We start from the raw sequence: 144179 nt of genomic DNA on the forward strand, positions 1-144179 counted from the left end.
AGCCAGATATTCACAGTTTAGAGAGTGTATTAAAGGAAACATGACTTGCATCATTTTTTGATTTACAGATTGGATCATAACAGCAGTTTAAGCTAAAACCATTAAAGTCATTTTTAATTTAACATTTTTTTTAATATTCTGTTTTATTGCAAGTCAGTATTCTTTAAACCAGCTGAAATTAAAATGTGTGATTTTTCTTTATTCCTCTATATATTTTAGTGATGTAGTCTACAGGTAGTCATCTGATTGGTGATGGAGGTTGATGACAGGACATTTGTGGGCCATCCTATCCCCTGTCTAAGACTCTGGGGTTCTGTTGGATGAGACATCACTGGGAATCAAACTGGTAATCTTCTAATGGAAAGGCCAGTGCTTAGACTGCTTCACTACTCAGGAGCCCAATTATTCTATGGAAATGCCATGGTAGAGCCCTATAAAATTCCTAAATATTCATGTTTGAAATAAAACCTGAAAATACAATAAGATGATTTTGTTTATAGACTCTTCACACAGTAAAAATGTTATATGCCAGTGTTTTTCCTGGAACATTTATATTATGTGGAAGTCTTTAGAATTTAAAATGGCAATTGTTTAAAAAAAAAGTAATATTTTTAAGGTGAAAGCCACTGTTGAGAGACATCATTTTTCGACCAGTGTAACAGTGTATTGCCCGGGGTGATGAAGGGACAGGGAGGAGGATGCAAGTGCAATGTGAGGTTCAATAGTAAACGCAATGACAAAACAAGACAACAAACTGATATTTAACAGACAATGGACTTGAACCTGAAATGGGTACAAACACTCATTAATATCAGAAACAAAAAAGGATACAAGGAAAATACAGCTGAGACTAAAGAGAAAGAGACCAAGAAACTAACTAGGAAATAAAACAGAGACAGTATAAAACAAACATAAGGCTAAGGCAAAGAACAGACAATGAACTAGACCCAGATCAAGATTAGCAAATAAAATGACTAGAACAGGGCTTATATACATTGGACAGCATGTGTTAACCAAAAGTGCTGCACAATAAAATAACCAAATCAAGAATTAATTGCAAGCTAAGACAAGGTAAAATGTCATATTCTAAGGTAGCTTAAAAATAACTAATAGAGGAATAAAGAAAATGAGTAAAGCCAATAAAACAAACAGTACCACATACAAATGCCAGGGCAAATATATGAGTTTTTAAGTTTCTCTTAAAAATGTCTAATATGGTAGAGTACTGTATGCACAGTGGAAGATTATTGCAGAGTTTTGATGCAGCAACCGAAAATGCCCCATTACCTTTAAAATTCAGCTGGGAATTTGAAACCGCTAAAAGCAACTGATGAGAGGACCACAATGATCGAGAAGAGTAATGAAAACAGAGCATGTCAGATATATAAGTGACATACCATGTAAGGCCTTTGTGATAAAGCTCACCCCTTCACCATCGCAAACTGTAATGGTGGGAGGTGTTCTCTATGGGTAGAATCGGGCGAGAGGCCTGAGATGATGTAAAGTCGACTCGAAATAACACCGAGGGGTTCGATTTTTGGTTCCCTTCCACCTTTATTTACACACCAGACTTTATATTACTATTTACAATATATACACGCGCTCCATGAGAACAAAAAATTAATAAAACGAAACTCTATTAGCAGAGACAAAAAAGGATAATGACAAGAAAGTCAATTGAGTCTTATTATATACACTTAGGTTATGTTCTCTCGCTACGGTCTAGCAGAGTGTTCCTCTTTTACCCTTGTGTGGTATATATATAGGTAGCCCCGCCCCCTAGAATATACCATTCCCTTAAGAGGTAAAAGTTATTGTATCTTGGATACACAAGTTTCATAAACAATAAAAATAACATTGAACTAACAACTTTACCAAGATTCAATTACGGCCATGGCATGTTTTACATTTATTCATAATATCAATATTTATTAGTTAATATATTTTCCCTCTTCTAGATGTTAATTCTCCCTTCCCTCTATGGAGAATGGATTCAACCAGGTAAGTAAAACTCAGCATCAAGAGATAGTACTCTTTTCCCTCTCACATGACCCGTCTGCAGGTGAGTAAGTACAGGTAAATATACATATAATGGTTTCTCTTGGTGATTTGTCACAGGTACTGTACATCATCACAGCCTTAAAAACAAGTAGTAAATCCCTAAATTCCATTTGGAATCTTACAGGTAGACAGTTTTTGGAAGCAAGTACAGTGATGCAAGACTGGACTGACTGAGACTGAAGTGCATTCATTCATTCATTCATTCATTCATTCATTCATTATCTGTAACCGCTTATCCAGTTCAGGGTTGCGGTGGGTCCGGAGCCTACTTGGAATCATTGAGCGCAAGGTAGGGAATACACCCTGGAGGGGGCGCCCGTCCTTCATAGGGCAACACACACACTCACACATTCACTCACACACTCACACCTACGGACACTTTGAGACACCAATCCACCTACCAATGTGTGTTTTTGGACTGTGGGAGGAAACCGGAGCACCCGGAGGAAACCCATGCAGACACAGGGAGAACACACTACACTCCTCACAGACAGTCACCTGGAGCAGGACTCAAACCAACTGAAGTGCAGTGAGTTACAGTAATGAAGACAAGAGGAAATGAATGTATGAATGACTAATTCTCACAAGATTTCTAAGGAGATGAAAACTGCCACATACAACGCTATTGATTTGCTTCTCAACAGTATAAGCAAACTCAAAAGCGATGCCAAGATCATGTGACAAAAAGGAAAGGGCCTGGCAAGAGATCTGCATTTCAGTTCTGGTTTTAACTAGCCCTCGCTCATTTTGCCTCTCCACCTCTCTTCAAGGGAATCCCTGACACCGTCTTAAGGGCCATTCCATTTCTGTATGAACTAAAGTGAGTTAAATGAGTCCTCAGAGGGGCAAGGGAATGAGTCATTAATAAATACTCGCTGTGTCCAAAACTGTGCCCTATTCATATTCAAGTAATGCACTTTTTTGGGGTTCTGGCATTTTGTAGTAGTGTCCAAAAACATAGTGAACAATTTTCAGTGCACTCAAACAATCTCACAATGCACTACAAAAAGTAGCGTACAACCCATGGACACTAGCAGATATCAGATTACCCATAATCCACTGTGTTGTTTGGTGAAAACCCCCACGAGGAAGTGTCCGAAACCATTCACTACTCTCCTGAATTTAGTTCCCTACAATAGTGCACTATATAGGGAATAATATTGGTAATAGTGAATAGGGGAGCCATTTTGGAAACAGGGACTGAGTCAGAACCATTTCTAAAGCAGAACTTGCCCGGAATGCACTGCGGCGTGACTGAATTTCCATAATAACAGCAAAAACGTTGTTGGACTTAACAGTTTATAAGTGCAAGCAGAGAAAAATACAAACCGGATTCCAAAAAAGTTGGGACACTAAACAAATTGTGAATAAAAACTGAATGCAATGATGTGGAGATGGCAAATGTCAATATTTTATTCGTTATAGAACATAGATGACAGAAGTTTGATCTGAGTAAATGTAACATTTTAAAGGAAAAATACGTTGATTTAAAATTTCACAGTGTCAACAAATCCCCAAAAAGTTGGGACAAGTATCACTAAGTGGCTGGAAAAAGGAAATTGAGCATATAACGAACAGCTGGAAGACCAATTAACACTAATTAGGTCAATTGACAACATGATTGGGTATAAAAAGAGCTTCTCAGAGTGTCAGTGTCTCTCTGAAGCCAAGATGGTAAGAGAATCACCAATTCCACCATTGTTGCGCAGAAAGATGCAGCAATACCAGAATGGTGTTACCCAGCGTAAATTTTTTTGAAAGTTTTTCATCATCAAGACTTTTAAGTTATCATCATCAACCATGCATAACATCATTAAAAGATTCAGAGAATCTGGAACAATTGCTGTGCGTAAGGGTCAAGGCCGTAAAACTCTACTGGATGCTCGTGATCTCTGGGCCCTTAAACATCACTGCACCTCAAACAGGAATTCCACTGTCAAGGAAATAACAGAATGGGCTCAGGAATACTTCCAGAGAGCATTGTCAGTGAACACAATCCACCGTGCCATCTAACGTTGCCAGCTGAAACTCTACAGTGCAAAGAGGAAGCCATTTCTAAGCAAGCTTCACAAGCTCAGACGTTTGCACTGGGCCAGGGGTCTTTTAAAACGTTTAAAACTTTTTTTGACGTTCTTTATGGAACACTGGGACGCCATGTCATCCGGACCGGAGAGGACAAGGATAACCCAAGTTGTTATCAACACTCCGTTCAGAAGCCTGCATCACTGATGGTATGGGGTTGCAGGAGTGCTTGTGGCATGGGCAGCTTGCATGTCTGGAAAGGCACCAATAATGCAGAGAACTATGTTCAGGTTCTAGAACAACATGCTCCCATCTAGACGTCATCTCTTTCAGGAAGACCCTGCATTTTTCAACAAGATAATGCCAGACCACATTCTGCAGCAATCACAACATCATGGCTACGTAGGAGAAGGATCCGGGTACTGAAATGGCCAGCCTGCAGTCCAGATCTTTCACCTATAGAGAACAATTGGTGCATCATAAAGAGGAAGGTGCGACAAAGAAGGCCCAAGACGATTGAACAGTTAGAGGCCTGTATTAGACATGAATGGGAGAGCATTCCTATTTCTAAACTTGAGAAACTGGTCTCCTCTGTCCCCAGACGTCTGTTGAGTTGAAGAAGGGGGAATGCCACACAGTGGTAAAAAATGGCCTTGTCCCAACTTTTTTGGGATTTGTTGACGCCATGAAATTTTGAAACAACATATTTTTCCCTTAAAATGATACATTCTCTCAGTTTAAACTTTTGATCTGTGATTTGTGTTCTATTCTGAATAAAATATTTGATGTTTTTTGTTCTGTGTCCTAATATCGTCAGGGCTTTGGGTTCTTAAAAAGTGCCTTAGTAATAAAATGTATTATTATTATTATAGAAATTTATAAAAGAGCACATAAAAATGAACGAATCACTGGAGTTGTAGGTGAAACATTTTTTGTGGGGGCAGCCTTGTCAGTTCGATGCCCAGGTCCAGCAGGAACACCCATGGCTGAAGTGCCTTTGAGCAAAGCACTGTTCACAGCCCCTACTTCACTGCCAAGGATGGTTTAAATGAGGAAGACACATTTGGTTATACATTGTACAATGACAAATAATTGCACATTATTATCATTAAAATCTTTTGTGATTATGCTTATTTTCATCAAAATGTGTCCCATTTTTCTCAAAGCACTTTGATAAATGTTTATTTCCTCATTTTCAGTGTAGGACCACAGCATTTACTCATCTATATAACTTTGCTTGTATATACAGGCAGTAAAGCAGACATGGTGCAAATAAGCAGTGTTCATTCCACGCAAATTTATATGCACATGGTTTGACATGGTTGAACAGTTTTAACCCAGGTTTGGAGCTCCATTTGGCTCTAAAGTGCTAAGAATTTATTCATCTGCGCCAGCGTGATGTTTTGGAGTTTGTTGTTTGCATTGGGTGACTCATGCTAAGCTGCTCACAATCCCATCAGATTTGATTCGTTACAGACGTGTTTTTCTGTGTGTTCCAACTACGTGTTTCTCCATTGTGATAATGTACGATTTGCTCCATTACTGACTCTACTCCATCATCTGTCCTTTCAATGAACGTGTGTGTGGATGTTTGCGTTTCAAGCATGTCTTTGACAGAGCATGACTGCTTATACCTTTCAGGAGATTTTTATGTACCGTCAAAAATGTGAGAGCATGTGTCTTTTTAAGAAGTGTACTGTCTTTCATTGGTCATTGTAAAGTAAGTCAGAGAGGCTTTATTAGCATAATGACCTATTTTTTAATACTTTGCGTAAGCCTAATGTATCTCATTACTCATCCTTAATAATTGTTGTTAAGACGTGACATGTCTGTCTTAAATGTCATGTCAGATCCGGGTCCAAACTCTTTTCTTTTCAGCCTGCCACAGTGCTGTGTCCCTTGATGTCTGAATAAAATACAGTGCTGTGTCTGATCCACCTGAACCAGCACAACACACAATAACACACCACCTCCACAACAGTGTCACTGCAGCACTGTAAATGATCCATCACCCAAATCCTACCTGCTCTGTGGTGGTCCTCTGGGGGTCCTGACAAAGCCTCCAGCATTTGATTTTGCAATGATAGAACTGAAGTAAAAACTACATATTAATGAATATTTCACTTTATTTTAGTCTATATGTTGAATGAGAATCAGTTACCCCTATAGTGCAGATTCACAAATATTTAGGACAGAAATCAGAATCCTGATCAGTTTTAGAGTGAAATGTAATATGAATGTGTGGTAAGTTACAGGTGTAGAAAAATTAATAAAATGCTGATATTCTACCCACATTCGGCACTTTCAAAACACAGTAAATCCTTAATCAAATATCAGATCCAAACATCTGTCCAATGCCAATTATTTCTTTAAAATAAACATCTGGCAATACTGATATGAATCTGCTTTATTATTGTTCAGCACTAGAAATGAATGTCCAGTAATTATTAACTTATAATTAAATACACATATTAAATCTCTTTTGGTCTGAGGTTGGTGTAAGTAGCAAAAAATGATGAAGTGCTAATGCATGGGAACAAATTAATGGGTTTTGGCATTATTCACAAAAAAATAAAACTAAAAATTATACACAAAATATATATATAGTTGCTACAATGGCAGGGACCATGGTGGGAACTGTGGGCTTTTGAAGCCACAACAATGGCAGGTTAAATGCAACTTTGCTGCGCATTATTTCAGAGAAATCAGTACAGACCTTTTGTTTTTTGTTGCACTCCAAGGAGCGTTTGCACCTCTTTAAAAGTTCATGGCATAATTATATAGGCTACCGTTGTGAGTACTGTATTGAAGCTTGAAGATTTTACAATAGGCCACAAACAAAAGTTTGTGCTGGATGTCTGCATTTCATCATGATTAGCAAGTCTCTGGCCAGTCAGCACTATGCAAGGTTCACACATCTTGCTTTAGCCCTGTTCGGCTTGCTAGGAAGCACGAGAGAGCATGGACTAAAAAAGACCATGCAGTGAAAAGCACCATTTGTAATTAAACCTCAAATTAGCTTTGCACAGCTCTAATTCTGTATAATCAAATACATTACTGTCTGTATTTGTATAAAAGTGTGTGCAGGATCTGTCCATAGCCTACATATAGCTTGTTTAACAGTTATACATTTGTGGAAATGTAAAATCAGGTTGCTTTTTTTTTTTTCAGCACAAAAGCAATAATTGGATTAATGTGGCCTGTGAGGGCTTTCTGTGAGGTTTATATGTGGTGTACAACAGATCATATTGTTCTTTCAGCCTCTTGAGTGTGTAGTTTATTTTTACATTTAATCTAAATAATTGTCCAAATAAACCATATTGTCATTGTTCAAAATCAGGGGATTAAATAAGGATGTGTTTCTCAAAAACATCTTTTAATGGTAGTATCATCTAAAATGTCAAAAGAAAAAAAACATGGATCTCATTTTCCAAATATACTTTATATATATCAATGTGTCACACGTGTGGGAATATTAGGCAGTAATAAGGAGTGCCTCCCCACCCCCTTGTAGTAGGTACCAGCTTCTACTAATCTGGGGAGGCTTTAGACTTGAATTTGGAACATTTAAGTCAGTATTTAATGGAATTCAGCCATTAAAAAAACATTTGACAAGTACAGATAATGGATGATTATTTATATTATGCAAATGCAACTCCAGCTCATGTTTGTATATTTACAGTGGATGTTACTTCATTGCTCCATTTCTCCTGAACATACTATTTCATAGATTTCTATGCCGCTTATACAAACTGTGTGTGCACAATTGAACATCTGTGTTCACAATGTGACAACCTTAAAGAAGCTTGTATTCTCACAGCGCACCTCCCACTTTAAGCATTACCTTAAATCAGTTTACCCTGGCACACATGTTTTTGAAAAAACTGTGAGGTCTGCAAGGCTCAAACTTGTGAGCAATACATTGATTAATATTTTAAATTCTGAAATGTTAATACTAAATGATATTAATATTCTAAATATTATTAATGCCTTATTAAATATTATAATGACAAAAACTTTAAAAAAAGTGGAACAGTTCAAACAGAATTACAGACACTAGACACATTAGACACTTTTTGAAATAATATATTTTAAAAAATATTTTTAAAAATGATTTACAGAATCAAAGAAGGATTCAAAACTGGGATTTGATTATAACCTTTGTGATCAAGAGTGAAAATAGTGTTTTCATTTGTTATTTTTGCTGAGAATTTCTGTCTCTGATTAGTGCCAATTTATATAAGAGTAATTCTTTATCTTTAAACAATGAGTAGTGACCTGAATTTTTAATTAATGCCTTGTGACTCGTGGTTGTGGTAAATAATTATGCAACAATCTGACCGTGATTGCCCAGAATAAAATCAAGAATAACTGAAAAATCAGTCAATGCTCTTCTTTCCCTTAATTATGTATGTGCTCAAATAAGAACTGATGCGCTCTTATGTGCTACAGTAGCAATCCAATCATGGCTGCGTCTCATATTTCCTATTGTCAGGCAAGTAAAAAGAAAATGGAAAACATACTCCAGAAATTGGATTTAATTTTTCTACCCAGGCCTGGCAGTAGAACACTGTGGCCAATAGACACACTGTGTCTGAATGTGTGGCAACACAATCACTGACATCAGCCAGGAAACGTGAGAGCCATCGTGATATTAGCAAAATATAAAAGTGAAAACCCCAGGAGAAGATTTGTGAATGTCTGTTTTGAAGAATTAGGGCAGGCGCTCTCATAATAGAGAGGCTGTGCGTATTTAACTAATCTGATTGCAAACGTCAGATCTGCACAGATAAAGTGATTTAATCTCCAGTCAAATTAAAAATCAGATGGAATTACTCCCTGGCTTTCTGCATTAGGTGTGAACTGGGATCGCATGCTTAAATTGGGCTGTGATCTTAGCGGAGGGTGATTAAGACTACCATAAATATTTCTAGGCAGCAGTGAAAGCAGGTGAGCCAAGTCCAATTCAGCATCCACAGTGTGACTCAGACCATCTATGTCATGAAATTGCATCCTAAGAGAGATGAGCAGGTGTCCAACGGGAACTTGTTCTTACTTGAAGAAGAGCACACACACACACACACACACACACACACACACCTGGGTCCAAAGTTAAGGAGCAGTGGACCAAGCTAGCGGAAGGTATCTCATCTGAAAGGTGACATTTCAGTTTAGTTGAAGCTCTATATGACGTCATGTCACTATTGTGTGTGTGTCTATGTGTAAGAAATATTTCTCATCCAAATCTTATGAAGTTAATGATGGTCAAAACATTTTCACACAATTACTCAACACAAATATCCATGTCTTTACATTAGTGTGACTACTTGATCTCCACCCATCATACAATCAAATCTCTTAACCTGTTTCCTACCAATAAAATCATATAGCTCACTGATACAGATAGATCAAATAGAATAGAGAGAATGTCAGAGAGGGAGATAGAACGGAGAGTTCCTCAGCATCGCCAGACCCAGTTGAGTATAATTGCACACCCATGGTTACTCTGGTGAGGACTGATTGTATTCTGCTGTGAGGGTGGTTCAGTGATTGACAGCTGCTTCAGAAGATGTTGCATTTGTACAGTTGTAGCATGTTGTGATCAGTAAATCAGGTCACTGTTTGTCTACTTTATACGCTCATTATCTATGCTATTAAATTCACATGAACACGCACACATTCTGTTTTGAAGGAAATATTAGATGAGATGCAATTTCATTTGTTGCAGCAATAAGTATTTTCTGTCCATCCTTCCACTGTGGAAAGGGTTATGAAGCAATTACTGAGAAAATGAAGTAATCATAAATAAAGATTTTTTTAAGGAAATAAACAGAAATGATGAATAGCTCCTGTGAATGATTATCTGGATTGTGAGAACCTAATGCTTCAGTGTACTGACCCATTTCATAGTCGCACAATTTCAACAATATTATACACAGGTGGCACTGTTAATTGCTTTGCATCAGTGACACTATGTCTCCTTGTTATCTTAATGCTCTGGTGAAAGTTCCTTTCAAATGCCATTACTGAACCCCTGTGGTAGGACTAGTCCAGCTCGAACTATTTTTAAGAAATGTATGTTATTTAAGTTTTTCCTTCAAATTGACCCCTATCTATGTGACTTTTTGGCTTACTTCTGGTAATTACACATCTTTCTGTTTATTATTTTTTAAACTATAACTGAGGGCCACATATTAGATTGCTATTTTGTCCTTACAAAAGATCTCATCTAATATGCAAATCACATGTAAATTGACAATTTGTCAACCAGTTTAATCATGTGTCAGTACAACAGCATGAAAGAATCAGAGATCAGCTTTTGAATAAATAACGCCCACATGGAAATGTGTTCAGAGCAAACAAAACCAAGTTGGCACTGCCTCCAGTCTGCGCAGAGAGATGTGCCGAACCTTCTGGCAACTTTTTTTCTGGCAAGATTTTTATACAAATTAATTTTGTTTTGTGTTTTAGCATTAAATGACACTTTCATTTATAGCATATTGATACATGTAAATAACTCAAAACAATGGTATTAAGGTAGTGATTTAATTATTATGTATTCTTCTCCACAAAAAAAAAAGGTTACCTTGCTTCGTTTATTTGGACGAAAAGAAAATCAAATGCAGGGAGACTGAAAAGTGTGTCAGAGGAAGTTCTTTGAATTTTCTCTTTTTAAAGGCTCGAAAATTGAAGCTGGGTCTGTTTCGTGCTTGTGATAGCGCAGGATGAGTTTTTCTCTCTCTTCTGAGATTTTATTCCGCTTTGCACCTCTTTAAAGGACGGGAGGAGGAGGAGGAATGAAGAGTGTCGGGCTGACAGTTTTGTTTATTCAACTCCTGGATGACAAAAGCCAGCGGCAACCAAGCAAAATCAATATGTTTCCCTTGATGAAAATCAAAGACAATTTCTTTGTATTGTGCATCAAAGTCCCACAGCAGAGCCTGTTAATTTCTCCCTCAATATTGCCTTGGTAAAGCACACAGATACTGACATATGTATACATACAGTATATAAATATATTTAGAACATTCAACAACCACTTTATTGTGTATAACTTCCAAAAAACTACACTCCTTGTCCATTCTGTCAGCTCCAATTACCATATAGAAGCAATTTGGAGTTCTACAATTCTGCCTACCATGTTATTCTACTTTCACCCTGTCCTTCCATGGTCAGGACCACCACAGAACAGGCATAATCTCAGCGCTGCAGTGACACGGACATTATGGTAGTGTGTTAGTGTGAGTTGTGCTGGTACGAGTGGTTCAGACACAGCAGTGCTGCTGGAGATTTTAAAGCCCTCAGTGTCACTGCTTGACTGAGAATAACCCACCAACCAAAAACATCCAGCCAACAGCATCCTGTGTCCACTGATAAAGGATTAGAGGATGACCACAACTACACACAAACTACTACTACTGTCTCTGAACAATGAGTGGACACAGTGTTTAAAAACTTCAGCAGCATGTTAATAAGCAAGCGTTCATTAACATTTGCACGTACAATGAATGTAATATTTTGTTATGACTGCAACAATATACCGTCATGCATATGGGGGAGTAAAAAGGAGTGAAAATATGACAATGGGGAAAAAAGTGTTTTTTTTTGGGCAAAACATAATTGATGACTACATTCAAATCTTTCAACTGAGAGAGAGAGGGGGGGAGCGGGGGGATTAGTCCTGTTCTCCTATCACCACAGAGCTTCACTGTGTCTTCCTATAACTCTTGTCTTTAATGCAACTGCTTTTTACGTAATGACTTTAAAAAAGAGAGATCAAATGAGGCGTATATGGAAAAATGAAGGAAGAGGCAGTGGGAATGATAAAAGTAATGAGACATGAGTCAGAGAAAGGTATGTGAGAGATTTCTTTGAACAAATTTGATGCATTTAAAATACTTAAAGGGATTTAATTGTCCCATCTCCACTCAGTGTTCTGCTTCTGCGCTCACTGCCCAGTTGATCAGTTCCACTTACCACTCAGGTGCACTTTGCAGTTCTAATATTAGTGGCCACCCCAGAGCACGTATGATTTGACAATTAAAGAACAGTGTAAAAGGGGGTAACAAAATAAGATGAGCAACAGATGGACTACAGACTCTTAGTGCACCAGTAAGACGAATTTTTATGGATTGGCTACTCCAAAGTGTCCATAAGTGTGAGTGTGTTGCCCTGTGAAAGACTGGCGCCCCCTCCAGGGTGTGTTCCTGCCTTGCACCCAAAGATTCTGGTTAGGCTCCGGACCCACTGTGACCCTGAATTAAATAAGCGGTGAATGAATGAATGAAACAGGTTTCAAAAACCACTGAACAAACCTTTCAGACTTTCAAATCTGATATTTTGTGGCCCCTGCGTGAAGCTAAGTTTGGTATAAACATTGGTTGTTTGTTATCAGTATTAATCAGTATTAGCATTCGTAGCTCCTGCCCCAATCTAAAGACTCCAAACCATACCATAACTGTGTGCAATTTTGAGGCTATCCTTGACCCAGTAATTTAGGATTCTTAACATATTTAGCATTAGGATATCAGTTCTCAGGATGTCTATTATGTTGTAAATCTAGAAGACTCATTGTCGATATTAAAGACTACAGGGCGGGCCATTTATATGGACACACCTTAATAAAATGGGAATGGTTGGTGATATTAACTTCCTGTTTGTGGCACATTAGTATATGGGAGGGGGGAAACTTTTCAAGATGGGTGGTGACCATGGTGGCCATTTTGAAGTCCAACTTTTGTTTTTGCAATGGGAAGAGTGTCATGTGTCACAACAAACTTATTGGGAATTTCACAAGACAAACAATGGTGCTTGGTTTTAACGTAACCTTATTCTTTCATGAGTTATTTACAAGTTTCTGTAGGTACCTAGGTGTAGGTTTCTGTATATATAGGTGCATCTCAATAAATTAGAATATCATCAAAACGTTAATTTATTTCAGTAATTAAATTCAAAAAGTGAAACTCATATAGATTCATTACAAACAGAGATATTTATTTCAAGTGTTTACTTATTTTTGTATATGTTATTTTTGTATATGTTATTATTGTTATGTTATTTTTATTATATGTTGATGATTATAGCTTACAGCTAATGAAAACACTGAAGTCATTATCTCAAAAAATTAGAATAATCAATATAAGATTATTCCTAAGCCTTTAAAATGATCCCTTAGTCTGGTTCAGTAGGCTACACAATCATGGGGAAGACTGCTGACTTGACAGATGTCCAGAAGTCAGTCATTGACACCCTCCTGCTGTATCCAAACATATTAATGGGAGGTTGAGTGGAAGGGAAAAATGTGGTAGAAAAAGGTGCACGAGCAACAGAGATAACCACAGCCTTGAAAGGATTGTTAAGAAAAGGCCATTCAAAAATCTGAGGGCGATTCAAAACGAGTGGACTGCTGCTGTAGTCAGTGCTTCAAGAGCCACCACACACAGACGTATCCAGGACATGGGCCACAACTGTCGCATTCCTTGTGTCAAGCCACTCATGACCCAGAGACAACGACAGAAGCGTCTTACTTGGGCCAAGGAGAAAAAGACTGGACTGTTGCTCAGTGTCCAAAGTCTTGCTTGAAATCTATTTTGCATTTCATTTGGAAATCAAGGTCCCAGTGTCTGAAGGAAGCATGGAGAGGCACACAGTCCAAGCTGCTTGAGTCAAGTGTGAAGGTTCCACAATCAGTGATGGTTTGGGGAGCCATGTCATCTGCTGGTGGTGGTCCACTGTGTTATACCAAGTCCAAAGTCAGTGCAGTTGTCTACCAGGAAATTTTATAGCACTTCAGGCTTCCCTCTGCTGACACCATCTCCATAGCACCTCAACAGTGCCACAGGCTGATCGCTTCCTTGCCACACCGCATTGATGCAGTAATTCATGCAAAAGGATCCCAGAACAAGTATTGAGTGAATGTACTGTACATACTTTTCCGTAAGCCAACATTAATTAATTGTATTAAAAGCATTTTTTTTAATTAGTCTTATATAATATTAAAATTTTTCCTCAGGGTGCTCCGGTTTCCTCCCACAGTCCAAAAACACACGTTGGTAGGTGGATTGGTGACTCAAAAGTGTCCATAGGTGTGAGTGTGTGAGTGAATGTGTGAGTGTGTGTGTTGCCCTGTGAAGGACTTGCGCCCCCTCCAGGGTGTATTCCTGCCTTGCGCCCAATGATTCCAGGTAGGCTCTGGACCCACCCTGAACTGGATAAGCGGTTACAGATAATGAATGAATGAATGAATATTCTAAATTCTGAGATAATAACTTTAGAGTTTTCAATGGCTGCAAGCCGTAATCATTAAAAGCTTGAAATAGATCCCTCTCTTTGTAATGTATCTATATTCGAGATGGAGACTCTAATGGCCAAATAGCCTCTTTCAGCAGAAAAGCTTTTGCTCTGGTGTAGTAGCCTTTAGCGGGCTGCAGTTGTCTGACTAGGACTTTCTTATGCTTTGGACTTAAGAGATAAGAAACTCTGAGTAAAAAGAGTTGTTTGTTGCTTCTGCTGGAGTATAGAGTTCATTCATCTCATACTTCTTTAACATGAGAACGTAGACTCTCAGCGACTATCTTATATTCCAATTTATTTTTTATATTTTGTTTAACTATATGGCTATTGTAATATTCAAACATTATGACTCAAGCCAGTAAAAGGAATATGCTTTGTTGCTTATATCCTATATATATATTTATATATAAAAGACATTCTTCAAACATATATGAAAGGCATATTTTGTGTTAGAAATAAGCTTAGGCAACGTTTCTACTATTTGGCTTCCACAATACACACAGTCCCACAGCCCTAGAAACCTGTGGAAGAATTCTCACTTTAAAGGTTACTCAGGTCAGCATGGTTTAGTGTGATAATGATGATGACGACGACAGCAGTGTGTGTTTGTGTGTGTGTGTGTTTCCAGGAAAGTGACAGGTGCTGGTGTTTGCCATGTCCCTTTTTGCTCTGCCCTCCTGGGCAGCATCACTTTGAGTGGCAGCGTGTAACATAGCTGTGACATGATTTTATTGTTCAGACGGAGATGCGGGAGGTTTTTTTTATTAAAGTTCCATCAAACCTTCATCGTGACCTGTGACTTAAGACCTATGACTTCTCACCAGCCTGGAGGCAGAACACCAGAGGACACAAGTACCTGTCACGGCTTTTATATTTTTGTTTCTTACCTCCCCTCGCTTCTACAAATATATAGCCTTTTAAATCCCACCCACACTCAGGAGAACTAAAAACGTATCTTAATTGACCATTTCAGAGCAGGAAGAGGAACAGGCACTAATTTCTAAGAGAATGGGGACGTTTGATGTTTTGCTGCTGTATTGAATAAGCCTTTAAAATACGGTAATCTCAGGCACATTATTCCTGAAAATAGTCTTCTGAAATAATGTTGACATCCTAAACTCTACATTTAGCTGCAAAGCACCTCGTATAGTCAGCCCAAACCGGTGACTAGTATAACCTTTTATAATTTCCTGGGCAGATTTGCATTACAATGTAATGATGTTGTTGTAACAATAACTCTTTCATGAATAATTAACTGGTTTTCATGATAAAGCTGGCAGAAAGAAACAGAACTGTGTCAATCACAGAACAAAAGTGTTGCAGCAGCAGACAGCTCAGCAGTAGTGCTAGCCGAAGGAGATGATGGCAATATTAATTGTAACTCCAGTAGTAGTAAAGATGACAGCTGTGTTAATGTCCAAATCCGCTCATTGATTAAAATCCCAAAAACTTATCTCTGCTCATCAAAATTGCATGGTTGGAAGTTTTTTCAAGAATAGTTCCCCTAATATTTCAAAAGTGGCTTATATATAACTTTAAAATGTAGGCTTCATTCAGTAATAGTAGATCTATGACTATGAAATTAATCCCTGTTTTCTATCTCCATTTAACCCTCCCCATTCACTTGCAGCTTGAAAGCCTTGCCCCATGAGTTGACAGGATTGTTTTCTTGGGTGTATGAACTAAGAATATACAGACTGCACCAAAAATGCTGTAACTTCACGGGAGGAGAACAACAAAACTCTGTGCCAACTGAGCCCTTCCAACAAAATCATTTATTAGCCATTTCCTATTTTAGTAGCACTGCTGTCTTTCAGAATGAGCATATATTAGAAATGAAAAATGTAGCCTAATAAACAGAGGACATGCAGAAGTCATGACTGCTTTATTTTAAACAGGGGGCATTAAGCAATGTCATTTAGGCTTAAGTGGTGTTTACCAAAAAATTCACATGTACAGTTCTTCATTGCAAGAGCTCAGTTCACTCTTAGTTCACTGAAAGGAGAATAACAGGAGGGATATGAATTAAAAAATGTTAGTGTTAGTAGTTATCTAAAATTCTATGAAACACTTTGTAACAATAACCACAGGAATCCTAACGAGTGAAAGAAAAATATCTTTGAATTCTCCCTCAGCTCCATCAAAAAAAAAAAAAAAGTTAAGCAAAATAAAAAATGTCCACGACTGACCCAGACAAATTGTGTCACATCATGACAATGATAACTTTGTTATATTGTTAATTCCTTATTTCTTCCTTTCCCTTATATGCTTTCCTGACCTGGGATTTCATTACATTTTACTGTAGAGGACAGAATACAAACATGACAGGACCGGAATATGTGTAAAGCACAAATGGGTATTTATTGTACACCACTAATGTATATGAGTTTGTGACCATATGGCTGTGAAGGTAACATACTGTGACATCAGCCTTACAAGCTATCAGGTGTTTTACCTAGCCAGAGGCGAGCTCTATCACATCGCCAGCTGTGTTTTATACAGAGGCATCAGATGTCCTTGAAATAGATCCTGCTAGATACTGAAGAAGAACATGGGTATTCCTGTTGGTGAAGGAATTCTTTAACAGCACCTGAAAGCTGCCCACCACTGATGCAAAATACAAAATACAATGTTTGAAAACTCCAGGCACACTGCTAAGTCTGATCCACAATACACTCTAACACACCACCATGTCAGTGCTGAGAATGATCCACCAGCAAATAATTACCTGCTCTGTGGTGGATCTCTAAGTGTACTGACCAATGAAGGGCAAGGGTAAAAGGGGGCTAACATAGTATGCAGAGAAACAGGCTGACTACAGTCTGTAATTGTAGAACTCTGAAGTGCTCCTGTATGGTCAGTGGAGCTGATAAAACGAACAATGAGAGATACAAATAAAGTGTCCCTATTTCAGTGATCACTGAGTGTATAATCTCCTATTACAGAGTACAGATGTGATATATCATGTTCCACTCAATACAGAGAACACAGCAAAACAACAGAAGTGGTCCCTGTCAGCACGATAACACCATCTGTTTTATAATGGCAAAAAAAAAACATAGAAGTAACAGAACTAAAGCTCTGTGTAACAAAGCAGACGTGAGCTTTTTAATTGCCAGGTTTAGTTGGAATGAACAAATATGGAGAACTTAATAAGCAGAAGCTATAATTCAAAGATCCTTAAACTTCAAACTAAATAGTTTTGGGAGTGTGTATGTTAGCACTCTTGACACATTGGTCTGGGGGATGACACTCACTTTGCCTGTGAGAGACCCTGGGTTCAAATCGTGCACAAGACCTGTGAGCCCTGACCACAGATTAGATCATCTATATAAATATATAAGGATAGATCATTACTATCATTATAGTTGTTCATCAGTTGAGTAACTTCTTCCGGCAAAGCAAAAGAAGGCCATTCAAATGATAAAATAGTTTCAGCATTGAAAGACTGTGCTGATCTTTGACCTAATTAATCATTTAATTTCGTCTTAGTCCTGTCCATCTGTTATGTGATGGCACACACAATCAGTCATGATTTTTAAGTGTCAGAGCATGTATCCATTTGAACTTTGGATTTGTTGTAATAACTGTTATTGTGAAAAATGCTGAGAGACATCTATAGCATTTACAGTCCCTATTTGACAAGGTTTGTTTTTACTGACAAGGTGAGCTTTGATTAGTCCCTCATTACACTGTGGTCTGTGACATGTTTTTTTGTTGTCTTGACTCTCAGAGGTCATGCAGCCACAGCCAGCACTGCCCTTCTTTTCAGCTGTTAAATGTGCCACTTTGTTCCTAATCTTAATTTCAGAATGGCTTCAGTGCCCTCACACTCATACTGAATGCAAATAGCCAAAACCATAGATACAACATTATATATTTTTTACATTATTTTGCAAACCAACAAATGCATTTGTTATCTTCATATGAAACTTGATAAACTCAATAACAAGCCTGTTACCTATCGGATACCAAACTGTCACAGGCGACCTAGCATGCACTAACCTACAGCAGGTTTCCAACACAGATGGAGCTGTTCATTGATTATAATGATCCATCAATGATTATTATGCTGCAGTATGATATTCTTTGACTAATTTTGGATCTAATCACATTTGCCATATGCAGATGAACCTCTGCACTAATGGTACACATCCACTGCAGGCATATTTGTCATCTCATACTTCACGTCAGTTCACTTTCAACAGGGGCAGGCAGCAAAATGTGGCAGTGCCCGTACCTATATTTTGCTGGCTGTATGTTAGCCAGCCAATATAATGGAGATTGTTTAATTACAAAATTGAACCTATAGCAGCATAAATTTGAAGATTTATGAGCATTAATGCATGCCATTAGATACCATTGTAAACAGACAAAAAAGCAACCTCCAAAGTCTATCATACCTTCAAAATATTGTGAGTTCAATACATATTCAATATACGGTTCAATATGTCTAAATTTAAAACCACATAACAAAGGTTTTGAGTACTTAAATATGAATAGCAATTATGAGAAATCCCTGGTTTTGACTGACAGTTTTGAAAATAATTAAATTACAAGACACAGAAATTTGAGACGGCTGTAGCACAATGCCATTAAAGATGTTCATTAGTTTCGAGGAAGGAATAACAGAATTAAAGGTCTTTTCTATTCCATGGACCATGAGTTATTGGACAAATCTTAAACCTTTTGTGTTTATTAATTTAATAGTCCAAATCCTTTTCAAATGCTGACAGCTGGAGTCTGCATCCCATAGACATCTCCTCTAGTGAGGCTCTAGGTATGTAATGCAGCTATTCCTGCTACTCTGGGGACTTTGGGACTTCACTGTCTGAAAAACTACTTTACAGGTACTTTTTTGCCCTTGTAAATGTACCATTGGAGGAAGTACATGGTCCATAAAGTCCATCATTTTGTACCTTAAATGGGTTTTAAAGGCACACTGCTTTCACTTTCCCAAGAGAAATGTAAGTTTTAAATCTGGAAAATTAAATAAAAAGCCTAAGTGCATGAAGTCTGCTGTGCATGCAGTTATACTATACATACATTCTCTAATCGAAGACAAACTATTGAGAGCACAAAAGAAAACTCTACCTTTTAATGTTTGTACTCACTTGCTGGAAATCTACAGAAAATATTGAATGTTTCTGTTGGTTCCTGACTCTTATCTCAGAACATTCCTAATGTTTTGACAACTGAGCTATGATTAGTTCTGTATGATACTATAATGAGACCTATAGGTGTGCTTTAGGAAACTAGAGATCCTAAACCAAGTCCCATTAAGAATGAAAAATCGTCATAATAAAATATGATTTATTTTTTGTAAGTGGAACTGTTTCACATTTGACGTTTTGTGTTTTATTTCTGAGAGTGACTGTGTGGTGTTGCTTATAGATGTATCATGAGCAAAGTAAGCAGTCAGTCTGATGGCTGAGCATTTCCGCTTTGAAAGACAGTCTCAAATGGGCAAATTCAGAGAGCCAGGGTTTCCTACATCATAAAGCTAAAGACTAAATCCAGTGAATTTGTGGGGCTGGGCTCTTGAGCTGCAGGCCAGTGGTGTAGGATTAAGTGGTGGCGTCTAATTACATATTCATAGATCCACACATACTGAATTAAGATGAAGATATAGATACATCTAAGACTTTTAAGGCTTTAGGGAATTTGATGTGATTTAGAGATTTAAGGATAAACTCTGTTGCAAACTCTGGTGACAAGACACAGTTGATTATAAAATGTCTTATTCCAGACGAACGTATTGATGTCTCATACCAAATAAGGTTATTCTTAATTAGCTCTCTTTAACCGACGTAACTGAGGATGATGCCAGAGCTCTTAACCCATGACGTTAAACTGCTGCTTTTCACATTCCTCTTCCTCCTACTCTTCATCACCTCGCGCGCGCCACGAGGCTATAAAACTGCCCGCAGAGCGCGAGACGCGATTCAGAACTGAAACTCCACGAGAAGACCATCTGAAGAGCAGCCCACTGTAAGTAACTACTCGTTTGTCGAGATTATGTAGGAAAATACAAAACTTCTTGTCTCCAGAGACACGCTTCAGAGTTCCAGTTCAGTCTATGAAGTTTAGAAGATGCTTTTCCTACAAGAGCTAGGCTAGAAATATAATACCTTGCTTCGTTAGAAAAACAGGTGTCCGAAACTTACTTTTATTAGCCGTGGAATACATTTGTTTGTGTTTTTGGTAGGTTGTGTTATTTTTTTAAATAAACGCATAGGTTTATGACAGATATTTCCGGCCATCAACCGCGCACTGACATTACATTTTTTAAGTATTTAATTGATATATATCTTACCTTCCCCGCACATTAATAAATCCGATATGAGCGGGGTTTTATATTCAGTACGGATGGGTTTTTCTAACCTACTGTGTTTCTTTCCAGATCTCTCTCTCTCCGCCTGTCTCTCTCTCTCAGTCAGTGAGTGATGCGTCCTCCGCTCTCGGTGCTCTTCGCCTGGGCCGCCTGCGCGCTGCTGCTCTGTTTGGCGGCGCTGGCGGAAGGGTACCCAACAAAACCGGACAACCCCGGAGAGGACGCCCCGGCCGAGGAGCTCGCAAAGTATTACTCCGCCCTCAGGCACTATATCAACCTCATCACGAGGCAGAGGTGGGCTCTCTCTATAAACAAACAAAGAAACAAACAAATACTTCATCCTCTGCTAATTGATAGCATTAAATGACCCTTATTCAAAAGATTCCTCTTTTAAAGTATTTGTTTTACATTTACAGCTTACCACAGCGTGTTAAATTATTGTTATTGTGTTGATCATATTTGTATAAAGTATATACTATAATGTAAATTCCTCGTTTTTATATATTTGGCAAGAAAATTATTAATATTTTAAATAACTTACATTCCAAATAAATTTCTTTCTGTCGATCATTTTGGTATAAAGTTTTTGTACTATGATAATAGATCACCATTGTTTTCCCAAAATGTAGATACAGGTTATAATTCCAACAATGGTTCCACAAATTCCACAAAATATTGTGCATTATAATACTCTACAAATTAATACAGTAATTCTCTCTGTCTCTCACTCGCTCTTTCTCTTTGTCTGTCTGTCTTTCTATCTATCCGTCAACTTGTCTGTCTCTACAATTATATGCAGAATTTAACACACCCTGTCATATTACATGCTTTGATGATTTTCTATGAGAAAATTCATACACAACCTCTATACATCCCCTCACATTTTATTCTACATTAACTGCTTGTTTATTGTATTTAACGTATTGGGGAAGAAAAAAAAACATAAAATGCAGCTTGTTCAGGTGTGAAGTTTTCATTTTTTTGTAGTTAAAAATAGTATGTTAAAGTCAAAGAATAGAAATTGTACTCTAAGGTTAGCAGAACAATCATATGTGTAGTTGCTTTTGTCCATTGTTGTTCATTTATAATCAAAATTTTTGGAGAAGCCAGGTTACCTACTCTCTGAGGTTAAAAACAACATGAAATGTTTTTCAGTGTACAGGAAGCTGTGTCATAACTGGGTTTGTTGCTGCAGAATTAGGCTGTTTATTTATATATTTATTTTTTTATGTACCTCCGAGAGGCTGGTATTAATCCACAGAGAATACTGTAATTAAGAGCCTCCCACTCACTGCTTTTAAGATTAGCTTGTGTTAAACGCAGTTCTTTCTGTTCAAAACACACCAACTGTGAAATGAGGTGGCTGAGGATTTTAATTGCATTTCTTTGACAGATTAAAAATATGGTCACCCTCGATTCTGTGAAACAAGGGTTTATGAGGACGAGGTTCTTCTGTCCAGGGGAAAGTGACTTAAATGAGGGCTATCTTCAGTCACACAGACCTCTAAAGGTTCTCCTACTAATTGTTAGGCTTCACCATATGAATTGAAAAGGGTTCACTACTGAAGTCACCTAATTACATTCCTAGGCCACAATTTAAGAAACGCATCACAGCGTAGGTAGCTGGGGGGGGAAAGGGACTGTGGAAAGGAAATGGATTTTCCCGGCAAAGTAAAAAGGAAAGATATTCAGTAATGGGCATAATTGGTGCTAAAATACCCCTGCAGCACACTTAATGCAAATGAAGTTATAGACTGCTTAAAAGCTAAGTTTTGTCCAGATATAACTAGGGCCTTGGTAAATGAACTCCTACCTAACCCCCACCCTCTCTCTCTCTCTCTTAGGTATGGGAAAAGGTCCAGCACTGATGCAATAAGCTCAAACATGCTGTTTGGAGACACAGAGACCCGGCCACAGTCCAGGTACGATTCAGAAACCTTCTCCAATCTGGCTCAGTTTAATGCACTTAATGGGCCATATTCAACCTTTCTGTTATACAGCTATATATCAACTTACCATCAGCTGTCAATCAGACTTTATAGGTAAAAAAGAAAGTACTTTAAATTTAGTCACATGTAAACTATAAACTGGTCAAGTTACATGAAAATAAGGCCCCCTCCTCACTTAGCTCCCATAGGGGAAAATCCTAATATTGCTGTTTTGCTTAGTTTAAGTGCATTGTTTGAATTTATTTCATGAGATTGGAGCAGGTGGAAAAGGAAAAATTAAATATAATATAAATAGTCATATTTGTAAGAAAAGTAAACTGTATGTACTTGTAAAATAGATAACTGTACATATCTGTACACCTGACTTTTTTAAGCACTCACTGTAGAGTGAGTTTGATGATGACAATGAAGTAAAAGAAAAGGTGAAATGAAAATACGACCAAATTTGGATTTCAAATAGGGAAATTAAATAAAATAGATGTATAAATGTATTAAAATATATTTTTACCATTTTAAGCATGAAGTATGACAAATAAGGAAGAAAAAAAATCCACTGACGTTGTGGATATTTATCTTTAACGCCAGAACAGCATTAAAAGAATACATTACTATTGATATAAAAGACTTTTCACTCTTATAAATATACAGTCAGCTTTTATTAGGATTATTCCCTGATAGAGTCTATACTGTTTGTATTTTCACCTACAGATATGACGACCCTTTGATGTGGTGATGTCAGCAAGAGTGTGTAGCCGAAGCCGTCCATTCTCATCCAGTCAAATTTTTCAGCAACATCTGACCTCATCAAAAAGTACCGCCAGCAGTCTGTTGCTTTGTTTATATGGTGAACATTTGTAACCTTTGCCACTTTCAGCATGGATAAATGCTGCAGGGTGCCAGGCTACATATGTCACATAGAAAGAGTGAGAGGCAGGAATGAGTCCACTCTGGACATCCCTGTAACATGCAGAGTTCTGTACCGCTGAACGTGGCCATGTTGAGAAATCTCCTCACATATGTCCATCTAAGCTCAGTAAAGGGTCACTGACTGCATGCTGCCCCGCCCCCTACATCCCCTCTGTATATAGACCTCCTGTATTTATGTCCATTGTGTGCAATGTAAACGCAATCATGAAGAGAGAACATTACTGACTGTACAGTATATATGTGCTAATAAACTACTATATTTGAAAGAGATGCTTCTGTTTTCCTATGTGTTCCTATATGACATATAAAATGTAGGCACAATATCAGTTACTGAAGCAGGTATCTGCCTGACTTGGCTGCTGAAGGGGTAAAGTGAAGACAAATTGAATTAACATTTTAAGGAAAAGTTCACAGAAATGTTCCTGTTCATATGATTGCATTACTTTTATCTTAGAGGGCCAGATCAACTAATTAATGGGGCTATGTTTAGACACTTTGTGATTAAGGGAGAGTACATGGCTTCAGGCTACATAATAGTACAATAGCCATAGGCTGAAATAACTTGACCGAAATAGTGCTAGAATATAGAAATAAACCTAATCAACAACTAAATGTTGTTTAGTGCTGTTATCACCTCAAATATTCATAAATAAATACCCAGATATGAAGTGTATAATTGTAGTGTCAACTTGTAGAATGTCACAGGCCACAAACAGCATTACATACCACCAGTGTGTTACAGAAAGTGGTCTGAAATACAGTGCAGACTTCCTTGCATCATTTTGTTTCTGTTCCAGTTCAAACGGCCATTTAGCATAATTTATGTATTTTTCTGTAGAGACCATGCAAAGGATATGTAATAATCCACTAGCAAAAGGAAGGCGAAGTGCAGCGTAATATATATGGAAAACCTGGAATGTTTCCAAAAGTGAACTAAGAAAATGCAACACAAAAGAACTGGCAGACTATCCAAACTGTTCTTGTCAAATATGGAGAATATAAAGCTTTCACATTTAAGACTGGAGAAAAACAAGCCCCAATCTTGCTTGGGCCTCAAAAGACATGTAGCAGTCAAGAAGCCATTACTGAGGAAATATATATATAAAGAAGCTGTCACTACTTTCAGAGCAATAGACTGGCTCCATAATTCAGAACCTCAGTGTTACTTGTTGAGGACGTTGTGGATTAATTGGACTGTGAGAAGAAACAAATGCAACAGCTTCTGTGACTGAACTTTGGAATTTGGAAGACAATACTGGCAGACCTTTTCTTAAGAAGTGAATACAGGTCTGTCCAGGTAGTGCAACCAGGCTTCCAGGTAATCATCATTGGGTGTGGACTGATATTAGATGTAGTTATTTACATGAGGAAAAAGGTTGGTTTACATTATTTAAATGAGGCACATCTGACAAAACTGCACAAACTCAACTCGTGTAATTCTGTATGTATTACTCCTCAAACATTACTTTTACTGAATGGCTGTTTTGCATGTACTGACCACACCCAAACCTGAGCTAGAAATTGAGTTGGGAGATGATGATGAAGTCAGACTGCACCTGTTACTGACCAGGAGAAATCGTGGAACAGAGGGAGGTGACATTGTGGCAGTAGGATGCTCAATGTTTTCGTTATAGGAACGTGAGAGAGGAGGAATTCCAGGTGTGGATCGTGTAGGAGGAGGAAGAGTTACGGCCTTGGTCCTTCACATAAATGTATGTTATTTCACAAGTACATGAAATGAACTAAATAAAACGTGGCCTCTGATTTTTGCACAGTACTCCATGCTGTTCTGTTTCGGTCACAAAAAATTAGTGACGTACGTGACGTTTCTCATACATGTCAGCCTTCAAATGTTTACAGCTCCACATTTCTTTATTAAAAAGCATTAGCCTCTTTTGAGCAAATTGTGGCTTTGTTATGGTGTAAGTTAAATGAAATTCTTTAATGCATTCTGTACATTTTGCAAAGAATACCATGTGGAAAACTCCCTGAAAAAAGAAATAATAATTTCAATAAAATTTAGAAACGTTCTTTAGGCTATTAATACCTTGTCTTATAATTTAAGTAAAGTTGCAAAGGCTTCTTATGCCTTATTTCAGTTTACCACAGGTGTGTTTTGAATGTTGACGTAATGTTCTCTGACAGTGTCAGTTGTTGACAGTTAGCTCCTGGGAACGTAACCTGCCTGTTACACATCCACACCAGCAATTTAATATTTGCTTTAAGGTAAACCATATTCCTCATTTTCACAAGCTTTATTTGCACAGTAGCTGTAATATAAGTGTGCTACCATTGCCTGGGTCTAGACGCAACACTTCCATGTGGGATTGCTTAGGTAAGCCAGCTTTTTATTATATTGGTTTATTCTGGTATATTATGGAGCATCTTTTCCTAATTACATACTTTGCAGAGCTGTCTTCTGTTTATTCACTATAAAGTGCCATTTTGCATCACAATCACGCTCCCTTTCTGTTACGTTTCACATTCATAAACACGCTAATTTGTATTCTTATCTATAAGGTTCGTTTCTACTGCACTCCATATGACTGTACTTAAATACCTGTCTGTATCTAATCTGTGTCTAGATTTTTCATGTATTCATTTTCTGTAACTGCTTCATCCTGAAGTTTGAGGTGGGTCTGAAGCCTACCCAGCCTCATACGTGGGAGTATAGACGTTTTGCTCAATGCCAAGCATCAGTCAGAGGTGTATAAAGCCACACAGCACTGTGCTTTGAAATAGTGAAATTGAAATCTTTACAGTGATGGAACAGCAACCAATAGCTTTGAGAAGACTTGGAGTGTCTTCCAAGAATAATAGAAGCAGTTGCTGTAGCAAAGGAGGGCAAACTAGTATTTAAAGAAGTACTAGGTAAGATTTGGTATTGTTACCCTGGCAGATTGTAATTCACTTTTACAGCACTGTCCTGAAATCAAGGGGGAGGTGGAGTGAGGGGGATTCCTACCCTCCTCTAAAAGAGTTTCTGCAGTGCGGAACCCATAGTAGCAATGAGAGAGTCTCTATTCTCTCAGTTACAGGTCAGTGATGCATAAAAATTAAATTTGTACCTGTAATTTTAAAAGTATAATTACTGCCTAGTGTTCCATTAATATCCCCTGTTTCAGAAGAAATGCTTCATGAACAGGTTTCAGTAAACATTTGGCTGTATTCTCAGTGCTGCAGTGACTCTGAGGTGTTAGTGTGTGTTTTGCTGGTATGACTGGATCAGACACAGCATCGCTGCTGGAGTTTTTAAAGCCATCAGTGTCACCGCTGGACTGAGAATAGTCAATCAATCAAACATATCCAGCCAACAGCGTCCTGTGTCCACTGATGGAGAATTAGAGGACGACCAACACAAACTGTGCAGCAACAGATGAGCTACTGTCTCTGACTTGGACCAACGATGTAGGTGTGCTGATCTGTGTATATTGCCTTGAGAGAGAATGGCAATTTTGAAACATTCATATATTTTTTTACACTCGTTTATTTATTTGATTGTCCATATTAGCTCGCCCTTTAACTTGGGTCCCTACAGGGAAATATTTTAAATACCACTTTAAAATACAGGCCACGTTTACTCATATAAGCACTTGGCCAGTCAAATAAGTCAAATGTCTATATTTTCCAGACTTGTGCGATTCCCAAAATGACTTAAATATTAGCTGAATAGAATTAACATTAAAATGCCTAATATTCTGTAGGTCATTTTATGCCAGTCAAACTGCTAATATACCTAATGCACCCAAGGCTGCAAGTCCTGTAAGTTGTGAGGTGGGGCCTTCGTGGATTGGACTTGTATTGGACACATTATATAGATATATTCGATGAGGCTGATCTACTTGTCATGTTCATGAATCCATTCCTGTTGCAGTGTGACAGGGTGCATTACTCAGCTGAAAAAGGCCATTGTCACTAGGGAAGACCTTTGAAAAGAAGGGGTGTACTTCGTTTGTAATAAAGTTTAAGTACTTGGTATGTGTCAAAGTAATACATTTGCCTTTGCTCCTCACTTGCATTGCCCTTGCTGCCAGTTCACTGGCGGCCTTCTTTGAAGCACTGCTGGTAGGTGCTAACGGCTGCATACAGGTAACACCCCACAAGATCTGCTGCTCTGACCTAATTTGACCCTTGCCAAAATCACTCAGGACTTTACGCTTCCAACACATAAACGTCAAGAACTGGCTGTTCGTTTGAGATTTAATTAAAGAGGTGTTACTGTTACTGTAACATAATAAATGTTATACATTTCACCGGTCACCAGTTTTATTAATGTGGCCCATCTGTGTATATCAGCAGTTTTTTCGATATTCGGTGTTTTGTGGGAAAGTGCGCCCTCTTGTGACTATGAGCAGACACTATATTTTGTCCCATTTTCAATTTGCCGCACATTTACACCCAAAGTTAGAGAACGAGAACAGACAAACTTGAAAAACATACAAACTGAAGGATAGATAGAGAGATATTTAGACAGATACGTGCAATTATTTGTCATTGTACAACCTACAAGGAAATGTGTCTTCCGCATTTAACCCATGTGAGTGAACACACACACACACACACACACACACACACACACACACACACTAGTACAGTGTTCCGTGTAGTGCAGTGTAGTGTAAACTGATCGATGTGTGAACTGAGCAGACTGTATTCAGAAACTATTTGAATTTCCCTCGTTCTCTTTAGGTGCACTACTCCCCACCTCCTTCACTAGGCGGAAGACGTGACACCTTTCTTCACTCTGATAGGCCCATTTTGTGGGAGATTATTTTGTAGGGCGCAACCGTAGTGTTTGATTGTCTCTCTCTCTCTCTCTCTCTCTCTCTCTCTCTCTCTCTCTCTCTCTCTCTCTCTCTCTCTCTCTCTCTGGTTAGTGGACCACGGGACTGTGTAGTACAGCCGAAGGGGAGGGGCTGCATATCGTAGCGGGACGACCACAACACTGAGAACATCCAGAATAACCCGCAGAGAATCACGGGGTAAGTGCCACAATTTCTTACACCACGACAGAAAACTGGACGCCATTTGGGTCAGATCTTCGATTTTCACAGGATACGTTACTTTTAGATGACAGAAATTATTTTGGCTGAGGAAGTCCAGCCTCCGGGTCAACACCGTCTGTCTCTCTCTCTCTCTCTCTCTGTGTGTGTGTGTGTGTGTGTGTGTCAGTCCCACTGTGTGTCCATCAATTGTCCGAGTAGTTAACATAACGCAAGCAAGATCGCGTGATTATTGTTAGTGACTGATAAAAACAACAGTGAGTCTTACGACATTTTTAGAAGTCTGTTTATGGTTTAATAACATTATTGTCACTGTCTGTGGCTTTGTTTCCCAACTCTCTTCGACGTTGTCGGACTGTGGCTCAGTACTGAAGACTTTCCAACAACGGCAGCTCCCAATATTTGATATTACAAAATTAAGTTTTTTGAGATCTTTCTGAATGGCGCTGTTTTTCCCGCCCGTTTTCCGACAATCCCCGCCCCCTCTGCTATGATTGGCTGGTTGCTCATATTGTGTCTCTGGTTGTATTTATTTTTGGAATATCACACTGGCGAGCATGACAGGAAATGAAATGTAGGTGCTCTATATAATATATTATATAATTATAATAAAATAATAACTATATATTATTATATAATAATCCACATGCTGTGAATAACCCGGGGCAAGGTCCACAAGGCAGGATTTCTCGGTTACCTAGATAACTTATACACAAAGTTGAAAGCAGTCCAATATCTCCCTCAGCTCCTGTCCTATTGGATGGGCTTGAGTTATCTGGCTAAACAGAGAAGTCCTGATTTGTGGAATACCCCCCAGACACGTTGACACTGAACTTGAAAAAGCAGATTAAATGACTGAACAAATGAATAAAGATAACCATACTGTTATAACATAGTGCATTCTCTTTTACCGATAGATTTTAATTCAAATATTTAAAATAATTGTAAGTAGTATAAAAACTGCTAGCCAATCCGAGCACGGAGGGGCGGGGCTTGTGAAAACGGGTGGAGAAAATGACAGCGCGTCTGAATGGGTATCGACTGACCCCACGGACTGAGGGCACACTGAAACACGTTCCCGTACGAGGCGCAGAGAGCCTCCTGTTACTACGTTTTCGCCTTGAACACATTTTGAAACGGGTTTAGCCTGTATTTATTCAGAGAGCGTGTGCAGAGCCGTGCCCTTGTTCGTTACAGAAGTAGCCTTTGTTGAACAGTGTGAAGTGTAACGTACGAATGACCGGTTAAGTGTAAGGAAAAGTGTAAATTCACTGTCTTCGATGTAGTTATCAGAGACGTGGATCAAAACTGCGGAGTTTGGAGCTCATTGCTCCTCCTCTTGTTTATAATCGCGCCTTCCGCCTCGTGACGTTTTACCACAACAATAGCAGTGCGCGCGTGACGTCATTACGCTGAACAATGGTGATTCATAGTAAATAACCGAATGTATTGCATTTACTAAAGTATCCAGATACATCTCGTTAATTAGTTATGTACAGCTTGTTTAGTCTCCACGGAAACCATTGACAATATGAGACAAGCATGGGCCTAAGGTTACTTTGTGTGTAATGCCTTATATCAGCTAGAGGAGTATAAAGCCCCTTTAAAAGCACAGGGCCATAGAGCACTGGAGTATTCTCTGGAGTGATGAAACACCATCAAATACCTTTACAGTAAGATTTTTTTTTTAAGATGGGAATTGTGTATGACACAGTTTCATGTAATATTGCTACAGTCTTTATACCATCTATAACTACTTAATTGCTTATTTTATTAATAAAAAGAGGCCACATATTCTCCTTCACTAAAGTGAGTGGTGCTTTGGTAGTTTAGAAACTCTGGTTTGTGGTACACTATGCTCTATTTCAAATTACTCTAAATTACAATGCCTTCACAAAGTCCAAACTTTGTCCTGAAGGTGCAGGACAAATATTAATGTGTACAGTTATTGACAGTAACTCATTCTAATATTATCCTTATATTCACAACAAAACAGGACCTTATGACATTAATGACACTGACACTGACCAGTGATGAAGGACTACTGGATGAGTATAACCAAACAGTGACAGAGAGGCTATTAACTACAATCTAAATGTACTTCAGTGATAAGACCTAAAATGGTAGGGTTTCTTATAAAATGTCCAGTTAATGTGAATAAATGTAGAGTATGGTATATTTTCTTAACTGGCATTCTGGAAAATTCCAACATAGTACGCCATGTTTCTAAATAAACAGGATGTTTTTGACGGGAAGTCCTTCATCAGCTGTGTAAGCAAAGTACTTTTGAAGCTGTGGAAAGAGAACCAGTTGACATTTGCATTTAAAAGTTGTTTAAAGCTGAATGTTCATTCTAGAAGGTTTCAGAGAGTGCGAAGTTTAGTTTTTGACCTTAAGATGTATGACGTTACAACTAGCCGATTTTACTGTTATCATTAATGTTGCATCTACTGTTGATCACCTGTCTACTACCAAAATAATTAAATAATTAATTCTCTGTAAATTTTAGTAATGTGTTGGCTGTCTGGCTTCCCCAGTGTAGTGCTGAATATTTATTACAAGGGGTGCTGGGATGCCTTTGAAAAAATAGGAAAGAGTTTTCTATATTTCTACTGATATGAACCAATTGTCAAATGTTGACATTTTATTTAGGATATAAAACAACCCATTAAAGTCTGCATGTCTTCTTAGTTTTATGTAATGTTAATATTATGTTGATCATTCTGAGACAGTGGTTCAGGCCAAAGCTTTAACATCAAAGAAGTTGTTTGTGTCTTAAAGATTGAATTAGTTAGAAAATTCAGTGAAATGCCTGTTTAATATTTTCAAGTTGATAATATTTAGGTGGGGTTTTGCAGTGGCATCACAAATAGATACCTCAATCCTCACCTGATCAATTTTGGAGTGGCGTTTAAGATGTCTTATTGTCTGTATAGGTTTCCTCCGCATGCTTGGGTTTCCTCCCACAGTCCGAAAACCTGTTAGTACATTTAGTTTTTTTTTTTGTTTGTTTCTGTGGTGGTATTCATATTAGATTTTTAAAATAGTATTGATTTCATACACCCCATTTAATCCCCAGGACTTATAATATGTGCTTTTATTTATTTTATTAAATGAAAGATCGCAAATATTCACCTCTCCTTCTGGGGAAGAGAATGTGATGTACCTTTAGGGAACAAAACTGGACGTTAAAACCACTGTTGTAGCTTTAAAGGTACATTTGTATTACATACTGTAACATTAGTGACAATAATGCACCTCTACCATATGCATTTTCTTAGAGTGTAGGTGATTTGGTTGTGTTAAATTGTCAGTAGCTGTGAGTGAATGTTTGAGTGAGAGGTGCCCTGTGATGGACTGGTGCCATGTACATGGTGTGTTCCTGCCTTGTGCCTTTTTTTTTTTTTTACCAAGCATTGTCTCCCTCCACTGCCTATTGGCCACTGTACATTTCAGAGGGTCTGTATGGAGTGGGCTGTAGAGGGGAACAGAGTGGTCATGTGGTGCAATGGGTTATGTCATGCATAACTCCTTAAGGCATGCGAAGTGGATGAACTCTTCTCACAACATTGAGCTGAGTGGTGCCAGGCAGAGGAGCAATATCAGCAGAGCTACAGTAAACACACCACTGTGCTGGGGAAGTACATAACTGCCTTAAGAGATTAAAAAAAAGGCCTGTGTGTATTTTTACTATTGTAACCGTTAACATTATTTTAAGAGAATTACTGTTATTATTTATTTATTTATTTATTTATTTATTTATTTATTATACACTAGGATTAAGCAGTAATAAAAAAGTGCTGATATAATTAATGTAAACATTCATTCTTTTAGGAATGCTATTTATGCATTTTATTGCTTTCCCTTTACTTTTACTTTCCCTGTATATAGTAATTTTAACTTATAGGTATTTCAGAAATGTATACAATACAAAAGACTACATGTAATTACAGGCTATCCAAGTATACTCCCAGCTAATTATACTCTTACTGAATGCCACATGAAAAGATATAACATAGCAACATTAATCCATAAGTGAAACAAAGAAACGATGGCACATGAGATCAGCTCTACAGGAGAGAGGAAGTAGAAGAAGATGATAGCATGCTATAATATTTTGGCAATAATTTGGTTTCCAACCATAAGGAAATATCCTGATTGTCTGTTCGGGGGTTAATATATTATATTAATAATAATAATAGTACAGACAAGCCCAGGTTTAGGCTTTGTAAGTAGTCTACTGCATTTTGTAAGGCATTCGTCCCACGATAATATGCAATAATGTCTATTAATATCATCGTTAAGATAAAAATATTTTATGTAAATTACAATTCTCTTCTGTTGTATTTTATTAAGTTTTTGATGTCATTTCTGTAGCACAGCCTATCTCGCCAAGAATGGTGTAATCCTCTTATTTCAGCATGCTTGGTCATGCAAACTGACCTATATACCCGACATGTCCCTTTCTGTGAATGTGTGTGTGTGAGGATGGGGATTGTGGCTTGATTGTTCTATATGCTGTGCTGAGATAGAGACAGTGTGTGTGTGTGCGCAGGACTTTAACTCACATAGAGATGTACAGAGAGCATGTTTTGACCGCAGGCTCTGGGTTACGAACTCTTTTATTTTGTAATTCAGGCCACTGAGAGAAATCAAGAGCGACAGCTACTAGGCTCAGTTTAAATGGATGGAATGAACAATATGAAGCAGGAACCCAGCAGCATATTTGAGGTTGTGCAATTTATGACTTCTTCCCTTAAAGAGGAATTACATTGATTTTTAAAATTCCTCCATAATTCAATCACTGATATGTAAACAAAGCCAGTCAGAGTGATCATAGGTAAGGTGGTGCATTGTAGAGATACTTACACTCAGATTTTATATACAGGTATTGAAAAGTGTACACCACAATTATGACCATTTTATTTATATTCGTATATGACAGTGGACCTACAGTGCATACAAAGAAATGTGGATGATTATTATGGCAAATTATTAATGAAACTAAAAAGACTGCTATTTTGTATTATAATTCCTGCTTGCACTCAAGCATGAATGTATTTTAAAAAAATGCTAAATCCTTATCTAAAAACTGTTATAAAACAATATATATTTTTTTCTTTCTTTGTTTTTGCGAAAATAGCTAGATTTTTTTAATTGTACACTTCCTTGAACAGGCATTACTCTGCTCACTTAAAGGGAACGCCTACGATTGTGGGGTACTGCAGTTCTCTCTAGTTACGTTCAGAAGCTCTGCATTTCTTCAGGTGGAATGGTATGTTTTGAAGAGAAAAAACAACTGTTGTTTGTACATGGATGAAGTTTAAGTTGTCTGTAGGTATGTATTCACTGTTTGAATTATCACAGAAACTAGTTTTTAACTCGAGTTTAGTGTTTTTAGCACTTTTGGTCTGTAATTACTTTCATGCAGTCTTCTGAATTTAGAATGGGTTCCTACCTAAATATAAGGTGAAAACATTCATAATGACCACTTGTGATCATTTGCCCAAAAACTTTGGGAACCCCTGCAATACAGTTGAAAGAAATTGTGTTGAAAGATATAGTTGAAAGAAATAGTGTAACATAGAACAGAAAATATATAGACATTGAAAAGTTATTGGCTTAACCTACTACAGGGAGAAATATTTTTTGCTGTGAGGCTGAAATGAATCTTATCCAAGCCGGAACCACAGAAACTCCAGCCCAGATCCCAATAAAAGTTCAGTTGTCAGACAAAATCGTTTCTTGAATGATAAAGATGCAAGTGAATTGACATGACGTTTTAAATTGAAACAAAGAGTCGAGCTATAGAGGGTACCAGTCATATTTATGTAGAAGCACTGAGAATGAGCCAACAATATGATTTAGTGCACAAAAATTATTGCTATTTGGTAGTTTTCTGAGAGATTTGGTATTTCAGAGAATCATTGGTAAAGGTAAGAGATTATAAAGAGGAAAACTCAATGAGCAGTCATTCTCCTCACAGTCTCAAAAAAGCTGTTCATAAATTGAAATGCATATAGCCAGGAATTCTTCATCATAAAAACTAAACAGCTAATTTTTGTGCACATTCAGATGTGCATATTCTCAGAGTGCGTGGTTTGAGCAGCTGAAACAGAAGTTCCCTCTAAATCCCTCACATTTTAATCCCTCTCAAACATGCTGTCCTTCTCTCTGCTGCCTGGCAACCGGCGGAATGGTTACCACCCCTCACACCAGTTGGAACACAGGGCTTTAGTGTTCACCTAGTGTAGTGTTATTTGAGGTACTGTTAACTTATGTATTTAAAAAAAACGTGTGCGTGTGTGTATGTACAGGTGTACTGAAATTTGATTGCATTATTCATTAAAATAGACACAAACATGCTTGGAGAAACCATTTAGTCTAAAAACAAATCTCCAACATTTTATTTTATATTCATTTATATTTATCAGAATCAGAAATACTTTATATATCCTAGAGGGAAATTGCAGTTAATACAGTTGCAACCATTTATGTAAAAAACTCTCTAATAATAATAATAATAATAATAAGCTAAATTTGCAATATGTACACATTTAAATTATTAAATATACAGTACAGTGGCAATGACCTTGGTATAGAGTATTGGATGAACCATAGTGTCACAACATTAGTGCATACTTTTTCATTGGATCTCATCACGATTTTTGGAGTACCGTTGTTCTTCTCTGTTTGATGTGTTCTTGCTCTAACATGATCAGTTTAAGTCAGGAATGTCTGACTATTTGCTCATCATGTTAGTTAGTTCAGATGAACACACTTGAGTCCCTTATACATAGAAATTTGGAGAAACTCCAAAGAAAATCCAGGGTACCAGGTCCAGAGTTGTCCTTTCACACAAGCAATGCACCGCAGGAGATTTCATACACTTTTTTAAAGTGGGAAATGCTCCAGTGCTTTAGGCATGGGGCTGTGTCTGTGAAGCTGTGCAAGAGGTACTCTGGGACATCAGCAGCTCTGTTCATACATGCTCACTCTCTGAGGTTTCACTAGGGCGCTAGTGGGATAAATTCCCTATAAAGTCTGGGACACATTTTGCAGGTGTTTGCATTAACACAGAGGTCTCTTACACACATGAACTCAGGAGAATTTCTAGAGAAACTTTGAGATGAATGCCCTTTCACATTCACAGTGCACAGCGGGAAATTGGCTGTATCCGACACACTTCTACAGTGGGAAATGTGCTACGTGCTTTGGCCTGTGCAGCATATGTGGGAGAAACTCCGGAGCATTAGTGACTCCATTGTCACATGTGTTGACTCTGATATTGCCTGGTGTCTCTACAAGGGGCTTGCGAGTAATGTCCAGGTTCAATGTTGTGGGTGAGTTCACACATACAGGTCCTCCAGGAAAGTAAGTAATTGGCTCTCCATGTGGTGGAGGGAGTTTCTTATCCCCACTTGGGCTTGAAAGTCATTGGGCATAACCTCTCTTATGTAATTAAACATAAGTGTTCACCAAAAAAAAAATGTGGTCACAGGTTAAGTACAGACTCTGCCTTGAGGATATTTTAAAATTGGCCAGGACATACATTCAGAACATACACCATAACATTTCAATACATATTTAGACCTTTAGTGTGCTGCCATAAAAATTTGTTTTTATGCCACAGTTCTGACCATGTTGTACAGTATCTGAGAAAACGTAACCAAAGCTATTCAGGGAATTTCATGCTAATGTTGAAAGTTTATCCAGGGGCACTTGTGGTGAGGAAAAATATCCTGCAGTGGTTTTTGACTCTTTGGTAAAAGCAGCTCACTGCTGCACATCCTTGAGTGTCAACACAATCAGCCTATTGTGCTATTAGCAGACCAGTGACAGTCTCCGTCCCGGCTGGAGAGGGGAACCAACTGTGCAAGTGTGTGTCTGTGTGTCTGTATGTGTGTGTGTGTGTGTCTTAGGTGTTTAAGAGTTTACTATTTTTCTTTCTGCCTGTAGATTCACTGTTTGCCTGGAGAGGTGAATAAGCTGTGTGGCTGCACAAGGTGGGACCATCATCAGGAAAAAGTAAGTGTGTGTGTGTGTGTGTGTATGCGTGCGTGTGTGGGCGTGTGCGTGCGTGCGTGCGTGTGTGTGTGTGTGTGTGTGTGTGTGTGTGTGTGTGTGTGTGTGTGTGTGTGTGAAAACTCCCTCTGTGTGACAGAAGTCCTTCGGAGATCTAGGGACAAAGGATTCAATCAGGAAATATCAAGTCGAGTTCAGGAAGCACAGAACCAAATTAGTTACCGTCATGATAAGAATATGTTGCATATAGTCAGTATAACTTCTTGTTGTTCAGCTGAATGATGTTCATATTGAGCTTTACCAAATGCTACATGTTCAGGAAACAGATGTCCCAAGGTTTTCTGTGGCTGATGGGTCTGTTTATTATTATAACACTTAACCAGTTCCTGGCTAGTTGTTAATCTGCATAAGATCTGGTCTATATTTCATATAGCTATATTTTTTGTTGTTGAGGTCTTTATTGTTTGTCTTGCCGAAACATGCCAGGTAGTTTTTTGCTTTAAAATCTTTTTATATTACCATTTTGAAATAGTGAAACATTTTTTTGTTTAACCAGTGAAGTTACTTTTTAGTGATACAAGGTTACAACCACAACATTATATTAATGAATGTATTTTTAGATATAAATTTTAACAGTACCCTTCAGAAATTTGATATTCAAGAGTTTGGAATATAAAACCAAATTGACAGCAGATTACTATATGGTATTACCATAATATCACAATTTTCATATAATTACTGAGATATTAGTAAGTTGAAAATAAGAACTGAGAACTTTTATATGTGTCCAGTTTGGTGCAGAGCCAGAGAATATTCTAACTTTACTGAGAAAAACATTTAACACAAAAAATCAAGTTCTCACTCAGTGAATGTACAGAATTCGACAAAAAGCTGGAGCTAATGACAGATGACTCAGCCAGTTTTGTATAATAAAACAAATTCACCCAGGACCAAGTTAATCTTTAAGACAGTGAATGTACTGAAAGTTTAGGGGGAAGAAATAAGGATAAATAAACAGTGCAGGATAGTGTATAATTAATTTAATCTAATGTTTCTAATGTAATCTAAAGTGTGTGTGGGTGTGGGTGTGTGTGTGTGTGTGTGTGTGTGTGTTAGAGATCTGTTTGTACTGATGTTATCTGAGTGTTCAGTCAGAAGCATTAACAGACAATGGCTGTGGCATTGTCTTCACAGTTGGAGCTTCATTTCCTGACCACCATGATCACAGGTAGAAAATGAGGGACAAAGGGGCTTTTGTAGTTGTCTGGCCAGTGAAGCTGTTTAACTATAGTATACCAGGTTTAGCGTCAGTGTCATTGCATGACACCTGAATATTAATCAGTATTTATTTAGATCATCTTTCATTGATTAATCCATCGCCGCTGTCTCTGCGAAAAGGGAGGTGAAATAAAATTTAAAAGCTTTTATTAGAACTCCACCCAAGGCCGGGAATCCAGCACAAATGGCTTAACTCTCTCAGGCTGACAAGATGGCCCAAATTCTCCCACATCTGTCAGCATCTTAATATCTAATGCAGGTGTCTGATGTGACAGATCTGAGTTAGTGTCCTTCTATAAGTTTGATGAGCTGTCCAGCATTATTGAATAATTTAGCATGTGTGACTGTGTGATTCTTTAATAATGGGTGGAATTGGCAATGACTGTTGAGTGAAATCTGGAAAAATATTGAGACAAATATGAAAAACACTGCTTTCCATTTACATGTGTTAATGTTTCATAATGAATTTACTAGTAGAAATTATTCAAAGACATCATGAACAATTGACTTCCACTAAAAGTTAAAACAAAGAAAAATACTTCTCCTGTAAGATTACTGTTTTGAAGGTACAAGGTCTTTGTTCTAACAGCGACAATATCCTGAAATACATGCATAAGTCTTGTCCCTTAAACTCCCAGTTATAAAAAAGCTTCATCCTGTTCAGGGTTGTGGTGGGCCTGGAGCTGGCTCAGAATCACTGGCCGCAAGGCAGGAACACACCCTAGACAGGCACCAGTCCATAACAAGCCCGATGTAAAATGCTTGTACTTAAATAGGCGATTGCAATTTGTTTACTGTTTCATGTATATTAGATGCTTTGCTGGTCAGACAATTCCTCTGTCTCTCCTCAGACAATCTATGCTTTTGCTGTTAGCAATAACTGAATGCTACTGCAAAAATTCACTAAGCATCTAAAGCTGCAAAGTTTGGAAAATATGCCTAATGACTAGTATCCTGAGAAATTTCTTCCTTAACTAAATCTATGCTAATAAGCTATGCTAAATTTTGCTTTATAGCCTTCTTCACTGCTTTGCTTTTGGAATTAGAGTGAAGTGTCAACTTTTGTTTTGTGTTTTTGAACCAGTTTTATGAATGATTGCATGTAACCAAATTTTCTGCAGAAATATTCATGGTAATTGTCGGTTAGCCGAAATAGTATAAACAATCTTCAGGCGAGCTGATTTATAGACTAATTAATTGTGTTTGTCTGAATAAAAGTGCATAGCACTGCCATATTATTACTTCTCAGAGGTAGGAAATGTCAAGTAAATCCATAGTGGGATATGAAGAATCACTTCAATCATTGGTCAGAAATAGGCAGAATGGTAATGGTAAAAATTTTTTTACCTCGCAAGCCTATGCTTCTTGTCATATTATACACAAATTAACATAATGCCTCATTTAGAAGACAAAACTCCTTTCCTACAAATCTGTAATATTCCATAAAAACTTACTTTTATATGTCCCTAAAATGAAAACTGATTTTTAATTATGTCCCTAGAAAACATAATTTTTACCAATAATGTCATGTATTGCTTCCCACTCCTACTACTCCCACTTATCACAGAGAGTATCATAAGGAACTCTCAGCTAACTTAGTGAGTGTTCCTAAATCCATGGTTATGGTTTCCACATTGACTTAATTCTGTGAGAGTGGCAGTGTCAAACACTATAAGTGTGATTGAAAAAAAAATACTGGAAATCTGTAGATATCAAACAGATGGGATGTTACCTTGTGGAAGACGTCAGTGTCATGGAAGTTTATTAGAGCCTTGAGGGTTAACCAGATGTTGAAACCAGCTATTACTATATTTCAATTGATGGTAATTTTAGCAGATGACACAACTTAATAAAGGAACTCACATTGGGTTTAGATGTTACAGATTTTAGCTCAGTCTTTAACTAAGTGAAATGTAAATGTTAAGGTTGTATGCAGAAAAAACCTTATTGTGTCTGTGTCAAAACATGCTAACTGTGTTTTGGAAGTTGATAGACTCTGTGGTCTCTTTGGGACACAAATACAAACCCTGTTTCCAAAAATGGTGGGACATTATGTAAATGACATAATCTGACATATTTCCTTGAGAGCATTTATTATATTATTCATAACATATGATTACCAGTATTTTCAATGAACAACTGAATTTTATTTTGTAAATACAAACAAATTGAAAAATTGATGCCAGCGACACTTTTTAGTAAGTTTGGACAGAGGCAAATTAAGAGTGAAATGTTTATAGAATGGTGGTACAGCACAGGTAGTGTCGCAGTCACACAGCTCCAGGGACCTGGAGGTTGTGGGTTTGATTCCCGCTCGGGGTTACTGTCTTTGAGGAGCTGGTGTGTTCTCCCCGTGTCTGTGTGGATTTCCTCCGGGTGCTCCAGTTTCCTCCCACAGTCCAAAAACACACGGTAGGTGGATTGGCGACTCAAAAGTGTCTGTAGGTGTGAGTGTGTGAGTGAATGTGTGTGTTGCCCAGTGAAAGACTGGCACCCCCTGTATTCCTGCCTTGCGCCCAATGGTTCCAGGTAGGCTCTGGACCCACTGTGACCCTGAACTGGATAAGCGGTTACAGATAATGAATGAATGAATTTTTATAGAATATTCAAGATACATTTGAATCCTAAAACATTCTGTACTAAGTTGGTGAGTTGCTAACAGGTGAGGGACAAACGGACCTTCCATTAAAGTTTCACTCTTTGCAAGCAATGACTGTGTGCCATAATTTGTGAGAGAATTGTCAAAAAGTTCAAAAACAATATTTGACATGTTCAGTGCAAGATATATATTGCACCATCTAGTGTACATAATATTTTTTAAATGATTGATGTAATTTGGAGAAATCTCTCTGCGTAGGGCAACGCTGTTGAATGCATGAATGCAAAAATTCATGTAGTTATTCTCAAAAGAATGGAGTTGAACCAGTGAGGCCTTTGAAATGGTAGTTTAGCTGTGCCCAAAAAATTCCGTAATCCTGTGCTTTTGTGGTAGGATTAAATTCCCACTCTGATTTACATCAGACCACAGGAGTGAGTGTGAGTGTCTGTGTGGAGAGAGAGAGAGAGAGAGAGGGAGAGAGAGAGAGGTAGGGAATCGGGGTGGGGGAGGGGTAGCTGGATTAGAGAGGATGGTTGATATCCTCTTACAGCACAGCTGTGCATGTGTGGAGCTGATCTTCTAAGAGCATATCTGAGGTCTGATTGCACTGCTTTAGTTCAGACAAACACTACGATGGGTTTAGAATATGCACTGATCTCAGATCTGGGTTTGGGGCCTTGAATTTACATCAGCAGAATCTTTGGATCTTTTCACATTAACTTTTCTGAGTGGCTGGACTCAGTGAGGAAAATGAGTCAGAAAACCCTGTGATAAAGTATCAGACTAAATGTTTGTCAAGTGGTGTGACAGATGAGTGATTTCTGCTACATTAAGGAGCATACATTACTGACACTGAAGACAAGCTGTGCATAGTTTTAAATTATATGTAGAACCCGAAATCACAATGTCTAATGCCCAAAGTCTGCCGGGAGTGTGTAAAGCACTGAGCTGTGGTGCAGTGGAAATCTGTGCTCTGGAGTGGTAGAGAACAGTGCAATTACTTTCAGATAAATTGGAGTGGTGTTTCTGATCCAGAAAAAAAATTGTCCTCAAGGTTAAAATTTGTTTAATATTACTAGATAAATATTTTAAATGTTCAATTACAACAATAGGTTACATAAAAAATATTAAAACATATTTGTACACATTATATATCATTGTAGTATTACCCACGCCTGATTGAGGATATCTAATAATAATTAAAAAACATATTATTAATGTTGTACTAGTGCTGGGTTTATAATTACTAATTATATCAACATTAATGTCATAAAACAATACTGAGTTATTTTTAGTCTTATCTATAGTGCTAGACAATTCTGTTGTTCCATTGCTCAAATCCACAATGTTCATACAGAGTAATGGGTAGCATTTTCAAATGATACAAAAAAAACCCTTATAATACCTTGTTATGGCAATGACAAAAAACTAGTCCAAACATGAGTGTGAAAATAAAACCCATTCGTTAAACAAAATCAAGAAAACAAACCCAGCTGCTCTTGGAGCCTTTGAGAGTGGACATAATCTTCAAGGTCAGAATTCCACAGCAGTGGGTTGAATAGTGTTCATGCTGGGATGTGTACTCATGAACTCAGTGCTTATGAATGAATGAGGGAGAGGTGGGGGGGGGGGTGGCGCAGACAGACAAATAGGGGAGAGATAGAAGGTGGTATGAGAGGTGTGTTAAAGGAAGACATAGTGTGATATGACATCCTTGGCCAGCTTTTGTTGTAATAGAAGCTTATATAAGATGGTTTACATAAGATGAGGTGGCTTTAGAGGGTACATAGTAGTGGTAGATGATGGGCAGTTACTGAGGGGGTGGATCTAGTGGTATACTACACAGCAGGAGAGGATTGTGGGATTAGGAGTTTATAGGGAGGGGTTTATTTGTGTGAGGGGGTTATTAAACTAACAGGTCAGAGTGAATATGCATGTACTTGCATCTGTGTAAGACTGGCTGCTGTTTGAATTTCTGGATCTATTTCTTCCATCTAAAATTTCTCTAACTTTGCTTCCATTCTGTAATCTGTAGTCATCTTCCAGGCTTGGGTTAGAGTTGGGCAGGGTGTTGTGTGTGCGGTCAGGGTCAGAGTTGTTTGACTTTAAACAAGAGATGGTCCTAGCCTTGGGCGAAACATTCTCAAACAGAGCTGGGTCTCTATCGGATGCGGGGGGCACTGGAGAGGGGTCTGCACAGCGTGCCGAGGGGGCAGATTCCTCCAGAGGTTAGAGATTTGGTTTTATCCCTCTCTGCTTCACCTTTATTTGCTTCACATTGTTGAAAAAAACTGTTTTCTTTTTTTGCTTGTATTTTTATTTTAGTTCTGGTTCACAAAAGCCACTCCAACTTATCCTGAAGGTATTTGGGATGAGTTCTGTCAAAGATAAAATGAAAAGTGAAAAATGTAAGCAACAACAAGGTGGTTCAAAATCCATTAAATTACTGTGTAAGTAAATGGCAACATTTAAAAAGAAATGGGTCAGCTTCTACAAGGCTACTGTGCACGCTTATCACATTGAATGAAAACAGTCACAAGTTGTCAGCTAATGAAATACAAAGAATAATTGTACAAAGATAGAAAATTATGTTATGAGTTAAAGAATTGTGGGGAAATGGGAGGGAATTCCTGCGATTGGCAGATCAGTTCCTGTACAACAACAGAGAGCTGGACATAACCAGCTAGCAAGGCAGCATTATTATATCCATACTCTGGTTTGACGAGTTACATTTTTTTATTTGTTTTTAGGTCACTTCTTGTCACATCTGGGCAGGGTTAATAGAGTGTATTGTTATTTTATGAATCTAATTATTGCTGATGTTTATTTGTTTACCCAAGCACCAGGCATCCTGTATATTGTGTGACATTTTCATAATGTATGTGTTAATAAAAATAGTTCAAAATCTTTTTTATCATATTGACTATTAAAAGGTATATTTGAGAGTGATACTGCGACTCTGAAATGGATTAAGCGGAAAAGATGATGATGATTTGAGACTGATTATATTTTACAATCTGGTACTGGTAACATTCACTGTTTTTGGTTTATTTTACATTTAGAGGGCACTTCGGAGGGCATCTGTGGTCCTTTAAGACTTCCAGTGTTACTAGCATCAAAATTGCATTCTCTTTTGTCTATACAGTGTTTTTCTTTTCTGTACTAGATTTAGGTGAACATTTTGACTGTTTTGCTAGCATTGATTTTAGCCAATAGAGCTGCTAGCTGAAATTTTCTGTCAGTGAGGGATTATCAGCGTGTTTAAAGAGATTTCTCACCACTGTGTAGCATTTAGGCAGCAGACATTTCACACATAGTGAGGGAGGGATGCAGCATGCACTGGCCAACTGAGGAGATTTTAATGGGTGGTGTGTGTAGCTTAAGGGTGTTTTTCCCTGTTATGTGACATTAAGATGTTGAGTATTTGTGTGCCAAACCAAAGACAGATCCAAGTTGAAAAGTTCAGTAAAAACATCTGTTGAAGCTAGCATAATTGAGCATGAATGTCTAGCGGTATTTTCAAACCCTGCTCCATTGTAAAGCGCTGTGTTGGTTCATGATTCTGTTTGACTTGTAAAGCTAATACGCCATCAGACCTTGACCTACGCTTGACCTTTGTAGAACACAGTGCTCCTCTCATAGATTTCAGAGTTCGTGGAAGTGATATTGTTTCATGCTAACATGCTAGCATGCCCAGCAAACTTGAACAGTACAAGTCCTTTGGAGCATAATGCATGATGCAACAATAATCGAGAATAATAATGTCATGGAAGCCATATTTTAAGGAGGTATAAGATTATCAAAACACAGGTTGTTGTTATAACTTTTCAGTCCATTCATTCTACTGACAAAATCTGTATGTTGTGTCTAAGAATTGGCTCATCCTACACACGTCAGAGCATTTTTTAGAACATCACAACACAAGCAAATGGTATGTCATATACAGTATGTGTGTGTATGAACATGTCTGTATATTATAATAATATGATAAGGAAGAAATATATGAATTCAAAAAAAGAATAACTAATGATAAATATGAATGATGATAATACATAAATAATGCTTTTATTTTATATTATTTTAGTTTATTTCCTAATAAATCCTATTAAAACAAGGGATTTTTAAATTTTAATTGATGAAGTGAATTCAAGTGTGAGCACACAAATACAATAATATATATTAAAAACACGTTTATTAAATGAGTTGCTTTCATGTCTAGTGTTGATTTAAGGAAGGCTTTTCTCCATTCACTTGTGTCGTGTAGCTCTATGGATTCTGAGTGAACTGTAATTATGTTAACTGAACACAGATCTCTCAGTGACCACAAATATGTGTTTGTGTTTCATTATAGGGCTAAGATTGGTTGTGTGAAGGAATGCTGTTCTTGATGTGTTTGTGTGTGGCATTCTTTGTAATTTTCTTCTCTAGGTTTCCTGCTCATTTGAGCCTGTATATCCTCTGTGTGGCAGTTAGTCTGCTGTGTTTGTAACATATTTACAATGTAATGTACAGTGAGATGTCTGCTAAAAATAAAACCTGATTGGTTTTCTCCTGATGTGATTCCTACATAAAAACACATGCACACACACATGCCGGTGTACACACATACACACACACACATGCACACACACAAAAACAAGGGTTTGTTTTATAGAATGTAGGTCAAACATATGTACTGTAAATCCATACATAATAAAAATATGCCCCATACAGATTATTTATTTAACAATGAAAGTCCACTGCCACCACAAGGATGAAGATAATAGATCTGGTACTATATACATTTTTCTTAGTTTCTAATCAGAGTGTGTTATTAAAATTGTAATATCAAAATAAACACATGCTGTGCCTAAATTGTAACTTATCTTATTAACATTCTGTGTTAGTATCGCAAACTGAAGTTGTCTGATGCTGCAGGAAGTAGCTCCAATATATCCCGATAAATATAGCTTTTTCTTTGTGACCACACAATTTTATATATGCAAAAAGAGTGGTGTGTGTGTATGTGTGTTTGTATTTGCTCTAGGTTTACAGAAAGTACTGGATTATATATTTGAATTACAATAGTCTGAATCTGTAGATCATTAAAAAAAAGAAGTCTTAAACCGCACACATTCATGTTTTGTGATGTTTTTAGTTACATATTTCTTCATAACTTTGAAGTTTCAGTATTTTCAGTTTTGACCAGTGCCAGTGTAAAGTTTATCATAATAAAATTAAATCATTTTCTAATTCCGTCAGTGCAAAACATAATAGCTTGATACTCCATAATGTGTGTGTGTGTGTGTAATATATAACATTGTGAGGACACAAACCTTTTTACACACTCACTTCTCTTTCCCACAATATACAAGATTACATTTTAAGGTGTAGACATGTTTACATTTAGGGTTAAGCTAGTATTACTTATGGATAAGGTAATGGTGAAGCTTGACAAGATGAATGTAAGTCTATGTAAAAGACTAACAGTTCATAATGTGTGTGTGGGTGTGTGTGCTTAAGGCAAAATGCCTGTCCGGAACCATTATACAATAATAAAACATCTGTTCCCTTGGCCTGAGGTATATATCAGTTGATGTGGTTTGATACTGTGTTCAATCTGCTGTGCAGTCACTGTGCTAACATTGGCGTGGATGTGTGATATCTACTGTTTTAGTCAGCAGTGTGTGCATTTGTTTGTGGTTTTGTGTCATTCAGTCTCTGCTGACTGCATTGTATCAGGGCAGCCATATTGTGTAAACATAGTGGCCACTTAGAAAAACCTACCTTTCAGATTCACATTGTAGTTGTACATTCAGAGACAGTATCCCTTTTTCCACATTGTGCAATTTGTATTGGTCTTGTTCTAGCCTTTAATCACTTCTGAACCATCTTTACCCAGAGCCAATATTTTTGAGTGTTGGATCAATTTTAACCAAGCAGAAACACTAACATGTCTAATAACTACAGTAACACTACCGTGCATGACACATTCATGTTAGCAGCACACACCATGTCAGAATCAGTGTTATGCACATCTGGTCGGAAACAAACCAATAATGAACAAGGAGCGGGATGGGAAAAATAAGAGCTGGGCCATGGTCTATAATTGAGGGGTTTCATTCCAAAACATATTACAAGCCACTCCCAATAACGTTTTTTTTATAATATACAAAGATTAAAGAAAAATCTGTGCTGGTTTATAATATAACTAAGATGTTTTTGTATTTTGGAATCTTTGGAGTCTTCAAAGGTTTTTCAATACTGAGGAGCTATTAGTTGGTCAGATAATTCTCAGTCAGAGGGTAGTGAAAGGCCAAGGTAAGTGTCAGGTGGGCTGTGATATGCATGTGTGTGTTGGCTTGTCTTTGTGCCTATGTGACAGTGATGACTGTTTCTTTGTATTTGTGCAGCTATGCAGCAGGTGTTGGAAAACCTGGGGGAGTTGCCCATCTCCACTGGGGCCAAAGATATCGACCTGATCTTCCTCAAAGGAATTATGGAGAGCCCCATTGTCCGCTCTCTTGCCAAGGTAACCTACATAAATGAGAGTTTAAGAAATGCAAAGCACAGAAAAAAAATCCCACAACGTGTAATCAGTATAAAGTACCAATAATGTATGGTCCTTCAAATGTACTAATTTATGTGTTTGGAAAACGATGAACCAGGAGGCATTTAAAAATGCAAAATAAAAATATGAACACATTTGATAAGAAAAAAAGGGCATTTACACTGAGGTATCCATAGTTCTGTTTCAAAAATGTGTGTGTTTGTGTGTGTGTGTGTGTGGTTAGGCACACGAACGTTTGGAGGATGTTAAGCTAGAGGCAGTTCAGGAGAATAATGTGGAGCTGGTGAGTGAGATTTTGGGGGACATTCGTGGCCTGAGCGTACGAGACGATGGCGCTGCCGAACTCTCCAGAATCCTTCAAGAACCTCACTTTCAGGTGCGCACCTTACCCAAGATCATCCTACCTATACTTTACATTTTTGTCATGTTTATGGTGCCCCTACCAATTCTTTCAGTCTCTCCTGGAGGCCCATGACATGGTGGCATCCAAATGCTATGAGGCTCCTCCCCCTATAGAGATGACCAATGAGGCTGCTGTCAACAATGCCCTCATGCAGGCCGATGCAGTCAGAATGATTGGCATACGCAAGAAAGAAGGAGAGCCTCTGGTGAGTTGTGCCTTTACTTCTGGATCATCCATGTGCTGTAGGTTATTCTGTGTAACTTCTTCATTATAATTTAGCCTATAATGTACTACAATTATAGGTTATAATATTCATTTTATTTATACACTCTTTTTGCTGCTTTATTAGCCTGTACTCTGCTAGGAAGGCTTTATACTTATTAAAGGATTTGATTGCCTTCAACCATAATAGCATTAGTGACTAGTTCTGGATCTCAAACAGAACTCCATCTCCTCATGAAGGTATTTGATAGATCTCTATAACTCTAGGGAACACAGTTCCTCTGCTCCACGGATCAATGTTTGGGGGTTTTATAACCTACTATCAACACATGACACTGTGCATGGTGATCTTAGGCTCATGTGCACCTGCTCCAGAATGTCCCATCCGTTTGGCCAGCACATTTCTATTTATATTATTATAAACTGTGTGTGTCTAGCTGAATACATGTTACAGCAGTGGGTTCATCTTAAAGTAGCTTAAGGAGTCTCTGGAAAGGTTTTGGACATTCATTCATTCATTATCTGTAACCGCTTATCCAATTCAGGGTCGCGGTGGGTCCAGAGCCTACCTGGAGTCATTGGGCCCAAGGCGGGAATACACCCTGGAGGGGGCGCCAGTCCTTCACAGGGCAACACAGACACACACACACACTTTTGAGTCGCCAATCCACCTACCCACGTGTGTTTTTGGACTGTGGGAGGAAACCGGAGCACCCGGAGGAAACCCACGCGAACACGGGGAGAACACACCAAACTCCTCACAGACAGTCACCCTGGAGCTGTGTGACTGCGACACTACCTGCTGCGCCACCGAGCCGCCCCGTTTTGGACATGTAGTTTCAAATTTATTTGGAAAGTTAGAAACTGACCTTAGTAAAGGAACATTTTTTAATGCATTTAAATTAATAAAACCATGATGGACTGGTGCCTTGTCCATGGTGTGTTCCTTCATTGTGCCCAGTGATTCTGGGTAGGCTCTGGGCCCAATGAGACCCTGAAATGGATAAGCAGACAATGAAAACTGAATGAATGAATGATATCAGGAAACTTATGGACAACAACAGTGAAACAATAACATTTGTTTTCTATGTTTTGGTCTCTGATAGGGTGTTACATTTCGGGTGGAGAAGGATGACCTGGTGATTGCTCGGATCCTGCACGGAGGGATGATTGACAGGCAGGGGCTGTTGCATGTGGGTGACATCATCAAGGAGGTGAATGGAAAGGAAGTGGGCAACAACCCCACAGAGCTGCAGGACATGCTGAAGGACTGCAGTGGAGGGATCACCCTGAAAATACTGCCCAGCTACAGAGACGCTCCCTCTCCTCCACAGGTAAAATGGACAGTATAGCACAATACCTACCAGCAAGGTTCTATGAAATAGTGTGTTCACATTGTCTTAATAATTTCACTGTTTTTGTACAATTTCAAAATCCTATTTGCCTTTTATATTGTATTAAAATTCCATGATGATCTAATTCACAATAATGGCCCAATATAGCTTCCCCTGAAATTTAAGAACGTATTGTTATTTTTCTGTAACTTTTGTGACGATAGAAGGTTTGGATCTGTTTTTTGTTTGAATTCCTGTGAAGTTTTAATGACTTACAGCCACAAGAACATTAGTGAGGTCTCATACTGATGTTGGATAATTAGTCCAGCTCATGTAGGTGGTATTGAATGAAGCTCCATCACTCCAGAGAACAAAACTGCAGTGCCACACACCACTGTGCTCTGGGACTATATACCCTCCTAAGACATGCTTGGCATTGGGTATAGTGGCCTGAGGCTCATTTGCTAATGCTCTAGATCTTATTTTTACACTTTTCTTTGGAGATGTAAAAGCTCTAATCTAATTTATAACGGGTGTCTTTAAATCATTGGACATATGATGTGGAAAAGATTTTTCATCATAGACAAAAACTATTTAAAGGAATATATGGCACAAAATCTAATTAACAGATTTCCCCATTTACTGGTTTTCTAAGATCCAGATTGTGTTTGCTGTCCCAATTTTGTCCCAGTTTTTTTTTACCATTGTCTTTTCTAATGAACCCTTGAAGAACTTGCCCTTTTTCAAATAGAGAAAGAAAAAAAACTCAATAAAACTATAAAAGAATTTCTCACCCAGCTTAGTCATCGCCAGTTCCACACATTAGCTAAGACTCCCCAGTCATTTACAGTGCTATCAACCTACGAGGGTGAGGGAAGCACATGCTTCCTGTAACATTTTGTGAAGTCAGCTTCTTCTTCTTTTTCAACTGTTGCTGACACAACATACTATACTATGTACTAACCTTAAAAGTGAGTTTGGTAGGCTAACACACAAAATATTAACATACAACACCATTTCTTACTAACAGGACGTGATGAACTGTTGCTTTGGTATGGCGAGTCATGTCATCTGCAGCTGAAACTCTGTTTTTAATTTTTTTTTTTTTTTTTTTAAGCCTGAAACTCAAATAGTGGCACGGTGGTGCAGCAGGTAGTGTCGCAGTCACACAGCTCCAGGGACCTGGAGGTTGTGAATTTGTTTCCCGCTCCGGGTGACTGTCTGTGAGGACTTTGGGGTATTCTCCCTGTGTCCGTGTGGGCTTCCTCCGGGTGCTCCGGTTTCCTCCCACAGTCCAAAAACACACGTTGGTAGGTGGATTGGCGACTCAAAAGTGTCTGTGAGTGTGTGAGTGAATGTGTGTGTGTGTGTGTGTGTGTTGCCCTGTGAGGGACTGTATTCCCGCCTTGCGCCCAATGATTCCAGGTAGGCTCTGGACCCACCGCGACCCTAAACTGGATAAGCGGTTACAGATAATGAATGAATGAATGAATGAAACTCAAATATCCCACTCCACCCTCCGTAGTGCAGAGTGTAGGTCATAAAACAATGGCTTCGACACTAAAATAGTGGATTATATCTAAAACCATGTATATGCTATATATTCATGTCCCTCGTCTACTTGAAACCGAGCCCAAAGTTTCTAGACATGAGAAGCTCCTCCCTTTCCATACCCCACTGGATTGTGGAACAGTAGTGTCCATCATTACCATATTAAAAAATCAACTGGTTTTATGTATGCACTTTGGATTTTTAAATATATTCAATTTTGATAAATGTAAAAATAATACATACCCAAACCTTACTTAGAATTAGTATTAAGTGCACAGTTGGAACACAGTTCCTGTTTTCTTGGAGGTGTTATTGAGGATAAACTGGAGATCTCTTGGTGATAGGATCCATGCTTAGATCACTGCACCTATATGATAAATAAATATTGCTTATAAAACAACTGAATAAAAACCCAGATTTCATCTGGGTTTTGTTATATGGCAGAGTGCAAAGAAAACACTGGAGAACTTTTAAATGATACGTGTTTTAGCCAAAACATTAGCAAATCAAATGGAATATTTTACATAATTGCTAATAAACTCACCACCTTCAAATCAGCGTTTCACAATTTATTGATATGAATCATCACACCCTACAATTTGACACTTACATTTCACCAGGCAATATTATAAATTCAGCTATTGTGCCCATGTAAATGCATTTCTTTAAACGTTCCCTATATTCTAACACAGATCACACACAAGCTCCCACTCTCCCATGTGCACTATAGACATGCCAGTCACATGATGGTATCCCATGATGCTATGTGCTCGAAAGAGTTCCCTGTGAGCCCTATTAATAACACTCCACATGCTATCTAGGGCAGAACTCTCTCTCTCTCTCTCTCTCTCTCTCATGCTCATAGACACACTCTCTCTTACAAACACACACACACACACACACACACATACATACATACATGTCCTTTCTTGTTCTAAAACTCTTTTTCTGTATTTGTACTCAAGTGTAGGTCTATGTCTACAGGTTTTTGAAACTTATATAATATTAATTTATTCTTTATGTTTCACTCATTGTGGGGGTTGACATGTTCTACACACAGTATGTATAATCACCTCAGAAATACATCAAAACAAACTGAAACCTGCGCCTAATGTCATTTTGCCCAGTGCTAAGCATTGACCAGAGCGGTATAAAATCCACCAGCACTGGAGTATTTGAACATTGTTATCAGAACTGATGGAGTTTCATCCAAATAACACTGGTCTGAGTTCAGTTAAACTGGTTTAGTGATCCAGAATGTGTCACACGACATCAGTACTAGATTTCACTAATGCACTTACGGCTAAATGCAATTACATCCAAATAGAAATATCAGACAAATCTGTTCTGAGAAGCTGATATAAAGTCTTCTTAGCAGAGCAGCAATCAAACTGCCTATTAATGATCATATTTTCAGAAGAAATGTTTGTTGAACCTCTTTCCACACACTTTTGGTCATGGTTTATATTCAATGCTGTCTGATAGTTTTCTTTAACTTTGTCTCACTGAATTCACTCCTTTGCCCTTTCCACCCAAATGACATTATGCATCTGGAATGTTGGCCAAGGATTTGGGTTTTAAAATCTGATCTAGAGTGTAAGACTCTGTACGTGCGTGTGTGTGTGTGTGTGTGTGTGTGTGTGTGTGTGTGTGTGTGAGTGAATGTGAATGGGTTCTCAAATTGGCTGCACAGCTTGTGTTCACACTGACCTGTCACTGAGACCTTATAAAAGGTTTGTCTGTTCAAGGGCGTAATATGTATCTCCTGAATGAAAATTTTAAGCATGTTTACAAACACTTAGAAATAAGTTTAAAATGTCATATTTTAAATGTACCATACAAATGAAATATATACATTATTTCTACTTTATGAATTATATTATATATTTATCACCGCGACCCTGAATTGGATAAGCGGTTACAGATAATAAATGAATGAATGAATTATATATATATATATATATATATATATATAGAGAGAGAGAGAGAGAGAGAGAGAGAGAGAGAGAGAGAGAGAGAGAGAGAGAGAGAGAGAGAGACTGGGCATAATTGGAATGTGGCAAGTCAAAGAAAATACAAGAAGAAATTTCAAAAGTATACATAGAAATGATTCAATTAATTAGAGAATATGAGATTCCTAACATTCGTGCAACACATGATAGACCACTGAATGGCCATTTTGTGTTTGAGAGGTAAGAGAAATCCACAATGTTTGATTCACATCTGAAAACTGCCACACAATTTTGAATTGTTGAGGGATTTGTGTAATTTCCTGTTAAATACATGTGCAGTTTTTGTGTGGTTTGCAGGCTTATCAAATGGTATTTAAACATCTGTTTGTGCCTGACTTTGTATTAAAATCATACATTTGAAAAGGCCTAATTTTAAAAATATGGTCCTTAACTGCTATAAGGCAGTACACCTGTAAAGCTGTAGGTGTGTATCATTCACATTAAGAGTCTGGTATCTACGGTGAGACTACAGTATATCATATGTAATTATGAACATAATGAACAGTTGAAGTTTGAACCACATAGAAATCGCTCATGATCTGTCTTTCTCTGTCTGACAGGTTTATGTGCAGCCACATTTTGACTACAATCCGGCCAATGACAATCTGATCCCCTGCAAGGAGGCAGGGATGGCCTTTAAGAGGGGGGACATTCTTCAGATAGTGAACAGAGAGGATCCGAACTGGTGGCAGGTAGGATTTTTATGGCCTTGGATTTGCCTTCATTCGCATTTGTTTGTTTGGACTTAAGTGATGATGCTTCATTGGGTGATTTGCGTGAACTGACAGGCAAGTCACCTGGTGGGAGGAGCTACAGGACTCATCCCCAGTCAGTTCCTGGAGGAGAAGAGGAAAGCTTTTGTTCCAAAGGACTGGGATGGAACAGGTATGTTGTAAATATCTAGATATCTAAATATGCTGTAATGTAGTTTTGGTGTACACTGACATCAATTATAATGTATTATATATATTATATTTAATAATTAAAATATATAGTGCAATATATGTTTTGATGAGACAACTTGTGGTATATATATATATATATATATATATATATATATATATATATGTGTGTGTGTGTGTGTGTGTGTGTGTGTGTGTGTGTGTGTGTGTATATACACCATTTTTAATCCCTCCATGGGCACATTGTTTGGAGTCCCCTCTTGTGGACAATTATAGGAATCACACCCTTTTTCCCCTCCACTGTCAGGAATCCTGTGTGGAACAGTGAGTAGTAAAAAAAAGAAAAAAATGATGTACCTCACGGCTAAAAATGCAGGTGAGCTGTTTTGTAATTTGATCTCCAATAATAACTCAGTGTTTTCAGCTGCTAAAAGCTTGATGTGTCCATGTTATTGTGCCTGGAGAGCAGAGTTCGACCGGCATGAGCTGCAGATTTATGAGGAAGTAGCATGTATGCCCCCGTTCCAGAGGAAAACTCTCATTCTGATTGGAGCTCAGGGAGTGGGCCGGCGAAGCCTAAAGAACCGACTGATGGTGCTCCATCCCACGCGCTATGGAACAACTGTACCATGTGAGTACCCACAGACACAGCCTGTGAAGTCCAGTAACATAATATTCTGTACAATACCTGTAAGGATGGTTCTTTCAAGTATTCATGGGTTGCAGTTGATGTCACAATAAAGAGTAGCTGCCATATTGGGGACCTACTCATTACTCAAATACACAACTAAATAAAAACTGTGATATTAGACCCTCAACAAGGAAACCTGAATATTATAGCTCACAAAAATAAATTTCTGCATATAATTATGTGGGTGCTCAAACCATTATTTTATAACCAGTGGTGCCCTGCGGAGAGTATAGGGAGTAGGGGTGGGCGATATGGCCCTAAAGTAATATCACAATATTTCAGGTTATTGTGGTGATAGCAGTATACTTGGCTATACGACAAAACACTGAAAAATAATGTTATCAATTTTTAAGAAAAGAATATTGCAACAAAATAAATATATATTAATGTTAACTTAAATATATTTCATATATATTAATAGTATTAAGTGGCTTTACTTATTAAAAAGGTTTAATACATTTTAAACATTCAGACAAAGTGACAAAAAATGTCAAAAAAAAACATTTGTTTTTGTAAACAACAGTAACTCAGCAATATTCAGATTTTGCACACAACCAAAGTGCAGACAGTTTAGAGTGTGCATAAGGTTTCACTGTAAATAACAAAACAAATACAGAATTTTTGATTGGCTGACTCATTATATAAACAAGTCAGAATACCACGATTATCACAATATTGATTTTTTAAAATCATTTAAATAATATGACGATATTATCGCTAACGGCACGATAAGGCACAGCTCTCGTAAGGAGTCATTTGTGATTCGGCCTTGGCTTCTCTGGGCCATGAAAAATTTATCACTGATCACTCACAATTTCAGACAAGAACTACTTTTTTTTAAACTTTAAGCAAAACCAGAGAAATACTCTAGACAGACCGTCGCGATAAAAAATTATCCAGAGGGACAGCAGGATCAGATTACGTACTCTGTGAAAAAGAGGATAAGACTGAGACAATAGAACATATGGCTTGTGTATGTAGTCTCTTACACACTAAAACAAAACATGAGTAAAATAAGAAAATTACTGAAGCTTGTATATGATTTGTGAATGAGTAACTCACTGAGATACAGACAGAAGAGCAGAGAAACGCAAGACGTTCTAACAGTTTTCTCATTAGATCTTATGACAAAAATGCAAAAGTAGCTAAGAGATTTTAATGGTCATTTTCTCCTCATTATACTACACAGTGAGATCCTCTGTGTTTCTGGATGTTGTAAAACTCTCTCCAGCACAGGAAAAGGAGCTGTTTATGACATAAATGTGTCTGTTTTCTGTATTAATTTACATTAGTGTTGTGCTCTTACACCAGAAAATTGTTCTCCTGCATGGCACCCATTCCTTAAATATTATGTCACTTCAACCCATTATTAGAGATACTTGCATTCAGCCATAAGATCAGTTACATATTCTTTCTCCCCACCATGGTATATCACAACCATGAACACATTTATACACTGCATGGGCAACAAAAGGTTGCACCCTAATATTCAACATTCATTGTCTATTTTATCTGCTCCACCGACCATACAGGAGCACTTTGTATTTCTACAATTACAGAATATAGTCCATCTGTTGCTTTACATATATTTTTAGCCCCTTTAGACCCTGTTCTTCAATGGTCAGGACCCCCATGAAATAACCACAAAGCAGGTATGATTTTGGTAGTGGATCATTCTCAGTGCTGCATTGAAACTGATGTGTTGTACTGTTATGAGTGGATCAGACACAACAGTGCTGCTGGAGGTTTTAAACACTGTGTCCACTCATCTGTCCACTCCACTCTATTAGACACATGTACTTTGTGTGTCCACCTTGTAAATGTTAAATCATAGTAGCTCATCTGTTACAGTTTTGTTAGTCATCCTCTAGTCCTTCAGCTGTGGGGACAGGACACTGTTGGCTGGTTATTTTTGGTTGGTGGACTATTCTCAGTCCTTCAGTGTCAATGAGGTGTTTAAGACTCCAGCAGCCCTGCTGTGAAAGAAAGCATACAGAGCAACAGATTGACGACAGTCTGTAACTGTAGAACTACAAAGTGCACGTACATGGTGACTGGAGCTAATAAAAGGAATAAAGTGTGTAAAATATTAGACTGGGCGATTTTCTTTTGAACAGGCTTTGTATTTGGCTGATAAAGAGTGTTGTTAGTGCAGGCAAGGTGTAACAGTGTTATTACTCTTACTTTACATGTAAATATTTCATTTTTAATGGCAAAAAAAATCAGCCTTAAAATTCTTTATTTTTATTTCCCATACAAATGATAAAAGTGGATTTGAGACAAGAAAAGAAAAATGCATGAAAAAGTGCAAAATAGTCTCTTTACATCTTTCACTAAGTCACGTCTCGGAGGCCGAGGGAGGATGAACGCGATGGCCAGACATATCAGTTCGTGACACGACTAGAGATGGAGATGGACATTAAGGCTGGGCGATTCCTTGAACACGGTGAATATGACGGCAACCTCTATGGCACCAAGATCGAGTCCATCCATCAAGTGGTCAACACTGGACGCACCTGTATCCTGGACGTCAACCCTCAGGTCTGACTGACCACTTCCGTCCTTCATTGATTAGAACAAACAGCCCGACAGACTCTTTTTCGTATTAAGGCAACAATGTTACCTGCAGTAATTTATGAATGGCGCACACTGTATATCCAGATCGGATGTTAATTTGTTGTCTTAATGTTTAGATTACACAATTTTACTTTAGGTACTTATCTAGCATCATGGGGTTGGACAGAATGCCCTTTTTATATTATCATGCCCACTATCCCATTTACATCTGATACGAGATCACCTGAACTTTGACAGACTTTAAATAATGCTGTATGACTCATTTTGCCGATATTTCCTGTATTTCATGTGTCATGCTCTCAGAGTCTGGTAAAGACCAGATGATTTGTTCCTCCTTTGACTTTTGGTTCCTTTTAGGGGTCTTTTTTAGGGTTATGGCATGCTGACCTAGCATTCCCCAATGGACACCAACCTTGTAGGGCAGAGCAGAGCATGTTCTTCACGTGGTGAAATGAAAATGGCACACAATATTTTATATTTCACCTTATTGTCTCCATTGTTAAATGTATATGTCACATTCATTCTGAAATGAATCCCTGCATCATATTACTAAAAATTTAGAAACTTTGAGTCACTCCAATTTGATGAAAAAGCAACCACAAATAATCCAATGGCTTAAGAATGAAATTCCTCAGGCAATGGTTTTAGGTATTTCACTGGCTACAGTGCAAAATATCATCTAAGGATTCAGGGAATATGAAGAAATCTATGCCTGAAAAACTGGCTTGAAGTTACCTTCAAACCCTCACACTTGGCCAAACAGCGTACTAGGCCACATTCTACATGGCAGCGTAAACACAGAGAGTTGGTGCTGTACTGGCAGTCCTGCCATGCAGATCTGCCTTTGAAATGTGTCAAAAAACATTAAGAACATTAAGACTCCTATAACACAAAAATAGCTTTCAAAAATGGACCATCACGCACCTTCAGACCAAAGAACATTAAAGGGGTAATTAAAAAAAGGCAAATTAATACAGTGGTAAACATTCTCCTTTCCACTTTTTATTTGGAATTTGTTGCAAGTATCAAAATTGGACTGAGTATGTATTTTAAACAAATAAATGTATAGTAAATACATTTTTAAGAAAGTCACTTTTTTATTCATAATAGAATAGTTGAATAGAAAGTATTAATCCCTGCTTTCATTAATTTTAACATACCTCATAGTGTCCATGCCAAAGAAGATTTGAAGCTATTATACCTGCAAAGGTTGGGCTGACAGCATATTAGACCCTATAAATCAAGAATGGGATGTCACTCAAATTCATATGCGTACGAAGGCATCGCAATATATCTTTTTGGCAATCTAGTGTATATAAAAAATAATTACACATTTCCAATAAAATGTAACTGTAAACTTTGTTTCTGTGACTCTTTGGGGAAATTTTAGGCCAATACAGCTCTGTGGAGACGTGCTGTAAGTTATTTACCTGCTTCCAAACAGTGGAATATCACAGGCACCAATTCTTACTTTCTTTACTTGCTCTGGGCTTCAGTGTTTTCCTCATGTCCTTACAGTGCTTTTCCTGCCATTGTAGTCATGACTACTCGAAACTAGACTGATTAAGATCTGTCTCTCTGTATAGGCTCTCAAAGTCCTGAAGACTGCAGAATTTATGCCATACGTTGTGTTCATTGCTGCTCCTGAGTTTGACACACTGAAGGCCATGCACAAAGCTGTGGTTGATGCTGGAATCACCACCAAGCAACTGACAGTAAGTATATGATATATGTATAATAACGGTAATTACGACTTAATTTCTCATAAAACAAGATCTCATAGTAACGATATACTGAGGATTTGTTTTTTTATCATCAGTAGCAGCAATATGCATTTATTATGTTTTTACATATGGAAAAACATAAAAATATGTATCAATATTTTTGCCCCTGTTGTCAGGGACAAAGATGAACTTCAAGAACTAATTCAGCCATAACCATACAGTAATTATGTGGAAATTAAATTTAGGCCCATCATATGAGAGAAATTTAGGTGGGCTTAATTACCTTGGAGGGGCTTCTTCTCTCAAGTTACCACAGATATAACATTTTGATGCTGTGCCCTAGTTATTTTTTATTTATTTAATATCTTCTCCATCTCCCTCAGGATGTGGACCTGAAGAAGACGGTGGATGAAAGTGCTCGTATCCAGCGTGCTTACAGACACTACTTTGACCTCACCATTGTCAACGACAACCTGGATGCTGCTTTTGAAAAGCTACAGGCTGCTTTAGACAAACTGTTTGCAGAACCACAGTGGGTCCCAGTAAACTGGGTCTACTGAACATCCCAGGCCCGGACCAGGGCTTATGTGTGAGTGTGTGAGAGTGTGTTTGTGTGAGTTGGCACAGAGTTAATGTGGGCTGGGCTAAGAGAAGTAATCAGTTCGATTTGACCAACCACAACAGAGCTGCATTCTTATTCCAGCTTTCCTCAAGCTCCACCTACTCTTTGTGCACTCAATGCAGTTTTTCTACTCAGACTCAAAGGGAAGAGTACTTATTTATTTTGATATTTGTACATTTTCAAGAACTTTCTATTTGCTCCATCCCAGAATTTTAAAAAATGGTTGAGAAAAAAGGGCCTTGAACATTGAGGCCATATTTTTAATTTATTGTTTTGTGCAATGTTATTTCATGTTGTTGTTTTTTTTTGGCCATACACTGAAGGATCACTGGATTAGGAACACTTACCTTGTATCTACATTCATTTATCCATTTCATCAGCTCCACTGACCATACAGGAGCACTTTGTAGTTCTACAATTACAGACTGTTATTCACCTGTTTCTCTGCATACTTTCTTATCCTCATAACACTGAAGGACCACTGAAGAGCAGGGTGATATGAGGATAAGAAAGTATGCAAGAGAAATAGTCTGTAATCATAAAACTACAAAGTGCCCCTGTATGGTCATTGAAGCAGATCAAATTGAAATTGAGTGTAGATGCAAGGTACGTGTTCCTAATTCAGTGATCATTCAGTGTAAAGTTCTTTGGTTGAATTTGTGGTTGGTCCTACACCATTTAATTTAATTTATGACCCAGATAAAAGATTGTAATGACACTGTGTAATAGGCAAGGGCTCTAATGAAAGACAAAGGTTGTAATTCAGTCTCTGTACTTTTGTGCTCAGAGATTCATAGACAAATGGTGCTTTTCCACTTCATGGTACCTACTATACTCAGCTTTGCTTGTTTTTGGTCCCTGTTGCTCCCTGGTATCTGGTGTGTTTTCCACTAAATTGGCTGTAAAATTGTGGTGGTAACATTGAGTTGTTTAGTCTGTTTAAGTAATATCGTGTTGTCCTTGTTTTTTGGGATTGAACACAGCCCGCGAACCAGTTCAGACAAAGTTTGTTTATTCCTTGGTGCACCACTCAACTCTTGTTGAAGTCTTATGTCAGCCACTATTCAAAGGAAAGTTTGAACGTGTTCAAAAGGCCACTGCATTGTCGGATTAAAACAGATGTGATCAGCTGTAGCTTGGAGATATTACAGACACTTTGTTTGTACTGGATGTCTACATTTTGTTTACACTTGGAACCAGGAACGAGCAGGTACTAAAAAAGTACCCGGTTCTAGGTAATAGGTACCCAATTTGGCTAATGGAAATGCAAAAAAGCAGAGTAAAGTCTTGTCAAGAAATGTAGAGACCATGCAGTTTAAAAGCATCCCAAACGCTTAGCCAAAGCCACACACTCTGCTCTCAGAGTGCACAAGTATGGAGACTGAGAAATGGCTACTGTGTGTACATCCTCAAATCAAGAACCTGTTTACAAAACCCCACATTTCTTAAACTGTGTTTCCACTACAAATGTGTTCTTCTGCCATGTATCTCTAATACAAATGTATTGTGACCCTTTAAATCCCATACACAACACCAATGTCACTGTCAAATTTCTTGTTATTAGTCCATTTTGTTTTGCACTCTTTGATCACTACTTTGGTGTCTATGTTGCAGTTTAAATGAGAAGTATTTCCTATTATGTATTTTTTTAAAGCAGGTTGTATACGTTGTATTGACCACATCCCATATCTTTAGAGGAACTAGGTGTGAGTTTTCCATTGTCATAAAGTTCTGCCCCTTATTTTGTCAAGTTGAGTTTGTCAGTATTTTTCATTAGTGTCTCACACTATGTCAACAAGACCCATTTGGGAAGGCAATAAATATCCAGAGTATTTTATTCACTTTTCCAGTGTGGTTTCAGTCAATGGTGTCAGCTTTTCCAGTGATATTATATTCTCAGAGTATTAGTACATTTTAATACCAGAACCTAATACAAGTGTGAATACAACATTCTGTTTTTGTACTGTCATACTTGTTTTCAAACTGAACTTAATTTCTTCATTGATTATGCAAGAACAACACATTTCATTTTTTTTCATATTCTGCTGTGTATGCTTATTAAAAATAATAATACTTAAAATTGTAATTAAAATAAAGTGTGTTTTAAAGTAAAGAATATGCATGATGAAACTGGTAAATAATGTAAAATAAGATTTAATGAAAAAGAATATACATTGGGCTACATAATAATGTATAAAATCCATACAAGAAATGGAGAAGTACATTTTTGATATAAGAAACAATATATAAATTTCCATATATTAGTGTATGAAACTCTGAAAGACATATGGAGTCAACATAGGGTCAAAAAGATTTTGAGTTTGTAAAACAATACTCAAAAATATAATGGATTTTGTAACTGCGTTTGAGCAACTACATACACGTAAAACTAAAATCCACTAAAATGTATTGGAATGCACAAATTTAAAACAACAACAATAATAATACCTTAAAATCACAAATGTGTAAAAAAAATTTGCATTTATAAATGAAATGTTGTGAAAGTGTGAATCAGTACCTTCTCAAACGGCTTAAAATGTGCAAGAGCAAACCTTTTTAAGGTTCCAAATGTGACCGTGGAAGTTTTTGATTGCGGTGGAAAAAATTGACACATTCGCCTTCTCTGCTGCGTGTGCGAACCTCTTTTTGCAGTTACGGATTTAAGACCCTGTTTTGACGGCCAATTGATGGACCAATAGGAAAGCTTTAGCTGGACCAATCAGATCGCGAGATTTGTTTAACCAATCAGAACCTTGATTTGTTGCTGTCAGCCATAGCGCTTTTCCACAAAATGATCTCCGGTTCTGTTCCTGATTCTTGGAGCCTTGGTTCTTTCCAGTGAACCGCCGCTTTTCTACGGACAGCAGAGAAACGTAACCAAGAGCCGCGGCTCTGACCAACGTGCATGGCAGCGCGCCTAACTGCACCAGAGACAAATAAAAACGGGGCGTGTTCCTTTTTTTCCCCTATTATTTATTTATATGAAACGTTGTAAATGACCCTGCCAAGCTCCACTGGGTGATAACGCTGTATTTGAAGCTCTGAGCTCTTGGTTACGTTTCTCCGCTATTCACAAGGTCAGCAGGACGCCTCTGAACTCGGCCACAGCGTCCCCCACTCATGACGTATTCCTGGTCCCCCTCTAAACGTGTAGAAACGCGGCGGTTCACTGGAAAGGATCAGGATCAGGAACAGAACCAGTTCAAGAACCGGAGTTCTTTTGTTGGAATACCGCTACGGTTGACAACAACAAATAAGCGTTCTGATTGGTTAAACAAACCTCGCGATCTGATTGGTCCAGCTAAAGTTTTCCTATTGGTCCATCAATTGGCCGTCAAAACAGGGTCTTAAATACTGATTCACACATTCACGACATATGATTTACAAATGCAATTTTTTTTTTACACATTTGTGATTTTAAGTTATTATTGTTGTTGTCTTAAATTTGTGCATTTCAATACATTTGTGGATTTTAGTTTTATGTGTATGTAGTTGCTCAAACGCAGTTACAAAGTCCGTTGCATTTGTGAGTATTGTTTTACAAACTCAAAATCTTTTTGACCCTTTTTTGACTCCATACATATATTCCTGATTTATTATCTCAGGAGATGCATTTCAATAAATTAGAATATCATTAAAAAGCTTATTGTTTTCAGACATTTAATTCAAAAAGTGAAATCCATATTATACAGATTCATTACACAAAGAGTGATCTCATTCAACCAATCATTTCTATATTTTAATGTTAATGATTATAGCTTATAGTCATTGAAAACCCAACAGTCATTATCTCAGACAATTAGAATATTATATAAGACTAATTTAAAACATGATTTTAATACAGAAATGTTGGCCTACTGAAAAGTATGTACAGTATTCACTCAATACTTGGTCAGGGATCCTATTGCATGAATTACTGCATCAATGCGGCACAGCACGGAGGCGATCAGCCTGTGGCACCGCTGAGGTGTTATGGAAGTCCATGTTGCTTTGATAGTGGTCTTTGGCTCATCTTCATTGATGGGCCTGGTGTCTCTCATCTTTCTCTTGACAATACCCTATAGATTTTCTATGGGGTTTATGTCAGGCGAAAACGTATGTGGTGGCTCTTGAAGCACTGACCCCACTCCTTGTGAATCTCCCCTAGATTTTTGAATGGCCTTTCCTTGACAGTCCTTTCAAAGCTGTGATCCCTGTTGTGCATCATTTTCCCTTCCACTCAACTTTCCATTAATACTTCGATACAGCAGAAGGGTGTCAATGACAGCCTTCTGGACATCTGTCAAGTCAGCAGTCTTCCCCATGATTGTGTAGCCTACTGAACCAATCTAAGGAACCGTTTACAGGCTTAGGAAGTGTCTAAGGCTTTGCAAGTGTTTTGTGTTGATTATTCTAATTTTCTGAGATAATGACTTTTGGGTTTCATTAGCTGTAAGCTATAATCATCAACATTTAAAGAAATAAACACTTGAAATAGATCTCTCTTTTTTAAGTAATTTATGTGTTTTACTTTTTGAGTTGAATTACTGAAATAAATTAACTTTTTGATTATATTCTAATTTACTGAGAGCCACCTGTACAAGCAGTAGCTTATAGCTTAAATATAAACATTACAAACATCACACACATCTGAAAAGGCTTCATATTGTGAAACTCAGGATTTCAATTTGTCCTGTAATGTTGCTGTTTTGTAGGTATGAGGTGGACTATTTGAACTTTGTTTATTTTGGGGGAGACCTTTCAAGAATAAGGCCAAGCTAAAATTATAAAACATATAACAATGTAACTATGTAATAGTTATAAATATGCAAATATTTACACTTGCAAGAAAAAAAAATCATTTAAAGCCATGTAAATGTATCCAAAAATAAATCAGAGATGAGCAATTAGAAATAATGTAACTCTACATCATGATTGGATTTTACCATGATTTAGCTACTTTAGAGTAACTACATTCTGAGAACTAAACTGTGTTTTCCTTGAGAACAAGCACTGAAATATTACACAATATTAACAGCTTCAAATATATGCTTTAAAAGTAAGTTAAAAATACACTAAAATGTTGTGCATCTGATTTCTTTTTAACAGAATAATACTGCCTATATGTAGCCTACTGTTATAAATTATATAGGGGTTTATCGTGCTGTCCAAAAAAAAAAACATGCATCTCCAGTAACTTTACAGCAGATGGGAAAAGACTTCTTAACTTTCAATGGAAGTCAATTTAAAAAGATTTTATTCCAAATAACTTTGCATTATTTCTATTAGCTCATTCATCATTTCGTTTTCAAACAGTTTGACAGAGAGCTGCTGTGTTCAAATGATGTAGTAAACTAAAAATCCATAAAAATGGAGATGCATGTTGTTTCTTTGGACAGGGAGACAATGGACATTAATACATCAGACAACAGACAGTAATTCATGCCCTATGTTTTGAGTCCTTCTCTAGGAAAGCAGGTGCTTCCTTGCTACTTCCATGTCAGTGTGCATTCAGCCTGCAGAAAAGAAGCTGGAAATGTATTTAATTGTGCTTTAACATTGAAATAAAGTTAATTCCTAACATCTGCTTTTAGGCCTCGCTCAGGTACGCAAGGCCATGAATCACTATGCACAGCAGTAGAGGGAGGTGCTCATTGCTGCATTCCATCTCCATCCAGATCATCTTCTCTTTCTTCAGCATGATTTTGGAAGAACTGAACAGTTGTGTCACCTTCAGGAACACATCTTCGTTCTGCAGTGGAAATGGGAGACTGTCGATGGGAAGTGGCTCTGAGGCATCAGTCAGAAGATTCACCTGACCAAGCAGATCAGAATGTGTCTTAGTTAAAGCCTTAAAGCTGAAATCAAACGACAATTGCAAAAAAATAAATAAATGACCAAAACTACATATTAAATTACATAGAAGGATTGCTATGCTTCATGTCAGAAACCTAAATGACAACTTTACCTTAAAAAGAAAGTATGCAATCAACATTATTTGCAAGGTTTATTAGCAAAATGTACACATTTTCAGCTGTTTATGACAAACCAATCGAACAAGCCCAAAACATATAACAAGGGGTTTCTCCAAGATCAACATAAAATGACTACTGCAGGCTCAGAATTTCGATTGGTTTATTGCAAACAGCTAAACATTTGTACATTTTATTAATAAACAACTTGCGTTGGGGGACGAATTTTGATTGCAGATGTATATAACTTTTATTTTTGACAGAAGCATTTCACAGACTTACGTTTACTCTCGCATTTACTAAGCCATAATATTTAGCAGGTATTTAATTATTTAAAGTATTTAAAATATTTAAGTATTTAAAATATTTAATATTTTTCTTTATACCAAACTGTTACTGTTTAACCCAATATTTCACCCTCTAAGGCGACTATGATCCCTCAACCTGTAAATGTTCCACCTAGGAATGTAATCCTGAGTAAGAACTGTCTGACAGAGTTCGGATGACAAGAACCTTATAAAATAAGAACTGACAGTCCAGGTTTTGTAATTCAAGGTTCTGAGAGGAAATTTTAACTTGTCATGGCCAATCTAATTATGTGTTAGTTTCTGGAATTTATTAGTTATAAAACACATATTTTGTGTTTATAATGTGTGTGACATGATGGCCATGATGAAAGTCATGCAAATGTTTTATTGCATCACTTTTCTAAATATTGCACGTACATTCAAATTTTTTTTCTAATATCAAAAATTTGACCAAATAAATATTACAATTAATATCTGAGAACTCATTTATTCTCTAAATGAGAATCTGAATAAAATAGACAAAAAATATAAATAATTAAAACAATAAAAAAAAAACCTCTGAACTATTCATTAAACATAAAGGAATTTTAAAGTATTACGTGACTTACTAAATCATTTAAACCAATAAGTACTTCAGAAGAGCAGAGGCTTCCCAGCAAGGTGAGTCCATGACGGGTCAGTCCTAAGTACAAACACATAATAAATAATATGAATAATTAAAGAAAACAGGCCACATATATAAAGAAAAAAATCTAATAAAATTAATCAATTCATTTGTTTTCTGTAAACATTTTATCCTGTTGAGTGTCATGACGTGTCTGGGCACAGGCAGGAACAGACCCTGGATGGGGGCATCAGTCCATTACAGAGTATCACACTCTCATACAGTTACTCACACACTCAGACAATTTTGAATAGCCAATTAAGCCAATAGCCTTATACCAGCATGCATTTTTGGGCTGTGGGGGAATACCTGAGATCACAGAGACAAAGTGCCAGTGGCTCAAGGCAGGGTTTGAACCCACAGCCCCAGGACTTTGGATCTGTGCTGTACAAATCTCATGTAATTATGTACATAAATGCTAATAGCATAAGTTTAGGTCCACTTACCCTCAGCAGCAGTGACAAGCATGTGCATGGCAGTCAAGACTGCACGGGTGTGCTTCTTTGATTTCATGGAGGATCCATTTGGTTCTGTGCTTTTAGAGGAGGAGCCATTCATATAAACTGGCACTGATGACGTGTCAATGCCATTTACTCTGTTCTTACTGACAGGAGTTATATGAGCCCCATTCTTATGGGATAAGGAAGGCAAATATCCATTATGGCTGGTGGGTGTGGTAGACAGCTTATTTCTTGGAGACTGCAGAAGGTCTAGAAATTTGTCAATAAGTTTGTTTGGTCCATCATCATGAGAAAAGCAAGAAGTTTCACCAGTTCGTAATATAAAGCGCAAGTCTTCCAGCTGTGACCGGGGAGAGAGAATAGAAGAGAAGAGTGTGAATTTCAGGGCTCCTGCACACAAAATGCTACAAAAGCATCAAACCAATTGCCCACTTTGGGTGGTAAGGTTACTTTCTCACCTTGTCCTCCAAAGTTGGTAAAAGTCTGTGATCTAGTAGAATCTGGTGGAACAGCTGCAGAAGGGATGAGCGAGACTCGGCTGGTAAATGAGTCAGAACACGTAAACTAGCCTTTACATCTGATAGAGCTGAAGGAAAGAGAATATAAATACACATGGATGCACACATACAACATTCAAACAAACAAATAAAGCCACCTTCTTGTTTTTACACTCACTATCCATTTTATCAGATCCGCTGACCATGTGGGTAGTTTCTACTGATGTCCATTCATTGTTCTGCTCCATTTTGCTCCATTTACCAACATTTTCCATTTCTGCTCTGTTCTTCAATCGTTAGAACCACCCCAAGACCAACAGAGAGCAGGTATGATTTGTTGGTGGATCATTCTCAGCGCTGCTTTTACACTGATGTGGCAGTGATGTGTTGACGTGTGTTGCGCTGGTACGCGTGGATCAGACACAGCAGTTCTGCTGGAGTTATTAAACACCTCAGAAGCACTACTGAACTGGAATTAGTTCACCAACCAGAAATATCAAACCAACAGTGTTTGGCAGCCACTGATGAAGGACCAAAGGATGGCCAACACAAACAGCGCAGCAACAGATGGGCTACTGTCTTTGACTTTACATCTACAAGGTGTACTAATGATGTAGGTGTGTCTAATAGAGAGGGCAGTGAGTGGACAAGATGTTTAAAAACTCCAGCAGCACTGCTGTGTCTGATCCACTCATAACAGCGCAACACACACTAACACACCAACACCACATCACCACGTGTCACTGCAGTGCTGAGAATGATACACACCCCAAATCATACCTGTTCTGTGGTGGTCCTGTGGGGGACCTGACTATTGAAGAAAAAGGTAAAAGTGGGCTACAAAATGTGTGCAGAAAAACAGATCAAATAAAGGTGAGTGGAGTTAAGAAAATGGACAATGAATGTAGAATCAGGCCTGTTGTGATGGAGACAGACAATAAACTTGTTTTTTATGTAAAGCGGCAGGTGTTACTCAAGGTTTGAATAAAAGTATAAAAATATTGTTTTAAATAGAATGGCATATCTACAATATTTTATGGAATTGTCTTTTTACACAAATGTACCTTTCTTCAGGACACTCAGTGGTGAGCCTTTCTGTATTTTTGGCAGTGAAGATAAGCTGTCCACTTCATCTTCATTTTGAAGGGAGGGCTTAAGAATGTCATCATCTGACTCAAACCCATCAGAGAATGCAGAGAGTTCTGAACAAACACACAATACTGGTCAAAACAACATGTCCTGCAAGCATGCTTGTACTACTATTTTAAGCAGTGAGAACATCACTAACCACAGCTGCCATCACTTTTAATGTCCAGATTGATGACACTGTAGGCCATGACAGTCCCCTCAGGTATCCCAATGGAAACATTTGAATCAAATTGCAGACTGCCACTGTCTTTTAGACATACCTAAATATCACCAATGCAGAAGCACAGACAAATCAATGAAAACTATGTATATATCTGGTATATTTCTTATCCAATAAAAAAAAGCATTTACAGTCAATCTAATATTAGACTTCCAATAAGATAATGCTTAAGGCTACTCATGTGAACTTGCAACTCTATGTAGTGATTTCTATCTTGCTCTTTTTCCTGAACCACCCTTTGTCCTGCACATTCTCACATTTAATAGTTTTCCTACCCTCCATGTAGGTCTGTTGACCCAGGCACAATATTAGATTTTGCTCTGTTGTTCACATGAAACTTAATTCATTAGTTTTTGCAAGCAAATGGGATCGTAGTTTGTTTTTCTAATTTTGAAGGATCAGTTAGGCCTGGCCTTAAAGGTGCTGGCAGAAGTAAAGTTTAGGTCTCTTATAACTGTTTATAACTCGGCAGATCTGGAACATTCACTTTTACTCAGGATGGAGCTGGTAATGACCAAATTATATAGTTTAGATATTTTACAAAAGGGACAACATAAAAGTAGGTTAGCCAGTACTCCATTATCATAAGTATTAAGCTATGCTTCCACTATATTAAGACCTACCTCTGCAGGATAGATCCCCAAGGCTTGCAGAATGGTGCTACAGCTGGTTTCTTCCACACCACTGTATTCAATGGTGCACTCACAAGTGGTGAAAATCCGTTCAACCACTAAAGTGAAAGCCTTTTTAGATGTTTTCCATGTTTGCTGAATTAGTTTGTGGTCAAGGTTCATCTTCCTATAGGGCAGGGACCACAAAGATTACAGAATGAGCTTCAATATAAGCTCCAACAAATGTTTAAAATCAACATATGAAAACGTTGTACAAACAGCTCACAGTAAATAAAGTTATTGATCAAAAAAATTAAATACACAAACATTTATTTAGGTTCTACAGAAGTCTAATAGCTGGTAAAATATATTCAGTGAAAAACGTAGGAATTAGAACTCCGTATTCTATTTGTAAGGTGTAGGATAATATTTCATTTAAATGTTCAACAACAGGGTTATGAATACAGAAATGTTGTGGCTGCTAGCAAGAAGAGAATGAGCTGGGCCCTATGTGAAGCTCTAATGAATTGGCATAGGATGTTTTACAGTTAATCTTGTATGATTATACCATAGGGTTATTATACTAGAAAGGGAGTATTGGTTACTTGCTCAGCTGTGCCATTGTGTTAACAAGTGAGGTGTAAATATTTTTATTATTATTATTATTATTATTATTATTATTTTTCTGTGTGGGCTTTTATTTTTAAAAAGTGCTTTACTGAACCTTGCAGAGTTTAATACAGTTCAGATTGTTGAGTCAAAATGTAAAAAAAATTTGCATACACTCCTACAAAAACGCAGAGCTCAAAGCACATTTTCATACAATTTAAGCTCCCATTCGAATAGGTATAAGGTTCGTAGTTAAAGTCTAGCTATACATAACATATTTATTGGATAGTTTTGCATAATTTTTATTTAGAACTCTTTCACCGATCTGCATTGGGTGCTTACAAAGATCTCTTAGTTTAAGCGTTAAGTACACAGTTAATAAATTAGTTACATTTTAATTTAGACATTATTTAGACATAATTTAAATTATTAATGAAATATAATTGTAATAAATGCTGTGCAACGGTAATGCTGGCAGCCACTGAAATATTTTTTATTATATGCATATTTTTTTCTTTTTCTTTCAGTGGGTTAGTGGTGCTTCCCTGATTTCATTTCAACTTTCAGTTGTGAACAATAAATTCATAGTGAACCATCAGTCAAGTGCCAAGCCATCACTCTAATGAGGAGTTGTACATGAAGTAATACAGCGTAAAGTTGTCATGAACTGTCCATGTAATCCACATTTACTTATTACAGTTTTTCATTTATTTACTATTCACTTTAATCACTTCCTTTCAATGTGTGGGACAGCAAGTGGCAAATGCTAGTAAAGAAAGCTATCATAATTTGGTTATTATAACTGACAACTAAGAAAGTTCGAATATTGTGAAAAAGTTATATTGAAGACACCTGGTGCCACTCTCTAATCAGCTAATAACTCAAAACACCTGCAAAGGCCTTTAAATGGTCTCTCAGTCTAGTTCTGTAGGCTACACAATCACGGGGAAGGCTGCTGACTTCATAGTTGTCCAAAAGATGACCATTGACACCTTACACAAGCAGGACAAGGCACAACAGGTCATTGTAAAGAGGCTGAGCTCTGTGTCCAAGCACATTAATAGAGAGGCGAAGGGAAGGAAAAGATGTGGTAGGAAAAAGTGTAAGCAATAGGGATAACCACACCCTGGAAAGGATTGTGAAACAAAACCAATTAAAAAATGTGGGTAGATTCACAAAGACTGGACGGCAGCTGGAGTCAGTGCTTCAAGAACCACCACGCACAGATGTATGCAAGACATGGGTTTCAGCTGTCGCATTCCTTGTGTCAAGCCACTCTTGAAAAGAGACAGCGTCAGAAGTGTCTCACCTGGGCTAAAGACAAAAAGGACTGGACTGCTGCTGAGTGAATGTTCTCTGATGAAAGTAAATTTTGCATTTCCTTTGGAAATCAAGGTCCCAGAGTCTGGAGGAAGAGGGGAGAGGCACAGAATCCACGTTGCTTGAGGTCCGGTGTAAAGTTTCCACAGTCAGTGATGGTTTGGGGTGCCATGTCATCTGCTAGTGTTGGTCCACTGTGTTTTCTGATGTCCAAGGTCAATGCAGCTGTCTACCAGGAAGTTTTAGAGCACTTCATGCTTCCTGCTGCTGACCAACTTAATGGAGATGCAGATTTCATTTTCCAATAGGACTTGGCACATGCACACGCTGCCAAAGCTACCAGTACCTGGTTTAAGGACCATGGTCTCCCTGTTCTTAATTGGCCAGCAAACTCGCCTGACCTTAACCCCATAGAAAATCTATAGGATATTGTGAAGAGGAAGATGCAATATGCCAGACCCAATGATGCAGAAGAGCTGAAGGCCACTATCAGAGCAACCTGGGCTCTCATAACACCTGAGCAGTGCCACAGACTGATCCACTCCATGCCACACCGCATTGCTGCAGTAATTCAGAAAAAGGAGTCTCAACTAAGTATCGAGTGCTGTACATGTCCATACTTTTCAGGTTCATACTTTTCAGTTGGCCAGAATTTCTAAAAATCCTTTTTGTATTGGTCTTAAGTAATATTCTAATGGGTGGCATGCTGGTGCAGCAGGTAGTGTCGCAGTCACACAGCTCCAGGGGCCTGGAGGTTGTGGGTTTGAATCCCGCTCCGGGTGACTGTCTGTGAGGAGTTGGTGTGTTCTCTCTGTGTCCGCATGGGTTTCCTTCGGGTGCTACGGTTTCCTCCCAAGGTCCAAAAACACACGTTGGTAGGTGGACTGGCGACTCAAAAGTGTCCGTAGGTGTGAATGTGTGTGTGTCTGTGTTGCCCTGTGAAGGACTGGCGCCCCCTCCAGGGTGTGTTCCTGCCTTGTGCCCGATGATTCCAGGTAGGCTCTGGACCCACCGCGACCCTGAACTGGATAAGCGGTTACAGATAATGAATGAATGAATTAATAATATTCTAATTTTCTGAGAAACTGAATTTGGGGTTTTCATTAGTTGTCAGTTATAATCATCAAATTAAAAGAAAAAAAAAACTTTTTTATCAGTCTGTGTGTAATGAATGAGTATAATATACAGGTTTCACATTTTGAATTGAATTACTGAAATAAATCAACTTTTTAATAATATTCTAATTTTATGACCAGCACCTGTAAATATCAAAAGTATCTGCTCTTTTTATAACTTCTTATGGTTTATCGCAAGATGTAGCCACAGTTAACACTAGAAAGGCTACATTGAATTCGGCAAGAACAGCTTGAAATGTTAGAAGAGCTCTTAGAGAAAGTATTATATGACAGTGACATCAACATAACTACTTTTAGCCAACCAAATGTCTCAGAATTTGTGGAATATTCTTGACTGGTCATTATTTGACTCCAATAACCAGTCATTTAATTTAGTAAAGACAAGGCTGCAATCCCCTAAAACAAGTAACTGAAATACGTGACAATTTGGCTGGGCAGTGAGCAACCACAGGTGTTATCCAGTTTGAATGATGTCTGTAAGTTGCAAATGCCAAGTTTTAACAGCTATAATGGTTCACTTCACTATAAATCTGATATACTGCACCTTAAAGACATGATTAAATTTTAAATTCAATGAGCTTAAATCAGAGCCAGAACTTTGGTAATATAGGGACTGCACTTGTCCTGTTATTTTTGCATTTTTACTAAGGTTTTTTACTGCTAGGTATGCGCCTCCAAAGACATTAACATATAACTTTTGCATGTTTTGTTTTTCTGACCTGCTTTTGGAGTCCTCAAGGAGGCTCTGCATGTTCACATTTTCTTTACGAAGCTTCCCAAAACATGAAGAAAGCTTGGATGCACCATGACCCTTTGCTTGCATATTAATTCCAACTATCCCAGCATCCATTGATCCAGCAACAGTGCTTTCATGCTTCGCTTTGTAATTTAGGAACTCAGTTTCTTCCAGCACTGTTAAATATAGAAACAAAAACAAACTCAGAAATAAAATACAAGACATCCCATTATTGGAAATTCATCACATTATTACTAATTCCAGAAAAGTGATTAATAGAGCATTCATAAGATTTATCTCTGGACCATTTACTCAAATTAGGTCAATGCATAAATACATTGTTCCATTATAAAAAGGCTGAAATGGACTTAAAGGAATGAAGTCTGCGACTTCCTGAAGCATGTGAATGTAACAGGGTTATTCATATAAATAATTTCTGTTGACTTTTTCCAGCTATCTTTACAGATGTATGACAGCAAAACTCACAGTGTGGAAGACACTGAAACAATGCTAAGGCTTTGTAAGTTTGTTGTGGGAATAATTTTCATCATTACCTGGCAGAATGTTAAGTGAGTTACTACAAAAGTTGACCACAAGCCTAAGTCTAATTCACTAACTTAAATCTGTCTGACTCCCATGACTGATGGAAGTGTGGTAATATTCTTAATCTTAATATTCTAAATCAACAAAAAATCGCACCAAAGATCAGTTTACATTAACAATGGTCAGCCAGTGAACACTACCATAAACAGCATAATACTTGTCCAGCATAATACTTGTCCACAATTATATTGGCACATCATTTTTCATTTGATAAAGTACAGTGATGTAACATCTTAAAAGCGGTGGATGGAATAACATTTTATTACAGTGAGCTACGTGTGTGCCAGGTCATGTCATTCATGTTCATTTTAACTTGAGCTAGCAGAAAGAACTTTATTAGAAGGTGTGTTTTAAGCACCTGGTTGAATGGGATCCCCCTGTAACAGGTGATTCAGGGTGAAAGTTGTGGGTCTGTATTTTGTTTTCTGCCAGAACCACACTCCTGGACGCTTCATAACCACACTCAGTGGCTTCAAACTTTTTGAATCGTTCACTCTGGAAACTGCAATTAGAACTCCATCACGGTCAATCTGCTGAACCAGCCGGTGTGTGGCCTTCTCAAACATCTTCCCCAACACACAAAGATAACCTATGAAATATACGGAGAGACTTTTTTTTAATAGTTTATATGTTTTCAGGTTTATTACAAGCCAGTGCTACAATACACATCATTTCATGCTGTGGTGATGAAACAAATATGTACTTGCATTGTTTCTGCTATTTAATTCACAGAAAAAGTCCTGAAAGAGCAAAGATAACGTCACGTTCTGTGGGGGTAATTCCCTTATCTGAGGAAATTAGTTTCATTTCCTCTTTACCATGCTATATGGAAAAAATAAATAAATAAAAAAAAGCCCTCCACCAGTGGGCAACCATATTCATGGAAAAGCATATTTACAGTCAGTCTTATTTGAGCTTGCTAATTTAATCTTGCTTGTCAACAAAACGGGTTTTAGTTTCTAAGAAAGAGATGTGGTAAGAGTGCACAGAGAAAATGTGTGAAAGGAAATGGGTTAAAATGTAGGTAACATGCTCTAAAAATCTTAACACTGTGCAAACCACACATCTAACGACAGAAATGGATAAATGAGTCAATCTGAAACAACTGTCTGTTGGTATTGTAATGAAAAAGCAGCCTACTGTTCTAATGGCTTATGGTCAAAGTCCAAAACCCCCGAAGTTCCCCTTGCCTCTTCCTGGCATTTAACTTTACTAACAGCCAGAAGATCAAATTTTGCACTGAAGTTGTGTAACTCCTTAGCATCTGTTTAATGGGTGAATGCTATAACTTGGTATTTGATGTATTTAAGGGTGATTCAGGAGCACAGGTATGATGATATTTAGCAGGTTTCTGTTTAACTCAAAAGCAGTAGAAGCTACAGGCTGTTCAGCAATGAGAAACATTAATATACAGGTGATTAACAGACCAGAAGGTAATAAATGTTTTCATTCCTTTATAATCAAAGTAAAATTTGTTGTACTCCAAACCCCAGGACCCTGGAGCTGTGTGACAGCAACATGACCTGTTGCGCCACTTTGCCACCCCTTTTTGACATTTTGTCTGTTAATAAAAATAAAAGAAAATGATAAATATAAAAAATAAGTGGTGTGAGCACAAAAAGTTAGGAAATAAATGTGAATTAAACAAATCTCCCTCCTTACAAATAGGGACAGCCACATGAGTGTCAGAAATCTTACTTTACAGGGATATTATGAAAAAATAAATAAATACTTTTCAGTGCAACTGCTCATTAATTTGAGGTTTAAAAAACTCCAGTGGCAGTGCTGGGTCTGATCCACCTGATCTGATTAACAATGCAGCACACACTAACACACCTTCATCAGTCAGCATCACTGCAGCACTGAGAAGGATCCCCCACCCAAATGATACCTGTTCTGTGGAGGTCCTTATCATTGAAGAGCAGGGTTAAATTGGGATAAGAAAGTATTAAAGTACGCAGAGCAACCGAAAGACTTCATTCTGTAACTGTAGAATTACAAAGTGCATCTGTATGGTCAGGTCAGTGCAGCTGAGAGACAAGTGTATTATGGCTGACCTGCATGTTTGTGTGTGTATGTATATATATATATATATATATATGCTTATTAATGTGTAGTTTTACCTCAGTGACAGCTGTTGTGCTGGTTTGAATGTGGACAACTGGTCGCAGCTCCTCGGTTGATTGAGAACCGAAAAACACAAGACGGAAGCGCCGCTCTTCTGACAGATTCACTTTCTCCGACGGTGAGAGCGGTCTTATCTGCTTTACGAGCGACTCTCTCTTCCTTGGAGCTGATCGAGAACGACATGTGACAGGGTAAAGGAGACATGCCCCTCCCATATACATGTCAATCACACAGGGGCGGGGACAAGAGCAGTCATCCTCTTCAGCCATTGCTTATTTGAAGTTTTTCATACCCCCCCCCCCCCCCCCCACCCTTCAACTCTCAGTTTTTTTTTTCACAGAAATAAGAACAAAACAGTAAGAAGCATTAAATGTGTTCTTAAAAAAAAAAAAAAAAAAACACTTTTGGCAAGTTGATTCAGTCCACAGCAAGCACCATATAAAACATCTGAGTACCATGGCAAATGCAAGGGAAATTAAGTGGAACAAATTGAAATTGGTGTAAAAAAAACACATTAATGATCCCCAAGTAAATCTACATTGACTACTGTTACGACCTCAAAATGCATAAGTAGAAATATAAGGCTGTACATAAAAATATAGTAAAAAATCTATAATAATAATAATTAATAATAATAATAATTAGAAAAAAGAAAGAAAAAAAGAGGCCAACACCATCCCAACCACCAGACCAAGACAGATTCAATTTAAATGGCAGAATGATGTTTTTTTTTTTTCCTTTTACCCTTTTGATATCACCGTTGAAAAAAAAAAACTGTTTTTTAATGACAATTTTCATCAGCTATTCAGTGGTGGTAGAGAAGTTATAATTTCAGGGGTGAGATGAAACAAATTTCAAAAACAATTAAAATAAACAAAATCAAGTTATTTTGTTTTAAAAAAAATTATAACTACCCTGTGTCACTACTCCAAAAATAGGAGTAATCACCCCCTACTCAACCCCCTAAAACCCCCTAATTATTAACTATTTTACAAGGGACATATACACAATAGCTAACACACAAGAACTCTATCTACTTGAAAATGTGGAGTAATGTTTTAATAGCACGTTTGATGGCACTCATGATCACAAGAGAAAGTGTCTAGAGGAAGCTTGATAAGAAGTGTTAACATCACGCTTTTACTAAGCATTACAAGATCCGAGCCTAGTATTTGTGTAAGTGACTCTTAGGGAAAGGAACATGGTGACAGAATGTGAAAAATATTTCAAATGTATGTTATGGTGGATTGTGTGTAGATCAGAAGAGAGCAGTCTGAACCCTCCAGGTGTTTATGAATTTGTGTTTTACTGGCACCACAGTAAGACCACTGTGACTTCTGTTACTAAAATGATGAGTGTGTTTTTCCTGCTACAACATTAAGCAGGTCATAGGAAGGAAATCTGTAATCTAATTATAGAGCAGGGTGGGACTGTGGTGTAACAGGTTGTGTCACACAGCCACAGGGTTCTGGGGTTGTGGGTTCAATCCCCACTCTGTATCAGAGTGGGTTTCCTCCTGATGCTCCTGTTTTCTTCCACAGTCCAAACAACACACTGGTAGGTGGCTTGGATATTCTCAAGTGTCCACAGGTGTGAGTGACTAGGTGAGTGTGTGTTGGATGCCATGTAATGGAGTGGTGTCCCATCCAGGCTGTGTTCTGGGCAGTGTGTGATACCAGGCAGGCTCTGCACCAACCGTGACCCTGAACTGTATAAAGTGGTTACAGGAAATAAATAATATAGTGCTTCCTCCGGGTGTTCTGGTTTCCAAAAACACACGTAGGTAGGTGGATTGGCAACTCAAAAGTGTCCATAGGTGTGAATGTGTGAGTGTGTGTTCCCCTGTGAAGGACTGATGCCCCCTCCAGGGTCTGTTCCTGCCTTGTGCCCAGTGATTCTGGGTAGGCTCCGGACCCACCGCAACCCTGAACTGGATAAGAGGTTACAGATAATGAGGGCATATTCTCCCCCCACAACCTCACAACAGGGTTGAACACTTATCCCAGCAAAAGTAACAAAGCGGTTTTGTCATTCATCTCAAATATATGACCAGTATATTATGGGAAAATGCTCATCCACAGTGCACAATTTGCTGATTCCTTCACATACAAAAGATAAAATTGTGTTCATGCCATCTGCACTTTGGAGACACAAAAAAGTCTTTAGAAAGAGCAAGAAAAAAATTAAATTGTAATTACTTAAAGCAGTAGGAGAGGAAATCAGTTTTACTAACCTCACCCTACCCATCTACAACTGAGCAAAAGAGCTATGAACTGTTCATGTGTTTCATAAACTTGGGGATATTTGCTCTCAGCATGAACATACAAACAGGCACAGACATTTCAAAACAGTCCAATACTTGGTTCCTGTATTTAAGATCAAACTGTGTAACAGTTTTATTAGAATTAACTTTCATTGTGATTTGTGTCACAGACAATTTTTCTTGATGAAAAATAATTATAAAAAAAAATTATTTAGAGGAAAAAACAAAACAAAACAGAAAAAGCATTTGGATTCAAAGGCACCACAGTTAAGTTAAATGTTTAAATATTTTGACCCAAACAGATGATCTGATAAAACAGCTCTGTATGACTGTATTACACATGAAAACATCAGATACGCTGATCTAGAGTTGAAGCATTAACAGAATTTCTTGTTAAAACAGAAGAAAAAATGAGAACGCTGAATAGTGTTTTGAGCTTGATGTCAGAAGTTTCTTTGGAGATAGTAGATCTGTATTTGGAATTAGCCTGGATTTCTTAGCAATTAGGCATGTAACAACAAGCCACTGCAACTCTAATATCACTAAAAATGTAATTAAAAGCTATTAATGTTAGATGTTTTAAAAAACTATTGTACGGTATAACTAAATGAAATTTTTGACAAGTCATGTCTGTGGCATTTTAAAATATGATCAATACAATGAGCTTATTTTATCTTTTAAAATTATTTGTGTATTTATATTAATCAAGTACTTGTTTCATGATTAATGTTTAATTTTTCATAATTTTCATTTGATTAATTTTGGGTATGAGCTTGAGATCATGCAGAACTGAACTCAGGGAGAAGAAGCATATCAAAGATACCATGCAGACAAAACCAGGGGTTTAACTGTTCTGGAAATTCTGAGGCTCGTTGATCCAGTGTATGTTTAACTGAAAATGAATGTCATATGAATAGCAATGTCATATTATAAAAATGTGCACTGAGATATATATGTTGTATCAAGGCTTTTCTACTCAGTGACTCATATCTAAACAAGACCACACAGCCATGATGGCACTACTAAAGCTGTTCTTCCTCTTCATATAAATAAATCAACTTAAAAAAAAAACAAAACAAAAAAAAAACCTGAAAACATGTTTGCAGATGTTAACATACATAAACAAATATACAAACAGCTAAATGCTAATGTGGTACTGTACACCAAGTAGAGTCACTTTCTAATGTATCTGTGCAAGGACATTACAGGCCAAAAGTCTGGAAGCAACACAAACATTCTGGTTTTTAAATGGTGCAGTAGTTTAAGGTGGAATGACAAATTCAAACAAATATTTGATTCAGATCAATCAAAATAAAGACAAAACTCTATAGCACTTATAGCTTGTAGTACTATAGATTTTCCTTTGTAGGGTGAAAAATCCAATTCTGAGCTTTGACATCCCACTTTCAAGTTTAGTGTGAATTAACTGTTGTATTTATATATAGTGTACTCTTATAGGGAACTGAATTCAGGAGGGTAGTTAACAATTTCGGACACTACCCGATGCAGGGTTTTTACTAAACCATGCAGTGGAATATGGGTAATCTGCTATCTGCTAGTGTACATGGGTTGTACACTACATGTTGCAGTGCACTGTGGGATTGGCTGAGTGCCCAGAAAATTTGGACACTACTACAAAATGGCAGAACTGGACTATTTTATTGGCAGATGCAATGCCAATATATATTTGAATCGATATTCAAGATTCCTTTGATTTATAGGTTTAAAGCTTTAAATCATAATTTGATTTAGTTATGTAAACTCAATGTACAACCAGTCATGACAAACCAATGATGTGTATTAACAAGTTAAATGTAGCCAAATTTATTTAATTTTTAAATATTTAAATATTAAATTAAATAAAATGCTTCCATACTTTGGGACTGTTATGTTAGTGAAAGGCCATTGAAAATCAGTGGTAAAATACCAGTGCAATATCTCATTTTGTAGTAGTGGAGGAGTGGCAAAAGCAGTGCAAGGAAAAGTCCCTGTTTGGTCACCACAGCAAAGGAAAATCCAGTTTGTTGAAGCCAGGATCTTTCTTCAACACCCAGTAAGTGCCATTGCTGACCCATGAGTCATCTTCTGACCGCCTGTAAAAGAAAATATAAAAGTGTCTAAAATGTACAGAATGTTGAAAAACGATGATGAAATATGATTGAAATGCTTACGCACTTGAAGAATCGTGGTGTGTGCGTCATGTTGTTCTCCTGTAGAATTTTCCTCCTTTCTCGCTGTAGTGCCTCTATTCTCTCTTTCTGTTCTTCTGCTCCTGCTATGTTTCCTTCCTCCAGTAACCTGACACATTGTCAGACATGGGCTGTTATACTTCACAGACAGTGTAAAAAAATGAATGAACTGAATGCTAACAACTGTTTTTACATAGACTGCATGATTGCTCATACAGTAAATGTGCTAAAATCTTCCTTGAAATATGTGTGCGCGCGTGTGTGTGTGTGTGTGTAAAAGCATGAAACCAAATATGATTGTTAATAAGAAAATGCTTCACAAGAGGTTTGTGTAGTAGGTAACACTGCTGCCCTACTATGCATAATTTCAGTTCCCTGTTTGAGGAAGTACACAATGAGTCCTTGGGCAAGACCCTTTCTAAAAACTTCAGCAAACAATGCTGTAAAAGCAATGAAGCAATACAAAAAACTTATTAGGAAGATATAGTAGAACATTATCAGTTACTGATGAATTTATTAAAAGACTTTGTTCCACTAAAAGTACAGGTACTATAAAAGATGATAATCACATGAGCAGTGTTGCCAACTTAGTGATTTTATCTCTATATTTAGCGAGTTTTCAGACCCCTCTAGCAACACTTTTTCAAAAAATCTACTAGCGACATATCTAGAGATATTATCTGGTGTTATTGGAAACTTTTGGAGACTCGGACATGAAAAAACAAATTGTCTTGCATTTTCTGTCCTCAACGAGTGGTGGTTGCTGCTGTGTGTTGTTTAAGTCATACTATGGGATAGATTTCAGAAATAAACACTCAGTTCTCTTGCACATCAGGACCACTGTGTGATTAGCATTTAAACCCTGAATCGGTGCACGAACCCATGGCATGTAGCTTCACATGATACAATTAATGAAAATGATGGATCCAGAGTGGAACTCCGGCGTGGCCATGAGGCTCCATCGCGTTACGGCTAATGGACTCGTACAATAAACTAAAGCCTTAAGCATCACAGTCAGGTGCTGCACTGACAGGGTCGTCATGTCGTGTGGATGCATTTAATAAATAATTCTGTTCACTTCACTGACTGCTTCTTTCACAACTCACTCATGGTGCACAGACTGTGAGTCTGTCTGTCTACATATTATAATAAATAATAACCCAAACAGTGTTCCTCTAAATATTCTGATTATATTCTCTGAATTATACACACATTTTTACTCAAATATTCTGAGATTTTTTCTCAGAATTATTCAGAGAATATTCTCAGAATTCTGACTTTATTCTCGGAATCTTGTTTTTTTTTTTATATATAATATATAATATCACTGCATTTGACTCACACAGTCAGATGATCTACTCTTTCTCTGAGCCAGCACGAGGTGTGTATATTCTGTTTGAAAATGGATCAAAACCTAAGTTGCTTAACTCTGCCAGAGTGTCACTTTAATGTCACTTTGCCCATCCCAAGCCCAGATAAAGGAGGGTTGGATGTACAGCTAGCAAATCCACTTCTATGTAAGTCTGTGGATTAAATTTGATATTCTAACATTTAACAATACAGGACAAAACTGATTTATGTAATGTGGGTCTAGACAAAGCATTAAAGTCAATAAGTTATTTTGAGAAGTGATGACCTATTTTAATGACAAAAATGAAAAACCAAACCAAGAATCAATAGAAGAAAGTTCATTTGTAATTCTACACATATTTAGGGTGGTTTTCACTCAATTATTTCTCTCCCGTGACATTATTCCCCTCTTCTACAGCATCAATCACAAATGGACAAATATGCAAATTATGTGATGACATCATTTATCGACTGCGCTTGTCGGCAACACTGCACATGAGCATCTTCATTATCTGTATTTTTCTTCAACACTTCGGTTGTGTTTGAAATGGCACAATGGCAGTATTTAGAGGGAGGGAAGGCACCAGGTTGCTTGTATACAAGCTCCAAAGTTGTAATATTTCTGACAAGGGAGTGTTAGTGTGAAACATGTTGAAATATTGCTGCGTTTAAATCCTGTCTATAATGTGACTCACAAATACCTTCATTTCAAAATGCTGCCTTCTAAGGCACTGACTTGTGAAACAGCAAGCCATTGAGGTTGCTGCCTTCTGTTTCAGATACAGCTTTCCTGAGTTATAACTACTCTGTATTATCTGCTACCCAGCACCTCTAAGCATGGGAAGCTAAATATTTCACATTGGTTTATGGGGAAACTATTGCAATATCAACTGACAAAAGCTGGAAATGTCCTCAGTCACTGTGGAGATATGAACATTTTTCTAGTGCTTGCAAACATACTTTTTAAAATAACACTTTGGCTGTTAGTTGTGGGTTTATATGTGTTTCCCTATACAAAGAGACAGGATCTTTCTTTCTAAGCTTCCTTCTTTTTAAAAAGATATTACAAGTAAATAACTCCAAGCAAGACAAAAACTTTCAGATATCTTATGTAGTTTGAGTGTACATTCTATGACTACACATGCAAATATGAGAAAGTACATTATATGACAGCTGTACATTACGTACATAACGTGTGTGTGTGTGTGTGTACCTTTGGTCTGGCCTGAAACGTGTATCTGTTGAGGGTAAGAAAGTTCTGATGCTCTCATCCAACTCATTCAACTCAACAGCAAATTGAGTGAAACCATAGTACTGCTCGAAGTTCTCTGGCATGGGACCTACACACACGCACATGGAAACAATTCAAGTGAGCAGGAAACCCAAGATTACAGTGTAATTTTATTTATAGCCAAGTACCCAAAATGGGCAAAATTATGTCAATGGACAGGGTGTGTTCCAGCTTTGCACACAGTGATTCTGGGTAGGCTCCGGACCCACTGCGATCCTGAACAGGATAAATGGTTACATACAACGAATAAATGAATGAATGAATGAATGAATATTATTTACAGACACGGTATGAGCATGTGTCTTATTTTAAGTTAAAGAGTAGAATGTAAGTGAAGCTATATTTTGAAATAAATCAAACATTATTATGTAATAATATATTAGATTTAATCTGCCCTGTATCTGTTAAAGCTTAATTGGTTAATTATAATAATAATAAATTGACAAGTGGCATGATTTGTAGTGTATGACGTGCAAACAATAAATTTAGGTTTTATGAAATTACAGAATTTTTAATCTTCTGTGTTTTTCCTTGTTTATTAAATCAATAAAATGATCAATGTGGTTCAAATATTTTGTTTAAAAATGTAAATGGCCAGTATTTTAAACAACTGTAATCAAACAATGACAGTTTTAACCAACACTCACTCGCTCTCCAGAGGCAAATGGCTGATGGTGGATCTCCAAGGTACAAAGCGTCGTTCCATTTCCCGAAGACTGAGTGAACCACGTTGCCCTCTACATCAGTAACCACCGCCTCCACTTTGTTACTGTGTGAAGCTCTAGAACTTGACTAAGTCACAATTGTGATATAAAGAACAAATACAAACAAATGAAATGAAACATAAAAATGTAAAAACGTAGGGAATAGTCAACAAATACATGGACAATACACAAAGAAACATTCAAACATAACCAAGAAATCTGAAATATGTTATTTATGGAGCCCACCAGGCCCAAGGGGGAACCGCACCATGGACAAGGCACCAGCCGATCACAGGGCACCAAACACTCATGCTAATCCAACTCCCAAAAATTGTTTTCAGAGTGCACAGGAAGAACACACTAACCTCCCCTCAGACAGTCACCTGGGGCAAGGATTTGAACCTCACCTAGGGTCACCTGGACCCTAGAGCTGTGTGAAATTAACACTACACGTAGTGCCAACATTCTGCCCCTGATTAATCTAAATTTGGCTGGGTATTGTATTAATGGCTATTTGTATATATTCCAAATTGTTTTATTATAGTGCGGCACGGTGGCGCAGCGTGTAGTTTCTCTGTCACACAGCTCCAGGGACCTGGAGATTGTGGGTGGGTGTCTGTGAGGAGTTTGGTGTGTTCTCCCCGTGTCCGCATGGGTTTCCTCTGGGTGTTCCAGTATCCTCCCACGGTCCAAAAACACAAGTTGGTAGGTGGATTGGCGACTCAAAATTGTCCATAGGTGTAAATGTATGTGAGTGAATGTCGCCCTATGAAGGATTGGCGCCCCCTCCAGAGTGTGATCCTGCCTTGTGCCCAGTGATTCTGGGTAGGCACCGGACCCACCGCGATCCTGAATTGGATAAGTGGTTACAGACAATGAATGAATATTTTATTATAAAGCAAAAACCTACTGTCCACTAATACTTTCAGTGGTTTGTTAAAATATTTGCACAGTACTGTATGTTTCCAGAAAAAGGGACAAAGTCATTATTCATACCTTATGGAAGGTGACTTTACAGGTGATTTCTGGAACAGCTGTATTTTTGATCGTCATCTCACCATAGTGTTCTATCCAGCGCTGCCCACTTAAGATATTATGGATACAGGAGGTGACCCTATTAATCTCATAATGGTCTCCAAATCTAAGAGAGAGGGAAAATGACAAAATAGAAATATGTCACATGCCTTGTACTAAAATAATGACATATGCTTTACATATGCCTCCTTGGTATATTCAGAATGTTATACTGTGCTTGTGCACATTATTTGAAAAAAAATTTCCTTCAGTATCAGTAAAGCTCATCTGATCTGAGTGGAATGTTTACCGTGGCAGTGCAATGTGGATGGTTCCAATGGGGACAATTTCCATAGACTTGCCCCAAAATTTGTTCTTCCATCGGACATCTATAATAGAGAATCATATTGTTACATCACCTCATACATTGCATGGTACATACGTGCTGGGAATCTGTGTGTGTTCCACTCACCTTGCCACAGAGTGAAGTTTTTAGATTCACAGTGGCATGCAGACACAGGAGGGTGGTGGCTGACCTGAGGCACATGGAAAGGTGAGTGTGTATTTGTTTGTGAAAAGTAGATGGAGTCAGAACAAGTGTGTGAAGGAGCTTACCTGCTCTGAGATGAAACGGAAGCCTTTGTCAGAACGCTCACACTCATAGGTCTCCCCTAATACAGGGTTAAAGGGTTTCATTCCTGCTCTGGTAAATGTGCATGCATATGCAGACACTACAAATGCTGCAACATACACCTAAACACACACACACAAACACACTCACACATTTAAATATAGAACATGTGCGCTTTAAAAGAAAATGAATGCTGATAGTAGGCAATATGATGGAAGGATTGTTCTTTTCTGTTGTGATATTCTATTCTGATTTTAAAATGCTTGACATGAAAATCAAAATGATTTAAAATGATTGCTGAAGTTGTAAAAAAATATCATACTGAAGTTATAATAAAATAATTTTCCAGAACACCTCATATCAAAACAAAGGTAATTAACTCCAGAACTATTATTGCCTCTACATAAGTGCACTAGCTTAACAGTATAACGTGACTGTTTTTGTGGCTGCTGGTGCTGCCTCTGCATGTGTGACTGGGCGTGTGTTCTCACCATGCGCATATGTGCATCGTGTGTGTGGGCAGCTGTGTCCAGCAGGTGGCAGTACTCCATCTCCTCACACAGTCTCTGTAGTGTGTTGAGGGGTTCGTTCAGCTGCACCGGCATGGACACTTTAGACAAGTCTTTACCGATGTTGGAGTACAGAATGTTCCACAGATTCACACCTTCACTCATGCATGCACTAGGCAGCCGAGAGCGCCGTGGCACCACATTATCATGTCTGCTGTCTGAACACACACACACACACACAAACACACACACATACACGAAAACTTTACATTTTAATAAATATTCCTTAATATGTAATGGTGTAAAATCAAATTCTAGTTTTTCAAGATAAGTTATTATTATATATGTGTGTAAGCTAGTAGTAGTACTTGTGGTTATGGTTATATAAAGTCTCCATGAAATGAATAGAAGTCTGTATTATCTCTTGGAACCATGGAGACAAGATAAGACAAGTGTGTGTGTAAGGGAATTACCTTCATTGACCTTTTCAATCCCTGCTTCACTGGTGCAGAAGTCAACAGAGACATTATCACTGACATCACTTAGACAGGAGTCATTATCTGAGACCTACACACACACACACACACACACACACCCAAATGATCTAGTGTTAACATAAAAAATACCATCTTAATTGCTATAAAATATTTGTGAATTTTTTTTAAAGATATATGGATTTATTAAGCAACAGGGCCTTGTGGTTTAAAATGCATGCATATATTATATATATATATATATATATATATATATATATATATATATATATATATATATATATATATATATATATATATATAAATAAAACACACACACATAAAAGAGCATGCATAAATAGATAGATATGTACATGGCTAAATTCTTCAAGTATGTGATCCCTATTTTCTTGGTGTATGACTTTTTTGACACTGACCTCATTCTCAGAGGAGCTGGCGGACAGTAGGTACTCTTTTGCATCAACAAACTCAGACAGCGACTCAGGGATCGAACCTAGACTCTCAAGGGACATTTGCTGCATTAATGGGCGGTGCCCATCCATCACATCCTGAATGAGATCACATACAAAATGAAATCAGATGATTCAGAAATGCTATACACGGCAGAAATACCCACAGAATCAGTCAACATACCGCTTCATGCATATTCATTAATTCCAGAGTTTTTCTGACCCTGTCTCTTTCAGAAGACAGGGAAGCAAAGGCAGACTTCAAGGAGGTATGGACTTAGAGAGAGAGAGAGAGTGAGTGAGGACACTATACATATTTGGTGTCTAAGCCTATTTAATTTAACTCTAGGTACACTACTGTACAAAGGAACTCACTGTTGTTAGCGAGCCTGCAAAAATCCTCCTGTAAACGGGAGGCATCAATGGGTGAGTCAGGGCTTTCCAGGTGAAGTTCTGCATCGTTGGACTCTGAGTAGGCCAGATTTGGGTTTGAAACATGCAGACGTGATGACTTAGAGCCAGAATCCTGAGAAAGGAAACAGCCACACTGTGTGTGCATGCGCATATATAGATCATTTAGAGTGACTACTCACATTGTGACCATTACTTTTGTTGGCCTGGTAATTAGGAAGGGTTCCCTACAATGATAAAATTAAATTGCAGGGTTGTTCGAGTAGTTTGAGTGCACCATTTTAAAATGACATTTTGTAACATGTATTAAGGAGTGGAGGAAGGATGCAAATACAACAACAACAACAACAAAAAAAAACACACAGAAGTCAAATGCAAAGCATGTATGTATGAAACCCATAGACACACTCAAAGAGATAATGAACTTTAGTAAAACCTAAAAAAACACATAGCTGTGCATTGTTATACTAACAAGAATGGGGAGAAAAACGGGCAGAGTAACAGAAACAAAACACGAGGGAAAGCAAAAAAAAACAAAAAACAAAAAAAAAAACATAAATACATAAATAAAATCAAGATATATACAAAAAGACAGGAACAAAAAAAAAAAAAAGGACATGGAAACAGAACAAATGAAGATATAAAGGCAAAGTACATAGAAAAAAAACAATAGAAAACAGGAAGTAAACAGGATGGAAACATAAGATTTGTAGGTTTTCTAAATCACTGCAAGCTATAGCTGTTGTTTGTGTTCATTCATTCATTCATTATCAGAGCCTACCTGGAATCACTGGGCGCAAGGCAGGAATACACTCTGGAGGGGGCGCCAGTCCTTCATAGGGCAACACAGACACACACACCTACGGACACTTTTGAGTCACCAATCCACCTACCAACGTGTTTTTGGACTGTGGGAGGAAACCGGAGCACCCGGAAGAAACCCACACGGACACAGGGAGAACACACCAACTCCTCACAGACAGTCACCCGGAGTGGGAATCGAACCCACAACATCCAGGCCCCTGGATCCAGGCTGTGTGATTGCAACACTGCCTGCTGCACCACTGTGCCGCCCTGTTTGTGTTCATGTTTGTATTTATTAAAAAGCATTAAATTGAAACTGTAGAGTGAAATAAGCAGAAAATGCCATAGCAATGTTTGCTCCTATTAGAGAATGAGTGCTTATATTTTATAGTAAAAAAAACAAAAAATTGTACTATTAAATTACACGTTTACACTGATTTAATGGTTAATATATATAGCACCTCATCAACATTTAATGTAATATAAATATGTAATTTATGTGGAAATAATGAAGTAAATTAAATGCTTTATTGTTTACCTTCAGCGTGCTTTTGTCATTTTTGCTATTATTTTTGGACTTCCATTTTCTAGTGGTTTTCTTCTCCTTCTTAGGACCTTCACACTGTGAAGGCAAACAAAGAAGTTAGGAATAGACTGCATGCAGTCCACAAAGAAACATTCTAATGCAAAAAACAGACACAAACCATGAAAACACACACCTGCAATGTGTTTATGGAAGGGGCAGAGAAAGTGCGATGCAAGACCTCCATATTCTTCAGCAACAGATTCAGTTCCAGCAGAGATGACTCACACTCCGACAGATCTGTCAAAGCAAAACAGAAAGAGTTTTTGCTTTGAGAAATAGAAATAAGGCAGTGATACTTAACTTTTGTGATACTTTTGTTAGTAAACTAGTTGTAATCCACTCTCTATTGCCTTTTTTTCCCCTTTTGTAAATTACAAACTCCATTTTCAAAAACATTGATTTGCTGTGTAAAATATAAATAAAAACAGATTGCAATGATAGGTCAAATGTTGAAATGTTTATCCATTTTTTAAATATATATGCCTAGTTTTTGAAACAAAGAGAAACTTGGCAAATCCAGTTTTACCAGACCATATAGCCATTGTCACAGAGGTGTTTCTGGTATTTCAAAAACAGAAACGCCCAAAATACATACCCTTGTCATTAGAAGGTCTTTAGAAGCTTTGGTGCTTCATATCAATGTCTTTGTTTACATGTGTTTTTTTGCTGGACCGCCTACTGGGCTGGCCTAGAAGAGGCATTTTCACTCACTGACTGAGTGACTGAGTAGGAACTGTTAGGTCAGCCAAATTTCATAGAGAGAACCTAAGGTAGTGCTACTAAACCGTCTGCTGTTAGTTCAGCCATATGTCCCATTCGAGTTTGTGAACTAAATTTGGAACCATTCTGCGTGTTTCAGCCGCCATAAACTGGTTTACGAACCAGAAAAATTGGTTCCCAGCTGGAACCAAAGAACAGTAGGTTCTTTAGCACAAACCATGGCTGAATAATAGGAAATAAGGTAGGAAAATACTCTATTTGTGTGGGTTTCTGGGGCTGTGTTTGGAGCGATACCTTACACGTTGGCCAGAGCCTCTGCTTTGCATTGGTTAGTTCACAAGCTCAGCAGGACGGCTCGGAACTCTACAACATTTACACACGTATTATCTCTCACACAGAGAGAGGAGGACTGCTCAATTTGTCTTATTTCACGTAAGCTTGTGTCTTTGTGGTGGGGACACATTTTGGGGCGGTAGTGTGTTTATAAAACTTCACATGCTTTACTCTTACCAGTTACATTGAATAAATAAGTCATTGAAATTCTTAAAATCATTAATCCTTGAGGTGTCCACTTCTGTAATTTCCAATACACTTAATAGTGTGGTCTGGTTCTTCTCCAGACCTATTCTGCAAACTTACTATCATCACCAGCTTTAATGTTGTAGTTTAATTTTTTTTTCTTAAAAACAAATCAATATTGTATACATGTGCATCTAAAAAAATTACAATATCATCAAAATGTTAATTTATTTCAGTAATACTATTTAAAAAGTGAATCTCATTATATAGATTCATTACAAATTTCAAGCATTTATTTATTTTGTTGATTATGATTATGGCGTACAGCTAATGAAAATCCAAAAGTCATTATCTCAGAAAATTTGAATTATCAACACAAAACCTGCAAAGTTTTCCTAAGCCTTTAAAATGGTCCCTTAGTCTGGTTCAGTAGGCTACACAATCATGGGGAAGACTGCTGACTTAACAGATGTACAGAAGGAAGCCATTGACACCCCCTGCTGTATCCAAACATATTAATGGGAGGTTGAGTGGAAGGAAAATTTGTGGTAGAAAAAGGTGCACGAGCAACAGAGATAACCACAGCCTTGAAAGGATTGTTAAGAAAAGGCCATTCAAAAATTTGGGGGAGATTCACAAGGAGTGGACTGCTGCTGGAGTCAGTGCTTCAAGAGCCACCACACACAGATGTATCCAGGACATGGGCCACAACTGTCGCATTCCTTGTGTCAAGCCACTCATGACCCAGAGACAATGCCAGAAGCGTCTTACTTCGGCCAAGGAGAAAAAAAAGACAGTTGCTCAGTGTCAAAAGTCTTGCTTTCAGATGAAAGTAAATTTTGCATTTCATTTCGAAATCAAGGTCCCAGTGTCTGGAGGAAGAGTGGAGAGGCACACAGTCCAAGCTGCTTGAGTCTAGTGTGAAGGTTCCACAATCAGTGATGGTTTGAGGAGCCATGTCATCTGCTGGTGTTGCTCCACTGTGTTATATGAAGCCCAAAGTCAGTGCAGTCGTCTACCAGGAAATTTTTATAGCACTCCATGCTTCCCTCTGCTGACAAGCTTCATGGAGATGCAGATTCCATTTTCCAGCAGGACTTAGCGCCTGTCCACTCTACTGAAAGTACCAGTACCTGGTTTAATAACCACAGTATAATTGCACTTGTTTTGTTGTAATGAGTCTATGAGTAAATTAACTTTTTGAATAAATTAACTTTTTAATTTATTGAGATGCACCATAACATTTAACATTTTTAAGACCATTATATGTATGAACTCATGTCCAGATGTTTAAAACAATGTCAGTCTGTGTGTGGTCCAACCTCTACAGCATTTTTTCATATCTTCTGAATTCTGTAGTCGACTGTTCTTCGACAAGAGTGACGGTTGTTTAGAGAGTGTAGCTCGCTGGAGACAGAGATTAAGAGGGAGAATCAAAAAAAGAATAGACACAACGTTTGACTATTTTTTTTAAACCAAAATTATTATTATTTTTAATAAGCTTTGTAATATACACGAATCAGACACAAGATTAAAACCAAACAAACGTAAGGATTCAAGCAACTTTGGCAAGGGCCAAATTGTTACCAGTGTTTATTCTGACAAATCCCTATCATAGTTAGTCTTATCTTTTTCAGCATTTCAATGCTACAGTAGCTCTTCTGTGGGATTGGACCAGACGGTCTAGTCTGCAATCTCCAAGTGAATTATTGAGCCTTGGGTACCTATGACCCTGTTGCTGGTTTAGCAGCTGTTGTTCCTTGGGCCACTTTTGGTAGGTACAAACCACTGCATACAGGCCACATCCCACAAGAAATTTTAGAAATGCTCTGACCACAACAATATGACCAACACAATTAGGCCCTTGACAATTTCAGGTTCTTACGCTTGCCCATTTTTTCCTGCTTCCTACATCAGCTTCAAAAATGAACTTGCTGACTAATAAATCCCACTCTTTAATAGATGTGTCATTATCAAAAGGCCAAAATTATTCACTCCACATATCAGTGGTTTTAATCTCATGGCTGACTGGTGTAAATAGCTAATAGACCTTAAAGGTTCGTGTTGATCTCCAATCAATGATGGCCAGTGATCTTACAGCAGTGCTCTTATTGACAAATAAGGTAAAAACCTTTAGAAGTGAGGCGGAGTTTGAGTGCAGTTGGTGCTCTTGAGAGTCCATTACAATCTCGTTCTGCCGGAACACTCGATGGCTGCGCAGCTGTGACACCCATTCATTAAACAGATCTTGTGACTTCACCTACAAAAATTGGCCTTGGGTTAAAAAATGATTTTGACAGAGTGTCTATGTGGTGTGTTTGTGTGTGTTATGTGCTTCTACCTTTAGGTGGTAGATACTGTCTCCTGTGTCCAGGTCAATGCACATGGCCTTCTTCTTGATGGACATCACAGAAAGGCCGATATCAACACGACCACGTAGTTTCCCTTTCTTCAGCTTTTTTGGGGTTTATAAAATGACGTGAACAACCGTCCTTAGACAGAAAACAGTGTATATATGTGTGTCTCAATGTGTTTATATATGTACTTACATCAGTTAACGTTTTGGTATACATTAAGATGCCCTTGTCCAGAAGGAAGTACCTCTGCCAAACAAGAAACAGAGCAAGTGTGACTCATGAGCATGATCTGGTTTCTGATGAAAATCATACAGTTAAAAATGGAACAGAATACTTAAATACTTCCTATTCCTATTTTTCTTACAACAGTTTTATATTGATTGTGAATAAGAAGGGGAACCACAAACAAAGTGGACAATTGGAAGTGGAAGAAAAATTAACTAGCAGCATCATAAAACACAGGTTATACATTTGCAAAAATACAATAAAAGACTAGTTACTGAAAACGAATGCGAGATTTTACTAACATCTTCACCTAATTAAAAGATTTATTTAAATTTTCATTATTTATCTATGTGAAAGGTTATTGTGTCACCTTGTGCCAGCCTTTCATTGGCCATTTCCTCTTCTTGTGGAGGAAGCCCTCTTGCTTGTCTGGATTTTGCATGTTTCTTGTTGGTTCCCGCAAGCTTTCGACCACCTCCCAGCCATCCTGCTGAAAAAGGAAAAGCCATGAGAGCGGTTAAACAATAACATACATTCACTTGAAATACTTACACTGTGCTTCTATACAGTGGCCAATTTACAATTCCACCTTCCTTATAGTGCTACTATATCGGTGTAATATAAACAAAGAACTTACTTTAATTCTAAGGTATGATCAAATGAATCATGCAGGTGTTTGTTACATTTAAAACAAACCAAATATCATATGTGGGCAAGAAAGTTGTTGCATAAGGGTGCTATAAATCTATGTACAAATGTAACTGTACCTTTGCTTCAGGCTGGAATTTTTTTAGGTGATTGATACTTGCATAAAAAACAGTATAAACTCATTCCAGTTTTACACGTTCTACCATGATTTTAGCACAACAGTGAAGGGCTGTGCTGAGAATGATCCAGCATACAAATAACAATCTTTTTTCATGCACATCCTTTACCTAATTATTCGTTTTGTTTTAATTTACCAAAAGCATGTACATAAACTTTTTTTATCATAACCATTTTCCAAATGATCTCTTAGACTTATAATAAATTCTGTGTTTTGTTACTGTCCCTTTATGTATTTATATAAACTCAACATCTTATAATTGCTGTCTGGTCCTGTGGCTTCAACACTCATTTCACTTCAAAATGAAAGGGAGGAGATAACTATAGGCTAAACAGATGTATGTACTGTATGTATGTGTGTTCCTACTTGTGGTATTACTCAGTGTATTAATAATGGGACATGTTATCTCCTTAATGTCCACATGTATCAAATGTGTGGACTGGGGGTACATGCTACATATTGAAACATTAATTTATGTTTACAGGCTACCTCATGCCATTATGTCCTAAAAAAGTGAGCAGGTGATGAAAACAGGCCAAAACTACAGTGTTTTCCAGTCCATATCTGGTGTATGGTAATCCTTGCTATAAATACCACACGTTAGCGAATACTCTGAAGAGAGATACAGAATAACACAGATCTTGCCTGCTTGCCATCTTGAGTTGATGTATCACTGTCTTCACTGAGGGGCAGTGAAGTTGCACTGGGTGATGTAGGCAGTGGGGAGGTGGGTGATGTCATTTCCGATGCTGATGATGTGCTTTGCTCCTCTGAGTTCATCCTACAGTCCGGTTAACTGTATGGAGGCCACAACAGGAAAAACTCTACACTACCATAACCAAAGGCACTAGAAAGGGAAGGAGAGACAGAAATAAACAAGAAAGATAAAATTGAACATATTTACAACTGTTCTAGTTTTTTTTCTGATTTCACAAGAAATTACAGAAAATTGTCTCAGCTACTGGATTCAATGCCTGCATTGCTGAATCAGCCTTTCCACCATGCTCAACTATGCACTTAGACATACTGTGTCTTTACACTCCGACCAATAACATCCCTCAACCAACACACACACACAGATGGAGGAAACGTTTAGAAGATCACAACTTAAACCTGAAAGCCTTGTATACCTCATTGACTTACTGCTACCATAACATTCAACTGCCATCATTCAAAAGACATCCTATTTCACTTCTCTCTCAACATCTTATAAGAAATATTAAACCCTTCTCAATGCCAACTATCACTGTTACTTGTGGATGCGTATATACAAATAGTAATGCATTTAGCTATTGTTATCAATACAATTGTTATCATACAATTAATGCAATTAAATCTTGTTAATTAAACTACACTGAGCTTCCCCCTACAATCCATGTGGGGAAGGGATCACCCACTGGTTCAGCTTGGCTTTGGTTATGAGTTGTCTACATTATAGTTAGCTAATATACTTTTAAATCAGCAGTACCTCTCTTCAGCCACAACTATGTCTCCCCCATTGTTCTTCATTTTCACTACAAAGGGAACTTATGAATGGCTTCAGAAAGCAGAAAAACCTCTTACATATTCACAGCAATGCCACAAGCAAGGACTGACTACAGTCAACAGTGAACACATTCACTTACAAAACAGTCCTATAGTCAACAGTAAGCTTGGTGTCCCCAGAGTGAGAAATCACAAATTTCATTTTTAACTTATTCAAAGTAACTCTAAGCTTAGCCTCATTATCTAAATATTACAAGAGTTCTACACGAAACGTGGAGCTTCTAAAAACAAGCATTACACTAAAATATTTGTTCTAACAATGTCTGTCTTATTATCACCTAAATATATAAAAACAATAATGTGAACTAATACCTTAATCTCCAGATCTGAAATATTCCTATGCCTTGAGACATGCCTTTCATGTCTTCATATAAAACACATATGCTCACATGTACACACACACACACACACACTTAATAATGACTCAGTGTCCCAGGTCTTAATTAAAAAAAAGAAATAAAAAAAAAAAAGACAGTGTGGGTGTACTGGAATGTGTGAGTGTGTAAAGGAAAAAACAGTGCTTTCATGTTCAGTTGGACAGAGTCCTGCTGCACTTTTTTCAAACAAACTTCCTGCAAAAAGAAACATTCTATGTGAGTTCAAAAGAAGTTTACAACTCTCGAAATGTCACCTGCAGCTGACTTTGTAGGTTTTAGTCTGGTTCCTTTAGTTTTCACCATCAGAATCTTTTATACAAAGTCCCATCAGACACAAGATATTTTTTGTACATTGCTGTTTTCTTTTAGGAGGCATTTGGGAAGGAGAGCTTAAACAGCATTGACAAGTAACAGCCTGCAGACATTTTTTAAGGGAATGCTGGTTTCTTTCACTACTTTCACTTTATCCAAGTCAGAACTCAAGGGAAGGTATCAGAAAAACTCTGGACACTGCAAACGGCAGCCTGCATTGTGAAGATATTGCATGTTAATAATGCTTTACTTATGATGTGGTTTTATTGTTAAATAATAATTTTTTGAAATCTTATCAATAATGGCTGCTTAAAATGGCAGGTAACTGTATATAAATGCTTATTTATTGAAATCAGTAGATAAATACACTGAAAATATCAAACAATGGCAATGGAATACAAATGTACTGGTGCTCCCTGATAACCTTTTAAAACAACATTTAGTTTTTGGAGAGGATCAATATAAAAGGAGAACAATATGGAATGGTGAACAAACCCAAAAAACAACAGCCATTTAAGCTGCTTCACCTATGGAACAGACAACTGAAATAACTGAATAATACACTGAATTAATATTATACTGATCCAACTGAGAAAAAAAACCCTTTGTTCATAGTCATTCAGTCATTTTTCTGTAACTGCTTCATTATGATCAGGGTTGCAGGTGGTCCAGGGCCTACCCAGAAAGATTAGGCACAAGACAGGAACCCTCTCTAGAAAAGGCACCTTGATATCACACACCATTTCAGTCACACCCACACACATGGGCAATTTTACACAGCCAATCAACATATCAACTTGTGTTTTTTGATATAGAGAGAAATCTGCAGCAAACAGAAACATCACACAGGGGCAGATCCTGAGCCTTGAGATACTGGAGATGGAAATGAAAATACCTGTAGCACCATAGTGCTGCCCATGGGCTGATGTAGTATTTTTCATTGAAATTAGATGCCATGTACAAACATATCCTGAGATTATCATTATAACAGTTATTGTCCTATTGCCCATCTTGAACACATTAATACAGGGAATTTAAAGCTTTTGTTTCAGTGTACACACCCAATGTGAATCACCACTATTAAGACCTGTAGCGTTACTGTGTTGTTACACTGTGTTTGTGTCTAGCAACATAACATCAATCACTGGGCGCAAGGTGGGAGCCAGTACTTCACAGGGTGACATACACTCACACCTAGAGTCACAAATCCACCTATCAATGTGTTTTTGGACCGTGGGAGGAAATCCACGCTGACATAGGGAAAACACACCAAACTCCTCGCAGACAGTCACATGGAGCGTGGCTTGGACCCACAACCCCAGGACCCTGGAGCTATGTGACAGTGACACTACATGCTGCGCCACCAGGCCCCCCAACATAACATCATAGTTGCTAAAAAAAATTAATAAATAAATATAACTAATAATAATTAAAAAAAAACTAATTCTGTGGCCTCACAATAGTTTAAACTTATTACTGAATAAAATTAATGCTTTAGAAAATAATTCAGTGCATCGGGAATGCACCAATGAATACTGAAAAAAAATATCACAAGAGTGTAGGAGGAACAATTTACAAAGTGGAAATACAGACAATAAAATCTATATGGGTGGGACATTTATGTCTAAACAAAATTTGGTTATACAATTACTTTAGATATAGACGCTTACTAACTCTTAGCAAGGAACATTTATGCCCCAAGGCCAAATAAATTAGAGTGGATATGGGAGTGGAAATTAGGTGGATATGGGCAAACGTTATGAGAAGAGCACATGTTTGAACACCTTAGATGTATTCAGGTGTGGTTCGAAATTTATTTTTTGGTTATGTAACCCAGCACTGCAAACACACCAAATTTTTTTTCTCTCTCTCTCTCTCTCTCTCTCTCTCTCTGGAAGTACATGAGTTTGCATAGTTGGAGTCAATCATTAACAATAATAATGTGCCACTGCTTAAGCACTACATGACTTAAAGACTTTCACAAGAACACTATCATGTTACTGTCATGTACACTACGATTATATTTTGTAATATTAAGCATATATTAAGATTCTTTTGGAAAATGATAAAGGCTAGAACTGCTGGCCATGTGTATCCCATACAAGGATACACAGAGGTACAATAGTTCACATTCTAGAGCAAACAGATATCTGAAGCTTGTAAAAGAAACCTTTTTTTTTTTAAACAGATATTTACATTGTACCTTGTAGGCAACTTTACTGTGACTTAGAGTAAAGGCTTAAACTGAAACACACTAGGTAACATAACTAGGATTATCAGAATATTTTCTTACCAGTGGGAGTTACAGTAGTGTGACATTAGGTCCTTAGACCCAGCTGAAAGAAAACATGATTGGATCGATTTTTAATGTACTTCAAATCTAAAACAATCAGTTTAATTTTCCCAAACTGTAATAGTAAGAATGTAATATATACTGCAAGGATGACTAGAAGGAAGCTGTGTCTAAAAATTCAATTACATATTAATTTCCTCAGGTACATTTCTGATCGCCTGTTCATCGAGTTGCTTTCAACTCTTTTGCACCACAGGTCTAACAATCTAGTAGGCCCGAAAGCTGTAAAGGTGATGGCTCGAGATTAAAAAAAAAATGGGTGACAGAGAAAACTGATAATAGTTAATTAGATGAATTTTACCAGGCATATAAACACAAAATGAACATGAACACGAACACTCCCTTGTGCAAGCTTTACTGCTACAACACAGATCAGATTTTTTAGTTAGCCGAGCTGATATGTTCTATTATAGGTGAATCCCATTTCTTATTTTTACCCCTACCTCTTGTTTTTGAGAGTTGCCTTGCCCCTTGGAGCTGAAGTACAGGATGTGGTGGTTAAAATATTTCCCTACGAAATCACCCTTCAAGAGCCTGATACATCATGAGATCACAAATAACAAAGAGCATTGCTTCATTCTAAGGCTACTCGCAGTGCTCTGTAGGCAGCTCTACCAGTCTGCAGTGATACCAGAGGAGTGCTGCTGGACTGCAGTTAAATTTAGTGTCATATGCTTTCAGAAGTGTTCCACAATCATATATTATCACCCACCCCTAGTGATTATCACAGTGTCCTGTGATATGAAAATTAATTCAGATTCTTATTCCACAGCTATATTTTTCTAACCTTTCTAACCAGTTCCTTGCAGTATCAGGTGCCTGCTTGTAATTGAGTCACCACTAATGTAAAATTTATCTAGCTACCTACTGAGAATCAGTGTACTACTTGTGATATTTTCTGCTTGTTCTAAATAAGTGCCATAATACATTAAAATAAGATAATAAAATGGATATCAGATTTTAAAGGTGAAAATTCTGACATTAGAAAAACATTGGTGTAACAGACCTCTTTCAAGCTTGAACATGTACACAATATATATTGTTATTTTCTAAAGAAAAAATTACTAAAGGAGGTTTCTGATTCTAATATTTTACTAAATGCTCTACTAGGGCACTATTCAGTGTCTCACCTCAGTGACTGTGTTTCCTTGTTGTCATGGAAACCATTCAACAGTCTGACTACAAAACAGAAGTGCTATTTTAAAGGTGAATGTCACAGGACCAAGCTCAAACCTTGTGTCAGAGTATCTTTGTAATGTAATTTGTAATCAATTATGATTTCCCATCTTATGGGTACTTTTTTCCTCATTTTTTTCTCACATCCTTTAGCTGAAGAAGGAACAGTTAATAACCTAGGCTCTACCAGCAACAGGACTAGGAACCCCTACGATTTCAAAGGTAGTGTACGAAGTTATGATTTAATATAAAGTGTAACCCAACTACTTATCTATTAACTTATATCTCCCATTTGCAGGTCTCAATATCACTGGAAAATAAAATGTAAGGACTTTTAAGGACAAGTAAAAATGAAGCATACAGTTGCAGGGCCGCCATTCTGGTCACCTCAGCTAAAAAATACTGGAACAGCCAGTCATCATCAATGAAGAATTCACAGGAAGAAAAGGCATTCTGTAAAAAATCTATCAATTATAACCTGACACAGCACCGATTATAATCAACGTTCTTCACTGTCATGCTACTGTTTGAGAAGAAACTAAAAGTGGATACTAGTTTAAATTATAGCTGTAGTTAATTTTGCTTTATGAAGCAGCAAATTATGGAATTGTACATTCATATCAGACAAAATATTAAGTTCATGTAATGTTTAATATGATTTACCTCTTAAAAATGAAAGCATCATCTTAAACATTTATATGAATCTATACTAACTGCTTCTTACAGCTGGGTACATTTCTGTTTATTATGTTGGAAAAAAAATATACACATATATATGTTTAAAAACTTTACTATTCAAAACAATGTTCTGTGCAGTACCAGACATGCTGTCTATTGTACCATGAAGCCCTCCAGACCTGTCCATGCCAGCTGAGCTCGCCTGGTCTGCCAAACTTCATACCAGCTTCACTTTAACACAGCACATTCCTGCGAGTCTCTCAAAGTAAAATGCTGCTGCTGCAAAAACAGACACTACACGCCCATGAAATCCCATGAAACCATGCATTGCATCGACAAGATGCCTTCAAGCTGCAGATTTATTTCCATCCACCTTTTCCCATCAGGGACATGACTCAGCCTCTGCTCAATGACCACAATATGTGTGACGAGAGAAGGAAGTTTGCAGCCACGGTTTGGATTCTAAGGAAAATCTTAGTACAGTGACTGTCTAATTATAGAAACAAAGCACATTAACACTCTGGAGTGGCTGGATAACTGGTCTGGGACATGCCAAAATGAGATGTCTGTAATACCACAATCAGTCAGAATGAGGCAATGCTGGAAAACCCAATGGCTGGAACAATGCCCACTGCACAAAACGCCTCACTGACTGCTATTTAATTTAGCCTTAATGTCTTTCGCCATCCGGCATTGCTTAGTGGAATCCACAAGTTAAACATGGGCTAGCTAGTTCCATAATGGGCATGACCTCTGCATGAGCTGGTACAGGGGCTATTAGTGGGAACCAGGTTGGATGCTATATAGTGAGAATTTGTTGTCTTAATTTAGAATTATGCCATCCTAGTACCATTACTGACCCTGGTTAATTTTCTGTATCGTCAAATCAATATTATGGAAAACGAGAAGCAGATTGATGATTGACCAGTAATTTGTTTCCAGTGACTGTGTTTTTAAACAAGTCTTAACTGAAATCAGAAGGAAAAGGATTCTGGACTTTTCTGGTGATAAATGGAAACTTCTACAATTTTAATATTTTGCATCAGTAAGTGTGCATTTCTATTGACTATTTATATTGTAACGTCTTCAATTGATAAATAAGCCTGTGGACAAAACTTAATGGAGCCCAGCTCACCTGTCCATTTATACCCCATATATTTGGAGAGAGATTAGTCTCAAAATACTTTACAAATTCATAAATGTTAATCCACAAATTAAACACAAGTCACAAATATGTTCCACTATTCACAACTGAACACATCCCAATGTGCTGGCTTTGTCAAGGCACTAACTTTAACACAGGGTTGACTCAGATGTAACAGGGCAATAAGGCAATAAAGGATGAAGCGATAAGTCATACCAGCCTCACATGTCACAGGCCCTAAACAATAAAGATATTATTTGGCTATTTTACAGGTTTTAACCTATAGAAATACATTCTCATTCTCATTTAGTAGGAATACACCAACAAACATCTGCCGAAACTGGAGCAAACAGGTTCTCTAAATTGCCATTATTACTTGCTGTCCCATAACACTTAAGTCTGCTTGTTCTGTGTCTAATAAAGTAGCCTATGTTGAACTGCCATGTAGGTCTTTCACCTAAAACATGTAGAAGTATGCCTTAATACTTAAACCGAAATCAAGTGTGAATATGGAAAACATATATGTATATAACCAACTGTGTATCCTGATTTACTTACCTGTTTAAAAGTAACACACTTTGCACTTTTCTATCTCTCCTGCAATGACTTTAACCTTCCCAGCGTCCTTCTTCGAGAAAATCGACTCAAAAACTTTGTCCAGGCAGGTAACAGCAGCTCTTTTAGGGCAGTAAATATGAACGATTCTCACATTTCAATCCGAACGAGTAACTTCCTTAAGTTTCGCAGCTGCTTCTACCATTGGAGCTCGAGCTGAACACACTGCAGCGAGCCGGACGGAGGTAGGTAGGTCCTTTCAGCAAAAGAATGTTAAACAACCAATTAGAAGAGACCAAAGCTCACAGTCGACCAATCACAAGTCAGCAGTGGACAAGCCTTGGCGCAGACGCTGGATTATGTCATGTAATACAGGTAGAGACAGGTAGGGTAGTTCAAACTGAGCTGCCCAGTTCTAATGCTTTAAAGATAATTTGTGAATACCATTTTCATCGAACGTTTTAAGAAAGTTTATCCTTTCAAATTATATATATATATATATATAAGAATCTGTGTTCAGCTAAACTGTATTGTGCTTGTAATGGAAATAAATGTGATTCTAAACTGGTTGTGTTTACACTGAAACAATGAGTGATTGGTAAACTGCACTGTAAACATCATGTGACAGAAGAATGCTGAAGAGTCCATCAAACTTTGAAAATCTTGAAAAGAGATGAGGATGTTGCTTTATTCCTGCTCCACAGGTGGGTAATATAGACTTATTTTTGCTGTTTCAGCTTACTTAAGATGGAACTTATTAGGGAGAGATCTAACTGAAGTAAAGTAAATACAGACCAAAACTGCTACACAAAAAATAATTGAAATTACAAATGAGCTTCTGTGGTAATTCAGTGAATTAAAACTTACAGACGAGTTAAACTTCAGCCATATACAAACAACTGTGCTTTTATTCCTCAAATATACAGTTGCCTTTAAAAGGCATGGATCTTCAGAACATAAAGAAACAAGAGAAAAGCTTTTCCCACAAATGTAGACGTTGCTGTTAAGATGGCTGAATACCCTGCACAGTCCACTTCACAGGGAACAGTTGGGGTGATTGGAATGTGTGTTGTTTTTAGACACAACTTCAATATGGAGGAACCCTCAAAAATAGTGTAAAAGTAAATGGAGCACAGTTTCAAACACAACAATATTGCAGAGCACTGTGCTCAATAAAAAATCTCACAAAGCACTGCAAAGAGTAGGGTACATACAATGTACCCAGGCTGACACAGATTGCACAAAACACATCATATTGCTTGGTTTAATGATTCCTGCACAAATTGTGAAATAATTCATTCATTCATTCATTATCTGTAACCCTTATCCAATTCAGGGTCGCGGTGGGTCCAGAGCCTACCTGGAATCATTGGGCGCAAGGCAGGAATACACCCTGGAGGGGGCGCCAGTCCTTCACAGGGCAACACAGACACACACATTCACTTTTTTTGAGTCGCCAATCCACCTGCAATGTGTGTTTTTTTTGGACTGTGGGAGGAAACCGGAGCACCCAGAGGAAACCCATGCAGACACGGGGAGAACACACCAACTTCTCACAGACAGTCACCTGGAGCGGGAATTGAACCCACAACCTCGAGGACCCTGGAGCTGTGTGACACTACCTGCTGGGCCACCGTGCCGCCCTTGTGAAATAATGTTTTTATTTATTTATTTAAAAAAAAAAACGTATGCCGAGAGGAAAAGACCCCACAAGGTCGCAACACCAGTGGAATTCATGGTCGCTGTGCTAATTCAGAAGCTATTAAGCTACTATGTTTATGCAAGACAATCTACTGTCTCACAGTAAGGAGTGAACCCATAAAGTATAAAGTAATGTTAAAATATTAATTTCCATCCCAAATACTGTTCCATGTAGTGACTGGGGTTTTCAGATGTAGAGAACAGTGAATAGAGCACAGTTTTGGAAACAGCTAATGTCTTATCTGAATGGACTGCTCTCAATAACCCACCTTTCCACACATGCATCAGAACCATGTATTTTTAAACAATAAATGTTAAAACATTATGTGGTGTACCTTCTAGAGGCACTAAATGCTTTGTTTCTCTAGAATGTTATATTTGCATGGTTTGTTTGCATTAATCATGTAATTCAGTCATTTAGAAAAATATGTGAAATTCCCCTTTAAATGGTTGGGACACTGTAATACAATGATTAGACAACAATGATATCTTGTTCCAGGGCACAATGTCACTAGACAGAGTAGAATGGTATGTTCTTTCTTTTTACACATGCTTGTACTTTACCTGACACTCTGAAAGTCTGCCTGTGATTTGAACCTGTGAGAATGGAAAGACCAACACTAAAGCAAACACCTTTTATTTGTGGGAACATAGAGGTTGGTGTGGTGCAGCATTTGGGTGTTTGAAATCTATTTATCAGTCTAAGTATACCACACATTTTGCAGCACATTTGTGACAAAACAGACACAAAGGTCAATAACTCAAAATAACAATGGCTCTTAATTGTATACAATAATTTTGAGAATACCCTAGCGTTGTTCTAGTCTGCAGTAGCAGGCCTAATCTGATCACAATTAGCAAGCCTTTTAAAGCACATAGCAACACTACTGAAAATTAAGCTAGCTACATAATAAGCCTCTTACCTGCTAAGGTTACATTCATGGAGTTGTTTCACTTCATTATAATTTTGATGTTTTTATTTAGCATTAATCTGCCATAAAGGGTATGTGCTTAATTTCATGCAGAAATGTCTTCTAGGATATCTAAATTAGTGCCAACAATTTATACCCCATAGCTACTAGTCTAGCAACAGTACAATTCTTAGGATAGTACTCTTTGCAGTGATTCTTAAGTTGTATTATATGCACATATAGCATTTTTAGAATGTGTTAACCAATCTACATGTTATTACTGGACACCTATATATTCAAATCTCACATGTCAAACATTGTGCATTTTTTAAGTGAGTATAAACAAGTCTAGAGTTTTCATAGTGTTCCTAGCATACCTGCATAATGCATTAATGCATAAGTTCATACTGAATAACTTTTATAAAAATATGCATTATGTACATAGCTATGAAAAGTCTTATATTATCAAAATCATATTTGGTACTTCTTTAATATCTGGACATTTCAATACGACAAGTTTCTGATATTTGAACATGTTGCATGCTTAGAAATAACTAAAACTTTGCAGTATGAAATTTTGTGTTAGTAAGCCCTTAACCCTTAAGAGCCCAGACTCAGTTCAGCATAATGCCAAATGTTGGTGGGGGGTCCTCCAGTAGTCCCTGTGATTCTGGTTTATACATTAGTTCTATTTAAGTGACTGATAGAAGCCCCTGGGTTGTTTCTATAAATTAATTCATTCTTTGTGTTTAATGGTTTATCTAGTTCAGGGTCGTGGTGGGTCCAAACCCAACCTGGAATCACTGGGCGCAAGGCAGGAACACTCCCTGGAGGGGGCGCCAGTCCTTCAAAGGACTACACACAATCATACATTCACTCTTTCAGGCCAATGTGTGTCGTGATGGGGTACTCATGAGTTAAACGTAAAGCAGTGTTAATATCACAGCAAGTGTGTCATGTTTTTGTGAGTACCTAACATTATTCTGCCTTTCTAAAGTGATGACATGGAACAGAATATTCTGGGTGTGTTAAGACTGCAATTTTATGTTGTGACCCCAGGGGATCTTCTGTATGTTTAACAATGTAAAAACTTTGACCCCTTCTTGTTGGAAACATTTCGATTAAAGTCTACCATACACTGTGTGATGACAGTGTTCTTATATGATTACTGCATGTCACATTTCACAAGATAATGCAGTTAATAGCTCAAACAAATTTTATAGCAGAGTGTGCCAACTCACATTGTCATGTTGAAATGTAGAAAGTACAATACTGTGATGGCTGCCAGACACTGGGTGGGGCTGGGAAATAGGAAGCTCCCAACGTACACCGTAGTTCCCCCTGTTTATTGTTTTAGGACATTTTAGTTTTGTTGTTGTTTGGGGTTTAGATTGTGTGTGTGTTGTGTGGGTTTGTATTTGGGCCTGTCACAAAAGAGCATGTGACTCATGCAAAGACCATTCATTTTTACACTCAAACAAATAATAACAAAGAAAACATGATATACTTTTTAATTTTCTATTTATGACAGCATCCGTGACTATTTCCACAAAATCTAAACCTTCATATATTAAGCTCTTTTCAGAGATTTTCAGAGTCTTTTTTCAAAGAGAAAAGACTTAGGCCACATTCCAACTGGTCTGCAGGAAGAGCAGCTTAATATCATAGCTATTGTTGCCATAAAATTAAAAATTGCAACTGTTATTTCTTTTTTTACAAGCCCAAAGTAATAATGTGACTTTTTGCTGAAACATGATTGCTGATCTTTGTGAAATCCTTTATATTTGCTTTTTGTTAAATGCAGATTGTGTGCATGCTTAATGAATATATGCAGCTTTAATTTCGCTAGAGGCACCTAGAAGAATGTGGAATGACCAGTATTGTAAAGAACTACACGTCAATGACACTAACAGGAAATGACAAAGAAACAACACAGTCATGTTAATAACCACATGTTGTCATGATATTTGGTGCTTTCTTATTTACTTATAATTAATTTTAATTTAATTTTTTTTCTTTCTTTTTTTATTTCGTTACTGCCCAGTGTCACAGTGGTGCAGCAGGTAGTGTTGCAGTCACACAGCTCCAGGGACCCGGAGACTGTGGTTCCCGCTCTGGGTGACTATCTATGAGGAATTTGGTGTGTCCGCCCCGTGTCCGCGTGGGTTTCCTCTGGGTGTTTCACGGTCCAAAAACACACGTTGGTAGGTGAATTGGTGATTCCTTATGCCCAATGATTCTGGGTAGCCTCAGGACCCACCGCAACCCTGACCTGGATAAGCGGATACAGACAATGAATAAATGAATAAATGTTTACTGCCCAAAAACAATAATCCTTATCTTGTTCTAACATAGAGTTATTTAATAAAGGAACAATATAAAAGTTCATAACTTTATTTTGTAGTAATTAATATAATGACATAAAATGTACTTTGGGTACTGTGTGACAGCATAAGGCAGTCAATCTATTTATATGTTGGTGCCTTAACACCTATACACAATTTTATACCCATATGTACATTTTCTGACAGTGCTGTGTAGTTAGCATAATGCCAAATTTTTCTCCAGTGGATTTTTTATCTCAAGTGTGTTGTTATTGAGCGTATCCTGTACTTGTTGCACAATGTGTATATGCACTTAATGTAATTGACACTTGACATGAAAATCTACCTGTAATTAAAATAGTCTGTATGCAGGCTCATTTCTCACCCCCCGCTCTTGAACCTGTTGTCTTATACACCATCATATTTTAGAATTAACAAAGTAATTTATTGTAGTTATTGTAAGTCATAAATAAAGATGACTTTTACTATTACTTTTAAACTCTTACAACTTTTTATAATAATAATAATGGCAACCATGGCCTTATTATTAGAGAAATGTACTTGGGACAGGAAGGTGACAGGTTGTCTGAGTGTCTCCATCTCCATCATGTCTGGGTGTGTGTTCACTGCCACACATGGGTTACATTTATGAGCAGTATTATCAGTGTACATTTGTAACGGAGCTCTCGTCCGTTCCATGCTGAGGACATTTTAGAGAACCAGGAACAAAAGCACAGACAATTTATATGGTTTTAAGGACTCTTTTATTCAACTCTCTGTGATCATGGCGGCGCCTGTCCAGCACACTTATTTTCTGAACTCTGAAAAATAAACACAAACGATCATGCTTATCTCGCACTATTCAGGGTGGCCAACTGAGGGTGTTGATGATTTCTACTTTGTGTAAGCATTATCTGGGCATATTTAACTGAAATAATAGTTTCAATGTGGGTTTGAAATGAGTTTGACTGACTGGTTTCTTCCAGCATGCCGGTGACCTGCTGTGAGTCACGGGCACAGGGGGTTGATGGGTTATGTAGTCCTGAGTCGGTGCTAAAGTTAGGATTGTACCATCCTCCATACTAAGCAGAGGGGGGTGAGTTCTCTCAAGTTTCCTACTTGTATTTTTTGTTTGTTATGTTATTGCATGAATGTTTTAAATAAGGGTTTGTTTAGTTAAAACAGCATTGAGTATTAAATGTTGCTTTCCTAAGTCGCAAGATGTTTCCAAGGGAACAGCGGTACTCCACGATAGAAAAGGAGTGCCTGGCCATCAAATGGGCGCTGGATTCCCTGAGATACTATCTCCTAGGGAGGTCCTTTGTGTTGGAAACTGATCACCGGGCTTTGCAGTGGCTGGATGGGGATGCAGACCTTAATATTTTGATTGATAAGATACTATATTAAGTGTTGATTTTCTTTGACTGTTGGTACTTGGGTGAAAATAAAACTTCTGGTGCATTTGAACTCCTGGTTGTGAATCAGTTTTCGACCACCACTCAGCTATCCTGCAACAACATTGTACAATGACAAAGAATGCATGTTTAAAGTTGCACATTTCACATTTTTAACAAAGCATGTAAATTGATTTATACTTTTAGAAAAATGCTAAATGTTTAGTTGTGTGCTTTGTGGGCCCTTGTGAGCATAAATGTGCTTATAAATATGTGTATATAAAAGCAACCTGGCAACCTTAGAAGCAGAATTATCAACATAGAACCTCATTCTGCTCTGGGCCTTTTTACAGTTGGTCATGCCTGGTATACTTTCAGCAGGAAGGCATGACCTGAACCACCTCAGCTGGCTCATCAAAAAGAAGATGCAGTGGATCTACTCCTAGATCCTCCCAGATTGCAAAGCTCCTCACCCAATCACAGCAAATGTGCCTAGTAACCTGCTACAGGAAACTAATTTCAGTCTCTTGGATCAGCGATCTTGTGCTTTCAGGCATTTCCCAAAGCTCACAACCATAGATGAGGGTCGCGACGTAGATCATGTGGTAAATTGAGAGCTTCACTTCATGGCTCAACTCCCTTTTCACTACTATAGTCAGGTAAAATGATTACATTACTGCAGGTGCTGCACCTAACTTATGGTTGATCTCACAATCCCTCTTACAATGATTCATGAACAAGACCACAATATACATTAACTTCCCAGTTGGGGTAGGTTCTTATGCCTTACCCTTTTTTGGGGGAGATAACCATGACTTCAGACTTGAAAGTTCACATACCGATCATTTTATACTCTGCAGCAAAATGCCTAAGTGCAAACTGGAGGCCTCCATACAAAGAAGACAGAATAATAACTTCATCTGCAAACAGCAGATATGGCACCTCACAAACTCCCTGATCCTGTCCTAGACTATGCCTAGCCACACTGTCTGTGAATATCAGGAATATATTTGGAAACACAACCCCAACTTGACTTATTGCCTGACTTACCTGAAATACTGTTGGAAACACAACTCTCAGTCTGAGAATACAAGGACCAAATTGTTCACCTCAGTGATGTTGCCATCCTATTTTAAGGAACATGGTAGTTTGCCTTCTCACAATTCACAGAGATGCTCCATGTTGCATGATCAGCCAAAGTACTATCCTTACTGATTCTCCTTAATGTTCTTGCATCTTTAGATAAAATTGCCCACAAGACCCTCCTGTCAGTTCTCACTAAACTGTGGTGGTTTGCACTGAATCTGGTTTGAGGTTGAGGTGGTTTGAATTGAGGAGTGCTCCTACCAGATTACACACTGGCCCTATGTAGTGTTCCCACCGGTGTCCCACAAGGTTCAGTCCTTGGTCCTCTTTTCTCACCCTATACTCATTCTCTTGGTGTGTAATGTCCTCTCATAGGTTCACTTACCACCGCTATGCTGATGACACTCGACTTAACCTTATTCTCCCACCTTCTGACACCCAGGTTCCAGCTCGCCTCTTGGCATGTTTCAATGGCATGTCATCATATGTATGGTAGCCCATCACCTAAAGAACTGCCCTACTAAGTCTAAGTTGCAGTACATCCCTGGAACTACAGGTTTTCACCATAATCTTTCCATCTCCTACAAGAACAAATTGGTCACTCCATTTGTGGAAACAAAAAGCCTTGGTGTTGTTGTGGATGACCAGTTGCAAACCTGACTGTCATAGCTTCCTCCTTTACAAAATACAGAGAATACAACATTTTATCTGTAGAGAGGCCATCCAGGTGCTTGTTCAGTCTCTTGTCAATTCAAGACTTGACAACTGCAACTCCCTTCTGGCTGGTCTTCCTATGGCCATTGCCAATGCAACTGATTCAAATGCAAAAGTTCAGCCATGTGACTCTTCCTACCATGATTCCCTGTAGCTTCCCGCATCAAATTTAAAATCCTGAAGCTGGCCTACAATGCCAAAAATCAACTAGTCCCTCCAAATTTAATGGCAGTAGTCAAAACCCAATCAGTACAAAGAGTTTTCGAGCTTCAAATAGAGCTTTGTTTCAACAAGTGTCTTTGATGATGCATGAAAGACAAGCATCCAGACTTTTTATGGCACCAAAAGTGGTAGAACAATCTTCCCGAGGGTGTCTGAATGGCAGAGTTCCTTGCTGTCTTCAAACACAGACTAAAGACCCATCACTTTCAAGAATATTTAAATCAGCGCTCATCTTGCGCCTACAAAATTGTTGTAGTTGTACTATTGTCTTATTTTTTTGACATTCAGGCAAAGTGTAATATTGTGTATCTAGGTATCCATTTTGACTTTTTATTTGGCAGCATCTACGTTTGTGGGATCTTTTGGATACTAGCATATACAATGTAGGTAATCAAACTAAGTAAACAGCAAAACACTTTTGTAAGTTTCTCTGGAGCATTTGATGAAAGCCTTAAATGAAAATGTACATATGCCAATCCTTATGCATGATCATAGTGTTTGTTACAGATAAATCATAACAAGCACAGAAGTCCAATAACCTCCCACTGTTCAGGTTCAGATCAGGCAGGCCATTCCTCCCAGTTACTCCTCTCTGGTTTTCCCAGTCATTGCCAACATAAACATTTAACACCCCCAGTATAACTGCTTGGCTTCTATAGTAACAGGTTTCCATACATAACATACCAAAAATAGCATCAGCTCCAGCTGCTGTTCATGCACTAAGCACTTGATGGACATGATGGACACTGAGTGAGGCTTGGTGAACCTAGGTGACCATATTTCTTTATTGTACATACAATTTTTAAACACTTGTTTATTTAAAAGTTTTCTTTGTCTACAAAGCATCAGCAAAAGGACATATATTCATCTTTTTGCATCTCCATCCCAGATAACTTGTCTCACAGAGAAAACTGAAATATCGTCCATTGTTTTTATAGCTTCCTCCCCAGTATTCCTTGAGTGTCAACACTGTGGCCTGCATCAAGTTAGTAATCTTAGTAAACCTTTTCTGTAAAAGGCTTCTGCCACTCATTCTCCCCATTTGTTTTTATTTTACTCACATTGCTTTCTGTATTCTTCATTGTTATCCTGAGCATTGTATCATCCATCAGTGAGATGCAAGTGTACCTCTGCACTGTATCCTCACAAAATCAGTGCAGAAGGTTAGTTTAAGTGACAATTGTTCTGTTTAAACTACTCATTATGAATGTCAAGCTAGCTCAGAAGCTGTTGTATTGTAACTCTTTGCTTCCACCTTAATCTTCTTGACTAAATTGATGTTGAAATATAACTTACGACTGAACTTTGTTCTTAGATTGTGGGCATAATTTTAATGTGTATGCAATCATGTTGTGTTAACTATATGCTGGTATATTATTTAACATACAACTTTTGAATGATATTTGTTGTAGCTTTACAAGCCCCATAAGTACCACAATGCTTTGCTTACTTTAGCATGTAGCTTTCATACTTTTTTTTCTTTTACAACTTGCTGGGAAAAAGCAGCAGCACATCTCTGTAGAAAGAAAGCAGCGTTTGCATGAGTTTTTTTAATGTACATAATATGTGAGCTATATTGTTAATGTGTGTATTTATTTTTATATGTGCAAAATGTGAATAGGCAAATATATTAATGCATTTAACAACATTAGTTTTTGGACCATGGGAGGAAACTGGAGCACCAGAAGGAAATCCACGTGGACACGATGAGAACAACCCCAGGAAGCTAGAGCTGTGTGACAATGACACTACCTGTACCTGTAATAAGTATTTTCCTTATTTGTGTGCCTTCATATTTTTAGAATATTCATCAATATATATTTAATGTGTATCTATATACTTTTAATGTTCATTCATTCATTGTCTGTAACCGCTCATCCAGTTCAGGGAGGTGGTGGGTCCAGAGCCTACCCGGAATCATTGGGCACACGGACACACCCTGAAGGGGGCCCCAGTCCCTCACAGGGCGACACACACACACACACACACACACACACACATTCAAGTAGCCAATCCAACTACCAATGTATGTTTTTGAACCGTGGAAGGAAACCCACACGGACACAGGGGGAATACACCAGCTCCTCACAGACAGTAACCCAGAGCAGGACTTGAACCCACAACCTCCAGGTCCCTGGGGTTGTGTGACTGTGACACTACCTGCTGCACCACCCCACTTTTAATTTGCAATATATATTTTTAATATGCGTTATACACACTGGTTTCCTCCCGCAGTCCAAAAACACACGTTGGTAGATGGATTGGTGACTCAAAAGTGTCCGTAGGTGTGAGTGAATGTGTGTGTGTCTGTGTTGCCCTGTGAAGGACTGGTGCCCCCTCCAGGGTTTATTCCAGCCTTGCGCCCAATGATTCCAGGTAGGCTCTGGACCCACTGTGACCCTGAACTGGAGAAGTGGGTACAGATAATGAATGAATGAACGAATAAATGAATGAATATGCATTATCCTTTTGTATATAAGACTTGAGCTGTTCAGCCCTCTGTAGTCACCATTGTTGTATTCTCATGTTGTTATGTTCTGTTTTTTTTTTTTTTATCCTTTCTCTCCTTCTGGTCTTATTGTTATCCCCCACTGGCTTGTCTTGATGAATATTGAACAGTAGTTCAATATTTATTCATTCATTTATTGTCTGTAACTGCTTATCCTGTCGGAGTCATGCTGGGTCTGGAGGCTACCCTGAATCACTGGATGCAAGTCAGGAACACCAAACAGGATGTGTTTTTGTACTGTGGGAAGAAGCCAGAGCATCTGGAGGAACGGAGCTGTGGAGCTGCCTGCTGTACCATTGTGCCACATAGAAGTTCAATATGTTTGTTTAATTAGCTACACATAAGAATTAAGCCAATTTGTTTGAGTAACCTGTGCATCTGCACAAATGTCCCATTTTAAATCACCTTCCTCTTTTATGTTATTAGCTGAAAACATGCCGGTAGGTACTGCCACGTAGACAGCGTTCTAACGGTCGCCTGTCCTAATGAGGCAGATTATTAAGACTCTTGTTCCTGCCCACAACCGATGTTTACATACCATTCACTGATTAATTCAAACCAGAGCACCCGGAGGAAACCCACGCGGACGCGGGAAGAACACACTCCTCACAGACAGTCACCCGGAGCGGGACTTGAACCCACAACCTCCAAGTCCCTGGAGCTGTGTGACTGCGACACTATCTGCTGGGCCACCGTGCGAAAAGACAACAGCGAAATGGACGGGAGTGGTTCTGGGGTTGCATCATGTGATTGCCTTCCCGGCTAAGGGAGGGTTCGATGCTGCCTTAAAATTCGGCCAAAATAAGATATCTTAGTAGACAGTATAATGAGATTTCTAAGAATTGAGAAAGCCTACGTGTTAAAAGCGCGCACACTGTGATGTACAATGCTCTCTAGTTAGACAGCTCACTAGGTTTTGGGACAGACCAAATGTGTGTGGAGGAACATTTATTTTTAAGGAATGCTACATACTCCAGCATTTACACTCCATTACGCTCAGAGATGCTATCCAGATGTGCCTACCTCCATAATATTATATGGCTAGTACATCTCTTACTAGTGTTCTTTACTGCTGATTGTTCCTATGAGCAGGCCTTGTCAATGTTATCAGAAAATTGGTAAAACAGGACTTTATTAAGAGTATCAAAGAAGACTGTTGACACTGAAATGTGGGAATGGGTCAGGATTTTTAAAAATTAAAATTATCAGGAAAGCTTACTAAATTTGAAGCGGACAATTAAGATAATCAGTATGAAAAAGATCTTTTGTTCCGTATAATAAATTGTAACATGTTCCACTAGAGGGCAGTGTAGAACACGTGTCTTACCTGTGGGTTTGTACCCGACACTTCAATCATGCATTTAATCAATGCACTTTTAAGCATTAATCATGGTGCAGCTAGTTGCCACTTTCAATTCATGCTTTTCTGTGGAGATAGTTCTAGCTGTGTGTGCACAACTGAATGTGTATTCAAAATGCCTAGTTGAATTTACTAATTGTATTTAGTGACTGCAAACTTAGGGCATATAGTGTGTGTGTCCTATAATATCATGGAGGCAAAGTTTTGTACAGTGCTACGTTTTTTTTGCTTTTTTTTTTTTTTAATGTAAACCAGAAAGTAGTGATGTACAAAAAATGTCCCTTTTGATCCCATACCAAGTAAAACCCAGGTTGATATTGCCAATATTAAAACGGATAACAATATTTTAAATGGAGATATCTGATTCAGAAAGGGCTAATAAAAAGTGTTACGAGTAGTTTTGTATAACGATTGTATTTATATTCTTAATTTATAATAATTATATGTATTTAATCCTACAAAATGAACAAACAAATTATATAGATTCTTAAAAGTAAACACAAGGATCTGAAGTATCAATATATAGGTGACGATCCGCGCATCCCTACCAGCAAGTCCAGATCTGAGTTACTTGTCTGTTGAAGCGGAGTAGTGCTTGTGTGTTAATGTAGATGAACCCTGACTGAAAAGACTAAACCTGGGCTCTACTGACTGAACACGAATATTGAACAAATACAGTGTACAAATACAGTTATTGGATGCAAAGAGCCTCTGGACCTGCATCTATCTAACCCAACCAGTGAAGAATTCACCAATGGGAAAAATAGACTGACACAAAAAGCATAATGAGCAGCCCAGTGTTCAAAGTTTATCTCACAGTTTGAATATGTTTTATTATACAAACCCCATTTCCAGAAATGTTGGGATACTCCTAAAATGCCATTAAACCTGAAATCTGTATTTTGTTAATTCACTTGAACTTTTACTAAACAGACAAAATCATAAAGAAAAGATTTTCAGTGCTTTCAATGACCAACTTAATTCTATTGGTTAAGTAAACACAAATTTAGAAACTGATGCATGCATCACACTCAAAAACGGACTCTCCACTTAGAGCACCATAGTTTCAATAGGAGACTGGACTGCAAGCACTCTATGTCCATGAAGCCATGCCGTTGTACCTTTTACAGAAGCAGGATTACCATTGTCCTGCTAAAATAGATATGGAGTTCAGCTTGACTGCAGCATATGTCTCTCCAAAATGCCAACATAGAGGACTTTTCCCATGAAAAAAACAGACATGGTGTGAAAGTTCCACTACTTTAAAAATCACACCTCTTTTTTTAAGTGTGAAAAAACTGTATTTGCCGCGGAAAGCCTTAAGCCTTCGCATCAATGGTACCTTCACATATATACCAGTATATACACCCTTGATTTAGTACACACACAAGTAATTTTGTGCAGTTAGTCTCCACCTCTCCCCTGCACAACTCACCTGAAGCTAAAAACCCATGATTTGCAAAAAAGATGGACTTGGCTGTGTGAGTTTGCTCATTTGAAACTTTGAGTCTTTGTAAAGCCGAAATGCTCATTATTGCTGATTATATCGTTAATGATGTCCTCTAGCATATATTTTTTAAAAAACTCAAAAAAACAACATGTGCATGTTACAAAGTTAAACACTGAATTTCACTGGACTCTGTTAAGTGACAAAAGTTTTTTGAAATACTCCAAAGCACACGAGGCTATATTTAATATAGCATGACAGTTTTTTTATGTGAGGGCTCAAAGGCCATGGTCATTCAGCATTGGTGTCCAACCTTGCCCTATATAAACTGATATTGCTCCAGGTATCCCGAATCATTTCACAATACAAAGACAAGAAATAATTCTAGAATGTTTCACTTTTTTAAAAAAACAACACAGGTTTCTTTCTCTAAAAATGTATAATTCTATTATTGAAATATATCGAGTTTATTCTCAAAATCTATTTTTTCTATCTGTTTTCTTCAACTGCTGTTGTAGATCTGAAAAACAAAATGTCTTACAAGTAAAGACCTGTCAATCAGTTTGCAAAATTTTAATACAGATTCTTTCCCCATTCATTAACAAAGACAAGCGTTACTCAAATTTATTTTATATACATTTTTTATTGTTATGTTTATCAATTGATTTGTTGTCATTGTTCTTATTGTCATCAGGACACAAGACACTGTCCATGGTGCTGACAACTGCACACATTACAAAAGGTTTGCTAAACATCTGCTCACACAGGCTATTAATCTCACAGCAGATTACAAGCACACAAGTATAGATACAAATACATGCAGAGTGTAAGAAAATTAATTAAACAGACACACATTTTGCAGGAACTGCCATGTTTTCCTAATCTACATCAATGAGTTATATATTCTTCAAAGATCTGTCTCCCTCTTGGATTGTTTCGTGCATGTAGTCATAGTCTTCTGACCTGTAAAAGAGATTAGATAAAGTGGTTAGTTTAGTCAGTATGGAGACAATGCAGTTCTCTACACTGCAGTGTGCTTATTTCTGGCTTAAGCTCATTTGTGCTAGTTTTGGTCTGTATACAAATGCATATCTTCTTGCCATTATATTTGTAAGGACAAGTACAAATACCAATGTTTGAAAATCTACTAGAGTATTCACAGTCTCTTATATGCATCTCTCACTGGAATGTCTGAAACAAGAAGCTAAAATGAAATTGAGATGTGGAAAATAAAAAGAACTTGTAGTAGAGCATACAAGCTTGTATGCTTGTAGAGTAAAAAAAAAAATAAAAGTCTAGACCCACTGTCAGGTCAGAGTTTAAAGGGCTAACTGAATATTTGACAATGGCACGTTTAAAACCGCATTATAAGGTTACTCTACCTGTCTCTGGGAAGAGGAGATTCGAGAGTGCGTGTGAATATGGCCAGGGCACGGAAGGGATCTCCAAGAAGTATATTTCGCCTCCCGAACCTCTGTGGCAACGTGGCAGAAGGAGGAGACTCCCTCCGGCATTCGGTGCAAAGTTGCCCAGAGGTCAGGTCAACGCTCTGAGAGCGGCCAAACCTCTGTGGAAGGTTGATGGAGGATTTGGGTGTCCGCTCGATGTAGGCATCCCGGCCGAAGCGGAGTGGCAGGTTGGCGTGCAAGTGTGAGGGTTTGGCTGATATTGGGTGCAGCCGCAGTATAGTTGGAGAACTCATTCTGCCACTGGTTGGGACCACGTTGAAACTGAACTCCTCCATTTCTAAACTGCGTGGAATATCTTGATTGCTCTGTAGAGATTGGAAAGAGATTAATACTAAGGAATAAGGACACCAAAATTGTACTGCACACAAGCCCTACTGGAAACTATCTGTTAACTTATTTGCTCCCAGATTTTTAGTTATAGTCAGTTCCCTACAATGTCTAGGACTCCCTGCATCTCACAATGCCACCAAGCATAGAGCGTAAAGACAAATACTGGCCACCTCTGACACATATGGAGCCAGCCTCTACATCTTTTCAAGCAGCTATTTAAAATCACTGGATATCTCAAGACCCACTGAGGAAACACTAACAGCCCAGTTGTGTAATTAGTTAAGAGACAAGGCTAGCATTGCACTGAGCATTGGGAGAGATGGAAGCCAGAGGTATCAGTGATATTTGACAGAAAATAAAAATGAGTTGCACTCACCTCTGAAAATATTCCATTTGGGATTGTGTTGGGGTCGTTGTCTCCAGTGAGCGGGAGCCTGACAGCACTAACATCCTGAACTAGCAAACTACTCAGGATGCCTAATGTTAGAGAGAGCATGGAGCAAGGCATCTTCTAATCTTCCTGTTCTCAGAGACATTTTACACACTATTTATACTTAAAAACACACGCAACCCCCCACCCCACACACACACAGACACAGATTCCACACAAAGTCTCATGTTTAATACACTAGCTCTGTGAAGAATGCCTTTTTTCAGCTGTCACTAATTGCATTCTTTAATGAATCGTAGCAACAGGAACAGGAAGCAGACGTGCACACCTGTCCTCAATGTTTTGCACATGTTTTTTAACAAGGATCCACAGATTATTTATTACATTATTCTGATTTAAACAAATGTCAGTTATCATACCACGTTTGTGAAATTGACTAAAGCAACTATTATGGCTTTGTTTGCCTGTTGGAATAAGGCTAAAATGGGGTGCAGGGGATGGGGGGGTGTAGTCTTATGAATAATGACCTACAGTAAAGTGACACAATTATTTGAGAAATTTAACCACTTCGATTGACCTTGTTTACATCCAGATTTTGAAAACTTGGTGTAATTCCCCTTTTGGAGTAGGTTGGTTTTTTTTGTTCATTGACTATTTTAATGTTTTTTTACTGGTATTTAATGCATATTAATATATATCTTCTGGTAAAATACCTCTCCTCTTGTTTTTGTCATAATATGAAAACACTAGCTGCCCTTTACACTGTGTGAAAACCTCATAATAAACTGAAAAATGGACATGGTTCCAATAGCATTTTACATTTCTCTTTGTCAAAGTTTTGCTGTATGACCATTATTTTGGACATACAATGTTGTTGTTTTGAATTTACGTAGCTGTAGTTTAGATGATTGCTAAATAATAGTAAGGAGATAGTAGTAATTTTCTTTCATTAAATGACACATTGGCAATTTGCAAATTCATCATAATTCAAAAAATAATATATATGTGCAGAGAATGTCATTAATTCATTCCTGAATATTAATTACTCTGTTAATGGGAACAATCTCTCCTCATTCATTCATATAATGCACAACTGTTCAATTAAAAATCACATTAAATAAGTAAGCAATATTTATGTGTGAACTATAAAAGTGTAATTGTAGAATAAATTACAAAAAGTGCTTTAAAGGTGATTCACAATTCACAATTGTAAACATTATTTTTTTATTTTTTATGAAATACAGAAGATGTTTCCTCACCATTTGCTAGCTCTCCAGTCGGTTTGTGTGCTCTAAACCAGTCTGATTTGTTTACAAATCCCCAGTGTCTGCAAATAAGTAAAAAATCCAAATTGTCTCAGTTCGGTATGCTAGGCCCCCTCTCTCTCTCTCTCTTTCTCTCTCTCTCTCTCTCTCTCTCTCTCTGCATGAAATGAAATGAAAATATTGCTCTATACCTGTTCCATGGGTGGGTAATATTGACTTATTTTACTGTTTTGGATCACTTAAGGTGGAAATGTCTCCAAACTCGGGGAGACGTCTAACTGCATTAAAGTAAACACAGACCACAGCAGCTACAAAACTAAAACCTCAAATTATAAATGAGTTTCTGTGATAATTCAAACAGTGAATAAAAATTTACAGACAAGTTAAACTTCAGTCACATACAAACAGCAGTCCGTTTTTCCCCTCAAACACACTGTTCCACATTAAAAGACACATGGCTTTTAAATGTAAAAAAAAAACAGAGAAAACTGTTTACCCACAATCGTAGATGTTCCATTTAATTGCAGGCCAAAATAAAAGTATATTGATACTTTATATAAATATCAGTTAAAATCCTATTGTGTTTATTAGGTTTGTATTTTATTTTTGGCATTTGATTTTTTTTTAGAACAAATAATTATACATATCACAATATTGAATCAGGTTGAATCATAATGGCATTGAATACTAATTAAACAGAATGTCATTATGAGATTTACATCCCTAATTGTTAGAACTTTTATAATTCTGCATTTGAAATACCTACCTGAAACTGCACCTTAATGACAATATCTGATAAAAGAAAGGAAGGCTAATGAACAGTATATTGAACAGAGCACACATCAAGAGGACAAAGGTTGCAGTGGAGCAGCACTTTGAGCAGTAGAAGCAGATCTACTTAAAATTGGAAAGAATATGGAAGAAATGCAAGAGGGATTTTATGTGGAATTAATGTAATTATTATTAAATATTATTAATAAAAAATATTAATTATTTAAAACCACTGCTCACTCCAAACGTCTCCTTATGCAAACACACACACACACACACACAGAGAGAGAGAGAGAGAGAGAGAGAGAGAGAGAGAGAGAGAATAAGCAATCACTTATTAATTAAGGTAGATGACCTTTGATCGTCATCAGTTGAAATGTGCTGAAAGTGAAAGGCATTCACACTCTCAGTCCAATTAACCCTCCAGGATTCAGCCTTGAATAGATGAATATGTTTCTTTCATGTAATGAAGTCCTTATTTGGGGGCAACAGAGTTCACTGAGTCCCCCCTTTCAACGGACTGGTATTTTGATCCTCCATCAGTTATTTTCTAATTTGCAATTTGGTGTCATATATATCAAGTCTTGCATTCTGTAGAGATACTTTCAGAGTCAGTGGACAGTGATGTTTGCTCATGGATGACTCACTTCTCCTTTGCTTCCATACATTGGTGTCATAGTACAGATTTGTGACTGCCCTTTACTAATGATTAAGAATGTGGAGTATAAATAGTAGACCTGTGAACCAGTCCCTTGGCTTTTTCATGGTTAATGCATTAATAAATGAATCAGCCGACAAACAGAATTGATTTTTATGCTTAAATTTCACTGAGTAAAAGAATAGGAAAGGAGTGACTGCCAATATCAAAGCAATCATAATGATCTAGCATTTTGAGTATTGCCTAAAGCAATGGAATAATTAATAGCATCAATGCCCTGTGCTGTTTTTTTGTATAGAAATAAACACACAATTGAATGACGTGAAAGAAACACAAACTGCTTTTCATTTAATTCTGAAAATGTTCTAAAACTTATAAAACAATGGGAATACAAGATTTAGTGTTAGCATATAAAGACCTGCCAGGAAAAGCCTTGGTTTCATCGGACCCAGATACTGTTTCTTGGGTCACACTAAAGTTTGCCCTCATTTACATATATTAACCTTATTCATGCAGACATTTTGGTCCTGAGCCAACTAGCTTTCAAAAACTCATGAGCAAAAACGACACTAAATCGAGCAGGTCAGACTCAACGAACGCACAGAATCAAGAAAACTGAGAGAAAAGAGCGCTCTCGTTTCACTGTTTAAGTGCGCGCTTCAGTTTCTTCCTCGCTTCTGAAATTTGCGCTCGCTTCTTAAAAGTCTGCTCGCTTCTGAGTTTTAACAGGAAATACGTCACAGGTTCAAGACCTGGTAACCGATTCCTAGTGATGGCACCCTTGAATCTGAAAATGGTTAATTACTCGAAGCTTCATGACACAGTGCACATAAGTGCTCTCTGGTGGCCAAAACTCCAAAGTGCTTCGTGTATCTCGCGAACAGATGTCACTTTTTACAGCTTTTAAAACCGTGTTTGTGGGCTTTACAACCATATATTTGTAGTTTAAATAAAATAAACCACTAAAACTAAATTGTTGTGCACGTCTTCAATATATCATTTCTGATTTGGGTTGATTTGGCAGAAAACTTTAATGAATGAATAATATATTCTGTTACAGTACATAAAACAGTAATATATTAAAAATAAGTTTCGAATACACTCATAACTCATTCATCTTGATGCACATTGGGAAAACTATAGTGTTGTAATTACATTCACAGTGTTGCAGGTTGGCACCTCTTGTTATGTAATTATTCGGTTAATATCTAAAATTATAATATTTTTGCAGAAACACTGGAGCAGGCCTTTTGATAATACATTTACTTTTATTACAGTGCTAATCAATTGCCTGTTTTTTCCAAGGCAAGGCTTATGTGGGCTTGCTTTATTTAACATGAGAGAATTTTGTGTGCATGCCTACAAGCTTCAGATTCAAGGGTGCCATAAGAATCGGTTACCAGGTCTTGAACCTGTGACGTATTTCCTGTTAAAACTGAGAAGCGAGCAGACTTTTGAGAAGCGAGCGCAAATTTCAGAAGCGAGGAAGAAACTAAAGTGCGCACTTAAATTAGTGAAACGAGAGCGCGGAGCTACAGGAAACGAGCACAGTGCTTGATTTTCTGCTCTCGCTGTCGCTGTTTTCGCTCGGTTTTCTTGATTGTGTGCGCTCGTTGAGTCTGACTTGCTCGATTTAGTGTCGTTTTTGCGCCCTCGCATAAAATACAGTGATCTCACTCCACTCCTCACAGAGGGTCACCCAGAACGGGAACTGAACTAACAACCTCCAGGACCGTGGAGCTGTGTGTCTACGACGCTACCTGTTGCACCACCGTGCCGCCATTACTGTCAAAAAATTGAACAAAATATCCAATGCTTTTTCAGATGGTCGAATTATATTATAATGTACTACGATAACTTTTTACAAAACGGTGACTGCCTGAATTAAAAGTAAGTCTAAACATTAAAGGTAAGTATCTATTTAGTAAGAATAAAAATAAAAAGTGTGGAGAGACTTTAGAATTGTTCTGCTTTTTTGTCTGAGACTTTCCAAACAGCGCTGGGCCAATGTTTATGTGAGATGACAAAGATGCGGTTAAACAGTGCAAAGCAAACACAATGTGTAAGTGTATAAATAAGTATACTGATTAAATATTTCAAAAATATAAGAAAAAAATAAATACAAATATAGTACAGAGAAGAAATTTAACCAGATAAAAACTAAACAAACATCTGAGGTTCTGCTCCTTTCTCCTGTGCCTCACACTAAATTAAATTGTGGCTCATTGTCTTTCGAAAGAACAGGTGCTGAAATTGCTCTTTCTGAACAGGGCTGTTTAGACAGACGAGTCATGCTGTGATGCTTGATTCTTCTGGTGTATTGTCCAGAACATGTCACAGACCTTTTAGTAAGACAGCAGTGAGCTGTTATAACTTGAGGAAAAGGGTATAATTTTGTCCCCTTTAAAGGAATACTATGTAAGAAATAACCTCAACACAGTAATTTTTGTAAAAATAAGTATCCCAGAATTCCCTGCAATCTCTTAAACCTTTAAGAATTAAGCCGTTTTTATAAATTGTATAATGTGATTCAGAACAAAATCAGCTTTTTAGCAATACCTTGTTAATTTAAATGGTATATTTTAAGTACATAAATAATATGCAAAATCATGCTAACTGCTTCACTTTTCTTTAATTTCTTTCAGTTGTTACGTCTTAGGACTTGAGTGGCTAGTCTAAGTCGTTTGGCGATTTTCCTGGTTGTCCACCAGGTGGCAGTACAATATTAATATCTATCAAGTCCCCCCTAAAAGGACACATGACAAATCTCGCAGTGCAAAGCCCAGTTTGCCCCTTAGGAGAACCAGAGAATGTAAACAGGAGCAAGAATGACTTTGTATGGTATTCCTGTCCAAACAACTCGTGCCCAAACTCCCAGCACATCTTAAAATAAGTCAGTGCGTGTCTCAGAAACGAATTCATCAATAAAACACAACTACCATTTTTTCTTACTATGCATTTAAAAGGAAATAAAGTAAATTAATTAAGCTAGGACTTATAATCTTAAATCTTGATGCTGAAGCAGTACCTACAAAGAATCCTTCATTATGTGTCCTCTCAGTTGAAGTGCTGTACTTGGTCCTACAAGAAACAATTTTGAGAAAACAAAAATTATTATTTCCAGAAGTTAAACACAAGTGAAGTAATACATCTTTATATTAGATAATATGAGATAGATGTCTAGATTAGATGAGAATAATGTCTTACATTAAATTAAGTATAACATACAAGTAGTGTAGCATAGGTTATATATCCTTCAGCCTCAATAGAAATAATGTAACATCTATTAAAGCTAACATAATATCTACCACTTTTAGGAAAAGAAGTCATATTTTAGCAGTAGTCATTTTTGCCACAAGAAATATTTCAATTGAGTTAGGTTCAAATGTTCACAGTAGCGTACTCTACATCTTCACACTTGCTGCCTGTAAGAGCCTCTATCTCGGCACTTTATTAAGTGTTTAATTTAACATAGACTCAGAGTTATAGCTCGGAGGGGAGATTGATTGTCTTTAATCCAAACGCTGAGTGACTTTCCCCTTAAAAAAACTTTAAGCATGTGTTATTTATGGCTAACCCCTATCATCCCTCCAACCCTTGGTAAAGCCAGCTCCATTTTGGAAACCATTTTTCACTGCATTCTCTGGACAGATCAAAGACTAGAGTGAACAGCCAATCACAGCCCTCTCTCAGACAGGAGGGCATGGCTTATTGGGGAAAAAACTGCCAACCAATCATCTGATTCCTGAGCTTTGCGTGCTTCCGCCAATCTGAAACAAACAGGAAGGGGCTGATGAAGGAGCAGGAAGCTGAGTAAATTGCCCATAATGACAGAGGGGTGTGTTCTTGCACGTCTGATCAGTGAATTTCTGTTTGTGCTCAGAGAATGCTACACTTGTTTACGCTTATCTCTGTTCACTATCTGTGACTTTGAACTTCTGATTTTTACCAGCTCTGTAATCTGAACAAGGAATACAAACAGAGAGCACAAGAGAGAAAACTGACTGAGAAGACACACAAACACAGAGAGAGAGAGAGAGAGTCAGAGTCAGACTCCGCCCAGCACTTTCTTTTGAACTTTAACCCTCGAGATCGCCCCCAGATTTCCTCAGAGTGGCTGGCGGCGACAAAGCCACAGGGGTCAAAGTTGAGTGTGTGGGGCATTTTGGGTGGGGTAAGTGTAGGAGGACTGGGTGACCTTTGACTTCTCTCAGGAGATGAACTATGACCACTACACTTATCCTGGAGTAGGCCTGTTGGAACAACACCCCCTCCAGCTAATAAAACTAGACATACACATCTCTCGCTCGCTCTCTCTCTCTCTCTTTCTCTGTTGAAACCCCCTGCCCCACTTAATACACCAGCATCAATTCATCCCTTGATCTTATAATGGTTCTGAGGTTTTTGCTTGTCTTGATAAAAGCACAGATAGCCCTGCTTTAAGTTGTCTTAATCTTTCACTCCTCAGCTTTTTATCTCTCCTCCTACATGCCAGAATTTTTTAAGCTCAATGAGGGCACGTATTTATATTATCTAGGGAACAACTTCATTTGGTATATATGATATTTTGATGGCAGCTTGCTGCTAGGGGTTAATGGCAAATTCTTAACTCGGCACTAAACCCAAATTGACTTTTGAAGCTATTTTATATTTTTCTGCTAAGGTTACAAAATAACCTTGTTTTTTAGGGAGATTTACATTTCAGTGCACCAGTCAAATCAACTTACTAGGAAACAAATGAATGCTCTGTAAATGTATGAACATTTCTGCACAAGATGTAGTAACTTCATGGTATCATACTTTTAAAATTTCACCACAACCCTGAACTGGATAAGCGCTTACAGACAATGAATGAAAGAATAAATAAATATTCTAGAATTAATTAGAAGTCAGTAATAGGTAAATAAGATATACTTCAGTGGCCAGTATCAAATCAGGTCTGTGATTGGTTGGTTTTGTGTCAGTTAGTTGGTGGAAAAAATACTTTCTGGCAGCTAGGTGCTAGTGGCCCTAAATTCTAAATTTTAAAACGTGATATATGCAGAGTTTTGTGGTATTACAGTGTCTCAAGGCTAATGAAGTACTTGAGGCTTTGTGTTTAGCAGAAAAACAGCTTTTTGGAGTCTCCTTACGACTGGTCTTATTTTTTTACCCCGCATTCTACTGGTAAACTACCCAGAGTGCACAGTAAACACACACACACACACAATTATTAGTACAAACATGTACAGTACTCAAATACAGAATAACCCAAGGTAAGAAAAATGATTTGAAACGTCTGTAGTTTATGTTAGATTATATAAGCATGCTATGCATTTCTTAACTTGTTTATAAGACAGCAGTTAATTTAACACAAATATGCATTTCAAACATTTTTTTCTGGCTTAATCCACACTCACATTTGGTTTGTATTTAATAAAAAGCTTTCAGAAAAGTTTATTCTGTATAAAAATCAAGGTACCAGTATTGGTATTGACTTAAAAAGAAATGGTGATACCCAGCACTATAAACTGATATGCACTCACTCATCCTCTTACACACTGATGTACACACACACAGTATTGTTGTTTGATCAGTGTGGATTGGTGCTGACAGCTGTGGGGTTGTGTATGAATTACATCATGCTTGTTTGGCCGCCGCTGTGTGATTCTAGCTCGCTGTCTGTAACTGAGAGTACACACTCCAGCCAGACGGGTTCCGGGAAGCAAGAGTAACCCCGACTCCAGTCACACAAACACACACAAAAACCCAGAAAAAAACAACACAATCAAACACATGTGATACACTATACGCTCATATGCACGTGTAATCTGTACAGTTGTAATTTAAGTAAATTAAACTAAAATCTTAGGTAAATGGATTGGACGCAAAGGACAGATTGGAGGCTATATAAGGATTCCCTGTTGCTTGGATACAGGCAACACACTCAAACACACACTTTGGCACTTTGTTGGGTTTTTTATAATGCTGCAGGACTTTCCACAACCTTCAGCGTGACTATCACAGCTTTCCAGCCATTAAAAATAGGGGATATATGTGTGTGAGTATCCTGTCAGAAAATACCAGAGCGTAACACAGAGAAGTAGACTCCTGTTGACTGAGTTGCAAACTCACCGTGTCACCATAAGCTTCCATATGCTGCCACTAGTGGGAAATTACATGTCTAATCCAGACCAAAATCGTGACCAGAACCTTGCAATTAAAGCTGATGATGGAAAAACCTTCAAGAGAAAGTAGAGAGGGAATTCTGTTTGGTTCAGTTTATTGGCACTATACAAGAATAATATAAATAAATCCTACTGCAATCTTAATAATACTGAGCAGTTAGAAGCAATACAACCAGTGCTATGCTGAAAAATGAAATCAAGTACACATAGTGTAATACTCGACAGTTTAAAACTGGACAGTGTCACTATGTTTGGTGTGTCTTTTTCCCTCCAGTGTTCCTGTTTGTTGTCTTTATTGTAATACATGGAATTAAAAACACATTGAGGTTACAATTTACAGATGACACTTTAAAGAGTAAATCTGTAAATCTGTATGGGAGTGAGGTCTTAATATAAAAGGTTTTATTGCAGGTAGTTTTGGTAGATTTATATTGCTTCATTCATCATTGAATTTTCCAAACAATACTAAGACTAGCTGACATTTTCAAATGTAATAAAATGAGTCAAACCACAAAAAGGCGATGATAGCTATAAATAAATGATGACTAGGCTAATAGAAATGGTTCATATATAATGATTACCCATAACATTAACATGTCTTATGTCTACTTTCATTTTCCATTTCATCAGCTCCACTGACCATGTAGATGCACTTTGTAGCTCTGCAATTAATGACTGTATTCCATCTGTTTCTCCGCATACTTTGTTAGCCCCCTTACACCCTGTTCTTCAATGGTAAGATTCGAACATCACATGACAACAGATTTTAAACACTGCCCATTCATTGGCCACCCCTGACACACCTACTTTGCTGGTCCACCTTGTAGATGTAAAGTCAGAGACAGTAGCTAATCTCTTGCTGCATAGTTTGTATTGGCCGTCCTCTGGTCTTTCACCAGTGTGTTTGGTTGGATATTTTTGGGTTGGTGGACTATTGTCAGTACATCAGTGACACTGAGGGGTTTAAAAACACCCGCAGCAATGCTGTGTCTGATCCACTTGTACCAGCACAACACATGGTTTGCTCCTGCTATTATAATTTTTACAAAGTACTTTGCATCAAGTCATTTAAATCTCATCGCCAAGTATTCATTACTGTCACTGATTTCACAAAATGGATATTCTTTTTTATATATTTAGACATTGTTTGTTAAAAAAATGTACAACAGTTTGAAAATGGTGAATATAAATGGTTGTGACTTTATAACATTATATGCATTCATAAAACAGCAGTTTGTTCAGGACTGTTTGTTTACATTCACTCAGCCATCTCTCTGGTCTCTAGCTCACCCAGGTAGCTTCAGCAGAAACTCTTTGGGTTTAGTTTGACTCTGTGTATAGTTCCTGAGGACAAAAAATGAAGATGTGGTAACGGCATAAATTAATACATTTTTAACTTTTTGTTTTACATTTTTATTTATTTATTTTTTTATTTTTTGCATTTATTAATAAAATATTATTAGGTTATTATTCTTTAAATAAATATCTTAATTTGTTCACTAATCCACTCACTCCACAGTACAAAATCTACAACATCAAGACTGGCTAGACTTAATCTTAAAGCGTGCAGTGTTCAATCTTGTTTATTCTAAACTCACACATAAACACTTAGTATGTGAACAGGCCTCTAAAACAAATACCAAGTCGTTCTAAAAGAGAAGGAGTGTCTGTGTATTTTGTATGTTTGGGCTGTGCATTCAACCGAAGTTCTGCCTTGGCATTTTCCACACCTGTGTGTGTGTGTGTGTGTGTGTGTGTGTGTGTGTGTACGAGTGTGCGTGTGTGAAAGACAAGGAGTGCAGAAATAACACACATTGCGGTGTGTTAAGGTGCTGAAAAGCCAAGTCACAGCTCTTGGCACCTGTCATATGCTCCAATGAAAACAGCTCTGCTCTCCCTGTTGAAATAGGGGTGGGGTCCAACAAGCGGGACCAATAAAGACACTGGGAAAAACCCCCGGTGCTGACTGATATCTGAAGGCCACTTAAAATGTGCAAATAAATCACAGACCATAAAATTGGTGAATATTCAAAATAAATAAAACCAAAAAGGTAATCACGAGCACATTTAAATCTAGAAAATGCATTCAAGGTGTTGAAAAGATATACTCTGATTTTTTTTTTTTACTGAGAATGGGTATGTTTTAGTACATGCTCCCTTGTGATTCAAAGTGAGTCAAGTAAGCACTAAAATTTGATATGTAAACCTTGAAGAGGCGAACAACTAGGAATGGCAAAATGACTCTGTGGTCCTTTGAAGAGGTTTGGTAACCTACACTGTCAGAAACGGTTGTGGTCACTGTGGTGGTACCAACAAGGATGTATTTTCAGTACCTTTAATAAGGAAACAAAATTAAACCTTATTCTGTTCTAATTGTAGATTTTAAAATTGTGTTGATTTCATTCACCCCATTTCATCTCCAGGACTCGATGTACACGATGAGCAAACAATGCTATGCGATGAGTAAACTTTACCTCTGCCATTCAACGTTTTGCAACAGTGACAGTGACAATGATTTGTGATGTCTCCAGCTACATTTTGAGTGGGAAGCTGTGGAAGTGGCAAACAAATTTTTTTTACCAATTACGAGGTACCATACATTGGAAAAGCGCCATACGTTAACATTCACTGAAGATAATGCTAATAGCCCTGATTATGTCCATTTTTATCACTCAGTGAATGTTATACAGTTTCAGAACCACACAGACATCACTGTGTAAGATGATCCAACAAGTAAACATAGTTTCAGCTAAATGTGTGGTGATTTATACATATATTTATTTATACATACATCACTTTAAAAATGCTCAAGTTAACCTTGAAAAATGCTCTTTAAAAAAGAACACACTCATGTTTAACTGTCTGTCATCACCATAACAACCAGATCACCTTACCTGTCAGTCATCCTGAGCCTTCCTCTTAGGCCACACCTCCAGTCAGGGCTATGCTGATGGACTTGCTAAAAAGAGGAATGATGGGATGAATGGCTCATAAATAAGATGAGTAGATGACAGAGAGGTGAAAGGGTGCTATTCATCAAAAGGAAACTGACTTAAATCGGACAACTGCTTTGTCATTCACACTGTCCAATTACCTGGAAATGGATGTTGTCGGGGAGAATTTCACTGCTTGGTTTCATGGACTGGTTCATATAAAAAATAAAAATCGTTTCTCTATCTTTTATTTATTGAAATAAACAGAATAACATACTATTTAGCATTACGTGCCGACATGTTTTATTTCATATTGAGCTGCAAAAAATACGCTATAAAATGTTTTTGGCATTGTTAATAATAGTATTATTAATGAAAGCTGCTCAACTGTTTGAATTTAACATATTGAAAAACAATATATTTGATATTTTATTAAAACTCATATGTTACACACTGCAAATAATTAAAAAGAAATTGTGCACTAATTTGAAGTTTTAGTCACACACAATGTCACCAGTGTGAGGGCAAGGCACATGAAGCCTTCTTTTCAAACTGCTGCTAACACACTGCACCCAGACAGTTCAACACCCTTAGATGAGAACACAAAGTACATAGATCTGCAAGTGCCAGTGCCCAGTCTGGCTATCGATCCCTAAATCTCCCAGTGAATGGTTGATATCCCAAAGCTTGTACTGCGGCACCATTTGGGAGCCCACAGATCACTCATCAGCAACAATATTAATACCACCACCTTTTTTCCCATGCTCATTGTCCATTTAATCCACTCCACTTAATATAAATGTGCACTTTGTTGTTCTATAATTACAGGCTAAAGTCTATCTGTTGCTCTGCATACTTTGTTGGGGCAGCTATGACCTAAAGGTTAAAGAAGTGAGCTTGGGACCAAAGACTAAGTGGAGCTGATAAAGGACAGTAAGTGCCGAAACAATGTGGTCATGTTTGATCAGTGTATTTCATAACACAAATGAAAATCTCTCTCTCTCTTTATCGCTCTCTTTGTGGCTGCCCCCACATATCTGTCCTCAGGAATGAAAACAACCTCCCTGAATTTGACTGTAGCCCCTTGACTGTTCTTTCATTGTTCTTCGCTTGTCTTTGTCTGTTGTGCCAGTTCTTTACATTGACTTGTTTCAAATAACTCTTCAGATCAGTGCTCAATGAACACAGAGTTCAATGTAAGTGTAAGAGTTTGGCTGTGTACATTAGCAAGGGTCTTACAATTTACAAAATTGCAATCTCAATATAAAGAAAACAGCAGGAATATTTTGAAATGCATTCATGCAGCTTATCAACATTTAATCTAAAAAGTCTTATTTTACATACACTTTTTTATTTGGTCTAACTGAGATTTTCAGCGTTTTCAATATTGGAACCAGACGTTTACCCAGTTTTTTATTTCCAGATTCTACAGAAGTATATATCAACTACAGCAAATATTTACCTTTAAAGATAATTTTAACTTGCCAGATTCTAATTCTATTGAGAGCTAATATTAACAAAAAATTCCCAAAATAATATCTAAGCCATTCATTTTCCACAGTTTATATTTTCAATTTATTCCTTTAGTAGCTGGGTGAAAAATGTTAATCCATATAGATTGTGAACTAATACAGCAGCAGTCATTTTAGCCTATTTGTGTAATAGAATACAAATAATGGAGTTTTAGATAAGCCTCTTTTTATTAACTGTGTTTTGTGACAAGACTGACCTTTTGACTTTGGTGTGGTAAGTAACATGACTTAAGAAATAAGTGGCTAGTTATAAATGACTTTCTTTTGATTAATTGTTGAACTCAGTTAATGTAATTGTTCTGTAGCAATCACATCCCTGTATTAAATTCTCATAGAAAAAGTTTTTGAATGAAAGACTTTTTCATTTTAACATCACACAAAATGTCCAAAGGAGCAACAGATGAACTTCTTAATCTATCACATACACAAGAGAGAAAGCTGCAAAACTATTTTACATTTTGATTTATATCACTGCTTTTTTTGGGCAAAACCTTCCATGATTTCCTGTCAATTTACTTTTATTTATTTATATTTTTAAATAACTCAAACTTCCCACTGCCTTTTATATTTTGTCAAGATTTCATGGTGAACGGACCAATTCAAATGCTCCAAAATAGTGGTAAAATTCTTATTACATGGCCTTACATTTACGTTTAAGTGCATTTTTACTCTTTTACATATCTGACTGTGTGGATATTGAAAAACGATGTAGATAATTCTATATTTTTATTTGTTTTCTAATATTTTGAATGTATGTATGTTGCCAGATATTGTATACTACATCGTGTAACATTAAATAGGCTGAGACAGCTGTGTGGGTTTTCTCTTTCCCTTTTTTTTTTAAATTTTTTGTGTGTGTGTGTGTGTGTGTGAGCACAGAGAGAGGGATTCAGTGGCTGACAGCTATGACTGATGATGTGTTGGGTCTACGGACTGAAACAGTAGATGCTATCGGGAAAACCCAAGATTAGATCAACTCTCTCTCTCTCTCTCTCTCTCTCTCTCTCTCTCTCTCTCTCTCTCTCTCTCTCTCTCTCTCTCTCTCTCCATTCACTCTTTTTGGTGATCTGTCAATAATGATATCCAGTCTTGCCATGCTCCCCTTGAGTGTGACAAAAAGCATTTAGTCTTTATCAGTTTTAGTTAGAATTGCATTAATTGGTTAGTTCTTGGATTATAATTATCAATAAAGATATACTTAACAAACCATAAGTGAACCACATGTATTTAAGTTCAGTGCTAAACAAATACCTACACTATTTAGTACCTTTTCCTTTCTTTTCATTCTGGCTAAATATATGAGACAGAGTCATTATATTAGAAACATTTCCACCACAGATAAATATATTCAATTCAGGGTGCAGATGGATCCGGAGCCTACCTGGAATCACCAGGTGCAAGGCAGGAACTCAGCCTGGGCAGGGTGCCAGTCCATGACAGAGCACTACACACTCACATCTATGGACAATTTTTTGGGTAGCCAGTACAACTATCAATGTGTTTTTGGAATGTGGGAGGCAACCAGAGCCCCTGGAGGAAACCCACACAGCCACAGAGTGAACACACCTCACAAACAGTCACCCAGGGCTTGAACCCCCAACCCCAGAACCCTGGAGCTGTGTGACAAAGATACAAGGACTTTATTGTAAAATGAGGCCTAGAAGATTCTTTATAGACAACGGGTGTGTTCAATTACCCCTAGTAGTGCAACAGTTGGTCAATTTGGGGTTTGCGCTCAATGTCTAACCCCTGTAAGGTGATACAGACTGGAAAAATAATAAAGTAATATTATTAGGTGTACAAATATATTTTAAAGACTTTTTACTTAGTGTAAAATTTTTATTTACTTTTTTTTTTACATTCTACCACTCTTGTCATTTGGTAACTGCTGAGTAGTATTAGAAATGCTATTTTTCATTTTATTTCAAAGGAAAAAAGTATTAAAGCACCATATTCACACTCTCTAATATTGAAATCAACATTTTTAAATCGTCAAACCAAAGCTCACATAATTGTGAATACAGCAATATCTCCAAGAAGAGGACTAATTGAAGCACATGCTTTTGCAGTGCTTTTTCCTTGATGTAGTGAATGCAGTAATTATTCATAAATTCTTCTGGCTTGCCATTTTTAAACTACTTTATAAGTAATCTTTTTTTGAATAAAAGGACCATTGTCGTTTTTTAAAACTACACAACAGATACCATTAAAATTATTTGTTTACCTATTCCTATATAAAAATGTATGTTTATTAGATTTATTAAATATTTGTGTAATAAGTAATATTAGTGTAATAAGATTTATAGGTTTCAGTGTCCTCTTTAAAAAATATGCAAAAACATGTTAAACAAATACATTTAAAAAAAAAGCTCAGCAGTAAATTTAAATAAATTTAAAAATAAAGCAAAACAAATGCAAACAAGAAAAGGTAGAAGGTAGAATAGTTATACCAATAGCCATGTTCCAGAATCATACAATAAAAGTTTCTGTACATTATTGTCTGTCTGTATTTACGCTCGGTTTGGGAGATGAACTGTGTTCTTCATTGTGTAAAGCATGTCTTATACATTCAGTGAAACTCATGTCATTCATCATTATGTCAATTTTTAGCTGACGTGGCAAACCCCTTTGACCCAGATGTAAAAAAGGAATCCACACACACACACACACACACACACACACACTTCCCACAAGACTTGTTAGTGCTCACAGACCACCTGGTTTGGACTTGCAGCTAATTGGCCACTTGGAATACTGATGTCACTGCACAAAAGAACAGAGAGACGAATGTTTCTGATTGAGCTCGGCCCTCATTGTGTTCTTCTTTACTGCTGCCTACTGCTGTGTTCACTGCTGATGTCCTGCTGATCCCCTTCTGTTAATTACAATGACTTCACTTCCATAAGAGGGGAAAAAGAAAGGTTATAATATTTAAGTGTATGTTTTGGACTATTCGTATCGGCCCATTTATCATGAATTGTTCACACATTTTTTTAATTGCATAAGAAAAATATAAAGAGCATAAGTCAGTTACAGTGTTGGATTGAACTGGTGTTCTGGTGTAAGAGTATGAAGGCCAGGATCTCTCTCTCTCTCTCTCTCTCACATACACACACACACTGTACGAACATCCTGATGTTACTGATTGATGACTTTATTTATTTGTGTTTATCACACATAATATCCTCATTATTATCCCCCACTCCCTCTTTTACTGCCTGTGTCATTTTTTAGCAAGGCTAAATATTCTCTTATTCTTTCTTTCTATCTATTTCATATTTTCTCTTCTGTGTTTAAATAACACTTTTTATTTTATGATTACAAATTGGAACTTTCCGTTCTCTTTAAATCTCTCTCCATCTCTGTGCCCTGTCTTTCTCTTTTGACAAAGCTTCCAGTCAGATGTACAGCCAATGATCCAGTGAAAGAAGTCTAGAAAAACCAATGAAAGGGGAGGAAAGAGAACGACACACAGAGAGAGAGAGAGAGAGAGAGAGTCATGCAGGCTTCCTGCTAATAAACCCTCACCTCTGTTGTAGAAGTAAAACAGAGAAAGAGAGAGGGAGAGAGTGTGTGTGTCCTTTGAAACACACTGTGAGAGGTTCTCTTCACCTGTGGTGCATGAACCATGTGTGATGAGAGACAGACGGACGTGAATGAAAAAGAGCAAAACGTTTTCCTTCCTTTCAGCAAGTCTTCTGTCTGGGCTGTCAGTTAAAGAACACACATACACGCGTTTAAGTTTGAACCACCATCCTCTTATGCCTGTAAATTCGTACCTTAAAAGAAAAAAATAATGACTCCATATGTGTGCACTCTTGCAGGTTACTTACAGGATTTAGCAGGATCAGGTTCATTCTTTCTGCTGCTGCATCCATGTCCAGCTGTTTCTGCTCATTTTAATTATGATGGCTAATATATGATCTGCACAATTGCAGGCATGAGCAGGTAATCTCACACACACACACACACACACACACATATTCATTCATTCATTCATTATCTATAACTGCTTATCCAGTTCAGAGTCACAGTGGGTCCAGAGCCTACCTGGAATCATGGGGCGTAAGGCGGGAATACACCCTGGAGGGGGCACCAGTCCTTCACAGGGCAACACACACACATACACACTCCACCTACCAACGTGTGTTTTCGAACTGTGGGAGGAAACTGGAGCATCCTCACAGACAGTTACCCGGAGCGGGAATCGAACCCACAACCCCCAGGTCCCTGGAGCTGTGTGAGTGCAACGCTACCTGCTGCGCCACCGCTTTCTCAGAGACAGAGAAATACAGTCCTAAAAAAAAGAAGGCAAAGAAAGAGATAGAAAGAAAAGTAGAAATAAATAGGAAAAACAGGAAAAGTAAAAGATACAGCTCATAGTATCACATCGTATAGTCAGGAGTGTTACAAAAAAGTGTGTGCAGGACACATGCTGTTTGTATTATCAGTTTTCTGCACCATGTGTGTGTGTGTGTGTGACTTGATTTAGATGTTTAGATTTCCTCCAGTGATTGTGGCCTGTTTGATCTTTCTTTTTGTTCTGTCTTCCTGTCTTTCTTCTTTTTCATCTGTTCATCTCTGGCCACAGTATCAGCTTAATCTACGGATAGCCACTTACTGAAAAAATTAAAAGAAAAGTGACAAACCTCAGACAGATACCACCATCATTTATTGTCACAATTATGAACACCTCACTCTCTCATTTTCTTGCACTCTTTCTGTGTCACACACACACACACACACACCCAGACACACTTGCTCCCACCCAATCCATTGAAAAAACATAGGCCAGCAGCAAGTATTATCTGGACTGGGAAAGCTACACGGGCTGAAGCTAAAGCTAAAATACATGACCTCCATTGTGTTATTTATCTAACATGATATACAGATAAGCAATAAAAAGGGTTCTATATAAAACCAAAAAGTTTCTATAATAATTTTAAACCCTCCCCCTTTTTTCCTACTGTCCCTTCCCCTTTTCTGCCCATTTAATCTTTCTCTTTCTAGCCTTTTCTCTCTGTTTTTATACTTATTTCTACTTTTCTTTCTATCTTTCCTTGCCTTGCTTTTAAGGACTTCCTAATTCTGTCTCTTTTCTCTCATTCTCAGTCTCAGTCTCTCATATTGTACATTTAGTAAAATGTAAATTTCACCATAATAGGAGTAAAAATGTTACATTTTGTGTGTGCATGTGTGTGCGCGTGTCATGGTCTGTCACAATCTTGTAGCTCCCCCGTAGTCTCACTTTTAACCTGAACCGGCCGACATGGACCAGCTTGTGTGTGTCTGCTCATTTCCTGGCCGTGTGTGTGTGTGTTTGTGTGTGCCAGGTCTCACTCTGAAACATGGCAGTAGTTGTGTTGGAGGGAAGTGAAATCAATCGGACTTGTTGCTGATTGAGCCCCCTCAGTGTGTGTGTGTGAACACACTCACACTCACACACACACACACGCACACACACACACACACACACACACACACACACACACACACACACACACACACACACACAGAACAGGCTTCAGCTGGGATCTATCAAGTCAAAGCAAGGGACTCACTGTGTAATGGCTTCCAGACCCTATGCATGTGTGTGTGTGTGTGTGAAGTGTAATTGAAGGGGACAGGATAGCTCTTATTCTGTCAGGCATTTCTCTGGCAGCCCCTCTGAAAGACCCCAGTTGCCACTCAGCCCTCGGTGCCAATAAAAATGTAATTTGAAACAAATCCCTCCTTTTCTCTGACAGAGAAGGGGAGAGAGGGGGGGGGGTGCATGTGTGTCAAGGGAGTGTGTGTGTGGGTGAATGTATGTTAGGTTGAGTGTGTGTTAGGCTATACATGTATTTATGCAGATATATACTACAATAGTAGAGCTGAGGTTTCTGAGACAATGCTATCTTAAAAGCTAATGTATTGAGCAGTTAGCATTTGCTCAGTTACACACTAGCATTAATAACATTACAGTCAATAAACACTGTATGTTGGCATTTTTAAATGCATGTTAATAAGATTGATTAGATATTTTCAGATCTCTTGTTGGGGCTGTCCCAACTTTGTACTTCTACAATTACAGTCTGTAGTCCACCTGTCACTCTGCATACTTTCTTATTCCCATTTAACTGCTGTTCAGTGGTCAGGACCCCCGCAGGATCACCATAGAGAAGGTACAATTTTGATGGTTGAGCATACTCATTGCTGCAGTGACACCGATATAGTGGTGGGATGTTAGTGTGTGTTGTGTTTGTCCCAGTGGATCAGACATAGCAGGGCTGCTAGAGTTTTTAACCCCCTCAGTGTCCACTGAGTAGGAATATTTTGGCAACCAAAAATATCCAGCCGTCATGTGTTGAATGATGAAAGACTAAAGGATGACTAACACAAAAATCTAGATATATGTATAGAATAAAACTACATTGTATCTAATTGTTTTGTTATTTTAATTCACATAATATGCTCTAAGATTATAATATGCTACCTGCCTTGTCACTTTTGAAATATAAGGCAAAAACTTCATTCTCATGTTACATAGCTCTCGGTGTCATTTTAGACTTGTCTACAGCTGTGTTCCTTCATTCAGAAAACATGGATTTATTCTATTTATTCCTATGAATCCTGTATACATTATCATTTTAAATGCAATTATAAGGTGTATATTATAAGGTGTATCATGGCACATAAAATACCTTATAACATCTGGCAAAATTTGCTCATAAGGTGTTATAGTTACCATGTGTGGCACTTTATAAAATTGTAGTGTAAGACTTCATAGAGCCTTTGTAATGCGTAAAGTTTTCAAAATGCATTACAACATGTTCATAGAAGAACTTTTAAAAACATACTTATGTTCTTTGAATTACATAATATTGTGCATTATATAACATAATATTGTATAATATAACATTAATATTGTGCATTATATAATCTGACTGTGTGACATGAATGAAGCTAATGTTGAAAACACACTTTTTAGTACATCACCAGGAGCAGTTTCAGTGTGCAGACCATTCAGTGTTCTGAAATTACATGTACAAAAAAGGGTGGATGGATGATAAAAGGAAAGAGGAGACCGAAGTGTTCTGCTTCTTGTCAGCTTTCAAGGCTTTGGACACGTGTTAGGAAAGTGAGACTTTTCAGCAATTTTGTATAATAAACTATGATTATTTGTGAAACGAGGGCAATTAAGATTAACAATTAATCCACACTGGCCTTGCCATTCTGCATTTGTGATTAAGACAGAGGAGATTTACAGATGCAGATTAAAAAAAGAAAATCACTGTCAGCAGAACCTCTGTGTGTGGGTGTATGTGTGGGGGGGGGCATGATGAACTGTGTTCTGGGTTAATAACATCGCACCGAATAGGACAAGGGCTAGAAAATTCTGAGAATTATCTAGAAAGGCCTGTCTCAATGTGTGCATAAATAATCAAACATTAATTAGGAATGCAAAATTATATCAGAATGTTAACATTATTGGGAGTTTAATAGTCTTTTTGTTGGATTGTTGGATGTTTACAATTTAACAATACCTCAAAGTTGACACTGGGTTACTCTGTTAAAGTGTGCTTTATTTTTCTTCTTACTGCATAAGCTTATAGAAATTAATTATATATATAATCTCAGTTTTTACATTTTATCAACCTTTTTACAGATATGTATATGAGAAACAGTGAATATTGGCATTGGTTTGCATTGTCCATATTAGTGCATCCTTATTTGTCATGTGAATGTTTGTCATTTTATTTAATATTATTTAAATACCATATAGACCTTTATACTATAATACAGACTCACATTTTACATCATATTCAATTTTACACATGAGCCACTCGAAGATAAATATTCAACAGTGAAAAGTAAACTGACAAATAGCATACCAACATTTTCAATTTGTGGTCATTTCTTGTTAATTATCTAAATATTTTATCACTACATTTCAATGAAGTTCTTAACAAGAACACTTATGTTGCTTTTCCATTGCATGGCATTGGCTGGACTGGGCTCTGCACTGCTCGACATGCTTTTCCCTACCACAGCTACCCCCACAAAATGTAGCCAGTGACATTGCAAAACCCCATCTCTAACAGGATCCGCGTGTGATAGCGCTGTTTTGTTGTGCATTTATGTGTTGTCAGTGGCGGTTCTAGACCATTTCAACTTTTCTTTGCAGGCATTAACATACACTTTCCGTTACAATTTCACAATTTACAATTTTGCATAATCTGAATTCTATATATTTCATGTTTCATACAAACACATTAAAAATGATCACCTTTCAATGTCTTTGCTATGATTTAAAATGTCAACATATAGCTTCATATATAAAGTATTTAATATGCAACATATTGGCAAAAACGTTATCCTAATTATAACTAAGAAAGCACGATTATATAAAGTTTTGACAAAACATTTTACTTATCTTTAATTCTTCTTTGTTTCTATTTTTAGAAACATTTAGCTGGTGAAATGAAATAAATCCATTGAAACCAGATTTGGATTGCGCCTGTGCAGAACATCATGCTTGCACACACTTTGCTGATAGCTCTGATATTTTATTAATTTCTTTTCAAGGATAATTGTAAATAGTCACATCTCTTTTTGCTTTCACAGCATGTGTGCCCCACATCGTTATTCGTCATATGTTGTTTAAACAGAAAGCTACCTCAAGAAATCTACACGGATTATTTCACCTGTAAATAAACACACTTTGCGGGTGCTCCAGTTCTTTAAATTTGTAAAAGACAGTGAGGAGTGTCTACCTTATGTTTATGTGTGTTTAAAGTTACTCACTCTTCAAGATAAAGCTTGGGAAATGTCTCTGCTGCTAAAGATTACATGTGTCAAAGTCTGCGCATGAAAAATCGAGCAGGTCAGTCTCTGTTAGGGTTGCCAATTTTCTGAATTCAAAATAAGTAACACAGGGGCCTGGGGACCAGTCTGCACATGTAAATCCTTTCCGACTGTAGTCAATCAGATAAAAAAAAATTTTATTAGACATTTATAAAGCCAACTACCATCAGGACTGTCAATGTCTTTCAGTAGTGTTTTTGAACAATGGCAAAGCAGAATCTGTCCATGTATTTTGCAAATACTGTATTACCAGTTAAAAATAAAATAGCTGTATTATTTTAAATTGTTCATTAATTACAATAAGATCTGAAATTAAATAATCTTATATAGAGAGAGAGAGCGAGCTCAATCTTGTTGGAGCTGCCACTGCATGTTTTTTTTTTTTTTAATATAGCTCCACACCCCTGTTCTCACAGATCAACAAAGTTTTTCTTGTGGCAACAGCCAGTTCTCACAGGAGTTTTTCATTGGCCACCGATCCAAGGAGTGTTTGAACCATATCAAAACACCACAGCATAATTCTATAAGCTGAGTTTAAGTGAGTCGGCTAAAGTCAATTATGATTGCTGCTGTAACTTGGAGATTTTATAAGCTGCAAGTTTGTGCTGGAGGTCTGCATTTCACAGTTTAATTAAGTCTCTAGCCAATCAGCGCTCTGCATGGTTTACACGTCACACAGATGTGATGCACCGAGTAGCGGCTTTTGTAGAGCTGTTCCTAGACATGACTCAGTGTGTGTGTGTGTGTGTGTTTAAGTGAGTTTACAAGCCAGGTTCATGAGGTAATTTGCATATAAAAAATAAAAATTCGTATTGTCTTTCAGTTCCAAGAAACAAAACAATACTGAACAACTTTTGACTGGTTTAGAAACCACTAAATTATCTGGAGATTCTTACATTTTTCTTCATGCACACACTACATATCGCTCAGTAGAAACCAGCCTTAATGAGGCAGAACTGTGCAAAATACTAGCCTTCATTTATTTAAATTCATGTCAAAACAGCCATTAAGTCTAAATTATTCATTTTCAGGAAACATTTATGAGCTGATTACACAAAAGATAATAATCCACCTGAATTAAGAAGTGGAAAGTCATGGAAAAACAAGTGAAAAAACAAAAATGTAGACAAATTAAGACTCCTCAAGGCGGTGCAAAACCTGGTTGACCACCATACCTGTCACCATCAGATAAAAAGCATGAAAATCTTTCACCTTTGGGAGAGGAGAAAAAATCTGAGTTTCACACTGACTTCAGATCTGATAAAAATCCACAGGCATGTTCATCCTTTTTACCCTGCCACTGAAAGAAGACAGCTCAGCATTATGAACGGATGTGCAGTTTCCAAGAAACTGTAGCTAAGAAAAGGCAGAAGACAGAAGAGAATGAAAAATTTGCAAATTATACAACAAGAAACTGCTATGGACTAGCCACTATTAATAAACATCTCTTCAGTATTAACTGCTAATACTAATTTATTGTAATTTTCTTATGCTATAAAACTTTCTCCATATATTTAGACTCATTTACAGCTCTATTCATCACTCTGGACACATTTAACATTTCCTTCTTTTTTTACAGTATTCTACAGATATGTTGGAAAGCTGAAGATGTTTGTTTTACTGAAATATTAGTAACAAAATAGGAAAGTTATTATAAAAGACAATAAAAGATTATAAAAGTGGGGAGCCCTCCACATTTTCTATGCATTAGCCTGCAGCATCATAAGATCACAAGTTTGATCCCTCAGCTATTGGAGGCCTGGAGTCTAAGGGTGTTTTTATACATGTAAATCTGGACCAATACTCAAATCAATTCCTTGTGTTGTTACATTGTATATATTTGATCCAGTAAATTTTGGTTTCACAATGCAGCTTAGCAAGCAGACTAAAAGAATCTGTTTCTGTTACTGTTTATTTCGGTGATTCAATGCAAAAAGTGACACTCATATATTATATAGATTCATTACAAACAGAGTGATCTATTTCAAGCATTTATTTATGTTGCTCTTCAATTATAGCTTACAGCCAATGAAAACCCCAAAGTCATTAACTCAGACAATTAGAATAATCAACACAAAACACCCGCAAAGTTTTCCTAAGCCTTGGTCCCTTAGTCTGGTTCAGTAGGCTACACAATCATGGGGAAGACTGCTGACTTGACAGATGTCCAGAAAGCAGTCATTGACACCCTCCTGCTGTATCCAAGTATTAATGTAAAGTTGAGTGGAATCTATGGGATATTCTCAAGAGGAAGGAAAAAAGAAGAGACACCAGACTCAACAATGCAGATGAGCTGAAAGCCACTATCAAAGCAACCTGGGCTTCCATAGCACCTCAGCCACAGAATGATGCAGTAATTCATGCAAAAGGAGCCCAACCAAGTATTGAGTGAATATACTGTACATACTTTTCAGTAGGCCAACATTTCTGTATTAAAATCATTTAATAAATTAGTCTTATATAATATTCAAATTTTCTGTGATAACAACTTTAGGGTTTTCATTGGCTTTAAGCTATAATCATTAACATTAAAAGAAATAAATGCTTGAAATAGATACCTCTGTTTGTTATGAATCTATGAGTTTCACTTTTTGAATTGAATTACTGAAGTAAATTAACTTTTTGATGATATTCTAATTTATTGAGACGTACCTGTATGTGGGCTGTATCTAACTATACGTGACACTGATTGATTTGTAGAGGGATGTGCATCGGACTATGGTGTGTGGTCATTTAAAAAAAAACAAATTAACAGGTTAATTTCTACAATTTACAGTTTACTTCTACTACTCTGTGGCTCAGATCATGTTTATATTTTATATCTACATATGTTACATTAAGACACAAACACAAACAGTGTATAGCCTAGTTATTTACCAGCTCCTTATTAGAATTTTGGGTCCCCCCTTAAATCCGTTGCACTCATTGTACTGGCTGAAGTGTTGTGTCTCAAACCACACCTGCTAGTTTACCTTCTGTATAACTGAGCACCCTTCTGGTAATGATGTATTGTGCAGTTTGGGATAAAGATGTAACACAGTTGGACTCTCAGTAGTTTCAATTGTAGCTTTTTTATTTTGGAGTTAATTTCCAGTGATGTTCAGTGTTTAGGCATGATGCACTGTTTTCACATAAGGCAGCATTTTATACCTAGGGTAACGAATTGTGTATTTAATTTAAAGGTTTTTTTTCTGTTTATTTTTGGAGTGAATGCAGTGAGTAAAACACCTGGTCACATACATCTCTGTCATTATACTGTTAACTTCCTGTAACTGTTTCGAAATTTGGAGCTATCCAAAAAGAAAAAAAACATTTTATGCACTGCAGACAATCCAAACTGTAGCTGAGTTTAATGCCGACTGAGACCACATCTTTGCTTTGGACCAAATTTTGGTCCCTTTTTTTCCAGACTGTGGTTAGAGGCACCTTTCCCACACACTATTTTGGTTCTGACCAAACTGAAAAGTCAGAAGATGTGTGAAAGCACCCTAAGAGAGCATGACTGGCCTTGTTCCCATGTGGGTTGGATGGCCCTCCCTTGGCCTCATCAATCAGCACCTCAATAGGCAAATCTAATGCCTGTTAGTAAACGTAATACAATTGGGCAGTTAGTGTTCTTCTTCTTCTTCTTTTTGCTGAACTGCCCAGTGATGGAATGTGTTAGGAGCAGATCAAAAAGAAGGGGGGCTTGACTTGTCTCAGAGAAAGCATTTACTAGCTTTTACCCTGGCAGCTTGATGGGACCAAGTGACTGCGGGAGTCCTAGTCCCTAGTCCCTAGCTAATGGGTGGAATTAGCAGGGACTAAATCAGCGATAAAATAGTGAGAAAAACTGGATTAAAAATAAGCAATGTTTGAAAATGTTTTAACAGTGATTCTAAACTTTTGAGCATGTGTGAATGTGAGTATGCTTAAAGGGAACTGAAGAGAATTATGTCTCTTATTGGAGCAATGAAGGCTTGGCACTTGTATGTAGTTCTTGTGGTAATGGTAAACGTGGTCTTCTATTGCTGGCAGATCCTGCCAGCTGGGTGACGGTAATCCATCATGAGGGCTCAGTGCAGGAATGGCTTGGGGAAATTTGGTGAATCAAACGTTTGAGGAGGTTTCTGGCTTTAGGTGTGCGTATGTGTGTGTGTGTGTCTGGGTGGGTGATTTTCCTGAGCTTATGCAGGTCTTGTGACCTCTGCTGAACGTTATAGATGGTTAAACATAGCTGCTTTGTGTTATGTTTTGTGGGCTCTGAAATCAGTGCATCTGATGTGGACTCTGTCCTAGACAGTGTGTGTGTGTGTGTGTTCCTGCTTCTGATTGCTGTTTGTTTATATCAGCTGCAGTTCTTTAATCATACTTGAGGCCCCTGCCTTCAGCGGAAGGAAACCCTGTCTCACAGACGAGCCAGCTCTGCTGAACAATAACAAAACCTTTTCTGTATCTGTGCCTCTGTGTGTGTGTATGTACCAGGAATATATTATGTTGTGGGGAACAAAACCTGTTTACACAGTCACATTTTTGGGACTTGGTTTTTGTTTTGGGGACCAGCTGTAAGTCATTATATTTTTTTAAATAAAGAAAAGTTAATCCCAGGCTTCACAAAAAGAATGGAAGTCTATATAACGTCTGCAGATTTCACAGATACAAGATTGTATGCGTGTCAATGTGTATTCTTATACCTCTCATGAAAATTTGGACTAAAAAATGCAGAAAAAGGAGCACAAAGTTGTGTTCATAATATATAACTCCAGCATCAGTGTTTTTTCTTGTTCATTCATTTATTCATTCATTATCTGTAAGCGTTTATCCAGTTCAGGGTCACGGTGGGTGCAGAGCCTACGTGGAATCATTGGGCATAAGGCAGGAATACACCCTGGAAAGGGTGCCAGTCATTCACAGGGCAACACACACTCACACATTCACACCTACGGACACTTTTAAGTCACCAATCCACCTACCAACGTGTGTTTTTGGACTGTGGGAGGAAACTGGAGCACCTGGAGGAAACCCACGCGGACACGGGGAAAACACTTTTCTTGTTCACTTTATTTAAAAATAAATACTAGATTATCTAACACCAAAGAACAAATAAGATCAAGAACATATTGTTGATTTGTTTGAGAATTACAATGACTTATTTATTCAATGTAATTGGTTAGAGTAATACACATGAAGTTTAATGTGGTTGTGCACAGCTTTAT

The 144179-nt window shown here is 37.6% G+C and overlaps 5 protein-coding genes across 8 annotated transcripts; 2 read left to right on the plus strand and 3 right to left on the minus strand.

Moving 5' to 3' along the window:
* Positions 1–20270: 20270 nt before the first annotated feature.
* Positions 20271–23835, plus strand: npy (neuropeptide Y). Its single transcript, XM_066674278.1, has 4 exons — positions 20271–20367; positions 20780–21004; positions 22555–22632; positions 23368–23835. Exons 2-4 carry the CDS (start codon positions 20823–20825, stop codon positions 23390–23392), a joined length of 285 nt encoding a protein of 94 aa, XP_066530375.1. The 5' UTR covers positions 20271–20367; positions 20780–20822; the 3' UTR covers positions 23393–23835.
* A 4639-nt stretch (positions 23836–28474) lies between these two features.
* pals2b (protein associated with LIN7 2, MAGUK p55 family member b) lies at positions 28475–61028 on the plus strand. 4 transcript variants are annotated; one of them, XM_066675126.1, is made up of 14 exons: positions 28475–28568; positions 36549–36617; positions 37809–37842; positions 46884–47002; positions 47265–47417; positions 47497–47649; positions 48773–49000; positions 53124–53255; positions 53352–53448; positions 53773–53841; positions 53935–54096; positions 56495–56697; positions 58320–58448; positions 58841–61028. In XM_066675126.1, exons 3-14 carry the CDS (start codon positions 37833–37835, stop codon positions 59015–59017), a joined length of 1632 nt encoding a protein of 543 aa, XP_066531223.1. In that variant the 5' UTR covers positions 28475–28568; positions 36549–36617; positions 37809–37832; the 3' UTR covers positions 59018–61028. The 4 variants fall into 4 exon arrangements, with proteins under 4 accessions (XP_066531223.1, XP_066531225.1, XP_066531224.1 ...); XM_066675127.1 differs by lacking the exon at positions 28475–28568 and adding an exon at positions 30020–30262; XM_066675128.1 differs by lacking the exon at positions 37809–37842 and having other exon boundaries at positions 28476–28568.
* A 3031-nt stretch (positions 61029–64059) lies between these two features.
* On the minus strand, positions 64060–75588 carry gsdmea (gasdermin Ea). The gene is made up of 10 exons (XM_066675790.1): positions 75468–75588; positions 73703–73933; positions 72725–72917; positions 68953–69127; positions 68249–68369; positions 68025–68162; positions 66922–67049; positions 66449–66803; positions 65947–66020; positions 64060–64873 (listed from the first exon to the last, which is right to left on the minus strand). Exons 2-10 carry the CDS (start codon positions 73908–73910, stop codon positions 64649–64651), a joined length of 1617 nt encoding a protein of 538 aa, XP_066531887.1. The 5' UTR covers positions 73911–73933; positions 75468–75588; the 3' UTR covers positions 64060–64648.
* Positions 75589–77618: 2030 nt separating this feature from the next.
* On the minus strand, positions 77619–101142 carry osbpl3a (oxysterol binding protein-like 3a). Its single transcript, XM_066675237.1, has 22 exons — positions 100957–101142; positions 93459–93660; positions 92358–92477; positions 91955–92008; positions 91747–91860; positions 91537–91665; positions 90728–90812; positions 88300–88403; positions 88119–88202; positions 86741–86891; positions 86550–86641; positions 86333–86464; positions 85896–85989; positions 85405–85640; positions 84898–85035; positions 84755–84818; positions 84593–84671; positions 84265–84409; positions 83212–83356; positions 82487–82613; positions 79910–80032; positions 77619–79827 (listed from the first exon to the last, which is right to left on the minus strand). Exons 2-22 carry the CDS (start codon positions 93591–93593, stop codon positions 79731–79733), a joined length of 2448 nt encoding a protein of 815 aa, XP_066531334.1. The 5' UTR covers positions 93594–93660; positions 100957–101142; the 3' UTR covers positions 77619–79730.
* Positions 101143–115274: 14132 nt separating this feature from the next.
* npvf (neuropeptide VF precursor) lies at positions 115275–116931 on the minus strand. The gene is made up of 3 exons (XM_066675658.1): positions 116797–116931; positions 116004–116395; positions 115275–115584 (listed from the first exon to the last, which is right to left on the minus strand). The coding sequence occupies exons 1-3, from the start codon at positions 116926–116928 to the stop codon at positions 115518–115520; spliced, it is 591 nt and encodes a 196-aa protein (XP_066531755.1). The 5' UTR covers positions 116929–116931; the 3' UTR covers positions 115275–115517.
* Between the last annotated feature and the right edge of the window lie 27248 nt (positions 116932–144179).

The sequence above is a fragment of the Hoplias malabaricus genome, chromosome 6 (assembly GCF_029633855.1).
Source record: "Hoplias malabaricus isolate fHopMal1 chromosome 6, fHopMal1.hap1, whole genome shotgun sequence".
NCBI lineage: Eukaryota > Metazoa > Chordata > Actinopteri > Characiformes > Erythrinidae > Hoplias > Hoplias malabaricus.

Excerpts from the sequence above, each read along its gene's own strand:
- npy (XM_066674278.1), top strand. The coding sequence starts at position 20,823 with ATGCGTCCTCCGCTCTCGGTGCTCTTCGCCTGGGCCGCCTGCGCGCTG. Across the intron at positions 21,005-22,554 it reads AACCTCATCACGAGGCAGAG|GTATGGGAAAAGGTCCAGCA; the intron begins GTGGGCTCTCTC and ends TCTCTCTCTTAG. Across the intron at positions 22,633-23,367 it reads GAGACCCGGCCACAGTCCAG|ATATGACGACCCTTTGATGT; the intron begins GTACGATTCAGA and ends TTTCACCTACAG.
- pals2b (XM_066675126.1), top strand. Across the intron at positions 47,418-47,496 it reads TTCAAGAACCTCACTTTCAG|TCTCTCCTGGAGGCCCATGA; the intron begins GTGCGCACCTTA and ends CAATTCTTTCAG. Across the intron at positions 56,698-58,319 it reads TCCTGGACGTCAACCCTCAG|GCTCTCAAAGTCCTGAAGAC; the intron begins GTCTGACTGACC and ends CTCTCTGTATAG.
- gsdmea (XM_066675790.1), bottom strand. The coding sequence starts at position 73,910 with ATGTTTGAGAAGGCCACACACCGGCTGGTTCAGCAGATTGACCGTGAT. Across the intron at positions 68,370-68,952 it reads TGGGGATCTATCCTGCAGAG|GTATGTCTAAAAGACAGTGG; the intron begins GTAGGTCTTAAT and ends GGTGATATTTAG. Across the intron at positions 66,021-66,448 it reads GCTTGTCACTGCTGCTGAGG|GACTGACCCGTCATGGACTC; the intron begins GTAAGTGGACCT and ends GTTTGTACTTAG.
- osbpl3a (XM_066675237.1), bottom strand. The coding sequence starts at position 93,593 with ATGAACTCAGAGGAGCAAAGCACATCATCAGCATCGGAAATGACATCA. Across the intron at positions 92,478-93,458 it reads CAACTCAAGATGGCAAGCAG|CAGGATGGCTGGGAGGTGGT; the intron begins GCAAGATCTGTG and ends TTCCTTTTTCAG. Across the intron at positions 86,642-86,740 it reads TTGCAGGCTCGCTAACAACA|TCCATACCTCCTTGAAGTCT; the intron begins GTGAGTTCCTTT and ends TCTCTCTCTAAG.
- npvf (XM_066675658.1), bottom strand. The coding sequence starts at position 116,928 with ATGCCTTGCTCCATGCTCTCTCTAACATTAGGCATCCTGAGTAGTTTG. Across the intron at positions 116,396-116,796 it reads CAAATGGAATATTTTCAGAG|AGCAATCAAGATATTCCACG; the intron begins GTGAGTGCAACT and ends CAATCTCTACAG. Across the intron at positions 115,585-116,003 it reads TCTCCTCTTCCCAGAGACAG|GTCAGAAGACTATGACTACA; the intron begins GTAGAGTAACCT and ends TCTCTTTTACAG.